General features: G+C 52.0%; 13 protein-coding genes and 1 non-coding gene across 28 annotated transcripts; 6 read left to right on the top strand and 8 right to left on the bottom strand.

The window, feature by feature from the left end:
• The first annotated feature begins 25,790 nt into the window (after positions 1–25,790).
• On the top strand, positions 25,791–32,995 carry SYVN1 (synoviolin 1). Of its 4 annotated transcripts, XM_027579055.2 has the most exons (17): positions 25,793–26,075; positions 26,571–26,724; positions 26,907–27,055; positions 27,282–27,374; positions 27,465–27,617; positions 27,759–27,807; positions 28,239–28,342; positions 28,831–28,957; positions 29,057–29,156; positions 29,251–29,316; positions 29,412–29,528; positions 29,625–29,788; positions 30,073–30,201; positions 30,295–30,453; positions 30,531–30,717; positions 31,551–31,702; positions 31,780–31,886. In XM_027579055.2, the coding sequence occupies exons 3-17, from the start codon at positions 26,924–26,926 to the stop codon at positions 31,884–31,886; spliced, it is 1,839 nt and encodes a 612-aa protein (XP_027434856.1). In that variant the 5' UTR covers positions 25,793–26,075; positions 26,571–26,724; positions 26,907–26,923. The 4 variants fall into 4 exon arrangements, with proteins under 4 accessions (XP_027434857.1, XP_027434856.1, XP_027434855.1 ...); XM_027579056.2 differs by lacking the exon at positions 26,571–26,724 and having other exon boundaries at positions 25,791–26,270; positions 30,298–30,453; XM_027579054.2 differs by lacking the exon at positions 26,571–26,724.
• On the bottom strand, positions 32,900–36,776 carry MRPL49 (mitochondrial ribosomal protein L49). Of its 2 annotated transcripts, none has more exons than XM_027579058.1 (4): positions 36,619–36,776; positions 35,303–35,453; positions 34,344–34,468; positions 32,900–34,221 (listed from the first exon to the last, which is right to left on the bottom strand). In XM_027579058.1, the coding sequence occupies exons 1-4, from the start codon at positions 36,694–36,696 to the stop codon at positions 34,075–34,077; spliced, it is 501 nt and encodes a 166-aa protein (XP_027434859.1). In that variant the 5' UTR covers positions 36,697–36,776; the 3' UTR covers positions 32,900–34,074. The 2 variants fall into 2 exon arrangements, with proteins under 2 accessions (XP_027434859.1, XP_027434858.1); XM_027579057.1 differs by having other exon boundaries at positions 36,598–36,751.
• Positions 36,777–36,822: 46 nt separating this feature from the next.
• Positions 36,823–38,420, top strand: FAU (FAU ubiquitin like and ribosomal protein S30 fusion). The gene is made up of 5 exons (XM_027579059.1): positions 36,823–36,964; positions 37,225–37,307; positions 37,418–37,562; positions 38,003–38,058; positions 38,247–38,420. Exons 2-5 carry the CDS (start codon positions 37,233–37,235, stop codon positions 38,370–38,372), a joined length of 402 nt encoding a protein of 133 aa, XP_027434860.1. The 5' UTR covers positions 36,823–36,964; positions 37,225–37,232; the 3' UTR covers positions 38,373–38,420.
• Positions 38,421–39,203: 783 nt separating this feature from the next.
• Positions 39,204–42,473, top strand: ZNHIT2 (zinc finger HIT-type containing 2). Its single transcript, XM_027580605.2, has one exon. It carries the CDS (start codon positions 41,241–41,243, stop codon positions 42,432–42,434), a length of 1,194 nt encoding a protein of 397 aa, XP_027436406.1. The 5' UTR covers positions 39,204–41,240; the 3' UTR covers positions 42,435–42,473.
• A 170-nt stretch (positions 42,474–42,643) lies between these two features.
• TM7SF2 (transmembrane 7 superfamily member 2) lies at positions 42,644–46,881 on the bottom strand. Of its 3 annotated transcripts, XM_027580602.1 has the most exons (10): positions 46,693–46,881; positions 46,090–46,286; positions 45,938–45,992; positions 45,362–45,556; positions 45,179–45,282; positions 44,103–44,222; positions 43,847–44,015; positions 43,542–43,622; positions 43,332–43,454; positions 42,644–43,020 (listed from the first exon to the last, which is right to left on the bottom strand). In XM_027580602.1, the coding sequence occupies exons 1-10, from the start codon at positions 46,742–46,744 to the stop codon at positions 42,860–42,862; spliced, it is 1,257 nt and encodes a 418-aa protein (XP_027436403.1). In that variant the 5' UTR covers positions 46,745–46,881; the 3' UTR covers positions 42,644–42,859. The 3 variants fall into 3 exon arrangements, with proteins under 3 accessions (XP_027436403.1, XP_027436402.1, XP_027436404.1); XM_027580601.1 differs by lacking the exon at positions 46,693–46,881 and having other exon boundaries at positions 46,090–46,664; XM_027580603.1 differs by lacking the exons at positions 45,362–45,556; positions 46,693–46,881 and having other exon boundaries at positions 46,090–46,666.
• A 164-nt stretch (positions 46,882–47,045) lies between these two features.
• Positions 47,046–63,949, bottom strand: VPS51 (VPS51 subunit of GARP complex). The gene is made up of 10 exons (XM_027579128.2): positions 63,698–63,949; positions 63,030–63,159; positions 50,942–51,088; positions 50,643–50,862; positions 49,804–50,521; positions 49,188–49,403; positions 48,774–48,992; positions 48,222–48,343; positions 48,042–48,129; positions 47,046–47,436 (listed from the first exon to the last, which is right to left on the bottom strand). The coding sequence occupies exons 1-10, from the start codon at positions 63,920–63,922 to the stop codon at positions 47,176–47,178; spliced, it is 2,346 nt and encodes a 781-aa protein (XP_027434929.2). The 5' UTR covers positions 63,923–63,949; the 3' UTR covers positions 47,046–47,175.
• On the top strand, positions 63,939–69,377 carry TMEM262 (transmembrane protein 262). 2 transcript variants are annotated; one of them, XM_027579137.2, is made up of 5 exons: positions 63,939–64,452; positions 64,538–64,705; positions 68,633–68,925; positions 69,032–69,131; positions 69,239–69,377. In XM_027579137.2, the coding sequence occupies exons 3-5, from the start codon at positions 68,752–68,754 to the stop codon at positions 69,313–69,315; spliced, it is 351 nt and encodes a 116-aa protein (XP_027434938.1). In that variant the 5' UTR covers positions 63,939–64,452; positions 64,538–64,705; positions 68,633–68,751; the 3' UTR covers positions 69,316–69,377. The 2 variants fall into 2 exon arrangements, with proteins under 2 accessions (XP_027434938.1, XP_027434939.1); XM_027579138.1 differs by lacking the exons at positions 63,939–64,452; positions 64,538–64,705 and having other exon boundaries at positions 68,414–68,925; positions 69,041–69,131.
• ZFPL1 (zinc finger protein like 1) lies at positions 69,355–73,480 on the bottom strand. Of its 3 annotated transcripts, none has more exons than XM_027579134.2 (8): positions 73,320–73,480; positions 72,876–72,985; positions 72,483–72,594; positions 71,105–71,298; positions 70,907–70,979; positions 70,687–70,833; positions 70,313–70,436; positions 69,355–69,813 (listed from the first exon to the last, which is right to left on the bottom strand). In XM_027579134.2, exons 2-8 carry the CDS (start codon positions 72,975–72,977, stop codon positions 69,627–69,629), a joined length of 939 nt encoding a protein of 312 aa, XP_027434935.1. In that variant the 5' UTR covers positions 72,978–72,985; positions 73,320–73,480; the 3' UTR covers positions 69,355–69,626. The 3 variants fall into 3 exon arrangements, with proteins under 3 accessions (XP_027434935.1, XP_027434936.1, XP_027434937.1); XM_027579135.1 differs by lacking the exon at positions 73,320–73,480 and adding an exon at positions 73,160–73,248; XM_027579136.1 differs by lacking the exon at positions 73,320–73,480 and adding an exon at positions 73,160–73,186 and having other exon boundaries at positions 72,876–72,998.
• Positions 73,481–73,592: 112 nt separating this feature from the next.
• On the top strand, positions 73,593–86,337 carry CDCA5 (cell division cycle associated 5). 4 transcript variants are annotated; one of them, XM_027579129.1, is made up of 10 exons: positions 73,593–73,732; positions 73,938–74,032; positions 74,109–74,174; positions 74,254–74,289; positions 77,701–78,138; positions 83,137–83,250; positions 83,367–83,473; positions 83,694–83,792; positions 85,678–85,744; positions 85,898–86,337. In XM_027579129.1, the coding sequence occupies exons 1-10, from the start codon at positions 73,687–73,689 to the stop codon at positions 86,039–86,041; spliced, it is 1,212 nt and encodes a 403-aa protein (XP_027434930.1). In that variant the 5' UTR covers positions 73,593–73,686; the 3' UTR covers positions 86,042–86,337. The 4 variants fall into 4 exon arrangements, with proteins under 4 accessions (XP_027434930.1, XP_027434931.1, XP_027434932.1 ...); XM_027579130.1 differs by lacking the exon at positions 77,701–78,138; XM_027579131.1 differs by lacking the exons at positions 83,137–83,250; positions 83,367–83,473; positions 83,694–83,792; positions 85,678–85,744; positions 85,898–86,337 and adding an exon at positions 80,835–80,968.
• A 7,539-nt stretch (positions 86,338–93,876) lies between these two features.
• NAALADL1 (N-acetylated alpha-linked acidic dipeptidase like 1) lies at positions 93,877–106,639 on the top strand. The gene is made up of 18 exons (XM_027581118.1): positions 93,877–94,070; positions 94,157–94,329; positions 94,409–94,530; positions 94,889–95,011; positions 97,877–98,160; positions 98,246–98,350; positions 100,192–100,277; positions 100,422–100,541; positions 103,238–103,323; positions 103,407–103,470; positions 103,583–103,650; positions 103,866–103,957; positions 104,039–104,129; positions 105,026–105,107; positions 105,191–105,364; positions 105,441–105,528; positions 105,637–105,729; positions 106,050–106,639. Exons 1-18 carry the CDS (start codon positions 93,877–93,879, stop codon positions 106,234–106,236), a joined length of 2,232 nt encoding a protein of 743 aa, XP_027436919.1. The 3' UTR covers positions 106,237–106,639.
• SAC3D1 (SAC3 domain containing 1) lies at positions 106,635–109,147 on the bottom strand. The gene is made up of 3 exons (XM_027581119.1): positions 109,009–109,147; positions 108,274–108,854; positions 106,635–107,237 (listed from the first exon to the last, which is right to left on the bottom strand). Exons 2-3 carry the CDS (start codon positions 108,845–108,847, stop codon positions 106,735–106,737), a joined length of 1,077 nt encoding a protein of 358 aa, XP_027436920.1. The 5' UTR covers positions 108,848–108,854; positions 109,009–109,147; the 3' UTR covers positions 106,635–106,734.
• Positions 109,148–109,551: 404 nt separating this feature from the next.
• SNX15 (sorting nexin 15) lies at positions 109,552–121,494 on the bottom strand. Of its 3 annotated transcripts, none has more exons than XM_027577812.1 (9): positions 121,246–121,357; positions 115,464–115,499; positions 115,121–115,241; positions 114,749–114,896; positions 113,862–113,977; positions 113,597–113,744; positions 113,132–113,275; positions 110,386–110,643; positions 109,552–110,090 (listed from the first exon to the last, which is right to left on the bottom strand). In XM_027577812.1, exons 2-9 carry the CDS (start codon positions 115,472–115,474, stop codon positions 109,984–109,986), a joined length of 1,053 nt encoding a protein of 350 aa, XP_027433613.1. In that variant the 5' UTR covers positions 115,475–115,499; positions 121,246–121,357; the 3' UTR covers positions 109,552–109,983. The 3 variants fall into 3 exon arrangements, with proteins under 3 accessions (XP_027433613.1, XP_027433614.1, XP_027433615.1); XM_027577813.1 differs by having other exon boundaries at positions 113,132–113,272; XM_027577814.2 differs by lacking the exon at positions 114,749–114,896 and having other exon boundaries at positions 121,246–121,494.
• LOC113915551 lies at positions 115,751–115,855 on the bottom strand. Its single transcript, XR_003517705.1, has one exon. It is a non-coding gene; the product is annotated as a U6 spliceosomal RNA (small nuclear RNA).
• Positions 121,495–124,614: 3,120 nt separating the features above from the next.
• On the bottom strand, positions 124,615–130,727 carry ARL2 (ADP ribosylation factor like GTPase 2). Its single transcript, XM_035722933.1, has 5 exons — positions 130,571–130,727; positions 127,618–127,728; positions 127,357–127,519; positions 125,782–125,862; positions 124,615–125,069 (listed from the first exon to the last, which is right to left on the bottom strand). Exons 1-5 carry the CDS (start codon positions 130,633–130,635, stop codon positions 124,935–124,937), a joined length of 555 nt encoding a protein of 184 aa, XP_035578826.1. The 5' UTR covers positions 130,636–130,727; the 3' UTR covers positions 124,615–124,934.
• Between the last annotated feature and the right edge of the window lie 2,543 nt (positions 130,728–133,270).

Below are 133,270 nucleotides of genomic sequence, written 5' to 3'. Positions count from 1 at the left end.
GAATTGTTTGTTTTCTTACTGTTGAGTTTAGAGAGTTCTTTACATATTCTAGGTACAAGCTTTTGTCAGATAAATTTGTCAATATTTTCTCCCAAACTATAGCTCCTCTTTTCACTCTCTTAACATTGTCTTTCCCAGAGCAAGGCTTTCATTTTGATGATGTTTGTTCAATGGTTGATTTTTGTTAATAGACTGTAGTATTTCAAAGATAAGGATTCTCTCATTCTAGGGCCTCAAGAAGCCCCAGAGAGACAAAAACCAGACAGGAGAGAGGCAACCAAGGGTAGACCACTCTAGAAGAAAAAGCCAGAGCCTCGAGACTGACGCTACCCGGGCTGAGTGTGTAGGAGGCCTGGGGGGGCAGGGGGCAGGCGGGGACGGAGACTGGAAGAGCTGGAGATGAGCCCCGAGTGGGCGTGTTCAGAGGGTCACCATGGAACGTGGATCCAGAAGGCAGAGGGCAGCCAAACTTCCAGGCCTGGCTCTGGGCCCCCTTCCTGTGCCCATGCCCCCTGATTTGCTCCCTGAATTGCCTTGTCAAGTCCACCAACTTTAAATCCTTCCAGAGGCTCCAAAGGCTCTTCCCAGCCCTGACACTCCCCCATGTCCACACTTGTACCTCCTGCTGCCTCTCGGCCCTCTCTGCTTGTTTTCTCCAGGCACCTCGTTATCTGCCCGCAGGAACCTGTTCCTTCTTCCGTTTCCCCATCTACTTACCAGCAGTTGTTCAAAAGTAACATAGCAACAACAAAATTAGGGGTCGTTGTTTTCCAGTACACTTTTTATTGCAGCCACATAGAAAAGTACACAGAACAGAAGTGAGTCACGTGATGAGTTTTGAGAGCTGTGTACCCAGGGGCTCTGCGTGCCCTGCCCGGGCTCTAGTCCCCACCCCCACCCCCACCCCCGCCACTTCCCCGCAAAGGCTAATCACTATTCTGGACTCTATCTTCATTGGTTACTTTTGCCTGTTTTTAACTTTATGTAAATAGAAGCACACAGTAGGTTTGCTTTGGGGTAAGACTCCATCACGCTGCTGCTTCGTTCCCCTTGCTAGGCGGTGTCCTCTTGGCTGAGAATTTGCAAGTATTTTTACTTTCTTTCTCACCCCCAACATCCAGTTCATCACTAAATCTTGTGGATTCTAGCTCAGAAATCTCTCCCTAATTCATGCCCACCTCCTCTCCCCTCTGCCTCCCCGGCCATCACGTTCTGCCTGACTCCCGCAGTGGTCTGCTGAACAGTCTCTGACTTCCTGTGCTCTTGGCCCTCCCTAGAGCTGCAGTAATCTTTGAAAAATAGTCCTTTTAGGGGCACCTGGGTGGCTCAGTCGGTTAAGCGTCTGCCTTCAGCTCAGGTCATGATCTCAGGGTCCTGGGATCGAGCCCCGCATCAGGCTCTTTGTTCAGCGGGGAGTCTGCTTCTCCCTCTGCCCCTCACACTGCTCATGCTCTCTCTCTCAAATAAAATCTTAAAAAAATAAAAATAAAATAAAAATAGTCCTTTTAATAAAATACAAACTCCTTAACTGTGGTACTTATTTGATCACTGTCTGCAATCATCTCGCTTCCTTGTTACTTCCCACTAGGTAAATGCCTCCAGAACAGGGACCTCGTCAGCCTTGTCTGTCCCCAAGCTTCCAGCCCTGACTCAGCCTACTGTGTAAGCACTCTGCTCACATTCGCTGGATGAATAGTCGGCTTACCAGGCTCTGCACCATCCGGTCTTGCTCCTCTCTCCAACCACATCCCTGGCCCTGCCTCTCTGCCGCCCTCCAGCCAGACCATCTTCTTTCAGTTCTCTGAACTCTGTCCCCCACTCCTTGCCCCAGGGCCTGTATACATGCTAGTCCCTCCCGATAAGACAGGTGTCCTTCCTCCGGGACAATTCGGCTGGCTACCCCGTTTTATACTGACGGGGATGGCTTGCATCAGTTACTGGAATTTGAGCAGAAACGGTTTATGCCACACCCGAGCAGAAACTGTAGGAGCCCCAAGGTGTTTCTACCCTTGCTCTTTTCCACCTGTGCTGGGCGGCCTCTCTAGCCTGGAGCCTGGAATAAAGAAGACAGGAAACGGATACAAAGCCAACCTGTAAAGGGCATGGAATGTGAGAGAGAGAGAAACTTTTGTTTTTGAAAGCCACCAAGATTTGGAAGTTGCTTGTTATCATACTGGATCTCTCTCTGCTGCTGGGGCCACAGCAATGGAGTGGCTTCAAACGATACAAATCTATCATCTTACAGGTTCTGGAGGTCAGAAGTCCAAAACGCATCTCACTCCGCTAAAATCAAGGTGACAGTAAGGTCGCATTCCGTGTGGAGGTGGCCTGCAATCCTTGATTCATGGCCTTGCCCTTCATCTTCACAGAGAGCAGCATCTCATCTTCAAATCTCGAACTCTGACCCCACTTCCGCTTTTAAGGACTCTTATGATGACATTTGGCTCACCTGGATAATCCAGGATAATCTCTCCATCTCCAGATCCTAGACTTAATCACATCTGCAAAGTACCTTTTGCCATGTGAGGTAAGGTTCACAGTTTCCAGGAACTGGGATGTGGACATCTGTGAGAGGCCACTATTCTGCCCACCACATTTATCACAGCATGATTTATGCTATGCTACCAAATCTACTATTTATAACATTGTATATTAGCACTGCATGCTATTTATAGAAGATACACATGAAACACAAGGATATGGGGGCACCTGGGTGGCTCAGTCGGTTGGATGGCCGACTCTTGATTTCAGCTCAGGTTGTGATCTCAGGGTCGTGAGATCAAGCCCCGTGCCAGGCTCCTTGCTGGGCGTGGAGCCTGCTTGGGATTCTTTCTCTCCCTCTGCTCCTCCCCGCACTGCTCATGCTCTCTCTCTCTCTCTCTCTCAAAAAAAGGGGGAGATATAAAGAATTTGGAAGTACAAGGATAGAGAAAATATAAGGCAAATATTAAAGCTGAAAAAGCTATGTTAGTATCAGAAAAAAATAAATTCCAGGTTAAAAGCATTACTGGACAGAAAGAGGGTGCTTACATAATGATTTCTAAAATATATAGCAACTTAAAATTTATTTACTCTTTTATTTTATTTTATTTATTTATTTGACAGAGAGAGACACAGTGAGAGAGGGAACACAAGCAGGGGGAGTGGGAGAGGGAGAAGCAGGCTTCCCGCATAGCACGGAGCCCGATGTGGGGCTCGATCCCAGGACCCTGGGATCATGACCTGAGCCGAAGGCAGACACCCAGCTACTGAGCCACCCAGGCACCCTAAAATTTATTTACTCTTAAAAATAAAGTCCGTGGGGCACCTGGGTGACTCAGTCGGTTAAGTGTCTACCTTTGGCTCAGGTCATGATCCTGGAGTGCTGGGATTAAGTCCTGCATCTGGTTCCCCGATCAGCAGGGAATCTGCTTCTCCCTCTGCCTCTCCCACCACTCGTGTTCGCGCGCGCTCTCTCTCTCTCTCAAATAAATAAATAAATAAAATCTTTTTTAAAAATGAAGTCCAGGGGCGACTGGGTGGCACAGTCATTAAGCGTCTGCCTTTGGCTCAGGTCATGGTCCCAGGGTCCTGGGATCAAGCCCCACATTGGGGTCCCTGCTCCGCGGGAAGCCTGCTTCTCCCTCTCCCACTCCCCCTGCTTGTGTTCCCTGTCTCGCTGTCTCTCTCTCTGTCAAAAATTAAATAAAATCTTTCATAAAAGAATAAAGTCCAGAACCATGAGAGACTATGGACTCTGAAAAACAAACTGAGGGTTCTAGAGGGGAGGAGGGTGGGGAGATGGGTTAGCCTGGTGATGGGTATTAAAGAGGGCACATTCTGCATGGAGCACTCGGTGTTATGCACAAACAATGAATCATGGAACACTACATCAAGAACTAATGATGTAATGTATGGTGATTAACATAACAATAAAAAATTTAAAAATATAAAGTCCATAGCAATAAAGATATGTAAGTATATACACATATATAAGTAGGTAGAACCACAAGGAAAAATAAATAGCAATAAAGATATGTAATTTATATATATATATAAAACACATATTATATATATAAATGGATAGAACCACAAGGAAAAACAGACAAATTACAGTTGTAGATTTGATGGCTCATAAAAAAAGAAAAAAAGAAAGATTTGATGGCACGTGCAGGCAAAAAAGTTACCAAAGGCATAAGAAATATGAAGAATGTGGTTAATGAATTTGACCTAGTGGACAAATCCAGAACACTGCACCTAAATGCAGAAAAACATACACAGAACATTTTCCAGTAAATGGATTAAATTCTCGACCATAATGCAACTCAACCAATTTCAAGCAAGAGGTGTCCTTGAGCAATTGAGTGGTGAAGGGGGTAAAAAACAAGAGGGAAAAATTTAGGGTCTTACAAGACAAAAGAGAAACAAAATTCGGAAGCACAAATCCCACAGAAACAAAATCCCTCCCCCCACCAAACAAACAAATGAAAATCCACTAAACCGTAGACTTTGCTCTATTGACATCAGCTTGCTATTGACCTAGGAATCTTGTAAAACACCCAGTACCACAAGAAATTTAAAAAAAAAGATTATTTTTTTTAAAGATTTTATTTATTTATTTGTCAGAGAGAGAGAGCACAATCAGGGAGGAGTGGCAGGCAGAGGGAGAGGAGAAGCAGAGTCCCCACTGAACAGGAAGCCTGATGTGGGACTCAATCCCAGGACCCTGGGATCATGACCCGAGCCGAAGGCAAACACTTAACTGACGAGCTACCCAGGCATCCCGAAAAAGAAGATTATTAACAGATCTGTATGGAGCTATTATTAAAAACCAAAAAAAAAAAAAAAAAAAAAGCGGGGCGCCTGTCTGACTCAGTTGGTAGAGCATGCAGCTCTTGATCTCAGGGTCGTGAGTTCAAGCCCCACGCCTGAACCTACTAAATACATACATACATACCAAAAAAAAAAAAAAAATCGGAAAATAAAATGCACATCAACTGAGGAGATCTCCCCCCACTGAAAAAACAACCATGAATCCAAAGAAAAGTATCCCCCCCACCAAAAAAAAAAAAAGAACGAGTCACATGTTAGGTCACAAAGAAATCATCAGTAAGCTCAATAAAGTAGAAACATTATAAACAATATTGTCTGAGCACAACATAATAAAATATGAAATTATTAATAAAGACAAAACCAAGAAGATTTTGGTGAAAACAAACTGGAATACCAATTTTTAAAAAATAATGAGAATGAGAATCCTCCTTACTGGATTCTGTGAAATCTGTTGAAAGCAACGACCAAAGGGAAATTCGCCGCACTAAACACTTTCATCATTAAAATGAAAGAATGAAAAGAAATGAATGGTAATTCCCAGCTCAAAGCTAGAGAAAGAGCCACAAAGTAAACCCAAAGAAAGCACAAATGGGGAAACAATTAAAAAAAAAAACAAAAAACAAAACAAAAAAACAAAGATGAATGGACTGGAGAATAAAAATTGGACTTGGATTTTTGGAAAGATTAACAAATAGAAAAAGTACCAGCTCACTTGTTTAAGAGGGGGGAGAGCACACGTATAACAAATAAGACATGACAAGAGGAAAACCATGGACCAAGAAATATTTTTAAATCTTGAGGTCAATTTCCAAAATGTCAGAGTGAGGAGTTGGGTAGACTCTCTCCCCAATGAAACAACCGTTTAACTGGGAAAAAATGTTTTTGAACACCCAACCATTTTAATGTCTGGAAATTATCCTACAGCCATATCCAGCAAATGTAGGAGAATTCATTCAAGGACATTTCAGTAAGAACAGAACAGTGAGAGCTTGGGGCATCTGAGCCACAACCCACTCTTTTCTCTTCCCATCCCCTCCTCATTCTGTCTTCTGGAAGCTTCTACTCTGGGGCTGCGCAGCCGAGAAAACAGGGGGCTCCCTCTCCCACTCCAATCCCCACTCCCCAGTATAGAGCGAATATTTCACTCCAGGAGGGGCAAACCATCAATGTGTGCCCCGCCCCTTGTCATGGAAGCTCTCTCTAGTCCAGGAAGGTGCAGCAAAAAAGAACCGGGCATCTTTTCCCCACACACAACCCACACTTGTAGAGAAGAAGCTCTACTGCAGGCATGACAGGCCTAAATACTGGATCCCCATGACTCACACCCCAGCTCTCTCTTAGGACAGGTATTCCATGCCAAAAGGGCAAGTCAAGAAGACCTCGGGCTACTATCCCCCTCCCCCACCAGCTTATAGAGCAGAGGCCTCACTCATGATAATGGGCTGCTCTCCCCACCCCTAGATCCCATAGGGTGAGGCAGAGGTTCTGCCCAGGTGGAAAGGCAGGCTATGACGACGAAGAGCTCCATAATTCTGCTGAAAGGAACTGATTTTATTTGGCACAATGTCTTCTCATTCCCAGTTTCTAGGTTATAAAAACTGAGGTTTCCATCTTGGGCCTTTCTCACTTTCTCTCTCTTGGATCAGTTATGCTGAGGGAAACCGTGTTGTAAGCAGTCCCATGGAGAGGCCCACACGGCAAGAAAATGAGGTCTCCAGCTGGGGAGGAGCTGAGGCCTGCCCCCCAGCCACTTGAGGGAGCTTAGAAGGTGACTCTCCAAGCCTCAACCTCCAAGGAAACTTGAGTTGACTGCAGCCTTGCTTAACTCATTAAGTTAACTCATTAAGATTAGCTCATGAGGGACCTCGAGCCAGAGTCCTCAATGAGGCTGTTCCCAGATTCTGGGCTCCCCCAGAAGCTGCTAAAACACAGGAGATAGGTAACTATCACAACAATAGATCACTAGGAGGACCAGTCCTAGCAGACGATAAAACAAGTATAAAGCCTCTGCAATTAACACAGCGTGGTAGTGGTCCGGGAATAGACAAACCAGTGGAATAGAAGAGAACACCTAACCCAAATACAGTGGGAATGTGGTATAGGGCAGGAGGCACGGGAGGGATCTCAAATCCACCGGAGAAAAGGTGACCTTTATAATAATGGTGTGGGACCACCCACTAACCATTTGGAAAAAGAAAAAAAATAGACCCATTCCTTACACTCTACCTGAGAATACACTTCAAGTGCATCGGGAATCTAAATGTCAATATAAAACCATAGAAGCACTGGAAGAAAATATGAGTGAATTCCTCATTCACCTCTGAGTAGAAACGGCCTTTCTAACTCTGATCAAAATCCAGAGATGGTAAAAGACAAGATTAATAAATTCGACCACCTCACACATGAAGGAAAGTTTTTTTGCAAGGCAAAAACACCATGAACAAGCTGTGACAGTCATCTTAGGACCCTGAGAGGACAGGTCAGGAGACAAAAATCAACATGTTGAGAATGTCAGAGGAGAAATATAAGAAAATCCTGAATCTCTGATGACATCATTGAACCACTTAATTACAAGAGGAGTTCACCACCTACTCGAACTTCTTGTTGTATGAAATAATAAATGTCCTTTTTTTTTTTTTAAGATTTTATTTATTTATTTGAGAGGGAGAGAATGAGAGACAGAGAGCACAAGAGGGAAGAGGGTCAGAGGGAGAAGCAGACTCCCTGCCGAGCAGGGAGCCCGATGTGGGACTCGATCCTGGGACTCCAGGATCATGACCTGAGCCGAAGGCAGTGGCTTAACCAACTGAGGCACCCAGGCGCCCCTATAAATGTCCTTTTTTTAAAGCCTTCAGAATAGGAGCCTTTTGCTTGCTGTCGAAATTATCTCGTGTTAATACTTGATCCCCTTAAAACATACCAGCAATAGAAACATTGTATAGGGCGCTTGGGTGGCTCAGTTGGTTGGGCGACTGCCTTCGGCTCAGGTCATGATCCTGGAGTCCTGGGATCGAGTCCCACATCGGGCTCCCTGCTCAGCAGGGAGTCTGCTTCTCCCTCTGACCCTCTTCCCTCTCATGCTCTCTATCTCTCATTCTCTCTCTCTCAAATAAATAAATAAATAAATAAAAAATCTTAAAAAAAAAAAAAGAAACATTGTATACAAAATAGAAAACAAAAGCTCCTAAACAGCTTCTAAACAAAGACACCTGACAAATTAAGAGAAAAATTTTCAACCTATGTCCTTAATATACAAAGAACTGTTACAAATTGTGGGACAAAAGACTAAAACCTAGATTTAAAAAAAAAAAATGGGCGGGGCACCTGGGTTGCTCAGTTGTTAAGTGTCTGCCTTCGGCTCAGGTCATGATCCCAGGGTCCTGGGATCGAGCCCCATGTCCAGCTCCCTGCTCAGCAGAGAGCCTGCTTCTCCCTCTCCCTCTGCCTGCCACTCTGCCTACTTGTGCTCTCTATCTCTCTGTCAAATAAATAAATAAAATCTTAAAAAAAAAAAGAGAGAAAAAAGTAACCTCACAGTAGAGAGACCCAGAAGACACCACTTTAACCAAGTGATCAGAGTTTACGTGACCATTTATAAGACACACCACATCACGTAACATCTAATATGAAGCACTTAGAAGAGCATTTCACTTCTGTAATATTCTTACCCAAATGAATAACCTCAAAGTAATCATTACGAAACAACAGGTAAATCCAAATTGAGGGATATTCTAAAGAAAATAACTGGCTAGTACTCCAGAAAAAAGTGTCAGGTTCATGGAAGAAAAATATATCTGAGATTTTCCCAAATTGGAGAAGACCAAGAAGACATGACAAGTGTGGTAGCCAACCTCCAAAATGGCCTCTGAATGATGCTGCTATTCATGGAACAGGGCTGACCGGTGTATCAATAGGATATTGTGGAGATGACACAGGGTGATTTCTGAAGCTAGGTCATAAGGGACTTTGCAGCTTCAGCTTTACTTTTTTTGGGTGAAGCCAGCTGCCATGTCATGAGGCCACTCGAGAAACACCATGGAGAGACCCATATGGTGAACTGAAGCTTCAAGTAGTTATGTGAATAGGCCATCTTGAAAGCAGATCCCCCAGTCCTAGTGAAGATGTCAGATGACCACAGTCCTGGCTGACATCATGAATGCAACGTCATCAGAGACCCTGACCAAGAACAACCCACCTAAGCAGCTCCTAAATTCCTGACCCACAGAAACTATGAGACAATAAATATTTGTTGTTTTAAGCTACTAAGTTTTAACATAATTGTTACATAACAATGAATAATATACCAATTATATGCAATTTGGAATCCTGGATTGGATTGGATTCTGGACCCGGAAAAAGACGTTAATGGGACCGTTGGCACAATTAAAACAAGGTCTATAGATTAGCTAGTAGTATTCTAGCACTGTTAATTTCCGGTTTCAATAACAGTCCTGGGGTTGTGTAAGATGTTAGCATTAAGAGAAGTTTGGTGAAGGGTATACAGGAACTCTCTGCACTATTTTTGCAATTTTTTGTAAGCCTAAAATTATTTCGAAATAAATAGCTTTTTTAAAAAGAACAAAAATGGGGCACCTGGGTGGCTCAGTCGTTAAGCGTCTGCCTTCAGCTCAGGTCATGATCCCAGGGTTCTGGGATCGAGCCCCGCATCAGGGTCCCTGCTCTGCGGGAAGCCTGCTTCTCCCTCTCTCACTCCCCCTGCTTGTGTTCTCTCTCTTGCTGTGTCTCTCTCTGTCAAATAAATAAATAAAATCATTTAAAAAAAATAAAAAGAACAAAAATATGCCTAATGAAGTAGAAGGAATAAAATAATAAAGGGCAGAAAATAATAAAATAGAAAAAATTTAAAAGTCATAATTTGGTTCTTTGATAATACCCATAAAATTAACAAACCTCTAGCAAGATTGATTCAGAATAATTTTTAAAAGAGAAGGCACAAATTAACAATAATAGGAATGAAAAGGGTGCTATACCTACAGATAGTAGAAAATAAATATATGAGGATATTATGAACAACTTTATCACAACTTTTATATTTGTATTTTATATATGAAACATATACTGGGGTGCCTGGGTGGCTCAGTCAGTTAAGCCTCCGTCTTGGCTTCAGCTCAGGTCTTGATCTCACATTTGGCTCTAAGCTTAGTTTGGAGTCTGCTTGAGATCCTCTCCCTCTGCCCCTCCCCCCACTTGCACTCTCTCTCTTTCTCTCTCAAATAAATAAAATAAATCTTAAAAAGAAACATATACTTATTTTATACACTTATATTTGTTTATATGAAAGTAGAATAGTCCTTATAGAAAAATATAATACACCAAAACTAAAACATATGGAAATAGAAATCCTGCTTAGTCCTATAACAGTAAACAAATTGAATCATTAGATAAAATCTTATAAAGAATACTCCAGGCCTATATGGTTCCACCAGTAAGATTAAAATTCAAAGAACAAATAATTGCATCTTACACAAATCTTTCCAGAGTATAAAAAAAGAGGGCCCTTCCTCCACACATCATCAGGGTACCATACTTGATACCGAAAAGCCAAAAAAGACAACATAAGAAATTCTGCAGGCTCAGAAACATAGATATAAAAACTCTAAGCAAATTATTAGTAAACTGAATCTAGTAATATATAGAAAAGATAACACACTGTGCCCAAATTGGATTTATTCTAAAAAGGCCAGGTTAGGGGCACCTGGGTGGCTCAGTCGGTTAAATGTCCAACTCTTTTTTTTTTTTTAAGATTTATTTATTTATTTACTTACTTACTTATTTGACAGGGAGTAAGAGAGTACAAGCAGGGGGAGCAGCAGAGGGAGAGGGAGAAGCAGGCTCCCTGCTGAGCAGGGAACCCAATGTGGGGCTCACTCCCAGAACCCCAGGATCATGATCCGAGGTTCATGAGCTGAAGGCAGGCTCTTTTTTTTTTTTTAAGATTTTTTTTTTTAAAGATTTTATTTATTCATTTGACAGAGAGAGACACTGCGAGAGAAGGAACGCAAGCAGGGGGGAGTGGGAGAGGGAGAAGCAGGCCTCCTGCGGAGCAGGGAGCCTGATGCGGGGCTCAGTCCCAGGACCCCGGGATCATGACCTGAGCCGAAGGCAGACGCTTAAAACTGAGCCACCCCAGCGCCTCTGAAAGCAGATTCTTAACCCACTGAGCCACCCAGGCACCTGAAGCATCCAACTCTTGATCTCAGGTCAGGTCTTGATCTCAGGGTCACGAGTTCAGGCCCCATGTTGGGCTCTGAGCTGGGCATGGAGCCTACTTAAAATCAATCAATCAATCAATAGGCCAGGTTAGAGATGAGAAATTTAATAAATGCATTTTACCCCTTTAACAGATTAGAGGAGAAAAATTGCACCACCTCAATGAATGCACAGAGTACATCTTGCCATGCCCAGTGAAACACACCCCATAGGGCACACTGCACCAGTAATGGATGTGTGGCCAAGAGCAACAGGAGAGGCAGGGGCTGGGCAGAAAGTTTGAGCCAGTTGTTGAAACAGGATCTAGATATTGAGAGCTTTATTGGGCATGCAGTCAGTTTTATACATAAAAAGCAAATCCTTTCAATTCTTAACTGGAACGTTTTGGTAAGCATATTTATAATAAAACAGCCACTCAAGTTTATGAGAAAAATGATAGCAAGGTCATGAGTTTAAAAATAATATAAAGTAGGGGTGTGGGAGTCGGGGAGTTATGTTGGGAAGAGGAAATGGGGAAACAGCAATGTCAATAATGTTCTGTTTTTCAAGCTGGGTGTTAATTATTTCACTCCATTGCTTATGTATACTTGACATCAATTATTTTGTACATATCAAATATTTCATAATTTTTAAAAGTGAACTCAACAGGCTATCTCTAAACCTACAGTCTCTGGGATTCCCCATCTAAGAAAATAATTCTATGTTCCACACGGAAGCCTGGGGCTGCTTGGCTTCTCCTTTTTTTCTCTCCCCCTCCCTTTAACTCAAATACCACATCCTGGCCCTCTCCATGCCTTCAGGGTGCCTGTCCACCCTGCCCAGACCAGAACAGGCTGCTTTTATCTCTGAGTGCTGCATCAGCTTCCTGACCACTCTTCCTGCTCCAGCTGCTAACCCCTCCCTCTTCCAGTCCCTTCCTCTACTGTGGCCATGATGACATTTCCCGGGGCAGAACTGCTCCTCTGACCCTAGTCTGGCTGTTTACAAGGCCAAGTGTGCTCAGTCTCCACTCACCTCTTCAGATTCATTTTCGGCCATTCTCAGCCTCACTCTCCAAGCTCATCACTCAGGCATTCTCCTGTTTCCTAAAATACACCCACACTTTCAGGCCAGAGGATCTTCCTACTGATCCTTGTTTCTTTTTCCCTTCTACCCACCCTACGCTCTAATCACCTTTCGGTTCCATCTTAAATGTCACTTCCTCATCCCATTTTTCACTATTTTTTATTATTCATTATTCATTGAAAACCGCCCTAACAATCTCCCTCACTTTCTATATCCTAGACTTCCAGCCCAGTGCAGATCTCCGGGGAACTCCAAGGGCGCCCAGGGGATGGCAGAGCCACAAGATAGAAGGAGCCTGGGTTCTTGCATAACCAGGTGGAAGCCTGCCCTCCAATACTCCTCTCACCATCGAAGACACTGGTGTATTTGTTATCTGTTGTTGTATAAAAATTATCCCAGAACTTTCAAAAAACAATTTACTACCTCGCTGTTCCATGGGTTAGGCAATTCAGGAGCAAGAGAGCTAGGAAGTTCTGACTCACTGTCTCTCATGAGGTTTGCAGTCAAGATATCAGCCAGGGCCACCATCATCTGACAGCTTGGTAGGGGCCGGAGGTTTGCGGGGGTCCCCCTCCTTGGGGGCTGACTCACACGGCTGAGGGCTACAGAGCCCCCATTGCACACCACATGGTCCTATCCAGAGGGCTGCTTGTGTGTCCTCCCGCCATGGCCTCTGGCTTCCCCCAGAGTGAGTAACCCGAAACAGAGAGCAAGCAGGAAGCCAAAGTGCCTTTTGTGACCAAGTCTCACAAGTCAGGCCATTGCTTTTGTTTTAATCGACTCAGTAGAAGCGAATTACGGAGTCCAGTTCGCACTCAAGGCGAGGAGAATTAGGGCCACCTCTGGAAAAGAGGAGTACCAAGAGCACATGGATATATCCTAGAAGCGCCACACCCTGGCTGAACCCATTCATCCATCTACGGGGACCTGTACCTGAGGCGAAGCAGGTCACGTAACGAGAGGGCTGCCTCACAGTGAACTCGGGGCGCAGGAGCCCCTGGGCACGCACCTCCTGGAATTCTCTGGTGTTTCTCTACTCAGATCCTGGTCCCACTTTCTGAGATAACTGGTCACAACTTCTCGCTCCTCCCACCTCCCACACTCATTCCCTTACCCTGTTCCTGTACCTCCCTGTGCATACCTCCTGCAGGGATAGAAGGCCTGTCTCTCCTGCCTTCAGACATCCGGGGTCCTCCTCATCTGCTCCACCTCCCCTCCCCTCTTGATTTCCCAGTGTCAACACTTCTCTGTGTGTTTCCTTGTTTATTTGTTGTCTATTGACTGGAAGCTCCGGGAGAACAGGGATTTTTTTCTGTTTTGCTCATGAATGCATTCTCTACACTGAGCACAAGGGCTGGCTCTTGGTGGGCACTCGGTAAATACTTGCTGGATAATTGGGTGATGGGCATTAAGGAGGGCACGTGCTGGGATGAGCCCTGGGTGTTATACACAACGGATGAATTATTGAACACTACATCTGAAACTAATGAGGTACTATATGTTGGCTAATTGAATTGAAATTAAAAAAATACTTGCTGGATAAAGAAATGACCAAATCAGGCGCAGCAGGGAGACGCCATCCATTCTAATGGTAAAGAAGCAGGAGGAAAAGTGATTGTCCCAAATTTCCTGCGCTGGGCAAGAAGGTTCATGAGGGCAAAAAGTATCTTTTCGCTTCCTACTGAGCCCCCAGCACACAGCCCGGTGCCTGGCACATACAGGCCCTGTAAATGTCTGTCGATTGACTGAGTGCTAACTGATTGCCCAAGGTAGCAACTTACTGCCCCCAACACCTTTCTTTGTCTATAATACACTTGGGTAACAGGTGCTATCCCTGGACCTGTCCTTAGCCCACCCCCATATTCTGTGTCCCTTCCATAGATGCCCTCAGGGTCTGCGTTCAGAGTTATGACATGGCCTCACACCTGGCCACCTGCCCCTTCCAGTGGGCAGAGACTTGGCCTCCCTGGCCCTGCTCTGCCCTCCAAGGACACTCAGGTTGTGTAGCCCAGCAGTGACTGCTCCCTAGCTTTGCCCAAAGACTGTGGGTAATGACTGAACCCCAGACACTGCTTGGATTGGGGGTGGAACTCACCACGGGTCCTGGGGGAGTTGGGTCCAGACGGTGGGGACTGTTGGCTCACAAGAAGTGCAGGGGAGTGTTGGGGAACCAGACAGTGTCCTAGTTCGGCTGCCCTCCAGCAGGGTGACTCTGACTAAGTTCCCTAGCTTATCTGAGCTTTGGCTTTCTCATCAATAAAATGGTAACTTGGGGCACCTGGCCGGCTCAGTCAGTAGAGCATATGCAACTCTTGAACTGGGAGTCCGTTCAAGCCCCATATTTGGCTTAGAGCTTACTTTAGAAAAAAATGGCTATTTGTCACAAGGATTGAGAAAATGGAGGTGTTGCAGAGTGAAGAGGCTGTGGGGCCGCACTGCCTGGGTTTAAATCCTGACTTTGTCATTCCCTGTTAGCTGTGCAAACCTCAGGCAAGTTACCTAATCTTTCTGTACCTCAGTTTCCCCATCCATGAAAGAAGCATGATAGTGGTACCTGGCTCATAGGATTGTGATGAGCCAGGCATACGGTCAGAGCTCAACACACAAGGGCTATGTGATAATCCTTACAATTTACATCACACACAGAGGAGTTATTTTTATTGTTCCCCACCCTGCCCTGACGGAGGTCACAGACACAGGAGCTATAGCAATATAGGGTCAGATGACATTGTGTTCCCATTGGCTCAGTGCCATGGGCACCAAGAGGAGGGAGAGATTCACCTGGGTTTACAGCTGATGCTTGAAAGTGTCTTTGGAGGGGCACTAAGCATTTTCTGGGCAAACAGGAGGACGAAAACATATCACACAAAGGAGGAACGAAAGAGAAGAAAGCTACGCTGAACAGACAAAGCAGAGTGTGAGGAATGAGGACGAGTTAAGTTTGGCCACGACACAAAGTGCATGAGGGACGGTGGGGGCGGCAGGCTGAGGCAGATCACGCAGGAATCCAGATGCCCAATGAGACAGGCCTTTGGCAGAGCAGTGAGTGCATGTGGGTGTAGCCATCTGGCTCATGTGGCATCTGTCCAGGCCTCCTCCCAGCTGCCTTCTTGGACTTGCAAAGGTTGGAATGAAAAAAAAAAAAATAGGGGCGCCTGGGTGGCTCAGTTGTTAAGCGTCTGCCTTCGGCTCAGGTCGTGATTCCAGGGTCCTGGGATCGAGCCCCGAATCAGGCTCCCTGCTCAGCGGGAAGCATGCTTCTCCCTCTCCCACTCCCCCTGCTTGTGTTCCCTCTCTCACTGTGTCTTTCTCTGTCAAATAAACAAACAAAATCTTAAAAAAAAAATATATATATATATATGTTCCAGCGGTTCAACTGCAGTCATGTGAGACTTAACTCTGGAACCGAGTGAAATGGAGGGTTCCCCCCTGCCGCCAGCCCCAGGCATTCCTTCTGCTGGTGTGGCTCTGGAACCACTGCACTGTGGAGGCTTCCAGGTCCCCAGATGGCAGTCACCACCTCACGGGGAACATCTGTGTAGGTACTACCCTTGATATGCCACCTCCAGTGGCTCTGACTGGAACCCTGCCCAGGAAATGAGTTAGAACAATCCCAACAAGAACAAAAACAAAAAAACACAAACAAACAAAAACAATCCCAACAGAAACTGCCCCTCGGTCTTCCATGAAGCTGCTGCCCTGTGTCCCTGATTCTGCCAGAGCCTGCCACTCCAAGGCGGTCAGCCCTGAGTCAGTGCACGTATCTACCCATCTATTCATCCACCCAAATGTATGTCTATTCACTCCTTCAATATCCACTGAACTCGGATTGTGTCCCAGGCTCTGGACCTGAGGCTGGGAACAGTGAAACAAACCAGACATCAGGCCCACTTTGGTGATGGTTATCTACTGCTGTGAAACAGACCACCCTCAAACTGAAAGGTTTGCAACAATTACCACCATGTATTTCCTTACAGTTTTGCAATTTGGGCAAGGCCTTCAGCGGCGAGCTCTTTTCTCCTCCATGTAGCATCATCTGGAGGAGCTGGTTATTTTACCAGCAAAAGCGGGGTTTATTTGGGAATCGCTGAGAATTACAACCTGGGACAAGCAAGCTCCAGCAAAACCCCAGGCAAGTCCCTGACCCAAGGAGAGGACCACCCTTTTATAGAGGAAAGGGGGGGAGTCGGGGGTTGTGGGTTATAAACTGAAGGTCCTTTGGAATAAACTGGGAGCTTGAAGTATGGTGGCTTCTCAATGGCTGAACTGCGACTGTCTGTCATTGGCTGGGCTGTTGCTGGGGCAAGGAGAAATTTTCCTTCCTCTGGCTAGGATAACACAGGAATATCCCCTTGTGAGGTCCCTCTCTTCCTGTTGGGCCTTCGGTTGACAGCTAGCGCTGGGCGTGAGTGCTCCCCCTGCTGGCCGCCTGGCTCCTTTCTAAGCGAGGCTTCCTTTTCTTAGCTTTCACACCTGCATGGGCTTAGTCTAGAGAAGAAACAGAATGTAATAAATGTGTGTCAGATAAATGATGGGACAAACTCCTGATGGGTGCCCCTGGAGCCAATACCCAGCTGAATTGAGGGATGAGCATGGCTTGTCATGGAGTGCCAAGAATGTCTCCATTTCAACACGTGCCCCAAGTAACAAAGCCAACGCGCACAGAGCTGGGACAGGTAATGAGCGGGAGTGACCTTGGCCACTGGGGACTGAAAAGCACTGGCCCCATCCAAGCAGCTCTAACCGGGAAGGTGGGCCCAGTGGGGCCAGACAATCAAGTTTCCTGGAGGAGCCAGACATCCTTACTTCTTATGCAAAATCTTATACATTTTAAGCGATGACAACTAATTGATAAAAAATTGTCAGTGTTGTGCGGGTCAAACAAAACTCAACCACAGATCAGGTCTCTGATCTGAAGGCTGTCTGTCCTCCAGAATGCCAATGGTGCCCTCCTCCATGAAGCTTCAGGCTTACGCTGCCACGCAGCTCCCAGCAACCCAGAATTGCTGCTGCCTTTATTTTTAAATCTTTATTTTTCTGCTTATGAAAGGAATCCCATTTCTTGGTGAAAAACTCAAACCTTACAGAAATTTCTAGCATAACCCATAAACACAGACCTAATCCTATCTCTACTTTCCACCCACATAACCACCAGTAATAGTTGGTGAATATTCCTTCAGATATTTTAAGTTATTTCTTTTTCAGTTCACAAATTTGAGATCTTACTGTATAACGATTTTACAATCCTTTTTTTTTATAATAACACAGGATAGACAACTGTTCGTGACAGTAACATTGATCTAAACTTATCCTTCTTAATGCCTGCGTTTAGGAGACACAGTGGTCAAGGTGAATGATTGTGGAATCAGATACACCCGGGTTCAAATCCTGTGTCTACCACTTCGATTCTATGTGACTGGTCAAATGGCTCAAGCTCTCTGAGCCTCCGTTCCCTCATCTATAAAATGAGGGAAGTAATGGTGTCTAACTTGCAAGGATTAAGTGAAACCGTGAATGTAGGGTCTGGCACATACTATGCATTTGATGAACTTTAGTGACTACAGTAACCATTCTGCTGTATGCTTATATAAATGTCACCATTTGCCTATTAATGGGCATGTAGGTTGTTTCTAAATTTTCTCTATTACAAACTATGCTTCAGTGAATTCTTTGTCAAGATGGATTCCTAGAATTGAAATTGCTGGGTCAAGGGGTATCTACATTTTTTTTGACTCATTGAAATCCTCAAAATCATTTTATAAATGATTACACAAGTAATAGACGGATAGATTCTCTTTCATATGGTTTTAAGCTGCCCATAAGTATGCGGGGTAAAACAGCCATCTCTCTTCGCTCCATCCCACCTCCTCCTCTTTTCCCTAGAGATGTCCCCTCTATTTATTTATTTATTTTTAACTAGGCTCCTTATCGAACCCAAGGTCATAAAGATTCATGCCTGTTTTGTTTTGTTTTTTTTCTAAGACTTTCATAGTTTTAGGTCTTACCTTTAGGTCTTTGATCCATTTTGAGCTAATTTTTTTGTGTATTGTGTGAGGTAGGGTTCCCAGCATCATTTGTTGACAAGACTATTTTTTCCCCACTGCATCGTGTTGACACCCTCGCTGATAATCAATTGACCATAAGTGTCTGTGCTTATTTCTGGACTTTTAATTCTACTCCATTGCTTTATCTGTCTCCCCTTTTGTCAGTACTACATAATATTGATTATTGTGGCTTGGTACTAAGTTTTAAAATCAGGAAGTATGAGTACTCCAACTTTCTTCTTCCTTTTCAAGAATGTTTTCTCTATTCTCAGTCTCATACATTTCCACATGAATTTGAAGATCACCTCATCAATTTTTGCAATGAAGGCAGGTAGCAGGGATTTTGACAGGGCTGCTGAATCTTTAGATCAATTTTGGGGACTATGCCATCTAATAATATTAAGTTCTATAATCCATAGATATGATATATTTTCCATATATTTAGATGTTTAATTTTTCTCAACAATGTTTTATAATATTCAGTGTACCAGTCTTACACTTCTCTTGTTCAATTTATTCATAAGCATTTTATTCTTTTTGGTGCATTGTAAATGGAATTTTCTTGATCTCATTTGTGGATTGTTCATTGCTAGTGAATAAAACTACAATTGATTTTTGCATATTGATCTTCTAGCCTGCAACCTTGCTGAACTCATTTACTAACTCTAAGAGTTTTCTGATGGATTCCTTAGGATTTTCTTTTTTTTTTTTTTAAAGATTTATTTATTTGAGAGAGTGAGAATGAGAGAGAGAGAGTACATGAGAGGGGGGAGGGTGACAGGGAGAAGCAGGCTCCCCGCCGAGCAGGGAGCCCGATGCGGGACTCGATCCCGGGACTCCGGGATCATGACCTGAGCCGAAGGCAGTCGCTTAACCAACTGAGCCACCTAGGCGCCCTTCTTTTTTTTTTTTTTTAAGATTTTATTTATTTGACAGACAGAAATACAGTGAGAGAGGGAACACAAGCAGGGAGTGTGGGAGAGGGAGAAGCAGGCTTCCCGCGGAGCAGGGAGCCCAATGCGGGGCTCTATCCCAGGACCCTGGGATCATGACTTGAGCTGAAGGCAGAAGGTTAACGACTGAGCCACCCAGGTGCCCCACCTTAGGATTTTCTATATACAAGATCCTGCCATTTGCAAATAGAGATACTTTTATTTCTTTCTTTCCAACTAGATGCCTTTTATTTATTTTCTTGCCTAATTACCCTGGCTAAAACTTTCAGTAATACCGATAGAAGTGACAAGGGTGGACATTCTTTTCTTGTATCTGATCTTAGAGGGAAAGCATTCAGTCTTTTACCATTATGTATAATGTTAGCTGTGTGTTTTTTCATACATGCCATTTATCAGGTTCAAGAAGTTCCAACAGATTCGTAGTTTTGGGGTTTGGTTTTTCTTTCTTTTTCTTTTAGATTTTGTTTATTTATTTGAGAGAGAGACAGAGAGAGCACGAGTGGGGGAGGGGCGGAGGGAGAGGGAGAAGCAGACTCCCACTGAGCTTGGAGCCTGACACCTGGCTTGATCCCAGGATCCTGAGATCATGACCTGAGCCAAAGTCAAGAGTCAGATGCTTAACTGACTGAGCCACCCAGGTGCCCCTAGTTTGGGTTATTTTTAAATTTATTTTTATTTTTTATTAAGTTTTAAATTTTAATTCCAATATAGTTAACATATAGTGTTATCTTTGTTTCAGGTGTACAATACAGTGATTCAACAATTCTATACATTACTCAGTGCTCATCATGATAAGTGTGCACCCATCCCCCTGCCCACCTCTCCTCTGGTTACCCTCTGTTCTCTATAGTTAAGAGTCTGTTTCGCGGTTTGTCTCTTTTTTTTCCCTTTGTTCATTTGTTTTGTTTCTTGAATTCCACACATGAGTGAAATCATGTGGTATTTGTCTTTCTCTGACTGGCTTATTTCACTTAGCATTATACTCTCTAGTTCTATCCATGTTGTTGCAAATAGCAAGATTTCATTCTTTTTATGGCTGAGTAATATTCCATTGTGTATATACACTACATCATCTTTATCCATTCATCTATCAGTGGACACTTGGGCTGCTTCCATGATTTGGCTATTGTAGATAATGCCACAATAAACTTAGGGGTGCATGTATCCTTTTGAATTAGTGTTTTCATTTTCTTTGGGTAAATACCCAGTGGTATGATTACTGGATCATAGGGTAGTTCTATTTTTTATTTCTTGATGAACCTCCATACTGTTTTCCACAGTGGCTGTACCAGTTTGCATTCCCACCAACAGTGCACGAGGGTTCCTTTTCCTCTACATCCTTGCCAACACTTGTTCCGTGTGTTTTTTATTTTAACCATTCTGACATGTGTAAGGTGATATCTCATTGTGATTTTGGTTTGCATTTCCCTGATGATGAGGGATGTTGAGCATTTTTTCATGTGTCTGTCAGCCATCTAGATGTCTTCTTTGGCGAAATGCTTGTTCTGTTCATGTCTTCTGCCCATTTTTTAATTGGGTGGTTTTTTGGATGTTGAGTTGCATAGGTTCTTTATGTATTTTGGATACTAACCCTTTATTGGATATGTCATTTGCAAATATCTTTTCCCATTCGGTAGGTTGTCTTTTAGCTTTGTTGATTGTTTCCTTTGCTGTACAGAAGCTTTTTATTTTGATGTAGTCCCAACAGTTTATTTTTGCTTTTATTTCCCTTGCCTCAAGAGATATATCTAGAAAAACGTTGCTATGAATGATGTCAGAGAAATGACTGCCTGTGCTCTCTTCTAGGATTTTTATGGTTCCAGGACTCACATTTAGGTCTTTAATCCATTTCAAGTTAATTTTTGTGTGTGGTGTAAGAAAGTGGTCCACTTTCATTCTTTTGCATGTAGCTGTCCAGTTTTCCCAACACCATTTATTGAAGAGACTGTCTTTTTCCCATTGCATACTATTGTCTCTTCTGTCAAAGATTAATTGATCAAATAATTGTGGGTTTGTTTCTGGGCTTTCTATCCTGTACTATTGATCAATGTGTCTATTTTTTTTTAAAGATTTTATTTATTTGAGAGAAAGAGAGACAGCATGAGCAGGGGGATGGGAGGGCAGAGGGAGAGGGAAAAGCAGACTCACCACTGAACAGGGATTCCCGACATGGGACTCGATCCCAGGACCCTGGGATCATGACCTGAGCTGAAGGCAGACACTTAACCGACTGAGCCACCCAGGTGCCCCTGATGCGTCTATTTTTGTGCCAGTACCCCACCATTTTGACCACTACAGCTTTCCAATATAACTTAAAATCTGGAATTGTGATACCTCCAACTTTGTTTTTCTCTTTCAAGATTGTTTTGGCTATTTGGGGTCTTTTGTGGTTCCATACAAATTTTAGGATTATTTGTTCTAGTTCTGTGATAGGGATTGCATTATGTCTGTAGATTGCTTTGGGTAGTATGGACATCTTAACAGTATTTGTTCTTATAATCCCCGAGCATGAAATATCTTTCCATTTGAATCGTCTTCAATTTCTTTCATCAATGTTTCATAGTTTTCAGACTACAGGTTTTTTTACCTCCTTGCTTAAGTTTCTTCCTAGGTATTTTATTATTTTTGGTCCAATTGTAAATGGGATTGTTTTCTTAACTTCTCTTTCTGTTGCTCATTATTGGTGTATAGGAATGCAACAGATTTCTGCACACTGATTTTGTATCTTTTGACCTTACTAAATCCATTTATCAGAGCTTTCCCTCTATGATCAGGAACAAGATAAGGATGTCCATTCTTGCCACTTTTATGCAACATAATACTGGATGTCCCAGCCACAGTAATTAGATAAGAAAAAGGAATAAAATGCATCCAAACTGGTGAGGAAGAAGTAAAACTTTCACCATTTAAAGATGACATACTATATATAGAAAACCCTATAGTTTCGGTTATTTTTAATCATGCAAGTGTCTGATATTCTTTTAAATCTGCCTTTTTAATGGATTAAACATTATTGGAATAGGGTGCCTGGGTGGCTCAGTCATTAAGCGGCTGCCTTCGGCTCAGGTCATGATCCCAGGGTCCTGGGATCGAGCCCCGCATCGGGCTCCCTGCTCCGCGGGAAGCCTGCTTCTCCCTCTCCCACTCCCCCTGCTTGTGTTCCCTCTCTCATTGTGTCTCTCTCTGTCAAATAAATAGTCTTAAAAAAAAAAACATTATTGGAATAGATGGATCTAACCATTCTCTTCCTGATGGACACGTGGGGATTTTTTTCTCTCCTATCACACTCTCCTTCCCATTTTACATGTTATTGTATCCAGTATTTTAACTTTTTTAACCTCACCAATCAAATATTATTGTTACCCCACTTATTAAAAATCAAATTTGTGGGGCGCCCAAAGTGCCTGGGAGGCTCAGTCAGTTAAATGTCCGACTCTTGGTTTTGGCTCAGGTGGTAATCTCAGGGTGGTGAGATTGAGCCCCAGGACAGGCTCTGCACTGGGCGTGGAGCCAGGCTGAGATTCTCTTTCTTCCTCTCCGTCTGCCCCTTCCCACCTCCTAAAAAAAATCTACTTTGTGATGGATTTTATTTATTTATTTTTAAAGATTTTATTTATTTTTAAAGATTTTATTTATTTGAGAGAGAGAATGAGAGATAGCATGAGAGGGAAGAGGGTCAGAGAGAGAAGCAGACTCCCTGCTGAGCAGGGAGCCCGATGCGGGACTCGAGCCCGGGACTCCAGGATCATGGCCTGAGCCGAAGGCAGTCGCTTAACCAACTGAGCCACACAGGCGCCCAAGTGATGGTTTTTATTTAATTTTGAAAGAAATATAATGATTTGGTAAAAATACGTTTTTTATCTTTTTTTGTATGTATGATACATCTGGGGTTCCCACATACAGGGCATATGCCTAAAGGGCAGAGTGTGGGGAGGGGAGGCAAGGAATGAGCTGAGCTGGCAGAGGATTTTTCTGGCCACTGTGGGGACTAAGCAGAGAGTAGAGTATAGGAAAGGAGACCAGTTGTGTGGCTGTTAAACTAGCCCAGGCATGAGATGATGATGGTCTGGACCAAGACCAGGAGATGAAGATGGAAAAGAAGGAATGAATTCCAGAGACACTTTGGAGGTAGAATCAACAGGACTTCATCTCTCTCTTTTTTTAAGATTTATTTATTTATTTATTTATTGAGAGAGAGAGAGAGAGAATGGTAGAGAGCATGAGAGAGAGGAAGGTCAGAGGGAGAAGCAGACTCCCCGCTGAGCGGGGAGCCCAATGCGGGACTCGATCCTGGGACTCCAGGATCATGACCTGTGCCGAAGGCAGTCGCTTAACCAACTGAGCCACCCAGGCGCCCAGGACTTCATCTCTTGAGTAGTATACTGTAAGAGCCTCCTAAGTGGTTTCCCTCTTCCCACTTTGGCCCCCCACCCCACTACATTCAATAATACAGGTGCTAGGGTGCCTTTTAGACCTAAACAGAGCACGTTACACCTCTGCTCACCACCCTCCCATGGCTCCTCATGTCAGTCAGAGTAAAAGCCAAAGTCCTTGTGGTTCTGCCTCCACCTCCCACTTACCCTTTTGCTATTTCCACTCCAGCCACACTCACCTCCTCCCAACAAACCAGGACAGTTCAGCTTTTAACCAGCTGAGACTCTTCACCCAGACGTCCCTTTGGCTCATGCCCCTTCCTCCTTCAAGTCTTTGTTCAGCTTCTCACTGATATTGCAACCTGCTTCAAGCACCCTACCACACTCCTGATCCCTTTTATTCTGCTCTTTTTTTGCCTATAGCACTTATTACCTACTTATTACCTCCCAACAGAGTAGAGAATTCACTTATATTATGTATATGGTTTATCATCCGTCACATCCACCAGGGTAAAACTTCACAAAGGCAGAGATCATTATTTTGTTCACTGATATCCTAAGTTCCTAGAACAGGCTGCATCCGACACATCTGTAGACAACTGAATAAATGATTTCATTACCAGTTTGGGTGTGGGGACAGATGGAGAGGGAGACGGTGAACAAGATGCTCAGGTTTCTGAAGCCGGGGTAGGGGTGGACGACTAGGAACACCGAAATGTTTTTAAAAACACGAGATATTCCAGGGCGCCTGGGTGGCTCGGTTGCTTAGGCGGCTGCCTTCGGCTCAGGTCATGATCCTGGAGTCCCGGGATCGAGTCCCGCGTCGGGCTCCCTGCTCGGCAGGGAGTCTGCTTCTCCCTCTGACCCTCCCCCCTCTCATGTGCGCTCTCTCTCTCTCTCTCTCATTCTTTCTCTCAAATAAATTAATTAAAAAAAAAAAACCAGGAGCTATTCCAGGTGAAGACCAGACCTGGGAGTCATTAGCACATGATGGGGGTGTGGAATCCACAGGAGCAGAGGGCTTTATGCAGAGAAAACAAACAGAAGGGGCCAACATGGACACCAACATCTAGGACACGTGGGGAAGGGACACACAGAGGACAGACAGAGGAAAGGACAGATGAGGAAAGGGGCAGATGCACAGCCAGAAAAAAAAGCAGAGCCCTGTGGGATCACAGAAGCTCAGGGAGGAGACTTTTTAGAAGAGGAGAGAGGTCGAGTCAGGCAAGAACTGAAAGCTCACCACTGGATGCAGTCACTAGAAAGTGACACATGGCCTTGGCGGGGAGCCAACTCTGTGACAGGTTACAGGCTGAACTGGTTAGGCCAATTCAGGAGGTGGTGAAGGTGGCTGAGGCCAACAGGATGGGAATTTAGCGTCAGACAGACCCGATGCCAATCCTAGAAAAGATCTTGTTAAATCTCTGAACCTCCATTGTCCCACGTACGAAATGAGCAGAGCACCTCCTAGCCCATACACTTTGGTGATTGCTACATGAGACAGAGGGAAATGCAAGACACAAATTGGGCGTATTGGCTTCATTCTGTCAATGAGCAGACTGGCTTGGCTGCGACTGAGACACAAACGTAAATACTGGGCAGCCCAAGACCAGTGGTAGCTGCGGTTTTGGCCGGGGAGTGGATAATACAAGGAGGGCAAAGCTGTAGGCACAGGGAAGCTGAAGTCAGTCCCTTTGCACAGAACACTATCCCAAGATTAGCCGGTATTAAAGAACTGCCTTCCTAGTCCTAGACACACCAGCCTGCGCCGCAGTGAACGTTCCCCTGGGCAGACACAGATCACCCGCCCACGGACTGCAGCCCTCCCGCCTCCCTGCCAACCGTCCGCCCCCCTGGGGTCGGACCTAGACCTAGGCAACGCTGCCTTTCGCGCCTAGCAACCGCTCACCTGCTTTGCTCTTTCCATAGGCCGGGAAATTTCCTTCCTTTTTCTTATTGGTCCGCGTAACTCTATCTCGGCCAATTAGTAGCAGCCACGGGGACCCAACACATTCCCATACAATTTGGGGGTGATCATGGAGGAGCAAATTTTTCTTTTCTGAATCTAGTTCTCCAGGAAAGCATCTTATTTGTCAAATTGTCCTGAAATCTTCTGGAATGAGACTCGAAAACATTTTATTCCTCTTAAGCCCGTAATGTCTGTCCCTTGCACCCTCCCCCCCTCCAAGTGGTACGGCCCGCACAAAGCCCCACCTTCCTCCCCGCCTTAAGAGCCTGAGTCCTCCCCTAGGTTGAGTCCACTTGGAGACCGAGACGATACCATCTGGGACTAATAAGCGGGGGGACTCCAGCCACCTGCCGGGCTGCCCTATTCCGCTCCGACCACCTCTCGCATCTCTTGCTCAGGCCGTGGGCACGAAGCCTAGATACGGTGGTGGGGCCACCGCTCCCGGCACCACGGAGGGTGCGCGGTGCGGCCAAAGAAAGTGTGCACTTGGTACGATCCACACTGAGCCCCGCCGGAAGTGAGGTGTCTCACCCCCGAAGTTCCGGCTCGCAGGGGGTGGGGAGTGTTGTTAACCGGAGCCGCCTCCGCAGTCGCGGGCATCGAGCTGGCTCGCGGCGCTGGGCTCCTGGTGAGTCGGCCGGGGTCGGGCCCGGGTTGTGGTTGGGAGTCGGGACCTGGGCCCTCCCCTTGAGGGCTCCGGGGTCGGCGCGGCCCCTCAGCCCGGCTCGCAGCTGTCAGCTGGCCGTAGACCTCAGGCGCCCGCGCGGCCGCTCTCCAGAGGCTGGGCCCCGCCTGCGACGTTCGCAGCTCCTGGCGATCACAGGTGCGGGGGCGCCCCGGGTCCTTCTCCGTGCCGCCGCTGCATCCCGGCGATCGGCCGTTTCTCCGCTGCCCCCAAGTGGACATTGCCCCGGGGGGTTGGGGGACGCCAGGGTTCTAGGCTGCCGTACCCCGCCCTCTCCCGCCGGGCGCGCGTCGCAGCTGCCCACCCTGGCCGAGCTGTCACCGGCGCTGTCGCTTGCCCGGCTGCGCCCCCCAGCGCCTGGCTTCTCACAGTCCAGGCGGCACGTTCCTGCTTCTGGAGGTTTCTGCGTTTGCATCCTCCCCATCATCTTCTCTTCAGAAGCCGTGGTAGCGGTTCCCCCTCCTCCAGCACGATTGCCTCTCCTCGTGCCTCCCTAGAGGCGGCGGCTTGGCAGGCGGCGTGGAAAGCCCTAGATTTGAAACAAGACTGACCCAGGCTCCAGGCCTTGCGTCAGTGGGCTCGCTTAACCCCTGTGAGCCTCCATTTTCTTATTTGTAAATTGGGGGAGCGTATGCTATTCTCGACGTCATGATTGTGAGGGTGAGGTGAGGCGGGTTTGTCCCCCCCCATTTGGTGACACTGCATGTCGTGCACTGTGCTGAGTTTGCACAGTGTGAGTATCACACAGGTCGTTCCTTCCCTTTCCCCACACAGGTCTCCAGGCCAGGGCAATGTTCCGCACCGCAGTGATGATGGCGGCCAGCCTGGCGCTGACTGGGGCCGTCGTGGCTCATGCCTACTACCTCAAGCACCAGTTCTACCCCACTGTGGTGTACTTGACCAAGTCCAGCCCCAGCATGGCAGTGAGTTCGGGGCTCAGGGTCGGGGGGAACTTCCTGGGCGGGGAGGAGTCTGCTTGAGGCAGGGGCGGAGCTAGAGGTCAGGTAAGTAGGAGAGAAGCCAAGTAGCCCACTAGCTGCCTGACTTTGAATTAATTGGGATGGGGACATAGGGAGGTTCCCGAATGATGAGCTCCAGACATAGCAGAGCAGAAAGTGACCTCAAACCATAGCTTCTTCTCACTCCTAGGTCCTCTACATCCAGGCCTTTGTCCTTGTCTTTCTCTTGGGCAAAGTGATGGGCAAGGTGTTCTTTGGACAGTTGAGGGCCGCAGAGATGGAGGTAAGATGTTCAGGACTCCAAAAGTGAGGGGCAGGGAGCTGGGCAAGCCGAATGTCCTGAGTTCCTCATCATTCCTTGTCCACCCCTCAGCACCTTCTGGAACGTTCCTGGTATGCTGTCACTGAGACTTGTCTGGCCTTCACCGTCTTTCGGGACGACTTCAGCCCCCGCTTTGTTGCACTCTTCACTCTCCTTCTCTTCCTCAAGTGTTTTCACTGGCTGGCTGAGGACCGTGTGGACTTTGTGAGTTGGGTGAGGGGGTTCTCTGAAGCAGACGGGAGCCAGGGAATGGCTTGGTGGATAGGCTTGGGCAGTGAAGGCTGGGTTGGGGATGTGGGGTGAGCCCCAGCCTTCCTGATGGGCTCCCTTTCTGCTCTGCCTTAGATGGAACGCAGCCCCAATATCTCCTGGCTCTTTCACTGCCGCATTGTCTGTGAGTGAGATCCATGGGAGGGGGGAGAGGGGAGCTGGAGGGAGAGGCGGCACCGTGGACGATTGGAACATGACAAGTCACTAAGCGTGGTCCTGTACCCTAGAGCACAGGCGTCCCCCTTGACCCACAGCTGTACAGGAAAGATAAATTGGGAAGTTCATTTGCATCATCTCTGCCCTGTTCCACTCCAGGGCTTCTCAGCTGCCCAGCCCCGTAGCTCTTGGCCTCCTCACCTGGAGCTCGGGCCGCTCTAATACCCTCTTAGGCAAAACTGGAGTTCCCAGGGGGCTGGGGTCAATGGAGTGTGCCACCTGACTAGATGGCTAGGGCCATGGTGGGCTTGAGGGGGGGGGGGAGGGGTCTTAAAGCAGGAAGTGGCTGTCAGGCCCTGCGCTGACCCCACCAACCCCCAATTTGGGGGGCCCCCACAGCTCTTATGTTCCTCCTGGGTATCCTGGACTTCCTCTTCGTCAGCCATGCCTATCACAGCATCCTGACCCGTGGGGCCTCTGTACAGCTGGTGTTTGGCTTTGAGGTAAAACTGGCTTGGGAGGTTGGGAGGACAAGCCTGAGGTGGCACTGAACGTGGCTTGAAGAACGCAACAAGCCCTTACCGGGCACCTGGTCTGGGGCCAGGCCTGTGCGGGCCACCAAGCAGCAGCCGTCAGTCAGTGTCAGCTCCCACCTTCTACACACGCGCACCTAATTAGCCTGATGGACAGCTGGGGAGGAGGTGATAACAGCTCCCACTGGTTGAGCGCTCACTTGTACGCTAGACCCTGTGCTGAGCACTTGGCCTGCATCTTTTCATCGGCAAAGCCATACCGTGACGAAGGGACAGTTAATTCTGTCATTTGATGGGCCGCCCGGGCTGGACAGGTCTGGTGAGTTGCCAGAAGTGACACCAGCCCGCGAGAGGAGGGGCTGGGAGGACGCAGCCATGTCCCAGCCGGCGCCCGGCACCGGCAGAGTGTGACTGCCGCCAGGGGGCGCTGTGTGCTTATGTTCCCCCTCCCCCTCCAGTACGCCATCCTGATGACTATGGTGCTCACCATCTTCATCAAGTATGTACTGCACTCTGTGGACCTCCAGAGCGAGAACCCCTGGGACAACAAGGCCGTCTACATGCTCTACACGGAGCTGTTCACAGGTGAGGAGAGCCTGGGCCTCCCCTGGCCTGGCCCAGCGCCCCCGGCCCTGCCTCGCAGGCCCTGTGACTGCCACTCTCTGCACCTCCCCCTGCCCTCAGGCTTCATCAAGGTTTTGCTCTACATGGCCTTCATGACCATCATGATCAAGGTGCACACCTTCCCTCTCTTTGCCATCCGGCCTATGTACCTGGCCATGAGGTAAGCCCAGCCCAGCCCAGCCTGTCCTGCCCCCGACCCATACCTGATCCTCACCGCCCCCCTCACCCAGCTTTCACCAAAACTGGCCTTTCAGGCAGTTCAAGAAGGCTGTGACAGATGCCATCATGTCTCGCCGAGCCATCCGCAACATGAACACGCTGTAAGTGGGCCGGTCCGGCTGCCGTCCCAAGCGCTGCCCCAGGTTCCCCCGTCTGCACCTCTGGTCTTGACATATCCTTGGCCTGTCCTGACTAGGTATCCAGATGCCACCCCGGAGGAACTCCAGGCAATGGACAATGTCTGCATCATCTGCCGAGAAGAGATGGTGACTGGTGCCAAGAGACTGCCCTGCAACCACATTTTCCACACCAGGTGGGAGGGGCCCCGGGGGGCCTGACACAAGGGGAAAGGCTTTGGAAGGCAGGCCCCCGGGGACCTGCCGACCATCGCCTGGTCTTGACCCCCCAGCTGCCTGCGCTCCTGGTTCCAGCGGCAGCAGACCTGCCCTACCTGCCGTATGGACGTCCTCCGGGCATCACTGCCGACCCAGTCACCACCGCCCCCGGAACCTGCGGATCAGGGGCCACCGCCAGCTGCTCATCCCCCACCACTTCTGCCGCAGCCCCCCAACTGTGAGTGGCCCCCTCATTTGGCCATCCAACACACCCTGTTGAGCACTTGCCCTGAGCCGGGTGTGGGAAACAGATGAATCAGATTCCCTGTCCTCCAGAAGTTCAGTCCGGGTGGGGAAGGGAGTCATAGGAAGAGCCATCAATTGGTTGTAATCATGTGTCATCGGTGCCAAGCTCAGAGAGGCCCTTGGGAGCAGGGACAGAGTCCTAACGGCCAGCCTCTCGTGTGGGATTTGCCTCTATCTCACTTTGGACCTTTTCTCACTGCCCTGTCCTCTCTGCAGTCCCCCAGGGCCTCCTGCCTCCCTTTCCTCCAGGCATGTTCCCGCTGTGGCCCCCCATGGGCCCCTTCCCACCTGTCCCACCTCCCCCCAGCTCAGGAGAGGCTGTGGCCCCTCCATCCACCAGTGCAGGTGAGTCTTTTGGGGACTGCCACAGCCAAGGGGTGGGAGGAATGGAAGCGGAGGCCTCTTAACACTCCCCAACTTCCTGTTCTTACTCTTCAGCAGCCCTTTCTCGGCCCAGTGGAGCAGCCACCACCGCTGCTTCTGCAGCCTCTGCCTCGGCGCCCGCCCCTGGCTCCGCCCCAGCCCCTGAGGCCGGCCCCACCCCAGGCTTCCCCTTCCCGCCCCCCTGGATGGGCATGCCCCTGCCTCCACCTTTTGGTAAGCTGAGCCACACTCGGGGTTGATCTGGAAGGTAGGGGGCGTTAGGCCCAGGCTGAGCCTCTGCCTCTCTCCAGCCTTCCCCCCGATGCCCGTGCCCCCTGCGGGCTTTGCTGGGCTGACCCCAGAGGAGCTGCGGGCTCTGGAAGGCCACGAGCGGCAGCACCTGGAGGCTCGGCTGCAGAGCTTGCGCAACATCCACACGCTGCTGGATGCCGCCATGCTGCAGATCAACCAGTACCTCACCGTGCTCGCTTCCTTGGGGTAAGTCCGCGCGGGGCCCCGGGATGGGCGGTGGCAGCGTGGAGCTGCCAACAGAAGGCCCCCAGCCAGGGTTCTTGGCCTTTTTCTCTTCTGCCACTCCGTGATGCCTGTTAATTCAGGCTGACCTATCTGTAGCATACCAGGATCTCCAGGTTCTCGAGGCCTCTGTCCTCTCGCTGAAGAAGGCCTGCTCGGTCTCAGGATTGACGTTGATTAGAGAGCTGATTTTGAATCTTGTTCATGTTTTTCTAAAATCAAATTACTCCTAACTCCTAGTGCTTTAGTTCACCATGTATGCTCTTCTCACATATGGTGACCATGTGCCTGGGAACCACTACCCCTGATCTGAGTCAGCAAATAAAGTCACCCCAGCGCCAGCCTGGCCTAAGTTCAAGTCCTGGTCCCACCACTCACTTGCTCGGTGACCATTGTCACCTTTTTTGAATAGAAGGGTTCTAAGTCCTGTCCACAGGTCACGTGCACAGAGTGCCTGGCACACAGCAGTGACCGCACAGGCTTGGAGGGGAGCCGGAGTTTGAGATTTGAGTGCAGTTTTATTCAGTGCAAAGCCTTCGGGTGCCCCGTAAGGAGTCTGGCACTCACTAGAGAGTGCAGTGTCAGGGTGAACAAGGCCGACGGTTCGTGCCAGCCGGTGATTTACAGCCCATCTATGGTATGGACCCACGAGGACGTTCGCCTGTGTCTGCTGCTAACTCAGACTGCAGACGGACGTCAGTGCTGACGCTACCCTGCAAGGCTCACAAGGGGCAGGAGAATCTGCCCAATCATGCCAGGATGTCAAGGCCTCACCTGCCTCTTCCTTCTCTTCCTAGGCCCCCCCGGCCTGCCACCTCAGTCAGCCCCACTGAGGAGACTGCCCCTGCAGTTGTCCCTACTGCCCCCCCCACCAGCATCCCCAGCTCTGAGACTACCACCCCATCCCCAGGAGTCTCCCCACCAGCCCCTGAGCCTGAAAAGCCTCCAGGTAGTCTCGGTCAGCCTGGGGAGGGGGGGAGCAGGGAAGAAACTTCTCTCGGTTCCACTTCTGAACTCTGTCCCCAGCTCCTGAGTCAGTAGGCACAGAGGAGCTACCTGAGGATGGGGAGCCAGATGCAGCAGAGCTCCGTCGCCGCCGCCTGCAAAAGTTGGAGTCCCCTATTGCCCACTGACACTACCCCAGTCCTACCCCTGCCTCCACTCTCTTGAGCAGCCCTTGCTGTAACACATCCTGCCACCAAGTGCCCGCTCCCTGTCTAATGTGCACCAGGGAGTAACGACCCCCAGCTCTGAGACAAAGGAGGTGGCATCCCCTAGGCCAAGTGGAAAGATGCCTGAGGCCCCAGTTGACCCCAGCCCTTCCAGACCCGGGCAGCCATGGGGATCTCGGGTCCGTTCCAGCCTTTCTCTCCCACCCTTCAGCCTGTTCCACTGGGGCCGTGAAGGCAGGAGGCGCACCGCAGTCTCTGGGAGAAGGGGCAGCCCCTCCAGGCCCCACTTTGTGTGTGAGTGAAGTCGCTTCAGTGCTAAACAGTATTAGCTCCCCAATCCCATGTGTGAACTTAAGGGGCTGGAGGCAGGCCAGGAACTTGCTCCCTGGGCCACCCGCCAAGACTGGTACTGCTGTCCCTTTTCTTACCCTAAACTCCCCAGAATCCTCTGTGATGGTGGCTGTGTCACTTACACCCTGTGGTGTTTCCACGTCTTGCAATCGCACAGCTCAGGGAAAGGAGGGCCTGGGGGTGGAGGAGCGGGGGCGCAGCACGAGGTGCCCTGCCCCTTCCTCCAGGTCCCCCTCTCCCTGCAGTTTGTCTATCAAGTGAGACCATTCCTCCTCTCACCCAGCAACCACTGCCCAGCCTCACGCCAGGCTGAGGGCTCATGTGTCTGCTCCTGAACCACTGCAAGCCCCAGAATCTGTGGAAGGCCACTTCTCAACTTAACAGAACTTCTCTTGAGTTTAGAAGAATTGGAACTACTTCCTTGTCTTTTGGCTTAATTTTGTCTTTAACTTGAATGCTTGATCCTAGGAAAGAGGAGCAAGAATGTCAGGCTCCTGGTTTTTCCAGTTGAGAAAAGGCACTGGGCCAGGTAGGGACCACAGGAGCCGAGGCCCGCCTGCCCCCGTCTTTTTTTCCCTCAGTTCTGTGTTACAAGAGTTGCTGGAGACAGTTTCAGATGATTATTTAATTTGTAAATATTGTACAAATTTTAATAGCTTAAATTGTATATACAGCCAAATAAAGACTCGCGTTAATGACTGGTGGAGCTGGTGTCACAGGATCAGTGTGCCAGGCTGCTTTTTCTTGCTCAGGCTGTCGACTTGAGAATCCCCAGGGGTGTGGGTTTCTTTAGACAAGTCATTAAATGATGAAGATACCCCCATTTTCCATACGAAGAAACTGAGCCCCAGAAAGGTTAAGTTCCCTGCCTTAGGTCAGAGGACAAGTAGGGGAGTCAGCCTTTGAACCCTGTCCCTAACTAGTTGGAGGGTGGGATGAGGGTGGGCACTCAGGCCTCTGACCTTTGTAACTCCCAAGAACGGGGCAAATGTGAAGGCTTATTGGCTGGGGGTGGGACAGATGGCAGGGGCAAAAGGCCAGCATCTTTCTTCCTGCAAAGCCCCTGTCCAGCCTTGATACCAGGCCAGCAAGCTGGGAAGGCAGGCTGGCTGTGCTGGACTGCTGCGAGCTCCCGAGCACCCCCTTGTGGAAAGACCAGCTCAGGCTAATCACTTAGCTTCTTAGAGCTAGCAATGTAGTCAGACCCAACTCTCCCTAGAATGGAGCCAAGGTGACTGGGCCTTCTACTTATCCATGGATAAAAGGAATGAGCCCAGGGGCTGACATGGACCTTCTATGCCTGCACTTGGAACTGAAGATGTCCGGGACCCATGCCTGAGTCCTCTGTGTTCTTCATGGCCTCCACCGAACCAGGTCTGGCCTGGAACAAGAGCTTGAGAATGTCTGCAGCAGTGAGGGTCTAAGAGCCAAGGAAGAAATGTACTCAGTGGGTTTGCCCTGTGCTACCCTCCCCTAAACTGGGTTGGGCTATTACTTTCACCAGTCAGCAACCTCCAAAATTTGAACAGCTGAGCCCAATGAGCTCCAATGAAGGCGGGGTCTCCACTCAGGCAGCCCTCCCCCACTGCTGGCACCTGTAGAGAGGGTCCTGTTTCCCCCTTAATGTGAGCGAGGCCTGCTCTGAAGCCCTTTAGCCCTGACTCTGCCCCGCCCAAGCTCTTAGCCGTGGCATTTATACCTCCTGTCCCAGTTGCTCCAACAGCCACTTCCCTCCTCCCGAGACCCCCTGGACTCTGGTCTGTGGGGGCTGCTATCATGCAGGCTGCTCAGCTGGGCCTCAGAAGCCCTTCTCCAAGAGCCACGCTTTGAGCTGCTGGTCAAAGTAGCCCTTGACCCGCAGGGTACCTGTCACCTCATTGATCTGGGTGACAGGTGTCTTCCCCAACAGTGGACTCAGAAAATCTTCCACATCCTTCTGCAAGGCCTGGGGAGGGAGAGGGGGGACAATGATAAATCAAGCCTGGTCAGACCATCCCCTCTAGTAGACTGCCATCCTTTCAGCCCTGAAAGGCTCAGAAGCAGTCCCTGTCCCATGCCCTCACTTACCCAGATGTCCCCCTCCACCTTTCGGATCACAGTCATCTGGCGGTTGCCATGTGTGATGTCCTTGTAGACAGGGATGTTGTGCATTCGAGAGCGCCGCACAAAGTAGGGCAGGTTGGGTGGGGGGTCTGTTACATGGAAGAATGGTGAGAAGCCAAATCTCCCCAGGCTTTATGCCACCTTAGCCGAAGCCCTTCCCCTCACAGTCTACACAGACTCAGTGCACCCAATGGTAAAGCCACCTCTAGATTTCAGGTCAGAAGACCTGCTCTTTCCCTAAATTTAAGCCAGGACCAGCTGGTTCGACCTGGGTAACCTCACAGGCCCAGCGTAGGGCCTGGCAGCAGAAGGTGCTCAAGAAATGAAGTTAGGGCCACGCCTCCCTGGATCTTTAGGTCCCGATCTGGGGCGAATCCTGCACTTCTCCCCTGGGTCAGGGAGGCTAATAACCTCTGGCGCAAAGAAATGGGGATTTACAGCACTGAACACCTACCTACCACATGCTGGGCTCTGTGCTGAGTGCTTTATGTACTGAGCAGATTATCTCCATTTTGCTGAAACTGAGGATGGGAGAAGCTAAGTGACTAACTCATGATCACACTGGCAACGGACAGCAGAGCCAAATTTGAACCCAGAACTGCCCAACTACCAAGCTGTGTTCTCAATTATGGTACAAGACTTACTCGGGTGGGAGTGGGGGTCCCAGCTCTTAGGTCTTCTATGCTTCACTTTTCCCGAATGGGAAGACCTCATCCCGACTGTGTGGGTGGATGGGTACCAGTAAAACAGGGCTGCATTCCCAGGCCCTTCCTTGAACATGAGACAGATGCTAAGCCCTGACAGACCTCCACACAAGTCCTGAACCCACTGGGGAATCCAGAGCCTCAACTGGGGAGGTAGACCACTAGGGAGAGGGAGATTTCCCTCTGTAAACCTCAAGCCATCCCCATCGCCCAGCTCACCTCTGGGTGGCTGCCAACCACTGGGAGTGGGATAGTGTTCATGCTTTGGGGGCTTTGGGATGCCGGTAGGGGGTAACAGGCGCTCGACAAACTGGTATTCATCCACAGACTCCACAAAGCTGGGGTAATCAGGAGGCTCCTGGGTCTGGCTCTGAGGCCAAAAACAAACACAAACAACCACTGTTCCCATCAGACCACCCACTACACACCCACCCAACAAAAGAGGCAGACCTTAAGTAAAAAAAGGAAACACCACAGTTGCAAAGAATGGCTAAATAAAAGCCTGGAGATAGGAAAGCCCCCGACTTCAGTTTGCCGGGGTAGAGGTGAGTCTGGAAAAGAAATTCAGGCACTCTGAAGGGCCCCCCTCTCTTGAGATTTCTGTGGGACTTAAAAGCCAAAGTCAATCTACTGTCTGACCGACATAGCCTTTTTGAGTATTTTAAAGTTTCCTCTAAACATTCCATTGAAATATTGTAGTTCTGGATTAGGCACTTTCAGCAATCGTGATAATGCACTCACATCATCCGATGTGACCCTCGCTTACCTGGAACATTTTGGCCTCATATAAACATCGCCAGCCACTGGACTAAATGTATTACGGGTATTGTTTTGACTTAATTCTTAAAATGACACAGGTTAGGTATTTTATTACCCCTTTTTTCCATCTGGGAAAAATTAAGACACTAATAAACAATCGACCTAAGGTAACTCTCTGCAATCTGTCCTCCCATCCTCCAGCCTTAAGATCCTTCCTGGACACTTCTCCCAACAGATACCCCGGAGTCCTGATAGGCCCCGGGGTTACAAGAAGAGGGAAGCAGAATGAAGGGACCTTGTATATCATGAACTCTAGGTTCCCATTCGTGTCACCAATGATCTGGGGCCGACCCCCTACCCTGTGGAACAGCATCCCTTTTAAAAAATTAGTAGGAGTTGGGCGCCTGGGTGGCTCAGTTGGTTAAGCGACTGCCTTTGGCTCAGGTCATGATCCTGGAGTCCTGGGATCCAGTCCCGCATCGGGCTCCCTGGAGTCTGCTTCTCCCTCTGACCCTCCCCCCCTCTCATGTGCTCTCTCTCTTTCTCGCTCTCTCAAATAAATATTAAAAAAAAAATTAGCAGGAGTCGATTGCAGCCCCTCCCAGTTCTGACTAACCCAAGTTATCCACCAATCAGGTTCCCTAAGCCCCACACACCGAGGCGCCCTGCAGGCCTTGAACCTTGTTTCTATCTTGTATCTGAGCTCCAGGGTTACAGGAATGACAATGAGATTCAACGCAGCCCTCTTCCCACACCTCCAGGCTCAGTGTTCTCACCAGCCGCCGTAGCCCGCAGCCCGGCGACACGCCGGTTCTCCACCCTCTCACCGTAGCCCGGAACATGGCCGCTGCCATCTTTAACTGCTCCCGCACCCGGGCCTTCTGCGCGCACAACCGGCCAGATCCCGCCCCTTCCTGGGCGCGCCCGGGACCGAAAGAACGCCTGCGCAAAGCCGTAAAGAGGCGGAGCTAGGACTGCCGTGGGCGGTACAAAAACCAAAGGCTCTAACGGTCGCCCAGCAGTGACGTAGCACGCAGCAGGCGGAGAGGACGTGCGCGCTCTTGCTCCTTCCTCTTTCTCGACTCCATCTTCGCGGTAGTGGCTGCGGTGCCCGCGGTTCAGGTAAGATTTGGGCCACCGCTGGATCTTGAGGGCTTATTAGCAGGTTGGCCGCAAGTCAGAGAGCACGGGAAAAATGGAGAGGATGTGTTCTGACGGCCAGCTTCCGGTCACTCGCCGACCCCCCGCCCTGGCAGGCCCGGCCTTAACCCACGTGAGATCCCACGACCACCTATGTCCCAGCGCGATAGGTGCCGGCCCGCCACCTTCCCCCGACTCCCTCTCCCAGAGCATTCTTCTCTTACGAGCTTCTCTTTCTTCAGTCGCCGACATGCAGCTCTTTGTCCGCGCCCAGGAGCTACACACCCTCGAGGTGACCGGCCAGGAGACGGTCGCCCAGATCAAGGTAAGGCTACGTGGTGCTTCCTGAGCCCCGTCCTCTTGGTGTTTTTCATTCTCCACCCCGCCCCCCCCCCCCCGCGCGCTAACGCTGATGAGTCTTATATTTCCCCGTAGGCTCACGTAGCCTCCCTGGAGGGCATCGCTCCAGAAGATCAAGTCGTGCTCCTGGCAGGCACGCCCCTGGAGGATGAGGCTACCCTAGGTCATTGTGGAGTGGAGGCTCTGACCACCCTGGAAGTAGCTGGCCGCATGCTTGGAGGTGAGTTGGGGAGCATTGTTCTTTGAAATGTTTGTAAGCTCATAATGAGTGTGGGGTGTGAAGTTCAGTGTCCTCAACCCAGGGTGGTTCTTCCTGTTTACCTTGTTCATTAAGAGGTCCATGGGAGACTGAGCCAGAGTCTGGTTCTGTTTCAGTTATTTACTAGCCCCTTGTTTGCTCACTAAGATCAAGCCAAACTAGATTCCCCAAGGTGCTCTTCCGCTTTTGTTTAAAGTCAGGGGCGGGAAAATCCTGAAGTGAAATCCTGAAATGTACCATACTAAATAAACACTCTTGGGTCAAACGTCATATCTGTGTAACTTTGTTCTCATTCTCTGTCGGTCCCTGTTTATCTTTAAAGGCTTGAGTTGAGGGAGAAGGGATTCTACTGGGTGGGGCCTTCTTGCTCTCCTGTCTTCTGACCTCCTTTCCCACCGCAGGTAAAGTCCATGGCTCTCTGGCCCGTGCTGGGAAAGTAAGAGGGCAGACTCCCAAGGTAGGTGAGAGTACTAATGGTGGTGTTTAGACTTTGGGTTTTTGGGTTTTTGTGTGAGGGTTTTGTTTTGTTTGTTTGTTTTTAAGCTAAGCCAAGACCTTTGGTCTTTGCTCTATTTGCCTTCTCCCTCCCTGGAGTTAAGACTGTGGGGAGGCATGGGAGGTCTGATCATCCCACCCTTTTCCCAGGTGGCCAAACAGGAGAAAAAGAAGAAGAAGACAGGTCGAGCCAAGCGGCGGATGCAGTACAACCGGCGCTTTGTCAACGTTGTGCCCACATTTGGCAAGAAGAAGGGCCCCAATGCCAACTCTTAAGTCCATTGTAATCCTGGCTCTCCCCAATAAAGCCATTTAGTTCAGTCATCTCACTGTTTCATCTTCACGTGCAGGGTCTTGGGAAGATACACAGCTTCTAGGGCCAGTGGTGTGTTCATTCAAACAGTGAGGCCTGGTTCTGGTCTCTTGGCCCAGTCAGGTTGGAAGAGGCGGGGGCCCTCAGCTGGGATGGGGAAGGTGTGGTAAATTACAAGAAAAGGCTTAGCATGAAAATTGGTAACCCCAGATGGTAACTCTTCAGATGGAGAGTTGGGGAAATTTCCGGTCCAAATAACTTGATAATTCTCCCAAATCCTTTGTGTTTTTGTTCCTTTTTTTTTTTTTAAGATTTATTTGAGCGAGAGAGTGGGGGAGGGGCAGAGGATGAGAATCTTAGCAGACCTTCCACTGAGCATGGGATTCCACACAGGGCTCCATCTCAAAGATCTGAGCTGAAACCAAGAGTCAGATCTTTAACCAAATAAGCCATCCAGGCGCCTTGTTCTTGTTCTTTAAACAGAGAAGATAAGAATCGTCTGTGGGAGGATCAGTAGAGAAGTCTTGAGTAGAAGATGTTATCAGGGAAGGCCAGTCAGACCCTTCCTGGACTTCAAACCAGCTATGGCCTTAGTGGAATCCAAGGTAGGGGTCTAGTATGTCCCTACTCTGGAAAGTGGGGCGACCCTATTGGGGAGGAGGTCAGCAATGCCGGCCCTGAAAGAATTCACCCAAGGCAGAACAAAGGAGATGGAAGTTTATTGAATACACTGCAAGGGAGCAGAGGAGAGACTGTCTGCTAGGAGGCAGTGGCGGGGGGGGGGGGGGGGGGGGGGGGGGGGGGGGGGGTGCTGTAGTTAAGAGGGAGGGGGAGGAGGTAGGGGAACTTGTGAAACTTTACTTTTTTTCAGTTCCTGTGCCTGCTTGTAAGCAGCCCATTGGTCAGCAAGGGCTTACGGTTCTTCTGAGGTGGGTTTCCTCATGGACCTGTTTGCATTCAGCCGGGTGGTTGCCATGGGCCCTTCTACCTTACTCGGGCTTCCATTGCCCAAGCCTGTTGCCTAAAAGTGGCCCTACAGAAAGCATTGCCTGATTACACTGGCATTGTGGTAACCTTGTTTGCACCTTAACCTAATCATAGCTCAGGTTGGTGGGTTGGTTGGTTGGGTGTTCCTAGGAGTGGAATTCTCTGGCACTGATTGAAGGTTCCCCTAGCAACATGGGTACCCACTCGTTTTGCGAAGGTTTTTGAACCTGCTGGTTCTTGGAAAACAGTATAACATGAAGTAAAGACCTTGGATCTAGACTTGGACTGCCTTAAGTTTGCATCCTTGCTTCATTTATTTTCTCACTCTCCAACCTTAAAATTAATTTCTGCCATCATGTTTCTGAGAGTTGCTGTGAAGAATAAATAAAGGATGTGAAGTTCTTAGATCAGCACCTGCCACATAGTGTGCAAACATATAGGCTATTTTTATCTCTAGTAATCTTTTAAGAAAAAGACAGTCACTGGGCGCCTGGGTGGCTCAGTTGGTTAAGAAAAAAGACAGTCACCTCCTTTCTAGGCATTTCGATTCTTGTGAGTTAAGTGCATAAGCTAGTTAAGTGTTAGAGCCTCAAAGAAAGTAAGCAGGGTGTTGTAATGAAAGAGGGGTGGTTGGGGATGGACATAATATCCTAGGGAAGGTCTCTAAAGATGGGATGCAAGAGGCCTGAAAGCTATCAAATAGATGATGAAAGAGGTCCAGCCCAGAGAACTGTGCAAAGCTGTGTGGTTTTGTCAGACCTGGACGGGAGTTCAGATTTGAGTCCAAGTGCAATGGAGGGTCACCAAGTACAGGGAAGGGTTTAAGCAAGGGCCTGATGTGATCTGACTTGTGATCCAATGCTTTCTCTGGCTGGTTTCTCTGGACAACTGGCAAGAAAGGGAACCGGTTAAGGGACTAGTAGCTGAGGCCACCGGTAGTAATGGGGATGTAAAAAATGAGCGGACTTAAAGGTCATCAAATCCATCCAGATCTTGATAGGGAAGTAGATGATCCATACGGAGATAAATACAAGGTATTGTGAAAGCAGAACTTATTAGGAGTGGGTCTAAAGAACCAGAGCTCACTTTTGTGGGTGCCATAGGTCAAGTCCTCGGGGCCCTTGGCACGGTGTGTGTGGGTTATCACCCCCACTCTGTCATAAACCAAGCTCCATTAGGACAGGGATCCCATCTCTTTGCTTATCGATGTGTTTTTGGCACCTAGTATGGATTCTGCACTTTAAAGTTGGATGAACCATAGATTTGGAGGGGAAATAAAAAAGGAGCTCAGATATCAGTTAAACGTTGCTTTCTTCTCAAGAGGGGAAATGCCTCCAACAGACACATAAACAGAGACTAGGCCAAGTAGTCCATCTTTACCCTTTTTCTACACTCCGCTTTGTCTGTGTCCCCTAGTAGAATGACTGCCTTTCCAGTGCAGGGATGCATCTCATCCCCCATGGGCCTGGCCCAATTAGGGGCCTAGAGTAGGTGCTTCTCAAAGATCGATTTCCGTCAGGAGGCTCTATCGTGCTAAAAAGGGAACCACTAGGGGGCGAGCTGGTACCAGCGGAGCCCCGGCCTGGGGCACTCGCCCTCCCTCTCTCACCGCGCAGGGTGGGGGGGGGGCCTGTGCGTCCCGACGGGCTCCTGCGCCTGCTCAAGCGCCATTTGGCAGAGGGGTGGGGCTTGGCTTCCGAGTGTGGGCGGAAGTTGCCGAGAGTCCTCGGGAGCTTTGAGTACGCTCCGCGGGCCTCGCTAGGAGGCGGAAGTAACCGATTAGCACCGGAAGTTGTCCAGCGCGGCCTGTGAGTGTTCGCAAGTAGCGCTGGGCGCCGGTTGCCATGGAGCCGGCCGGGCCCTGTGGTTTTTGCCCGGCCGGGGAGGCCCAGCCCGCGCGCTACACCTGCCCTCGCTGTAATGTGCCCTACTGCTCGCTGCGCTGCTACCGGGCGCATGGCACCTGCGCCGAAGCCTTCTACCGGGACCAGGTGCTGGGAGAGCTCCGCGGCCGCAGCGCCTCGCCCAGCCGCCTGGCCAGCGCCCTACGGCGGCTGCGTCAGCAACGCGAGACCGAGGACGACCCGGAGGACGCCGGCCTCAGCCCTGGTCCGGCGCCAGGCGGCCTCACCAGGCTCTGGGAGCTGCTGGCCCCGGCCGAGAAGGCGGCCTTCGAGCGGCTGCTGAGCCGTGGCGAGGCCGGGCGGCTGCTGCCCCCGTGGCGGCCGTGGTGGTGGGGCCGCGGGGCCGGGTCGCGGCTTCTGGAAGAGGTGGATGATGCTGCGGACCGGGACCCTGCGGAGCTGGAGCCCACCCCCGCGAGGACGTCAGCGGAACCCCTGAAGGAAGCCGCCGCCGAGCCGTTTCTCGAAGACGCTCCCGAGGCCCGCGCGCCCACCGTGCCCACCCGGATCCCCACGCTGGCCAGCCTGAGCCGCAGCCCGGCCTCGCCGCTTGTGCGCTTCCAGCTGCCCAACGTGCTGTTCTCCTACGCGCACACTCTTGCCTTGTATCACGGCGGCGACGATGCGCTGCTCTCAGACTTCTGTGCCACGCTGCTCGGCGTTTCCGGAGCCCTGGGTGCGCAGCAGGTCTTCGCCTCTGCCGAGGAAGCCTTGCAGGCCGCCGCCCAGGTGCTCGAAGCAGGCGAGCATCCGCCTGGGCCCCTGGGCACACGGGGTGCCATGCGCGAAGCTGCCCGCATCCTGATGGGCGAAGGCCCGGCCGACCAGAAAGGCTACACGCTGGCAGCACTGGGGCACCTGGCGCAAACCCTGGGCCGGGCCCGGAAGCAAGCTGTGGCCACGGAAGAGCGAGATCGCCTCTACCGGGCGCGGAAGAAGTGCCAGTTCCTACTGGCTTGGACCAATGAAAATGAGCTGGCCCTCATACCCCTGGCTCTGGACTGTGCCAGGGCCCATCGAGCCCACGCTGTGGTGGCCGAGGAGGTGGCAGCCCTCACCGGGGAGTTGGAGCGGCTTTGGGGAGGCTCCCTGCCACCTGCTCCAAGAATTCTCATCGAGGAACTCCCTGGCTGAACTGGGATCCCTCTGTCATTAATAAAGCTGTGACTGGTCTGCCCTATGAGCAGTGCCTGCTTCTGGACAGGAACAGCTGTCGTTCTCCCCCCGGCCCCCAACCGCAGACTCTCGGGCCCACAAGCCACCTCTCAGCTTGTCCTGGGTCAGAGCTGACCCAAGCCAGTTTTTAAACACCCTAGCCCCAGAAAGGGAGGGAAGTGGTACCATGGGTTCCAGATGTTTATCCAGGAGGAAGAGCAAGCCCCTCCACTCCCATTTTTGGGCACTGGCTGCATCTCTCCTTGCTCCAGAGCACGTCCCTGAGGCTGTTGGTCCCTGCTTGCTGGAGCGCAGAGCAGGGTGGGGCCCAGGCTCCCCAGCCGGCCACGCTGACGGATGGCGGGGGGGGGCACCTGCCCCAGTCTGGGCTGAGTGGAGCCACTTCAGTAGACGTAGGGCAGGATTCGGTAAGGCACGCGCCGGCAGTACTCGTGCCAGGCCAGGCCGTACTTCCGCAGGCACTGCTGCTCGTCCCGGGCCTCCCGGTGCACCAGCAGTGACGTGAAGTAGAGGAGGTAGAAGTAGGGCAGCAGGTGAGACACTCCTGTGGGGAAGTGGAGGCTGTGACCACCCAGCAACTCCCCAGTTCACAAAGGTTTCTGCATTGAATGGCTCACAGGGACATTGGGGCTCTGGTGAAAGGTCCGGGTCTGCAGCAAGATAGTGGCTCCACGAGGCTGGCGGGGAAGTCTACCCCCAGCCACTCACTGAGTCCATTCCCAGCTCCCTGACTGCTCCCTCCACTAGGCTGCATCCCCGTTCTCCATTCCACACCCAGGTGGGGCATCCCGTGGTCACCACCTCTGTCCCTCACATACATGCGGTCCCCGTCCTGTGCCCTCCCAAGCCACTCACCACAGGGCAAGGACCAGGCCAGAGCCATGATGAGGTCTCCAAGGTAGTTGGGATGGCGGACCACACCCCACCACCCAGACACCAGCAGCTGCCGCCCCGTGGCTGTGGGGATGGTCTCAAGGCCTGAGGAAAGACGGGGAATGGGATGGGGGACCTGCAGGAAGCCCGGCTGCACCACCTCACTCATGGCACCCTAGAGACCCAGCTCACCAGCCACTCTGGGGTCAGAAGGATTCTTTCGGAAGGTGTTCTTCTGGGAATTGGCTCCCCGGAAGATGTAGTAACCAACAGCTAGGGGAAAGCAAGAGCAAGTGGTCAGGGTTGAGGTTTAGAGCCTTCTACTTGACCCTGACCATCCACCCACAGCCCAGTTGGCCTGGAGACCTAGGACCCAGTCCTCCCCCCCCCAACCCCCACCCCTGTGTTAGAGGAGCGCCTGAGGCTTAGTACCTACCGGATGCTGAATAAACAGAACATGAATGAATGAAAGGGGGAGGAGCCCCCTCCTGACTGACCATTGATGAGGCAGATGACTGAGGCCATGGGCAACCCCAGGGGCTGCGGGTGGTGGAGCAGGAACTGGGCCTGCAGGCTATAAGTGAAGGGTACCCAGGCCAGGTCCCCAAAGGCCAGCATGAAGCCAAACCCGTCGTGTGTGATGTCCATGGTGGTGAGAACAGCCTCCTGCAAGGGTGGGACCCAGACACACCTGCTGAGTCCCCATGAGGTCCTCAAATGCCCTCCCTGCCTCTTCGCCCAGTCCAGCCTCACCTCATGCCAGAGGGCATCACCCACATAGAGTAGCTGGAAGCCATTGACCAGCCACATGGCCAGGGAGGGACTCCCCCGAAGTTCTGCTTCCTGCATCAGCAGGGCCAGGTTGATGAGGACCTGGGGACATGGGAGGGGGAGGACAGGGCAGTCTGTCCCCAGCCTGCCTCCAAAGCCTCCTTTCCCCCACCCCATGTGGAAAATGGAGATAATCATGGACCGGCCTCATGGAGCTTGTCTGGGGACTTGTTGACATAGTGCATGGGCAGCACGAAGCATGATGTGTCTGGCATAGAATGAATACTCACTCGTGTGAGTAAACCCATTCTGGTAGCACTGGGTTGATGCTGTGATTAATGTTACCACTTCTAACCCTCACAAGAACCTTCGCAGGAAGTTCTGACTTTATCCCATTTCACACATGGGGAAATCGCCTTGGGGGCCAGGGTGCAGATCCATGGTGGACACTTGGCCTCCTCTCACCTCTAGTTTCCAGGGTGACATGAGGGACCTTGCCCAAGAGACCCTTTGGGAAACCGTGACCACAGTCCAGTATGGGTGATTATAACCCAAACCCACGGTTGGCATGTCCTCGAGGCAACTAGTGATGGACAGCTTGCTTGCCCAATGATCAGTCTCAAGTCTTGCACCGCTAGGACCAGCCCGCAGCATAGCATCAGCCTCTCCTGTCCTCAAAATAGAATAGATTTTGAGCTTGATTTATTTAAAGTTGCACCTGCTCACCTAATTCCCTCCATGTTTTTTCTCCCTAGCACATAGCACCCCTGCCATGCTACGTTTTGTCTGTCTTTCACTTATGTTTTGTCTGTCTTTCCTAGAATGTATGCTCCATGAGGACAGAGTTTTGTTTTTTGTTTTTGTTTTTGTTTGTCTTTCCTATAACTTTTTTTCTCTTTTGTCTCCTTGTATCTAGAATAGTGCCCAGGACACTCAACAAATATTTGTGGGATGAATGATTAATGGTTTACATCCGCGCAATAGTGGCCCCGCCCTGCCCAAGCACTGCTTAGGCATCCCACCCCTCCTCCTGGCCCACATAGACATGCCCACCATACCCAGCCGATGAGGCCAGGTCGCAGTTCACAGAAATATTTGAAGTCGAAGGACCAGATGCGCGGGTTGAGCTCCCGTCCCAGGAAGAAGTCATAGATGGGATTGCCTGGAGAATAACGGAGGCTGAAGATGCAAGTGAGCACCCCCATCTGCTTCTGTCTGCACCCTACTGGGACCCCTCTCACCTGAGTTCCCCCCAGGGGCCAGGGCCGAGGCAGGGGCCACCAGGGCCTTCAGATAGAGAAGGAGGCTGAAGATGAAGGCGGTGAGGGTGGCCGCAAAGGCCAAGGGCAGGAGCATTTCCGGGAGCGCCCCCAGAGGCAGCCCGGCGGACACAGCTAAGCCCACCAACAGGGCTGTCAGCACCAGGGCCTGGAAGCCTGAACCACAGTACACAACGAATCCTGGGGGCTGCGCCCCTACACCTCTGCCCTTCCCCTTCACTCCCCCCTCACCCTGCCCCCCGCAATACACACACACAGTCCAAAGCCCAAGGAGGTCAATGGCCCTGCCCCTGGGTCACCCCAACCACTGCTCTGGTAAGAGCATAGAGTAAGAGCAAATGCTGCGGGTAGGTGTGGAGGAACAAGGGACTTGGAGAGGGACAGTGAGATTCCCCCAAGGCTACCCTGCGCACAGAGCGTAAAATAGGCATCTGACGGAGCTTGGGGTTGGGGGCTAATCTCCACTGGGCCTAGAGCTCCATCCCCACCCGCACGACTCTAGCGCAGGGATCCATCCCCGCCCCCGCGTCCATGCACCGTTAATGGGGTAGCGCAGGCGACTCTTGTCCTTCAATTCCTGTCCCTCGGCCACCTGCAGGCACAAAGGGGCTCTGATAAGGGGTGCGAGTGTCTTCTCCCCAGCGGAGCCCCCTCCCTCCGCCCGCCTCCCCCGCGAGCCGAGTCCACACCTTGCGCGCCGGCAATAGGTAGAGAGCCGCCTGAAGGCCGAGCCAGGTGAACCACAGCAGCAGCATCTGCGGGCTCCACAGCGCTTCGGGTCCCGGCAGGTAGGGGGGTGGGCCCAGGAGGCGCGCGGGGCCCGAGCGGGCCACCAGGAGCAGGTGGAACATGGTGGCAGGAAGCAGCAGCATCAGCGCCGCCGCGCCTGGGGACCGGGGGCGATCGCGTCGGGCGTCGGCTCCGCAGCTGCCCTCCGACACCAAGCCATCCCCCCCGCCCCGCCCAGGCGCCCTGTCGTCTCCAGGCCCCCTCGGCATTCCCACTGCCCTCTTCCATATCCCGTTCTCAGCCCTCAGCCCCTTCCCTGACTTCCATCTTGGGCCCCGCCCCCTCGCCCCCGCCAAAGATCCTCCTTCTGCTCTTGGTACAATCCTCCACTCCACAATCCGGTGCTGTGCAGCCCCCTCCCCAGACAGGCCCTCGCAACCCCCAGATCCCTCTGCTTCTGGAGACCCTTCAAAGCTTTCTATCCTCAGATCCTAGCTCCTCCGCCCCCGCCCCGTTTGCGCCCTCGCCGAGCCTGACCACAGATTCCACCCCCGCCCCATTACCCAGGGGTCCCCCGAATTCCAGCGGAGCCCCGGAGCCCTGAGGAGATGCCATGGTCTCCGCTCCACCGGCGGGAGACTACACAAGAGTCCGTCAGAGAAACACAGTCCACCTCCTCCCCTAGGACATGAGCTTGGTGACGCGGAGGATCAGCCCGCTGCACAGACACCTGCTTGGTCCCTGAGCTCGGACTACTACCACTCGAGTCCCTAGGTCTTTAAGTGGACCCACCCCCGGCCCATCCTGGGCCCACACTCCAGCCAATCGGTTTGGGGGGCGGGTCTGACGCGGCCGCCTCCGGAGTCACCTCACAACTCCATCCCCAGCCAGCCCCGCCCCCGCAAGCAAGAGGGAGGAGGAGACAACACGTCTTTATTGGCGGATCTTGAGGCCCGAGGGGAAGGGCCAGCGGACGCAGGGACACCAGGGGACTGGGGCGGGGGGGTAGGGCGACTGCACTAGCCCATGCATGGCAGCGGCCCGGCCTAGCCACGCTCGCAGATGACCTCGACGACACTGGGTTCCATGGGCACTGGGTCCGGGCAGCGCAGAGCAGCCGAAGCCACCACTTCATCCAAAAGCAGGTGCACAAGCTCCTCATCGGCCACGAAGCGCCACAGGTAGAGCTGCAGGAAGTGACAGTCCACCTGCACCTGCTGCAGGCCAAAGCGCCCAAAGGTGCGCAGCCGCACGCACTCGAGCAGCGTCTTCAGGCTGATCTTGATGATGCCAGTCAGCACCGATACCTGCGGGCAAGGGTACAGGAATGCAGCCCTGGGACAGCAGGTGCTGGAAGGGGTGCTGGAAGGGGCGCTGGGTCCCCGAGGGCACCCACATTCTGTGCAGAGGCCAGAGAGACAGTAAGAGGCCAGGAGCTGCGATGGGGTGTAAAAGTCCCAGGACCCCTGTAAGAGGGAGCGACAGACACGGTGTTGGCACCATCATCTGGAGAACAGACAGGGAAGGCCCAATGACATCAGAAGCAGAGCTGGGAGTCAGCCCTGACACGGGGAGGGGAGAGACTTGCTGAGTTAGAGGCAAAAGAACACCAGGTCCTAGACTGTGGGCTGGGTTGGGGCAGAGACTGTGGTGTGGACAGGAATCCCTGGGGAGGACCCAGACTCCTGTGACAAGGACAAGAGCCAAAGAGGCATTCTAGATGTGCATCCAGACCCAGGCTGGGAGTGCACCAAGGTCGGGGCAGAGGGCCATGGAATATGGTGATGGTGGGGCTCTGGATGACCATTCCCTCCTAGGAACAGCCCACAGAGTCTTAGGCTCCCTGATTCAGTGTGTGACTGCTTCCCTTCCCAAGGGCCCCTGGAAGGTGGGGTCACTGGGGACTTCAGACCTTGTTGAACTCCACAGGGCTGAACACATCAATACGTTCAGAGAACAGTTTCTGGATGTTGCTCAAGAGATTAGTGTCCATTGGGGCGCTGGATGGTGGAGGAGACAAGCAATCAGAGCCCACCCTGTGCCCCCACCCTCCTTTGTCCATTCCCCCTGGGGTTACCCTGGCCAGCCAGACCTGGGTGTATAGCTGGGTGCATAGCGGCCCTGCTGACGAGAGCTGCTGTACACAGAGAAGGTTCTTTTGCTGGAGTCGCTGCTCTGGGCCTTGCGGACACCCTCTTCGTACAGAAGCCCCACCTAGTGGTGGAAGGAGGCACTGCAAGGAGGCCAGAGCAAGGGGAACCTCCAGCCCACCAGGTGCCCAGGGTGAGGGCCCAGGACACCCTAAATTACAAACTCATTTATTACGAGAATCACAGGGTAGTGGGGACCTAGTATCTGGTTGGCGCCTGGTCACTACTCATAGAAGTGGGGGCGTGGGGCAAAGGCAGGACACAAGACCTGGTACTGAGGCCCAATCTGCAGTGGCAGCCCTGCCCGCCCTGGTTTCCTGGGTGACTAGACCCGAGTCTCCTCATAGGTGAAATGGGGGCAATGACACCCCGAGTCAGGGCTGAGGAGGAACGAGGCCACAGACGCAGGCCCTGATGTCTTGATCCTCCCAGGGTTACCGCCCCCACGCCCACAGCAGGCATGAGGACCCCCTGGCCAGCCCGGGGGGTCGCACCTGCACGTCGATCGCCGTCGTGTCCTCCACCACCCGCTTCATGACAGCACGCACGTTCCGGGGCTCCAGGGTACTGAGCCAGTCCCTTGTCTCCACACTCTTGCGCAGCATCTGTGATATGACTAGGCCCTGCACCTTCACATAGTGGGTCAGTAACCGCCGTGCCGTCTCCCTGGCCTCTGCACACAGTGCGCTCACGGGTGTCACTGGAGACTGGTCCTGAGCCAGGGGCGCAGAGGACAGAGAGACAGTGAGGGCCGGGGGCAGCTCAGGGGCCCCTGCCAAGCAGTAGCGGGGCACAGGCTGGGCCAGGGGAAGGTGGGCTGGGCCTAGGCAGCCGGCCTGGGTCTGACCACGACAGCACTGTCCATGGGGGACCACCATCCCCGCCCCTGCTGTGAGCTAGTGGTTCACCTGCACGAGAAACTGTTCATCGGTGAGGGTGAGGATGTAGGAGATGGTGGCTGTCTCATAGTCCAAGCAGAGGCGGGAGAGAAGCAGGAGCAGAGCAGGCGGTGTGGCGCCCCCCTTCTCCCCAGGGCTGTCACAGAAGCTCTGAGCCGTCTGGCACATGGAGCGGATGAAGCCCACGATGAGGCCCTCGCGAACACCCTGGCTGCAGAACTCGCCCTGTGAGGAGGAGGGCCCCAGATACACAGCAGGTCCCTCTTCCAGGCAGGGGCTGCTAGTGACCCTCTTCTGGGACCCTAAATGCCCTAGCCCCTCTCCAAGGGACAGCGCCATCCTGCAGTCCGGGACCCAAGAGCAGCTCCCCTGGTGGGGGGGTGGGTGTGGAGTGCAAAGGGACAAAACCAGCGCTGGGGACCCTGCTGGCAGATGCCCTCCCAGCCTTCCCCTCCCCTCCAGGCTGTGCCAGCCTTCCTCGTGACAGCCTGAAACCACATCCAGAGTGCCTGGGCAAGGACTGTGTGCCCTGATAGCTGTCAAACTCTAGGATAAATAAAAGAATGCCCAGAATAAGGCGGGGGGGGGGGGGGGAAGGAGGGGGATGCCCAAAGGCAGGCCATACCCGGAAGTAGGGCTTGTTGGAGAATGACACCTCCTTGGCCGTGAAGAGGTGCACAGCTGCCAGAGAGGCCTTGATGTGGCTCAGGATGGAGCTGGCCACGTTGGCCAGCAACTCGGCCAGGCCCGGGCCTTCCTTTCCAGCCAGGCGAGGTGCAGCCAAAGCCTGCCGCACGTCAGTCAGGCAACCCAGGAAGGCGGCCCGCAGGCCCTGCAGGTGGTGGCCCAGGCGCTCCCGGGCCACCCGCTCCACGATCTCCGTGGCAGCCTCGGCCAGCCCCGCCGCGGCCAGCAGGGCCCCAGGCGCCCGCAGGCGCCGATGGAAGCGGTCCAGCGCCCGCACCAGCAGCGAGTTGTCGCCGCTGCCCTGCTCCTGTGCCAGCCGCCGCTCCACTAGCGCAAAGTAGCGGCCACCCAGCTCCCGGGCAAAGGCCGCCAGCTTCTCGGCACCCGCCGGGCCCTGGGCGGCAAACAGCTCCTGGTAGGCGGAGGCCACCTGGCAGAGGCCACCCACGAAGCCACTTCCTCCATGATCGGTGAACTCTAAGACGTCGGGAGCGGGAGGGGAAGGCCCTAGCTCTGCCTCCAGGCTCCGCAGCTCGGCCTCCAGCCGCCCTCGGGCGTGCTCCAGGAACTCGGCACACAGCTCCTCCGCCGGCTCGCCCAGGGCCAGCAGCAGCTCCACGCACTCGGCCTGCTCGGGGGCGCCCGAGCCGCCCTCCCTGGGAGGTGGGAGGTGGCGGTGAAGGACAGGCTGACAGAATTCGGGGGTGGGGTGGGGCGCGCACCGCGACTGGCCGGCCCAGGACCCCGGCGGGGTGGGTGAGGGCCTCCGGGCCTCACCTGAAGCGCTGCCGCAGCTGCTGAGCCAGGCGAGCCGTGATGACCTGGCAGTCGTCCTGGATGGCGCGAAACGAGGGCAGGTGCTGGTACTGCTGCAGCACGGCCCGCGCGCGGCCCTGGTAGCGCACCGCCTGCCCGTAGGCGCCCAGCTCCACGCACTTGGTGAGGCACGAGGGCAGCTCGAAGAGGAACTGCAGCTTCCGCAGCAGCGCGTGAACGCCTGGGGGACGGGGACAGGCGGTGTGAGCCCCAGGGCCCCCGGTGGCCCGCTCCGGCACCGGCTCCAGGACCCGGCCCACCTGCTAGCTTGGTGATGCGCTCGTGGCGGTCCTGCAGGGTGGCGCTGATGCGCGCGCTGAAGTCCGTGATCACCGCCATGTTGGTGGCCAGCCGGTCCATCTCGTCCTCCATCTTCCGGAAGTCGTTCTTCATCTTCCGGATGGTGTCTGGGAGGACAAGGGAGCGGGAGAGGGCAAAGGAGATGACTTGGCACAGGGGCAGCACTCAGCTTGCGGCAGGGTCCAAATGCTCCCTCCCTACCCTTCAACACACACAGGCACGTGCACAGGCACAGGCCTCCTTCCCAAATGCTCCTGAGCCAGCTCCTCAAGGGTCACATTGATGATTCAGTGCAGAAGGGGCTGCCACAGTAAATGGGAGGGAAAGCCACGTTTTCTGAGCACCCCTTGTGTGCCCTGCTACGGTGGGGAGAGGCCTATGAGCCACAGTCCCTGCACTCAGAAGATGCCAAAGGAGGGCACAGAGCACTTGGCAGGAACCTGTCTGCTTCTTCCGAGGGGCATCCTCTGTATCCAGTGCACTGCCTGGCACAGAGGAGACACCCTTATGTCCTTCCTAGACCTCCCAAGCCCTTTCACTCCACCTTCTGGACCACAGCCAACCCTCTCTGAAGGGTCCTTTCCCTTTTGTCTTAAGGGAAACCTGCCTAAGGAGACAGTTCTTTTCACACCCAGTACCTCAGAGGCTGGCCCCTTGACACTTTTAGATAGTTTCTACTCTTCTCCCCTTTAAGACCCCAGCTTCTTTGAAGACCATGCCATCAAACTACACCTCTCTTGTTGCCATCCCTACTGTCCTCTGTGCCACACCTCTCAGTTGCTGCTCACTGTCACCTCCTTGTGGACAAGAACATCCATTTGGACGAGGCTTCAGACCTTCTTGATTCTCCATTCACAACCTCCCCAGTTCCACCCACCCTTCCCTCTGCCCCATCTTTGCCACCCTCTCCTTGCCCTCAGCTTCAAGCCTCGCCACCTTCTGATCATTCACCCTGTCTACCCACCCTAACAGTCCTTTGGCCTCCAGGAACTACAGACCGAGTGACCCTAGCACAGTGTCACTACTTTTAACACCTCTCACAGCTGCAATTCCCTACTCATTCCCCAGCATCTCTAACCTGCCACCAGGGTCATCGGTCATCAGGCATTTACAAGCCCCCTTGCCTCTCTTGCCCCCTCCTTCTATTACTTGCTAGTGAAACCTTACGGCAGGTTAAGCCCAACAAGCCATCCACCCCGTGCACCTAAACAGCTAAAGCTGAGCCACAAAATCATGCCAACTGGCCTCCCTTTATATTTATGACTTCAAGTTCCTCCATCCTTCCAAACCCGTTGCTTTCCCATTTTCTAAAATAACATTTTCTCCATAGTCCTTAAAACTCCAATACATGCCCCCAACTCTCAATTGGTGACTCGGCTTCATACTTCACGAAGAAAATACAAGCAAATGCCAACTCCCTACAAATCTGCAGAGTACAGGGATAGATCCATGCCTTTTGCTCTCCCCCTCCCTGAGGGCACTCATCCAGTCCCATGGCTGTGGTGACTTGGACATTACCGTCTCCAGTACTGACTGAAGCCCAGCCTAACAACCCACTTAACACCTTGATGGGGATGGCAAATAGGCTATTCAAGTATGACGTGTCCAAAACAGAATTCCCCAAAACTGTTCCCTCATTAAATTTTTCCATCTTGGCTCCTGGCCATTTTCAGAGTAATTTTTTATTTTTATCTTTCCTTTTTATTCTTATCTTTCCCCACAGTTAGTCCATCAGCAAGTCCTGTAAGTTCTGCCTCCAACATTTTGTTTCCAAGCCACCATCATCTCTTGTCCAACTATGACCAACATTTCCCAAATGATTTCCCTAACTCTACTCCTGAACTTATCATCAATATTCATAAAGGAGGGCTGCCTGGCTGGATCAATCAGTAGAGCACGTGACTCTTGATCTCAGAGTCATGAATCTTTGAGCCCCATGTTGGGTGTAGAGATTACTTTAAAAATATATTCATGAAGGAAAGCAAGGATGAAGCAGAAACATCTGTCATAGGAGACTTTAATTCACTTCCATCAATCCATGACAGATCAAGTGGCAAAAAGCAAAGGGAAGCTACAGAAGATCTAAAGAACTAATATGGGTGACCTATTTGGTTTATATTGAATTCTTTTCAGATTCCATAGAAAACACTACAACCTTACCACATATTAGGTCTTAAAGCAAATTTCAATAAATTTACAAAGACAAGAAACTGAAATTGTACAGACAGCATTTTTTTATCACAATGCAATTACACTGGAAATTAATAACAAAACTACAAAGCAAAGAGATCCCATCATTTGGGGAAGAAAAAACTTCATTTTTAATCAGCTACTGGGTCAAAAGGGAAATCGAAAACAAAGTGCCCCATATAACAATGAAAACACTATAGATCAAACCTATGGGATATAGCTAGAGCAATGTTCAGAGGGAATCTGTTTTAAATCTTTATATAAATAAATTAGAATAAACATTCAACTCAAGAAGTTAGAAAAAATACAAATCAAAAAAGCATAATTAAGGAATTAGTAAAGCTAAAAGCAGAGATTAATACATTTTTAAAGGAATTTATTTATTTATTTAATTTTATTTTTAGAGTGTGCGAGTGGGGGAGGGAGAGGTGCAGGAAAGAATCTCAAGCAGATCCATGCCAAGTGCAGAGCCCATCGTGGGGGTTGATTTCACAACCTTGAAATCATGAACTGAACCAAAACCAAGAGCTGGATGCTTAACCAACTGAGCCACGCAGGCACCCCAAGATTAATACATTTTTTAAATGGGAGAACTAATAAATCAAAGATCAGCATCACTTAAAAAAAAAAAGGATAAAAACATTTACAAAATGTTAGCTAATTTTTTAAAAGGGGGGAAATAAGAAATTAAGGGGTGAAATAATCACAAATACACAAATTAGAATAATCACGATAAAACTTTGCTCAATTCCATGTACAGAAATTAAAAACTTGAATGAAATGAATAATTTGCTACAAAAACAGAATTTATCCATATGGGGGCGCCTGGGTGGCTCAGTCAGTTAAGCATCTGCCTTGGGCTCAGGTCATGATCCCAGGGTCCTAGGGTCGAGCCCTGAATCAGGCTCCCTGCTCAGCGGGGAGTCTGCTTCTCCCTCTCCCTCTGACCCTCTTCCCTGCTCATACTCTCTCTCTAATGAACAGATTCTAAAAAAAAAAAAAAAATTCTCTCAAAAAAATGTAATTCCAAAAGTATGTGAAGAAAATCAGGGAGAATTTTTAAATAATATTAGGGATGGAAAGTTCTTTCTACAATACCTCAAACTCAGAAGCCATCAAAGAGGAGATTAATAAAACTGTTTGATCCACTAAAACTACCATGAGCAAAATCAAAAGATGACCTTTTTTTTAAAAGATTTTATTTATTTATTTATTTATTTATTTATTTATTTATTTATTTATTTATTTATTTATTTATTAGAGTGAGATGGTAACTGTTTGGACACCAAGATACTAGCTTGGGAGAGGAGTGGGTGGTAACTGGTAGGAGGCTGGAGGGAGCCTTGCCAGCCTGGGTGCTGACTACACAGACGTGTTCCATTTGGGAAATTCATGGAGTTGGCCACCTGTGACCTGTGTACTTTTTGGTATATCTGTGAATCCTCAATAAAGCTTACTGTTAAAGATTCCTTTGTCATTGCCTGGGGAAAGGAATGAGAAGAGGCTTTTTACTGTACCTTTTGAGACCTTTCCAGTTTTGAAACAGATAAATGCATTATTACATAAACTAAATGTCAAGGCTAAAGGTTGGCAAAGTACAGCCTAGAGGCCAAGCCTGACTTGATCCCTGTTTAAGGTTAAGGTTTAAGGTTTAAGGTTAACTGGGCTATAACTGACATACCATAAAATTCAGTGGTTTTGAGGGCACCTGGGTGGCTCAGTCGGTTAAGCGTCTGCCTCCAGCTCAGGTTGGGATTGAGCCCTGCATTGGGCTCCCTGCTCAGCGGAGTCTGCTTCTCCCTCTCTCTCTGTACCCCCCCAACTCATGTGCTCTTGCTCTCTCTCACTCTGCTCTCAAATAAATAAAATCTTTTTAAAAAATTCAGTGGTTTTTGGAATTTTTAGTACATTCACGAGGTTGTATAACCGATGTAATGAGCACTGGGTATTATATAAGACTGACGAAGCACAGACCTGTACCCCTGAAACATATAATACATTATATGTTAATTAATTGAATTTATTTTTTTAAAGGATTTTATTTATTTATTTGACAGAGAGAGAGAGAACAAGCAGGGGGAGCGGCAGAGGGAGAGGGAGAAGCAGGCTCCCCATTGAGCAGGACCCTGGGATCATGACCTGAGCCGAAGGCAGACGCTTAACAACTGAGCCACCCAGGTGCCCCCAATTAATTGAATTAAATTAAAAAAACTAAAGTCTAAGATAAAACTTAAAAAAAAAAAGACTGTGTAACTGATATCACGATCTAGTTTCAGAACATTCATCACCCCAAAGAGAAGCCCTATAACCCTTGGTGGTCACTCCCTACTTCTCCCATGCCTCAGTCCCTGCCAACCACTAACCTGTTCTCTGTTTCTATGCATTGCCTGTTCTGTACATTTAACATAAATGGAATTATACAAAATGTGGCCTTTTGTGCCTGGCTTCTTTAATTTAGCACCTTTTCAAGGTTCTCCACATTATAGCATGAATCAGTATGTCATACTTTTTTATGGCTGAGTCCTATTCCATTGTATGAATCCACATTTGTTTCTCCATCTACCAACCGGTGGCCATTTGGATTGCTTTTTTTTGGCTATTATGAATAATGCTGCTATGAACATTCATGTACGTGTTTTTGTGTGAACATGTTTTCAGTTCTCTTCAGTATATCCCACGAGTAGAATTTCTGGGGCATATGCTAACTCTGTGCTTAGGTCTTTGAGGAATGGCCAAACTACTTTCAGGTGCACCATTTTGTATTCCTACCAGTAATGTATGAGAGTTCCAAATCCTCCACATCTTCACCAACATTTGTTATATTCCATTTTCTGGAAATCCCAGTGGGTGTGCAGTGGTATCTCACTGTGGGTTTTTTTTTTTTTTTTTTTTTTGGTTTTTAAGATTTTATTTATTTATTTGTCAGAGAGAGAGAGAACAAAAAAGCAGGGGGAGTGGCAGGCAGAGGAAGAAGCAGGCTCACTGCTGAGCAAGGAGCCCGAAGCGGGACTCAATCCCAGGGCCCTGGGATCATGACCTGAGCCAAAGGCAGACGCTTAACCAACTGAGCCACCCAAGCATCCCTCAGTGTGGTTTTGATTTGCATCTCCCCAATAACTAATGATGTTGAGCATCTTTACACGTGCTCATTGGTCATTTGTATATCTTCCTTTGAGAAATGTCTATTCAAATCCTTTGCCTATTTTTAAATAGGGTTGTCTTTTTAGTGCTAAGTTGTTTTTTTTTTTTTAAGATTTTATTTCTTTATTTGGCAGAGAGAGACACAGCAAGAGAGGGAACACATGCAGGGGGAGTGGGAGAGGGAGAAGCAGGCTTCCCGCTGAGCAGGGAGCCCGATGCGGGGCTCGATCCCAGGACCCTGGGACCAGGACCTGAGCCGAAGGCAGACGCTTAATGACTGAGTCACCCAGGCGCCCCTTTTTAGTGCTAAGTTGTAAAAGTTCTTCATGTATTTTGGACATTAGACCCTTATTAGATACGTGACTTACAAAAACCTTCTCCCATGCTGTGAGTTGTCCTTTACTTTCTCGATAGTGTCCTTTAAAACACAAAACTTTAATTTTTTTTTAAGATTTTATTAATTGTTTTTGAGAAAGTGTGTGTGTACAAGCAGGGGGAGGGGCAGGGAGAGAGAGAGAATCTCAAGCAGACTCCACGCCAAGCATGGAGCCTGATATGGGGCTCTATCTCACGACCATGAGATCATGACCTGAGCCAAAATCAAGAGTCAGATGCTCAACCAACTGAGCCACACGGGCACCCCCACAAAACGTTTTTTTTTTTTTAAGATTTTTATTTATTTATTTGACAGAGAGACACAGCGAGAAAGGGAAAACAAGCAAGGGGAGTGGGAGAGGGAGAAGCAGGCTTCCCGCTGATCAGGGAGCCCAATCCCAGGACCCTGGGATCATGACCTGAGCCGAAGGCAGACGCTTAACAACTGAGCCACCCAGGTACCCCCAAAACTTTAATTCTGATGAAGTCCAATTTGCCTATTTTTTATCCTTTGGTTATTTGTGCTTTTGGTGTCCATAGGGAGAAAAGATACCCCTGTGTGTTTCCTCCATTCTCAATACTCCAACACTACTTCACATCTGACACCATATATGTGGGTTTTCCACACATCAAGCAATTCTGCAACATCACCTGGGTGTCCTACAATTTAACTTAATTGTGACTCTATTTACCTGGAGTTAGTGTCAGATCTTACAGGTTAAGGACTCACTCACACAAGACTATACCACCCCAGGGCAGCTGGGTGGCTCAGTCAGTTCAGCGTCCCACACTTGATTTCAGCTCAGGACATGATCTTGGGGTCATGGGATCAAGCCCTGCTTCTGGCTCCGTGCTGGGCTGCAAAGCATGCTTAACATTCTGTCTCTCCCTCTTCCTCTGCCCCTCCCCCTTGCTTGTGCACACACATGCACGCTCTCACAAATAAATAAAATATTTTTTAAAATAGCAGATTTAGGGGCACCTGGGTGGTTTAGTCAGTTAAGCGTCTGCCTTCGGCTCAGGTCATCGAATTCTGCATCGGGCTCCTTGCTCAGCGGGAAGCCTGCTTCTCCCTCTCCCACTCCCCCTGCTTGTGCACACACGTGCTCTCTCTCTCTGGCAAATAAGTAAATAAAATAAAATCTTTTAAAAAATATAGCAGATTGAAATCTTTCTGTAGTAAATTTAATGCCTGGGCTTCTTCAGAGACAGTTTCTATTGATTTTTTTTTCCCTGTGTATGGGCCAGATTTTCTCCTTTATTTGCCGGTCTCAAAAAGTTTTGTTGAACAACAGACATATTAAATAATATAACGTGGTAAATCTAGAAGTCAGCTTCTCTCTCCTGCCCAGAGTTTGTTGTTGTTGCTGTTTAATGCTATTGTTTGTTTAGTTATTTTCTGAGTTACTAAACCTCTACCAATTAGTCTCTGAACCTATTCTGTAAAGTTTGTATCCTTTGTTGTGTATAGCCACTGAAATCTTTACTTGGTTAGCTTAGTGGTCAGCTAATGACTGAACAGAGATTTCTTTAAATAACTGGAAGCAGTAAATCGCTTTAGTTTTTGCTGAGGGGCTGTGTGTGTGTGTGTTTTGGGACATACCTTAGACACTCAGCCAGTTTACAACTCTGCCTTAGCCCCCACTTACTGCTTGTGCAGAGCCCGAAAGTGAGCCAGTGGAGAGACCTTAGGGCATTCTCTGGTCTTTCTTAAAAGCATGTGTACCACCTTACTTAACGTGACTTTCAATTTTCAATATGGATGTCTCATTCCTCAGCTTTTCCCCTTTTAAGCTTTTGAGTTAGTCTATTGTTTGCCCCAAGTATTATCCATTACTTCAGGCAGACATAATAATTGCCTGTAATCGTGGACAAACACCCCCTGGTGAGAGGCTTTTAGTACCAGGTTAACTTCAAGGCCAGGTCAAATAAAGACAAGTCTATGGAGTGGAGTCTTTCAGGACACCAGATAGATTACGTAGACAATTCTTTCAGCATGAGTCTTTGAAAGAGCTCAGCCCTGCTCTGGTCCCTCCAGTACTAGAAATAATGGGTTATTTTTCAAGGCTACAACTGAGCTGGAGAGGAAATTGTGAGTAAGTTAAAATGCTACAGGAAGGGCGCCTGGGTGGCACAGTGGGTTAAGTGTCAGACTCAGTTTTTGATCTCAGGGTCCTGAGATCAAGCCCCACGTTGGGCTCGGTGCAGAGTCTGCTTGAGATTCTCTCTCCCTCTGCCTCTGCCCCTCCTGCTCATTCTCTCTCTTTCTTGCTCTCTCTCAAATAAATAAATATTTAAGGGGGTAAAAAAAAACCCACCAGATTCACTACTTTTACCAAGATTCAGCTGTTTTTCTTGAATCAGGGCTCCTCAGATTGTTGCAAACCTTTGGTTAATTTCTAGAGTTCTGAAAAAAGTTGATTCTGACTGTTTTGGCCAGGTTTTTTTTAGTTGCTTTTATGGAAGGGAGATTTTCAAATGCACTTTTGCTGCTGTCAACCTGGATGTCACACCTATTTGTGTAAATGAGCTTCACTGGAATACAGCCATCTGCATTCATTCACCTGATGTCCACCGTGGCTTTTAGGTACAATAGCAGAGTCGAGTACAGAAACCAGAGGGCCCACAAAGCCTAAAATATGTACTTTACTCAGAAGAAGCTTGCCACCCTTCATGTGTATCCTATGCGGTCGGGTCCTGCCCCCTTCATCCCGTTGCTCTTGCTTTGGTCAGGGCGCTTTCAGGGCCTTTGCACAGGTTGTTGCAAAGACTGAGCCACCCAGGCATCCCGGATCTCTAGAGTTCTTATGGTAAAGACCAAAATGCTTCTCATGGTCTACAAGGGCCTTCATGATCTGGCCCCACAGGATCTTCCAGGTTCCTTTCATGCCTGGCTCCCCTTTAGAAGTAATAATAAAACCAAAACAAAACAAAACCCTAGGGGCGCCCGGGTGGCTCAGTCGTTAAGCGTCTGCCTTCAGCTCAGGGCATGATCTCAGGGTCCAGGGATCAAGCCCCGCATCGGGCTCCCTGCTCCACAGGGAGCCTGCTTCTCCCTCTCCCACTCCCCCTGCTTGTGTTCCCTCTCTCGCTGTGTCTCTCTCTGTCAAATAAATAAATAAAATCTTAACAAAAAAAAGTTTAAAAAACAAAACCCTAGCTCATTATGTCCCTCTTCCTACACCTGATCTTCTCCGGTTTCTTGAACACCACACCCACTACCCAGTGGTCAAGCTGAAACCTTGGGGTCATTCTTTACACCCAAAGCTCCTCAACACCATGTCCGGTCAATATTGCCACAAATTTTTCTCAGTTTGCCCATCACTGTCCATCTCCACCACTACCAACCTGACATAAGCTCCCCAAATCTCTGCTTTGGACTAGTGAAAAGGCCTCCCTCCAGCCACCTCTCCAACCCATTCCTCCCAGAGCAGCTGGAGGGATCTTTTCAGAACACAAATCTGCCACATCACTCGTATATCTGAACTCCTTGCTTGGCTTAGTGCTTAGTAAGGATAAAGGCAAAATTCTGTAATACACTCTGGAGGGCTAAACTCCACAGCATCTGCCCACCTGACTGGCTCTGCCCACACTCAGCTTTCCCTTCTATAGGAGAAGAGCTCTTGGCGAAGGCCAGCCCCTCAACCATGCACTGTTCTATCCCCTCCCCTTTCCCGGAAGACTTTGCTCCTACCGTTTTCCCTCTCTCGGCACCATCCATAAGCACTCCATACACTAATGTTTCACCCAAACTTATCAATTCTATTTCTTGGAATGCTTTCTTCATGGGGCTGCTTAGACACCCATGCTCCTGACTGCCCTCAAACCTCCCCAAATGTTTGCTTCCTTTATGAGACCCTCCTTCTCTTCAATACTTCCGAATGTCAGGATGCCCCAGGGCTCAGTCCTTAGACCTCTTCTCTTCTCTCTGTATACATCTTCCCTCAGAGATCTCTTCTTATTCCCTGTACCTCGAGTTCCCGCCTTCTCTGAACTCCAGATCCTTCAAGTAAGCAATTCAAAAACAATCTCGAATCCTTCCCCTTTTCCACTGCTGCCATCATGGTCCATGCCACCAGCATCTCGCCTGGACTGCTGCAACAGCTACCTCATGGGGGTCTCGGGCACCCTTGCCTCCCTATAGTCTATTCTCCACAGAGTGGACAGAGAGGTCCTTTTAAAACAAAAGTCAGGGGGCACCTGGGTGGCTCAGTCGTTGGGTGTCTGCCTTCGGCTCAGGGCATGATCCCAGGGTCCTGGGATCGAGCCCCGCATCGGGCTCCCTGCTCCGCGGGAAGCCTGCTTCTCCCTCTCCCGCTCCCCCTGCTTGTGTTCCCTCTCTCGCTGTGTCTCTCTCTGTCAAGTAAATAAATAAAATCTTAAAAAAAAATAAAGTCAGGCCACCCCATTCCTCTCATTTCATCTCAGTCAGAGTGAAGAGCAGGATCCTCATAACCACTCTTAAGTCCCTACAAAACCTGGCCCTCACTAGCCCTCTACCCTATCACCTACCACTCTCTTCCTCCCTCAATCCCCTTAAACTCCCTGCTGTACTCTGAATAGGCCCGATGTGCCCTCTCTTCAGAGCCTCTACCCCTGCTGCTTCCTCCCCCACCAGGGCTGGTTCGTTCTCATCAAAGCCCTGCTCAAATGTCACCACTTCCGAGGGGCCTTCTCATACTTACTCTAGCTAAAGGCAGACCCACACACACGTTACCCTTTTCTCCCTATTTTCTTTTTCTAGCACTTACTACCACCTTTGTGTATTCATTTTTTGTCTGTCTCCCACCTAGAATGCAGGCTGCAGGAAGAAGCTTGATCTAGCTGGTCCATTGCTATATCCTCAATATGCAGAACAGCTCTTCTCAAAAAAAAAAAAAAAAAGAGGCATTCAATGAATACTTCATGAATGGATATAAGACTTTACAGTATGTATAGATTTAGAACCCCTGATTCCAACACTCACTTTATAATTTTCTCCCTCAGGAAAAAGATAAAATAACAAGCCATCCTTATTAAGCAAGAGCTAAATGTCAAAACTGTACAAACTCTAACAAATGGAAAATGCAATGCTTGCAAAATTCCTGTGAGAAATTTCATAGCTCAGAAATTATGATTTTTTTTAAAGATTTATTTATTTTAGAGAAAAAGAGCGTGGTGGGGGATGGGCAAAGGGAAAGACGGGGGGAGAGAAGCAGACTCCCCACTGAGCATGGAGCCCCAACACCGGGCTCAATCTCCATCTCATAACCCTGAGATCACAATCTGAACCAAAATCAAGAGTCAGACTGTTAACTGACTGAGCCGCCCAGGTGCCCCTAGAATTATGATTTCTTGCTGGTTAATGCTGGTATTAGCAAATAAAGAGATGCCTACTCATTGGACCTGCTTCAAATCAGACAAAAGAACAATGACTGCACCCAGCATTGTGACACTAGAAGAGTAAGAGATGTGGGCGCCTGGGTGGCTCCGTTGGTTAAGCGACTGCCTTCGGCTCAGGTCATGATCCTGGAGTCCCAGGATCGAGTCCCACATCGGGCTTCCTGCTCAGCGGGGAGTCTGCTTCTCCCTCTGACCCTCTTCCCTCTCGTGCTTTCTATCTCTCATTCTCTCTCTGAAATAAATAAATAAAATCTTTAAAAAAAAAAAAAGAGTAAGAGATGTTGAAATGAACCTCAAAAGAGTTCACCCGACATTCTCATGGACCACATGTAGGCCCTGAAGATCTGCCTCTAGGACTAAGTATACAGGGGTCCAAAATTATCACAAAAGTCTGAGTAGTGCATTTCACGAACATAAGACAGCAGTTAGTGTGAATGATAGATGAACACTGTCTAGCACTGTCCTGGACAGAGAATAAAGGGGGCAGGAGGGGGGGAAAAAAACCTTTACATGATCTTTGTGTTCCTTAACGTCATAAATTTTCTGTTTCTTCGCTTAATTTTTAAAAGGGGGAAAGGGATAGAGGAAGGGAGGGAGAGAGAGAAAGAGAGAGAAAAGCCCACCCTCAAGACAGGCGTGGGCAAGAGAAGAAAGCTACCACTAATGAGAGAAATGAACCCTTCCTGAGACATCTTTAGTGTCAGGGTTTCTAAGTGGTTCAGATAAATCCATGTCAGTTCCTTTTGTTTTTTTTCTCCCCTTTGATCCTCAGAACAACCCTCTGGGAGCAGCTATTACCTCTATAGTCATTCAACCACAAAAACTCTGAGAGCTGAGAGCGGATTAATGTCAGGGAAGGATTAGAATCTGGGTCTCCTCCCCCTAAATCCCCTGCTGGTTTCCCCAACACAGGACAACAGGTAAGCGGGACTGTGAAGGGTGTGTCCCAGTGGGAATCACCTGTGGCTGAGATGAACTTGTTGTAGTTCTCATAGACCAGGGTCTGCATGTCGCTATCCAGAGCCCGGATCTGTCGCACCATGTCTGTCTCACTGTCCATCAGCTGGGCCAGGGGGCACTCTCTACGCAGCTGGAGGAAATCGGGATGTTAGTGCTCAGGACGTGGGCTTTCATGGCCCTCGGCTTGCCCCTACCTGGTCGGCTTTCGGTGCAAGAAAACCCTCATCCCACCCTTGTCAGGAATCCTAGACGTGGAGCCTATCAGTGGCATAGGTCAGGAGTTACTGGATTCGACCCTATTTGGGGTTTGTCGGCCTTGGAAATGCTCAGAGTCAGCCAGGGCCCAGTCCAGAGCCTGTCAGCGCCTGGGCCACGCCCCCTGCCCCGAGCCTATCAGAACATCAGCCCAGGACACCTCACACCCTGCACCTCCTCAGGCCAGTGCGAGTCCGCCCATGCCCCCCTTAGACTCCAGCTCTGCTCCTGCTTCCTGCCCGAGGGTCGTCTTGTTTTTAGGAACCCCTGCTTCCCTCACCCCCGCAACAAAGTCGAAGGCGTGATCTGAGGGTGCAATGTATCGGGGGCCTGGTTCCCCAAAACACACACACACACACACACACACACACACACACACACACACACACACACACACACACACACACACACACCTTGTCCAGATACACCTCTGGGTCGAAGTGCGCCCCGTTGAGATCCGTCGGGTCCAAGGGGTCCGACCCCGGGGGGCGCCCCGCCGTCTCCCCCTCCGACAGGCCGTAGTAAAGCTTCAGCATCCCGTGCGCCTTCCGCCGACGCTCCGGGGCCTCAGCCTCGGGCCCCTCCGGAGAGTCCCCAGGTCCAGACCCCGGGCCAGGCCCAGCGGCTCCCGCCGCCATCGCTCCAACTGCAGCCCACGGGCGTGAGGCTGGGAAGGGGACCAGGAGGAGGCACTTCCGGGAGCCATAAAGTTCTTGTTATAACGAGGCAGTCCTTCAGCTGAAACGTCCCCCTGCAGCCCTGGGTCCTTCGAGACTAGAGTTCCCCCGTACCTTTCCTCCCCGAGCGAAAGGTTCCGGGAGAGCCCTGGGTTCCCCAGCCTCTGAAGCGGAAGGATTGAGTGGAACTGGTGGGGTGCTTCCCTCCCAGAAGGAAAGCGGGTCCTGGCTCCCAACCCCGCACCCCCGCAGAGGACCCCGGAATATGTCCCTGGATGCCGTGGACGGAGTGTCAGCCGTGGAGCCGGAGAGCGTGTGCCTGATATCCTGGCATTGGCTCTTTACCCGGGTAGCGGCTCAGTTTCCCCCATTCCTAATATTGGGGTGCTGACCTCCCAGGAGTCTGCGAGGAGGCTGCGAGGGTTAGAGGCACGTACAGTGCGCGCGGTGCCTCTAGCGCAGTGTTCTTCGGGGCCGGTCCTCTGACACGGGTGAGTGTGCCTTCAGACTTGGCTTCCCCCAGACCTAGCTGCTGCTGCTTCTCCTTCTTTTTTTTTTTTTTTTTTTTTTTTAAAGTCCCCAAGCACCTCAACATATGTGCTTAGAAGACCGACTCTTCAGATCTTCAGTGACTGGTGGGACATGCTGAGTGAGGGCCTGGGTGGAGATGTTGAGGGTAATTCTCAGGTGTCCGATTTCAACAAGATGCAGGTGTTCACCAAGGTGCAGCGCTCAATTGGACAGGTAATGCAGTTCAAGTTGAGATAAGATAAGTTTTAACAGAGAAAACGACTTTATCCATGTGGTCCTTGAAACATTACTTGTGATGGGCTGGCGGTGGGGGAGGGTGGGGGGAGGTACTGGAATGGAAAGCTCCTTGTTTAATTATTCTTTGGCAGGGGTCCTGCAGGCCGAACACATCCCACCACCTGTTTTCATTTGGCCTGTGAGCTAAGACTGGTGTGTTGGTTCTTTTTTTTTTTTTCATTTTAAAATGGTTAAAAAATAAGAATGGCATTTCATGACGTGAAAATTATGTACAATTCATATAATCAGAGCAGTTCTTAAAAGTTCTCATCAGGAGTAAAAAAAATTTTGTTAACTATGTATGGTGACAGATGTTAACTAGACTTACTGTGATCATTTTGAATACAAATTTGGTACAAATACCAAATCATTACGTTGTACACTTGAAAATAATGTAATGTGGGACGCCTGGGTGGCTCAGTCGGTTGGTCGTCTGCCTTCGGCTCAGGTCATGATCCCAGGGTCCTGGGATTGAGTCCCATATCGGGCTCCTTCCTCAGCAGGGAGTCTGCTTCTCCCTCTGCCTGCTGCTCCCCCTGCTTGTGCTCTCTTGCTCTCTCTGACAAATAAAATCTTGAAAAAAAAAAAAAAAGAACGTAATGTTAATGTCTATCTCGATTTAAAAGATGATTTTCTTATTTATTTATTTATTTGTCAGAGAGAGCGAGTGCACAAGCAGGGGGAGCGGCAGGCAGAGGGAGAAGCAGACTCCCCGCTGAGCAGGGAGCCTGATGAGGGACTCGATCCCAGGACCCTGGGATCATGACCTGAGCCGAAGGCAGACAACCAACCGACTGAGCCCCCCAGGTGTCCCAAGACAATTTTCATAAAATATGAAAATTATGTGAAATTATATGAAATATTGCAGTGTCTATAATTTTATTTGAACACACCCAGGCCCATTTTGTTTACATATTATCTATGCCTGCTTTTTCACTACAACAGAAGTGTTGAGTAGTTGCAACAGAGACCTTATGGCTAGCAAAACGTAAATGATTTACTATCTGGTCCTTTACAGGAAAAGTTTGCCGACCCCTGAAATCTGTGTTCAGAGATGTTCCTTTTATGTTCCAAAGGATGTTCAGAGACAGCCTATGATGCTATAATCTTAAGAAAATGAAAATGGAGAGTATAGGGATGCCTGGGTGGCTGAGTCAGTTAAGCATCTGCCTTCAGCTCAGGTCATGATCCCAGGGTCCTGGGATTGAGCCCACGTTGGGCTTCTTACTCAAGGAGGAGCCTGTTTCTCCCCCCTGCTTGTGTTCTTGCTCTCTGTCAAATAAAGTCTTTTTTTAAAAAATGAAGAGCATAAAGATTATCTACTCCAAGAAGTCTATAAACTTTAAAAAGTTGCAGAGGGCGCCTGGGTGGCTCAGTTGGTTAAGCGACTGCTTTCAGCTCAGGTCATGATCCTGGAGTCCCGGGATTGAGTCCCACATCGGGCTCCCTGCTCGGCGGGGAGTCTGCTTCTCCCTCTGACCCTCTTCCCTCTCGTGCTCTCTATCTCTCATTCTCTCTCTTTCAAATAAATAAAATCTTTTAAAAAAAAGTTGTAGAATACTGTTAAGAAAAATTATCCAAAATCTGGAAATAAGACCAAGAGTGTAGCATGTCCTGCTAGTGCCATCCTGGGGCCTTGTTTAATTACCCACAGGAATGAGCATTTGATGTTGCTATTTACCATTTCATGTTCAGACGCTGATATTACAAGTAGATACTGTCCAGGAGGGATACAAGACATTTATATTTAGTAGAAAAAGTAACTCCAGAGGTGCCTGGGTGGCTCAGTCAGTTAAGCATCTGCCTTCAGTTCAGGTCATGATCCCAGGGTCCTGGGATCGAGCCCCACATTGGGCACCCCTGTTCAGCGGAGAGGCTGCTTTTCCCTCTCCTTCTGCAGTTCCCCCTGCTTGAGCGCTCACTCTCTCTCAAAGTCTTAAAAAAAAAAAAGAACTTAAAAAGTTCTATTTCTTATTGTCCTGTAGGACATCAACCAGTTTTGTGTCTAACCTAGAATCATACTCTAACATTCCTCTTTATTTTTTTTTTTAAGATTTTATTTACTCGAGAGAGAGCAAGAGTGAGAGCAAGAACACAGGAGCGGGAGAAGCAGACTCCCCGCTGAGCAGGGAGCCCGACAGGGGGCTAGATCCCAGGACCCCGAGATCAAGACCTGAGCTGAAGGCAGCCGCCTAACCGACTGAGCCACCCAGATGCCCCTCTAACATTCCTCTTTAAGTGCCTGTCCATATCCAGGTCCCCAAGACACATTACCACCTTACTGAGGGGGAACCCCTCACTGCTGGGTTTATACATCTTAGTTACATGTTCATTCCAGATCTAGCATCATATTTTTAACTTTTTGAAAATTATACTTTGACATTTGGTGATTCTCTGGAATGTTTTTCTAAATTATCCATGTATATGTACATGTAGGTACATCAAGTTACATCAAGAAGGGACCCAAAAGATGCCCACTCACCAAACTGTTGAGGGGGTTACCTCTGTTAGGTAGGTGGGAGCCCGGGGGGTGGGGGTGTCATTGCCTTTTCCTCTGTACGCTGTGTATTACACAAATCTTTTACAAGAATGTAGTCATGTGCTACTTGGGTAATTTTTAAATGGTGTTGAGCCAGAAGCCCGAACGTCTAAAAAGTTCATCTGTATTCACACGAGAACGGAGGTGCGAACAATGGTTTCAACAGTGGGCCAACGGCTAGGCATGGGGGGGTGTCACCCCTATACTGGGTCAGAATGGGGGTCTGAGGGACTGTTGTGATTAATGACACTGGACAGTAAACATGGATGTGGCAGGAGACCGAGGGTCTTGGCCGGACCTTGGATCTAACTTCTGGGGCAGGCGGACAGAAAGGAGGCCATGGGGGTGGCTGAGTTCAAGTTATCCTTCTTCTACTCTAGTTCCTGGGAGCTTTCATGTTCCTCCACACCATTTCTGCCCATTTTTCTGGGTGATACTGCTGAGAGTCCTAGAGTTTTCACCTCTCCCACGTATGGAGGAAATGTTTTCTTGTTGCTTGTAAGTGTCCCTGCCCAGTCACAGCCTCGGGTAGAACTGGATCTTAGTTTCAGTACTGAGTCCCTCACTCATTGGCTGTGGGCACCTGGGCTGACACTTCCTCTGTACCTCGGACTTGTGTGCAAAACAGGATTTATGCCACCAGCCTCACCTGGGACTCTTGGAAAGGACAGAGGTGATGGGTGCGAAGTGCTGAGTGCTTAAAGGTGGCACAGGAGAAAGCTGGTCAGCATCAGGTCCTCGGACATTTGGGGAAGGATGGAAAAGTCCGTTGCTGTCTGGGCCATGCCTAGGGAGGGCACGGGGAAGGTCCCAGGACAGCCCTGGGCAAGCTCTTATCCCTTCCCTTCACTTTGTTCCTCCCCATCCGGGAACGGAGCAAATACTTGGAGCTTGTCATTCAGCCCAGGCCTCCCCTCACCTGGGAATGCCCTCCAGCTACACATCCGAAACCTAGTCTCTCGTTGGCCTAAGACTTGTTGTGGACCTAGGACATGCCCTTCCATTTTTCTGAGACCTGGCTCTGTGGAAATGTGCTCACAGTGCCTCCTCTGTGGTAGGTAGGAGGCAGGGGAGTGGGGGGTCAACTCAGTGAGAAGAGTCGGAGTCAGTGAGAAGCTGTGCACAAGAACGCAGAGTGTGTATGCAGGCAGGATGATAAGGGACACTGTCCCTTCCTCAACACTCCTGCTGCTCTGTACCTTCAGCCCTCCATCCGACCTTCCCTAATTTGGAGCTCCCCCGACCCCCCAGGAACCACTCCTGTACTGGCTGGAACCAGCCTGTATTCTAGAATCTTGTCCCCTCCTATGTCCCCGTGGTTCTAGCATATCCCACTGCGACGCCAGACCGTGCGCTCTAGAACCGGAGGGGTCAGCTGCTTCTCCTGAACAGTGCTGACTTGCTCAGCTTCCACCGTTGGACTGGAGTCTGTGCGGCCACCACGATGCGGTGGCGGGACCGGCTGGCTGTGCTCTTCTTCCCACAAGGCATGGTGCTCACCGCAGCTGCCCTGATGCTCTTCCTTATACACCTTGGGGTCTTTGCCAGCGACGTGCACAACTTCTGCGTCACCCACCACTACGACCGCATGAGCTTCCACTACACAGTTGTCCTGATGGTAGACTGGGGCCGGGGCTCAAGGGCTGGTCGGGGGAGGCCCAGGGACTGATAGAAACCCCACTGTTGTCTCAGGGGGCCACTCTCCCACTGGATGGGGCCTACAGTTCTCCCAGGTGATGAGCATCTGCTGGGCCGCCATGGGGTCACTCTACGCTGAGATGACAGATGACAAGTTTCTTCGGTGCTTTGCCCTGACCATCCTGAGTGAGTGGGGGAGGGGGTTGTGCCAAGGGGGAGGGGGAGCTTTGGATCCCTGAGACATGGCAGATAGTAGGCAGGGAATGCTGATAGGGGCTCCCTCCTCTGCTCAGTACTAAATGGAGCCATGTTCTTCAACCGCCTGTCCCTTGAGTTTCTGGCCATCCAGTACCGTCAGGAGAACCACTGAGGCCTGAAGACTGGGCTGAGAAGGGGGAAGGAAAAGGAGGCTTCGGTGTTTTAATAAAGTCTGTCGTTTATTTCCACCTGTCACCTCCTTTGTGGGGAGGAGGGCGGGAGGCTGGAGACCCAGGGTAAGCAGGTCAAGACAGACATTTGACCTGCAGGGGCCCCAGGCCCAGCCAGCAGCCACTCTAGTGGACTTGACTGCACCTGGGATCTTAGTGTCTCAGGCGTGAAGAAGAGGAGCAGAAAAAAAGTCCCCAGGCCTCCCTACCTCAGGCCCCCGGGTCCTAGGCTGGCCTGGCTACAAGCAAGGGCTCAGGAGGGCCCCACACGGATGTGAGGGTTCATGAGTGGGTCCAGGTTGGGATCGCTATCAGCTGCAGCTCGGCCCAGGCGAGACATAAGCGCGAGGAGGGCCAGGAAGCCCAGGAGCCCCAGGAGCAGCAGAAGCCCCGCCCGCTGCAGCAGTGTCAGCGGCCGCTTACGAGACCCAGCCCGGCTCCTGCGGAGGACAAGGGGCGAGTCAGGTCAGGTTCTCAATCCCTCACGGCCCGTCAGCCCGGAGAGGAACCCCAGACACGACACTTGTCTTCTGGCCCTGGTGCTGCCATTCCTGAGCCTTGCTGCTTCCGGTGCCCAGGCTCATCCCTGCACCTGCTCGTTACACAGGGGACCATGCAGCTCAAACCAGCTGAGGCAACTAGGATGTGTCAGGCATGGCAGAGTCACTAGGCTCAGGTGGTGTTGGAGCAGCAAGGGGCCTCAAAGAGCCCAACCTCAAGCCTCAGATACCTAGCAGGCGAGGAAACAGCCCTACAGTGGAGCAGACTCAAGACTTCTAGGGCCGAGCTGAGGCCTCTCTGCATAGCCAGACCCCAGGTACTACTGATACCCAGTCGAAGGCCCTCTTATCTATCATGTAATCATCATGCCCAGGGCCTCTGGCTCTCACTTCCTCTCCTCCCCGCTCCTGGCATCCGGGCCCACCTGACCGTGCATACCTGAGCAGCTGGGCCAGCCAGCCCAGGGCAGGCCGGCGACGGTACTTGTCGTCATCACAATCTCCGTGGAGGCCTGGTGAACGGTCATCATCCCGCGTGTCATACACCTTCCTTGGGGCTGAGGCTGCAGGGGCAGAGCCACCGGTATCCACAGGCTCAGAGAAACTGGCCTGCAGCAGGGTGGCGAGTGGGGAGGGCAGGAGGTCCTTGCCCTCTCAGCCCGACAGACCATCTCAGAATTGTGGGGAGGTGATGTCTCTGCTAGAGTGAGGAGGGGGCCCCCCGGGTGGGCATCTGGAACCCTGAGCTCCCCCCACATGAGCCACCCCACTTCCTTTCCATCCTCCTCTAGACTGGACCATTCCCTGGCTCACCATGAGTCAAGGGCTCAGGATTGCCCATATGGATCACTGTGTGCTGCTCGGGTCGGCTCGGGGAAGTGGGGGGCCGGGGGACTTGGCTGTAGAAGGATGGGGCAGCGGAAGCACTGGTTATCTCCTCCTGTTCAGGGGTCCCACTGGCTGTAGCAAGAAGAGAGTGGTTAGCAGAGCAGGGAGGCAAGGGCCCCCAAGGGCAGTGCAGACCACCACTTACCATTAAAGCTAGACCAGTCAGAGAAGTCAGAAGTGTTGAGAGGCTCGGGTTCCGGGCTCACCACCTCATCGATCTGGAGGAAGGAACCTGTGTTACCAGCCTGCCCGGTGCTGTCCCTCTGCACCTATCTGGCCCAGGTTGGGACCCAGGGCAGATGGTCAGACAGACAGACAGACAGACAGCCAGACAGATTCTCACCAGAGGAAGGCCCAGTCCTGCCCGGGCCCAGTTGACCGTGGCCAGCTTCTCTCTCAGTGAAGAAGCCACAGGGCCAGCCAGGTTGGCTGGGGGAAAGATGGGGCCACTGCAGGTAGGGCACTGGTAGCCAGCAGGCGCTGTGTTTCGGGGCAGCTTGGCAGCACGTTCATTGAGGCAGGCCCAGTGGAAGAGGTCTTAGGGCCCATGAAATAGGGGAGGAGAGGCATGAGGAAGAAGACACTTAGGACGTCTAGCCCAGCAACAGCCCCCCGCCTGCTACATGGATGTATATATGCACACACACATACAGCCCACAGCCTTCTCCTTCCTGTCCTCACTCAGGTCCACTTCATCAGTGTTCCCTGAGACTTCGGCCTTCTTGGCCACCACCACCTGAACTCAGTCAAGGCAGATGCTACCCCAGCACAGTAAAAGGGAGAAGCCCACTAGGGTGGGAAGAAGATGCCAGCAACCCTTAAAAGTGAGTCCTCGCTGAACATGCACTCATCACAAGCTCCTTGAGCTAACAGCTAGTTAAGAACAGTTTCAGAAAAAGTTCCTAGACGCACACAGGCACACGTATGCATGTACACACCTATGCGCACAAATGTACACGTGCTGGTATACACATAATCAAATACAAGAACGATTCCCTGTATCACCACGTGTGGCACACTAACTCCCACATATACACATCTATACATTCACATTTGCTAAAACTCAAGCACTGTCACCCACACCTGCTCCTGCAACCCCACAACACACCTGTGTTCATACATTCACGCACATTTACCCATTCACTCATCTGCAGGTACTAACGCACTAATTAACACATGTAAAGTCCTAAGACACATTAAATTCATGCATATATACACACATGCTCATCACACTGAGAAACACACGCGGAGCTCTTTTGCACTAGCTCCTTCAAAAAGTGGAGTTAAGCCTCTTACACCAGAGTCAGGTCAAGGTCATGATACATGTGACTGCTGACTTCTTTTAGCTGAATGTACTGGAGAAACTCCCTTCCTCTCTGTTTAACTAGAATGATTAACAGATCCTAAATGTCCAAAAGCCTCATCCCTTCAGCTTCCTGCTGGTCCAGCCAGCTACTGCTCACAGCCAAAATGATACCCACAGTTGGACTGGCTCTCACTCAACCCTCAAAATGGGCAGGTAAGAAACCAGGAGCTTTAATTTTTAGGGAAAAAGACGGAGGCCTAGAAAGAAAAAAATGACTTGCCTGAGCTCACACAGCAGGTAAATAACATAGCAGAACTAGAATTTGGGGCTCCAGCCTCCCAAGCTTTGGGAGATCTCACTGCCCTGCTGCTTACAGAGGACCTGGAAACTGGTCACCAAGCTGGGCAGGCCTCACCATAACAGACGAGGCGGGTTGTCTCCCGGTTGGCGAGGGGTATGTTGCACAGGCGGCAATTCGGATTGTAGTCGCTATCTTGGAGCCACTGCAGATAGGACTGGACGATGCACTGCAGTGGGAGAGAGAGATCACAACAGGGGCCCATCTCCTCAAGGTCCAGCTGCTTCTTTGTCTCTCATCACAGAGGAGACTCATCCTTTCGTTTTTCCATCAATAAACATTTACTGAGCACGCAGTGTGCCAGAGTCCGCCTTAAGGGCTGGAGATAGAGCCGAGCACAAAAGCTCCAGGAGAGCTTCATTCCAGCCCCGGGCCCTTCATGGAGTTGGAGAAAACCAATACCGCCTGCCCACCTACTGCCCTGCTCAGCCCCTGCCCTGAAGGCCCCACCTTGGCGTGATTGGCTACCAGGCAGTGCTCGCAGACGTTGACCCGATGTTCGAAGCAAAACAGATTGGTCACCTTCCTCTTGGGGCACTTGCAAAGTCCCATATTCGACCCTGAGGAAGAGGTCTGAGTTGACAGCCAAGTTGCGGTGTCCGCCACTACGAACTCACAAGCCCAGATCGTTTACACTCTTCACTCCCCTAAACACCTCTCATAATCGCCCCAACCCCCAATTACTGCCCACTGCCCCGCGACATTCCGGGCCACGCCCCCCGAACGAATCCCACCTGCGGTGACCTCTCATTCCTCCTGGATCCCGCCCCAGCCAGGTTCCTCCACCGGCGAGTCTCCGATACCACCGGCCCCGCCCCCAGGGGCTCCGCCTGAGCCCCACCCCCTCCAAGCCCCGCCCCCACCTTCAACACAGACCCCTCTCTCCGTGTTTACCGATCGACCGCCGCACCGGTCCCGACGGGCGCGAGCGCTGGCCCGACGCGCGGAAGAACAGGCACCGCGCTCACCCGAGCTCCCGCTCTGCGCTCTCTACCTCGGGCCGCTCCGATTATCCCTCTGCTGCCACGTCTCTTCCGGGTGCGGCGCGCTCTGATGACGCCAGCGTGCCGCTGGCCCCGCCCCTGCTGACGCCAGACGTGAAGATCGACGAACGGTGAACGGAACACGGCGGCCCGCCCGCCTTGCGTCACTTCCGCTTCCTCCAGGCAGAGCGGGTAATTCGAACGTTTAGGTTTCCGTCGGCCCTCCGGGTTGGCGCGAGCCTCGGCGGCGGCGGAGGCAGCGAAAGACTAAGGCTAACATGTCCGAGAGGCGAACGCGGTCCGGAGGGTCCGCCCAGCGCTCTGGTGAGCGGAAGGCGCGCGGGAGCCTGGGGCCGAGCCGTTTGAGGGACGGAGTCCCGCGAGGAGGCCCTCCCGCCACCGCTGTAGGAGGCTCACTGCCCCGGAAAGGAGCTTGTTTGGGAACCTTCTCTCGCTCACTCCTGAATCTGTTCTCTAGACTCTGAGGCCTGGAGTCTTACCCTACCTCCTAACTTTTTTCTTTTCCCAGGGCCCGGGGCCCCATCTCCTACTCAGTCTCTGCGGAGGTCCCAGCGGAAATCAGGCCCTGATCTCCCGAGCACCCTCCCTGAAATCTGGCCCAAGGTGAGCCCCGGCTTTCTCAGTTTCTGCCCCGGAAGCCGCTGGACTAATGTGGAGCTCATATTCACTCCTCTTCTAGGCACCCCATGCGGCTCCAGTCAGAAAGCCCATCGTTTTGAAGAAGATCGTAGCCCAACCTGTAGAGGTGAGGACTGAGAGAGGGGTTGTGGGTTGGGAACCAAAATTGGGGGTGGCTATGTTATCAATTATTATTGTCTCCACAGATTCCGCCTGTCCACACACCTCGAAGGAGCCCAAGGGTGAGTTCATTTTTATCTTCTTAATGGAATGGAATCCAGGGCATTCTAGAGATCGGGCAGGACATACTGGCTGCTCACATCTGCCCAGGGAGCAGTTCTGAGGTACAGATCTTTCTCCACTTAGGACGGGGTTACATCCTGGTAAACCTATGATAAGTTGAAAATATCATAAGTCAAACATGCACTTAATACACCGAATCTATCAAACATCATACTTTAGCCTAGCATGCCGAACACATTAAGTGTGTTCAGAACACTTACATTAGCGTAAAGGTGGGCAAATCATCTAGTACAAAGCCTATTTATAATGAAGAGTTGAATACCTTTTAATTTTTTGAATACTAGAAACAAACAACGGAATAGTTGTAAATTTATCAGTTGTTTACCTGCGTGATGGCATGGCTGACTGGAAGCTGTAGCTTGCTGCCACTGCCCAGCATCATGAGAGAGGATCTTACCACAAATCACTAGCCCAGGAAATGATCAAAATTCGAAGTATGATTTCTAGTGAATGCATATCAGTTTTGCTCCACAATCACATTGAAAAACTTTAAGTCAAACCGTCATTAGGTCGGGAAACATCTGTATTTTGAAACACTTTGCCTTTGGACACCCACATGCATTGCCAGTCTTGCTCACTCCCTGTGGATTTCATACGTTTAGGTCTTGATGTCCTAACGTTCTCTACCGTCATCTTAAGAGCTGGGCCATGTCCTAAATATTCCTTCTTTCTAGTCCATCTCCTCAATTTGTGAGAACAGGTTGTTCTCACAAAGATAAATGTACAGCATTTTTACTCCTTTAGCAGAAGTTGTTAAGGATGTTTCATGAACAGAAAACCTGTGCCTAAAGATATAATAAGTGAGAAATGCTAGCTGCCTTTTAGGAGCACAGGGAGCTTATGTCAAGTGGGGAGAAAGACAGATGAGCAAGTGATAACAGCATGGCATGCTGTGGACTACAGTAAGAAAAGTACTGGATGTTATGAAGGCACCTAAAGCAGACCAGCTGGCCCTGGGGCTGTTTCACAGAAGAAGAAACGTTTCAACTGAGTCTCTAAAGAAAAGTAGTACTGTTTAGGCAAAGGATGCTGTGTTGGCAGAGCCCTGGAATTCACAAAGAAAATCCCGAGGTCTGGAGGACGGCAGATTTTTCGGTGTGTCTGTGGGCAGATCTTGTTGGGGGATAGAGCACATTAAGCCAGAGCCATTCCTGAGGAGGCATGAACGCCACACTCAGGAGCTTGGGCTTTGTCCTCGGCATCGTGGGAGCCTTTGGGGAGTCTTAAGCTCACTAAGTCTCAGGTAGTCACTAAGGCGTGTTTGAGTGTTTCGGAAAAAAATCTCCGTGGGGTCTGGGTGGAGACTGGGGTGGAAACAGCCTGCTCGGGACCCCAAGACCAGGTAGGAAGACTTGACAGGAATCCTGCAGCGGGATGGCGGAGGCCTAAAGTAAGGTGAGGGCAGAGTGATGCTCTGCCCCTCATCTCACCACATGACCTACCCATCACACAGTACTCCGCCGGAAGGACACCTCCCAGAAGGCTTCCCTGACCACTTGTGCCCTGTCACTCTCCTATTTATGTAGTTCTCCTTAGGCCTTCTCCATATCCAAATGTTTGCATGTTGTCTTGCGGATGGAGACTTCTGCCCCCCCGTGGTAATCACTCATTCTTGTTGGTCGAACGATAGATTGATGACATTGAGCCAAAGACGCTGTAAGGACTCATGTGACTGCTTGCTGTAGGGGATGAGGAAGGGGTCGTCAGGGCTAACCCCCGTTTTGTGCAGCATCCCTTTCACTCTGACTCATCTCTTAAGACTCAGATTGCCTGTGCTTGGAGCCAGGAAGTGTCTCTCTTGATAACCAACGTCATTCCTTCTGTTAGACCACAAGAGTGACTGAATTTGTCCTGTTTCCCACGGTGTTTTGGCTGCCGTAAAGCTCAGTGGCACGTTTGGGGTACATTAAGGCAGTGAGTATTGAACACTTGTTCGACACAGGGCTCTGCGGAGGGTGCTGGCCAGAGGCTGGGTCAGCCAAACAGATGAAGACCCCTGCTCTCAAGCTCATGTTCTTGTTGGGGTGATGGGTGACCAGTGTACAAGAGAGGTTGTTGGGGCAGAAGTAAAGATCAGTGGTAGTGGGGCTCCCTGCTATTCTGTGATAAGAAACGGCTTCTCGGGGCACCTGGATGGCTCAGTCGTTAAGCGTCTGCCTTCGGCTCAGGTCATGGTCCCAGGGTCCTGGGATCGAGCCCCGCATTGGGCTCCCTGCTTGGCGGGAAGCCTGCCTGTCCCTCTCCCACTCCCCCGCTTGTGTTCCCTCTCTCGCTGTCTCTTTCTGTCAAATAAAAACAAAACAAAAACGGCTTCTCTGAAGAAGCAGCATTTGAGCCGAGAGTGGGATTTTAAGGAGCCAACATGTGAACCTCTTAATACACGTATGAGACTAGGCCTTTTCCCATTCACAACCTTGCCGTGGCTCCCTGGGTCTCAGAGCAAGGGTCTCCATGGGCCTCCCCTTCCAATGTCCTACAGAAGGCCCTCTAGCAGCCCCCATTACCTCTCGAACCCCATCTTCAGTTCCTCCTCACTTCCTCTCGCTCAGCCACACTGGCCTCGTTTCTTTACCTTTCTGGACATTCCTGCACCTCAGGACTTGGGCACCTTCTGTTCCCTCTGCCTACAACACTTGGCCTCCATGTGACTCACTCCCTCACCCCCTTCAGGTTCTAGCTCAGACAGTCCCCCAGTGAGGCCTCCATCGACCTTCACCTACTTAAAATCCCAACCCACCCCCAGTGCTATCTCATTCTGTTTTTATCCAAAGTGCTTAACACTTCTAACATGCTACATGACTTTTCCCTGTTCGTTACCTGTTTTACCCCCACCAGAATGGAAGCTCCATGGAGACAGGGCTTTCTCTGTTTTATCCCCGGCTGTGCTCCCAGTGCCTAGAAAGTACCTGGAACAGGGCAGGTGCCCAGAAAGTGCTTGCTGACTGGATGGACATGTTAGGAAAACTGTCGCCAACTGTGTGACACATGGACCAGAGGACCCAGGTGGAAGCAGGCAGAGCAGTCAGGAGCTTGTCGAACTGCTCTAGATGACGTGATGGGGGCTTGCGGTCAGTAGGGGCGCCTAGATTCTGGTCACTTTTTGTTGGGAAACAGAGCTGACAACACCCGGTGGTGAGGAGTCTTCTTGCATTACCAAAGTGGACTCAGAAGCAAGGACAGACAGATTCTTCCCCAGGTCTGTCTCCAGGTCCAATGTGTTGCCTGACCTGTCTTCTCTTCTTTTATAAGTGTCCTATGGGTCTTTCCACCCTGAATCTCCTCGGACCTTTCGGGAAGTAGGTAATACGGCTAACTAACAAGGAGGTGTTCTCTCTTCTGTCCCGGTCCAGATTGCTTTTTTCTTGGAGAAGGAAAACAACCCTCCTAGCAAGGAGCCTGCTAAGGAGGATCTCTTCAAGGCATGTAATATACCCGTCACCCCCACCACCACCCCGGTGCTCTACCCTCTGAATGTTGAGTCCAACTTCAGGGAAGAAGAGCTGGACGCCAGAGACTTGGAAATGTCTAAGAAGGTCAGGCGATCCTACAGCCGGCTGGAGACCTTCGGCTCCGCCTCCACCTCCACTCCAGGCCGCCGGTCTTGCTTTGGTTTCGAGGGGCTGCTGGGGTCAGAAGACTTGGCCCGAGTCTCGCCTGTGGTGGGTTCCAAGTTAACCGAAGCCCCCAGGGTCCCTGTGAAGCCCTGGGCCCCAGATACAACTCTCCCCGGGATCTCCCCACCGGCCGTGAAAGAGAAGCGCAAGAAGAGAAAGGTGCCTGAGATCCTGGTGAGTGAGGGCCAGGGCTTTGCTGTGCTGTCGCCCCAGACGCCCTGGGAGGCCGCCGGGGCTCGGGCCAGCCTGGGGCTCAGCGCCTGCAGGGTCTGGGTTCACATGCTCTGGCCAGCACACCCCTTCCCCAGTCCTCACTCACCTGCCCACTTTTTCTCTCCCCCTAGAAATCGGAGCTGGATGAATGGGCTGCGGCCATGAATGCGGAGTTTGAAGCTGCTGAGCAGTTTGATCTCCTGGTTGAATGAGATGTCGGGGTGGGGGGGTGTCCCTGGCCATCCCGTCCCCTTCCTGTGTACATAGCTCCTCCTCCCCGTGGAGAGGACATTTGGGGTCCCCTCCCCTGGCCCTGTTCCCTGTACATAGGCTGTGGCTACGTGAGGCCTGCGTTCCTCGGAGGGCTGGTGCGGTGGCAACAGCCGTCTCAGGAGATGGGGCTCGCTGGGCCTGGCCACGCACCGCTGTCCTGTGTCTGGTCCCTGCCTCCCAGCGGGGCCTCGCCACTTTCCAGCTGGACCGCACACTGGGGAGTAGGAGTTGCTGGCGCAGCCGGAGGAGGGGAAGGGGCTGGGGTTGCAGGTGAGCGGGGAGCCGGGCCGTTGTTGGGGAACGCAGCTGCTCTGCACCAGCCCCGGCCCAGGCCGGAGCTACCGCGGCCTCAGGCAATTCCCCCTGCCTTGTCTTCCATCGGGGGCCTGGTTCCCAGCCACCAGCTCGTCTATGTAAAGAGGCTTGGGTTCCCTCTTAGTTTCTGTAGATGGGCCAGGAGAGAATTCGTGGGTTGGGGAGAGTTCTGTCTGTGAGAGGAAGACCCTGGACACTGTAGAATTTTACATTTTGAAGGAGGGAGGGGAAACCTTGGTTGGGTCTCAGGCCAGAAGCGTTTGCTTGGAGAAGCTGTGTTTGATCGCTCTGCCCTGCTGTTGAGATGTTCGGTTAGACGCCAGGCGGGTGGGTCCCTGGCTGCCTGGGGCAGAGGGGGTGCGTTTCTGGGTGTGGCCACCAGGTGCCAGAAACTGAGGCCTGGGCCTCTGGACCGGACACCTGCACAGGGCCGGGGAGGGGGCTGTGGTGGGAGGTGCCCCGCTTGTCACTTACACCTATTTCTTGCAAAACAAAGTGCACAGAGTCTACTCGCTCTGGAGGGGAAAGCAGGGTTGTACGGCCCCAATCCTAGTTCTGGACCTCCTAGCTTTGCAACTACCCCACGCCGGTGCGTCTTCTGACGTTTCCAGGGTCGCAGCAGTAGAGGCCGCGAGGGGTCTGGCAGGGCTGGTGGTAGCAGAATGTCAGGGAAGGTGCGCTCGTGCTTGGTTAGGGGACTTGAGACCCTGGGGCAGGCCCGGTGGGCACTGCTGACAGCCCTTGCTTCGCCTGGGAGCCCCGGGCTACCTGTTCAACACTTCGTGCTCTGTCAGACCCCCCCAAGCCAGCGCCCCCTGCCGGGGCGGGCCTGGATGCCCCTGAGCTGGACAGCTGAAGAAGTCTCGTCCTCGCTGGCTGGTGGGGCGGAACTCCGGGGAAATGTCTTAGTCCCGCAGAGTCGGGAGCTGCCAGGTGGTGTGGAGTTGATGTCATCATTGCAAGTCCTCTCTGTCCCTGAGAAATTAAGACTGTGGAGTGCAAAGAAAGATTATGTTGCTGTTGTTTGAATTAAAAAAAAAAAAAAAAAAACCCTGATTAAAAAGTTCCTGCTTATTTGAGACTGTTGTTTTATCGAGGCAGAGGTGAAGGTGGGAGGCCCAGGAAGCCAAGCCTTCTTTGGGCTGTGTCTCCAGGGTTGTCCCCTTGCACAGGGGACCGCCAGCCTGGCCTGTAGTAGCCCTGTGATCACTGCTCTGCCCTCACGTCGTGTTTCTTCTGTGCTGTCCCATCCGCTCCCACACGGTAGGGCTGCCTGCAAGGGAGGCCTCCAGGGAGCCCCAGCCCCTCCTGTCTGGAATTCTCCCACTTGGCTCAAGGAGGCCCTGGGACATATGTGCCACGGCTGCTCCTGTTACTTCTCAGGCAGAAGCAACCAGCGACCAGTGGGACAGGTTCAGGTCGCTGCCACACTCTCAGCCTTGCTGAGAACACCCTTTCTGGGGGCCATGGCACGGCTGGCCCCTCTTTCTTGACTTCCCCTGAAATATCAGGACACCCAGGTTCAGTCCTGGGCCCTCTTTCCAACCTGCTGGCTCTCCCCAGGCGAGCACAGGCCCTCTGGGCCACCCTCTGGCTCATTCAGGGCCAGTCTTTTTTTTTTTTTTTTTTTTTAAGATTTTATTTATTTGACAGAGAGAGACACAGCGAGAGAGGGAACACAAGCAGGGGGAGTGGGAGAGGGAGAAGCAGGCTTCCCATGGAGCAGGGAGCCCGATGCGGGGCTCGATCCCAGGACCCTGGGATCATGACCTGAGCCGAAGGCAGATGCTTAACAACTGAGCCACCCAGGGGGCCCCTGGCCAGTCTTGATCTCCGTCCCATACCTCCCTCCTGAGCTCCGAACCAGAATCTAGAAATACGCCTCGACTCAGAAGTCCTCTCAAACTCAGCTCATCCACCAGCTCACCTCTTCCTGTGCCCCCTCTGCCATCGGCATCCCCCCAGCTGACCTCGCCACACAAGCCAGGAGCCCGGGGTTCATCGGCAGCCCTACCCTCTCCCTCGCCCTGTCCCGTCGGCCCTAACTTCAACATCCCTCTGCTCCACAGGCACTGGACAGCGCTGGCCTCCTAGCCACCTCTCGCCTCTCCAAACTGTCTACACTGCAGCCAGACTGTGTTTCCCAGAAGAAGTAATATCCTGTTTCTCCCTTGCTCAAAACCCTTAGATACAATCCCACTTCTGGGTGTAACACCCAGAAGAATGGAAAGCAGGGTCTTGAAGAAATATTGGCACAGACCGTTGTGAGGCTGCCTTTTGTGGTGTAACCGCGTCTCCTGCACATGTTCCCTGATATTCGCCATGTAGACACTTGTCACATGGAGCAGCTTGTGCTTGCCTCTCTCCATTCCGAAGACCTTCAGCTTCCCACCCCCAGTATCTCATCCCAGTTACGGCCCAAACAACCCACACAGAAACACACAAAGGTCTCCCATGCCTTGTCACCTGGGGGCCGCAGCCCAGGCCCCTCACAGTATGTCCCAGCTGGAGTGCCCTCAGCGCTGGCATGCCCCAAACTGCTCCCTCCTTTGGATTGCTCTCCTCTTGCCAAAATCCTCCACTTCTTGATGTTCAAGCAGCACCTTCGCGGTGGAGTCTCTGGAGCGCTAAGCCGAATGTGTGGCTCCCTTCTTTCACAGCCAGGGCTATCTGTACTGACTTCAGTTAGGGCACATCTCCCTGCGCTGGGGTCACCTGAGAACCTGGGGCCTCCCCTGGCCCCGGGAGCTTCTCCTGGGCAGAACCAGGTCACGATCACCTGTCTATGTATTCTCAGGACCCTGCCGGGGCGTGTCCCGCAGACAGCACTTGGTCAACCAGGCTTTCCTGGGAACCATTAACTGCAGAGTGAACTGTGTTCCATCATGTTCATGCTATTGTTTACTGACCTTTTCTTATATTTGGGCCCTTTAAGCTGCTTCCAGTTTTTCTTCTTGGTGTAAATTGGTCTCCGTGTAAATTATTTTTATTTCCCATGGAGTTGTGTCTTTAGGACTAGTTACCAAAGTGATGTTACCAGGGGCAAGGTCCTGGTTAGTTTCGTAGATCTTATTACATGTTGCCAGCTTCCCCCTGGGACAAGTCAAACATGGTGATGTGAGCATTGGTATCACCTTGGAGCTCAGTGAGTCCCCAGAGTTAGGCAACCCCTCCTTCCCGCCCGCCCCCCCCCCCCAGGATATTTCTGGCCACCAAGCTTCTGTTACCATCATGTGGACAAAAATTACAATATTTTAGGCCATCTGGAAAGGCTCGATGTACTGCAAGAGAGCACACGACATGGGATCCCTGCCGCAACCCATGGGCCTATCAAAAGCCCAGATGGAGCTCGGTGTGGGTGTGAAGGACACATCTGAGGTCACTATTTGCCATCTGATTGCATTGTCCTCCATCGCTAGGCCCTCAGATGTACAAGATTCGGAAAAATCTGGAAGTGAAAAATGGTGACGATTCCATCTATTGACTTGAGACTTACTGTCACTTGGGGAGAAGCTGCTATTTCAAGCCTGCTTCGGGGGACATCTAACACCACCCTGTAGAGACAGAAGCATCCTCAGGCTCAGCCCAGCTCTCGCTCCCCTGTGAAACTGTCCAAGAGGGTCCCAGGGAGGTGCATTTGCTCAGCAGAGAAAAGAGCGGGTCCAGTTCAGATTGTGGAGCGGGGAGGGAGCAGGAAAGAGGAGAACAGCATGGGCAAGAGCTTGGAGGTGGGGTAAGTTCGGGCTGGTGCTGGGAAGTGAGGCTCCTGGCCGGTCTGAGCAGACCCTTGTTCAGGGACAGTGGAATACCAAGGGGGTTACAAACAAGGGTGTTCATAGCAGGGGCTTGAATGCCACACTATTTGCTTCTCCGTGTCCAGTTGATAATTTCTACACCAAAAATGGGAGGGATTCTCCACTTTTTTACAAGCTTGTATAGGATTCCTTTCAACAGGGTGCCCCTCGTGCCCCCACACCCAATAACTTGCATCGGCTGGGATTCAGTTCATGAAATATTGTCGGTATGTAGCATGTTGCCAGATGACATATGGGCCACCTAGCGAAATTTGAATTTCAGACAAATAATGAATCATTTTTTTTAGTATAAGTAGGTCCTAAACTTTGCATGGCATATGCTTATACTTTTAAAATTGCTTGGTTTTCGTCTGAAATTCAGATCGAACCATGTGTCCTTGTGTTTTGGTTGCCAAATGTGGTAACCCTAATTTTGAGGAGTCTGGTTTGCTGGACAGAGCTGGTGGTGGAGGCTCTCCAGACTGGAGGCTGCCCCAGGAAAACCAGACAGGGCTGGCAAGGGGAAACTGGCAGGATGGTGGACATGGCCCCCCAAATGGGCTTCCGTCTCCTTCAGTCTCCCAGGGGCAGACGAAAAGCCTACTCTAAGCCTGTGGTGAAGCCAGAGGTACAGCCTGCTGAGAAGCCGAAGCCAGAAGAACCTCAAGTCTCCGGGGAGCCAGGCTTAGAGGTGACAGGAAGCCCCAGGGCTTCCCAAGGCAGAGAGCAGTGGTGGCAGGAAGGGTGGCATCTCCCGGGCTGCCAGCCTCATGCTGGGCCGTCACCACGGCACCTTCTCTGCCACAGCCGTCTTCTTCAGCGCAAAAGCTGGACTTGCAACCAGAACCCACCGTGACCTTCCTGTTCACCCTCCTGGGCACATCGGAGCCCACTGAGTCCAAAGACCCTGAAGAGTAAGGCTGCATGTGTGTGTGCAGGGGAGGGAGGCAGAGGGGGCTTCTCTCTGCTAAAATTCAGACCAGGGCCAGGACTCAGCCTGGGGTGGGCAGAGGGGAGACCCATGGACAGGCCCTGGGCCTTGGGCTGCCTCCCCCACCTCCCCCCAGGCTGCCTACCCCACCCTCCCCAACCTCTAGCCTCTCTGGTCCAACCCTCCCTGTGCACTTGTTCCAGGGACTTAGAGATCCAGGAGAGCCGGTTCCTGGACACGGAAGACTGGGGGCCCCAGCGGACCACAAAGGAAATCAGCCATTTGCAGAATGATTGCATGAGGTGAGCTGGGCCGGGGCAGGTGGGGGCAGATAGGGTGACAGGGCTTTGCCCCACTGAGGTCAGGGCCTGGGGCTTGATGGCCGTGGCTGTGCACCTTTCCTTGGCCCTTCTCCTTCCCTCCTTCCCTTGTCTTCTCACCGTTCTGCTCTGGATGACCCCTTCACTGGCCATCAGGTCCCTTCCCTCCCAAGCATCAGTGGTCCTCCCATGTGAGCGGGACCTGCCCCACAGGCTTGGGGGCCACCGCTCTTTCCCATCAGTCGACTGTGTGCCCACACACCTGGTCTGCAAGCAGTTTATAGGCCGCCTGTAAGGGACCCGCCCCTTTTAATTGTCTAAGAACCTGATGGGGTAGTTTGGTCTCTGGAGCCGCAGGGGTGGGGGTAGGGTCTGGTCTCTGGATGTCAGGCTCCGGAGTTTGGGTCTGTGTCATGCCATGGTCACTGGCCCCTCTGTGGTGATGCCAAGGTCAGATTTCTGCCTGGAGCCAGGGTTAGGGGGTGGGGCAGCATGATACAGTCCCTCGGGGCTGCACGTGGATCTGAGTGGTCAGCACTTTCGTTCATACCCAGAGCACTCAGGCAGGGCTGGTTCCAGGCTTGACCCTCTTGCTAGCCTGGAACCACACAGAATTCTGTCACGGTCCCCACTGCAGCCCAACAGCGTGGGATGGCTAACTCGCACACTAGAGCGACCTGCCCTTCTCTTGCTAAAGAAGAGAAAAAACACACGTCATCTCTGTCTGGGTCTCCTGCTGCCAGTCACTTGGGAAGAACAGTTCCCTCCCCCGCTGTGGCTTTGCCCCGACGAGACTGGGCTCCAATAAAACCCTATTCCCAGGGCGCCTGGGTGGCTCAGTTGGTTAAGCGACTGCCTTCGGCTCAGGTCATGATCCTGGAGTCCCGGGATCGAGTCCCGCATCGGGCTCCCTGCTCAGCAGGGAGTCTGCTTCGCCCTCTGACCCTCCCCCCTCTCATGTGCTCTCTCTCTCTCTCTCTCAAATAAATAAATAAAATCTTAAAAAAAAAAAAAACCCTGTTCCCAGGTGGCTGCTCCAGGTCACGCAGCTGAAGCAGGAGTTGTGTGTTGGGCCTGGAGGAAGCTGCTTAGGACAAGAGCCTGGGGGCTGAAGGGGTCTCTCTCTCTTTCTTTTTTTAAATTAAATTTTTATTGTTATGTTAATCACCATATATTACATCATTAGTTTTGATGTAGTGTTCCATGATTCATTGTTTGTGCATAACACCCAGTGCTCCACGCAGAATGTGCCCTCCTTAATACCCATCACCAGGCTAACCCATCCCCCCACCCCCCTCCCCTCTAGAACCCTCAGTTTGTTTTTCAGAGTCCATCGTCTCTCATGGTTCGTCTCCCCCTCCAACTTACTCCCCTTCATTCTTCCCCTCCTGCTATCTTCTTTTTTTTTTCCTTAACATATATTGCATTATTTGTTTCAGAGGTACAGATCTGTGATTCAACAGTCTTGCACAATTCACAGCGCTTACCATAGCACATACCCTCCCCAATGTCTATCACCCAGCCACCCCCTCCCTCCCACCCCCCACCACTCCAGCAACCCTCAGTTTGTTTCCTGAGATTAAGAATTCCTCATATCAGTGAGGTCATATGATACATGTCTTTGTCTGATTGACTTATTTCGCTCAGCATAACACTCTCCAGTTCCATCCACGTCGTTGCAAATGGCAAGATTTCATTCCTTTTGATGGCCGCATAATATTCCATTGTATATATATATATACCACATTTCCTTTATCCATTCATCTGTCAATGGACATCTTGGCTCTTTCCACAGTTTGGCTATTGTGGACATTGCTGCTATAAACATCGGGGTGCATGTACCTGAAGGGGTCTCTTTTAATTCTAGACTTTGGGAGTCACTGAGCACTATCCAAGCAGACAACTGGGCCCTGGGGGAGAAGCTGCAAAACCTGGTAAGGCCCTCAGCCCAGGACCCCCTTTCTTTGTGGTGCCCCCTCCTCCCTGCCTCCCAGCCCAGTGAGGGGGCCTCCAACAGTCCTGCCTGGGGTCGGTACCCACCTCTGGGCCCTGCACCCACCTCTGGGCCCTGCAACCCTTTGTTCCAGCCGACCTTCTCATACGAGAACCTAAGGAAGGAAGCAAAGGCCCTCCAGGAGGAGGTGAAGGCTGTAGTGGAGGGAGCCCATGCTGTCCGGGAGGACGCCCAGGCCTTCCCCGAGGATGCCCAGGCCTTCCCTGAGGATGCCTAGGCCATCCAGGGGGTGGTGCTGTTCCAGGTGCACAGGCAGCCCCGCTGTGGCCTGGGGGGAGGAAGGGCATGCCTTCCCCAGCTGCTCCCCCAGCTCCCCGTGCCTGTAGCAGCCCAGCTCCCAGAAGGCAGCACTGTTCATCTTGTAGCCAGCCTGGAGCCTGGGGCTCCCACGACCCGCAGACACCAACGTCAGCTGTGGCCGGGCCTGAGGTTGGAGACTAGACACTTCCCCGGGAGGCCAGGGCAGCAGCTCCTCTTCAGGTCACAGTAATAAACTTCAGAGCTGAGCCACCACTCACTGCATGTTTGTGGGCCCCGGGGAGTCAGGTAGTGTGGGAGGTCACCAGACCCAAAATAAGCTTGGTCCCTGGTTGGTGTCAGCCTCAAGGGCAATGTCCCAGTGATAAGCACTGGGGTGGGACTGGAAGGGGGCCACACCCCTCTCCCCCAAGGATGGAGTCCCCTGGTCTAACTCCAAAGGGCGGAAAGAGACTAGGGAGGGGCGGTAAGAGCCACTAGCTGTCTTGAGACTTTGGATTAATCTCTTCCCCTTGGTAAGTCAAGTCAAGGGCAGGGGTGGGAACTGCTAGTGGGAGCTACCCAAGGGTCCAACACCTAACACCTGACACTGCTGAGGCCTCACGCCCTTCCCCAACGGGACTCTTCCCACCCTGGGCGGCAGCTGGCTGCCTGAGTTCCCAGCTGAAGCAGAGAGAGGGGGAGAGAGAATTCCCATACAATTAGGCAGGGAGCATGCTTCAGTTTTGTGAGGAAGATGATGGAGACAGCAAGATGACAGAACCAGTTCAAAGGGGGATACAAGAGGGGCGCCTGGGTGGCTCAGTCGTTAAGCGTCTGCCTTCGGCTCAGGTCATGATCCCAGGGTCCGGGGATCGAGCCCCGCATTGGGCTCCCTGCTCTGCGGGAAGCCTGCTTCTCCCTCTCCCACTCCCCCTGCTTGTGTTCCCTCTCTCGCTGTGTCTCTCTCTGTGTCAAATAAATAAATAAAATATTAAAGGAGGATGCAAGAAATCAACATAGGAGAAAACAGAAGGAATCCTAAAATAAGATTGCTAAATTAGACAAAAATTGGTCAATATCCTATGGAACGATTTTTTTCAAAGCCCCATGTCCCTAAGGGCACTACTATGTCCTGGGCAGAAATCCTCCAGTCGGACACGGAAAGGACAGTGGCCATCTTTCTGCCCTCGCACCCAGTGCAGGGTACAAGAGGCTGGAAATTCAGGCTTGCGGCCCCTCTTTGGACCCAGGTGGACTTCCACTAGACCTGGTGCCATCCTGCCTGGACCAAAAGCTATGAACAGATTCGACTGGTGAAGGTTTGATTTGGTCGTCGCTTCAGGCTGAGCAGAGCTGAGGGCAGACTCAGCAGCCCCCACGGGCAGGACTCCACCCTCCTGGCCTGGCTCCCGGAGTCCCCACCTCCCGCTTCCAGACCAGTTCTCCACCAGGGTCCCAGCTGTTACAAAGGGCCATCTTGCCATTTTCTCGAAGGAAACCAGCTGATCCTCAGACTGAGGGGGGATTGTCGGACCGACAGTGAAAGGGTTAAATCAGTGGGCCCACTGAAGGACTTCTACCAACAAGGCACATTCGTCCCCGTGGTCCCATTTGAGACCGCTTCATCTCTGCCTAGGAGAGCAAGCACGCATGGCCACATGAATACTGCAAGAAACAGAGTCTCTTCCCAGTTGTCTCTAAAGCCCAGACCTGCTGACAGACACCCCAGAGGCCCCAGCATCGTGCCGCCCCGGGCTCAGGCCCTATAGCCAGTCCGTGGACAGAGCATTCCCCAGGCCTGCTTCCCCGTCAGGAAGGCCCTGTCAAGGGGAGGTCCCACAGCAAAGTGGTGGGGGCCCCAGGGCGCTACCAGGTCTTTTCACACACACACACACACACACACACACACACACACAGCTCCCCCCCCACCCCCAGAGCTGCTAGTCATAGCAGGCTACGGTGTCAGTCCCAAGCGGTGCCCAGAACTTCCAGGCCTCTCTGTCATCAAGGCACTGAGGCCCGGTCAGCAAATCAGCCTCCTGTGTCCCCATGATTCCGAGTCTCTCGTGAGGGGCAGACCGGGATTCCTCTCCCCCCGCCTCTGACACTGAGAGGTGGTGCAGCTTTGTGGACAGGGGGCCCTCCTCCTGCGCCCGGTGCCAGCCGGCGCAACCTCAACTGAGTAACCAACCGCGTGTGCTTCTCTCTCTGTAACATGGTGCCCACCTCAGAGGCCCTTCGGAGGACTAGTGACCTGGTGCGGGCTTGGTGAGTGGTTAGCATGCCAGTGAGTGTCGGCCATTAGCCGACTTCCAGTGGGTCTACCCATGCCCCTACCCTGGCCTCAGAGGCCCTGTGGAAGCAGGGTGGGTGGGCTACCCCTGCAGGCTCCCAACGCCTGCCCAGCGTAAAGGGGTTGCTCTCCCTGCCTGAGAGGGGGGCCCGACCCTGCAGCCCAGCAGCATCACCCTCTATCCCGGGGCATCATCTTCTGGAAACATCCTGCTCCAGAGGACGGTTAGATCCTGCATCACCACCTCAGGAGGGCATTCGTGTTATGCAGCCCCCCCGCCCCCACCCCATGGCTGGCTCAGCAGTCCCGCTGGGGCTCATTCAGGTGGGGTCTGTTTCCCGGGGGTTCTGAACCCACCTTTTGTATCCCTCGAGGTTGCCCCGGACACTCCTTAAATCCCAGACAGCCGGAGCGTGTGCCAGGCTCTGTCCTGGGCTCTGGGGATCCAGCGGTGAATGAAACAAAGATCCCTACCCCATTAAGACTTCCATCCGAGGACGGGAGATGAGAAATAAGGGGTAAGTCAGATGGGGACAGATGCGATGAAGAAACCTGGAAGGAGAGAGGGGGGAGGAAGCCTGAGGGAGGTGAAGGAACGCAGCTTAGGTGGAGCAGTAGGGAAGGTCTCAGGGAGAAGCAACACTGGAGCAGAGATGTGGAGGACCTGAGGGAGGAGCCCCGAGGATGGCTGGGGGAGCAGTGTTCCAGGAAGCCTGAGCAGCAGAGTGACGGTGAGCTTGCCCTCCAGGAGCGAGGAAGAGTGAGCAGGCCGGGACCAGGGAAAGACAGCGGGATTGCTGGGCAGTGCTGAGGGCTGGCTTGAGGTTTGGGATCATAAATTTAGGGCAAGACCAGGGAGGTCATGTGACTCTGCAGGCACATTCAGGGTCAGGGGTACAGGTGCAGGTGGGCGGAGAGTCAGGTTTTTTCCCCCAGTGAAGGTGGCCAAGGCAGAGAGGACTGGCACAGTTTGTGAAGGAAGGAGGAGGGCTCTTTCCTCAAGGTAGCTGAGTGTTGGGGTGGGGTTACTTACTCTGGGGTCAGGTTAGGATTTCCCCTCTTGGTGGGAATTTCCCCTTCATGTAACGTTATAACCAACTTTCCATTAAAAGTGAGACTTAGGAGCCCCACATCGGGCTTTCTTGCTCAGTAGGGAGCCTGCTTCTCCCTCTCCCTCTGTCTACTTGTGCTCTCTCTCCCTGTCAAATAAATAACAAAATCTTAAAAAAAAAGAAAGAAAGTGAGACGTAGGAGAGAACCAGGCAGGAAAATGCCCCCCTCCCTCTTCCTCCTGGTGCAGTCCTTCCCTTACCTGGGGTGAAATGGCCCTCACCTGAAGACAAGCTCAGCATAAGGATGGATTGACCTACCTTAGAAGAAAAAGCTCTTTTTTTTTTTTTTTTTTAAGATTTTTATTTATTTATTTATTTGTCAGAGAGAGAGAGACCACGCACACAAACAGGGGAAGGGGCAGGCAGAGCAGGCAGAGGGAGAAGCAGGCTCCCCACTGAGCAGGGAGCCCCATGCAGGGCTCGATCCCAGGACCCTGGGATCATGATCTGAGCTGAAGACAGACGCTTAACCAACTGAGCCACCCAGGCGTCCTATGGCTTTGCTTTAAAAGCACACATGTACACACCGAGTTTTAGAAAGAAGAGTTGGTGGGTCAACTTGAGCGTGGTACTGATAAGGGGCTCTTGGGATTATTTTCTAGCATGTCACTAATGCAGGCAGGCCTTTTGATATATTAACATTTTTTAAAAAGCAAAAGAGAAGTTTAGATTTTATTCCTATCTATAAGGTTTCTGAGCCTTTGTCTTCACAGAATTACTTGTTTGCTTCAACTGTCCCCTTCCCATATCTGCTCTGTGAGGAGATGGGGAGAGCCCTGGAGTCAGAACATTTGTCATTTTGTCCTGGTGTCTAGTCTCTGGGTGTGAGATTAGCCTTTCCTCTGTTAAGATTTCAGAGGAGTTACTTTTTCTTTTATAATAAAAAGCAAACCCCGTCGGGCTCCCAGCTCCTTGGGAGCCTGCCTCTCCCTCTGCTTCTCTCTCTCTCTCTCTCTCTTCCATGAATGGATAAATAAAATCTTTTAAACAAAATAAAAATAAAAAGCAAACCCCACCTTCATCCCTACCCCTTCCCTATGGTGTCTGGCTGTTTTTATGTTCATGTTGGCTGCAGCAGGCCGGCCGTGGCTTTCTCTTGCCACAACAACTTCTTTTTTTTTTTTTTTTTTTAAGATTTATTTATTTATTTATTTGAGAGAGAGAGAATGAGAGATAGAGAGTACATGAGAGGGGGGAGGGTCAGAGAGAGAAGCAGACTTCCTGCTGAGCAGGGAGCCCGATGTGGGACTAGATCCTGGGACTCCAGGATCATGACCTGAGCCGAAGGCAGTCGCTTAACCAACTGAGTCACCCAGGCGCCCGCCACAACGACTTCTAACTGCCACATGCAATAGGTTCAGAGTTAGATGCTCCTCATGGTAAACAAACTGTTAACTGCCCGGAGCAACTCTTCTAAATCAACCTAACTTTTATTTTTTTATTTTTATTATTTTATTTTTTAAAGATTTTATTTATTTGAGAGAGAGAGAATGAGAGATAGAGAGCACGAGAGGGAAGAGGGTCAGAGGGAGAAGCAGGCTCCCCGCCGAGCAGGGAGCCCGACGCGGGACTCGATCCCAGGACCCTGGGATCATGACCTGAGCCGAAGGCAGTCGCTCAACCAACCGAGCCACCCAGGCGCCCCTCAACCTAACTTTTATAATATCTCTTCTGACTCGATTCTTTGTGTTTCTTTTAAATCCCTATGTGCCTTTTCGTTCTTTTCTTTCCTACCAAAAAAGGGGAATTTTCTTTTTAAGTGACAAAGGAAGCTCAAGTTTACTTGTTTTAGGAATTTTGGGAAAAATCTATCTTGAGTCATGTTGCCAACCAGCTCTTCCCTGTACTTTGGGTGTTTGGAATCTCAGGATGAAGGCATATCCCAGCCTTACAGTTTTGTAGTAGGGTACAAACCCCAACCCTCCCCTCCCTGTGCCCCAGACCTTGGCTTTGACTTATAATGCTATAACACTGTCTTAAAAAAAAGAATGTTCAGGGAGGGGCCACACCACCCACCGAGCCAAGACGGGGAAAGGAAAATTGACCAGGCTTATGTCCGGTGCCTACAGCAGTGTAGACACCAGCTGACTCCAACAGCCTGAGCTGGAGTTCTCAGATGTCATGCACAGATGTTACACACTCTTGTCCACGTATCCTGTCTGGAACAGCCCATGTTCAAGGGACTAAATCCTTCCGGGAGCGGGTGGTGTAGGACATGCGGCTGGGGCCCCATGGTATCATTACCACGCCTGTTCTTCCCCTTATCAGCCGATCTTGATGTCCCTCCCACTGCCTGCCTCCCTCCCGTGTCCTCAGGAATGTGTGTGCTCCCTACACAGACGGGCTTCTGGTAAGATCCAAGGTCATATCCCGAGTACTGATAATCTCCGGGCCAAAAGCTGTGGCTTCCTGGTGTGCCTCCCTGAAGTCACGGATCACGCTAGACCCCGTCTGTAGTCCTCCCATGCGAACATGCGGATCCTCCCGACCAGCAGCACATGGGGAGATGGACATGGGAGGGTGAGGGGCAGGTGGTGCCCATGAGACAGGGTTGGGAGCAGGAAGGGGGCTGCTCTGAGAGTGGGCCGTGAAATGGCGCGCGTGCGTGCGCACACACACAGTGTACCCCAGCCTAGCTCCCCCAGCTCTTCAGGCATCTTTGGGACAATCAGTGGCTGCAGCGTGGCTGGGCAGAGGCCCAAGGCAGGATAGGCCATGGGGCAGCGGTGGGCGGGGGGTGTAGGAGGAGTCACAGCCCCAGGGACCTCCCCAACCCGGCCTGGCTCCTGGAGACCTAGAAGACGCTCAGTATTTGTACTGAGTACTCGGTGTCTTCCTCTCCCTCTGCCTGTGCACGTGCTGGGCCATTTGCGTGGACTGTTTCTGCCCCATGCCTTCTCTGCAGGCTGAATGCCTTCTCAACCTTGGAAGATCCCCTCAAATGTTCTCTTTTAGACAGAATTCCTCATCCTCCCCACTGGAAACACACTGGTCCTCCCTTTTTAGGGGCACTTATCACATGGTTGAGCCCAAAGCCGCCTGTCTCCCTGCTAGACTTGAATCCCTGGGTCTCCCAGGACTTAGATCTGGGTACCTTTTCCTCCTCAGGGCCTAGCATGAGTCTTATCACAGAGCCAAATGAATGAATGAAGCTTGCAGGTATTAGTGAAGGAGTGAATAAACGAATGGATAGATGGGAGGGTGGGTGGATGGGTGGATAGAAAAGGGGATGGATAAATGGGTGGGTGGGTAGATGGATGGATGGGTGGGTAGATAGCTGGGTGGGTAGATGGATGAATAGATGAGTTGATAGATCAATGAATGGATGGTTGGAAGAGTAGGTGGTTGGGTGGATAGGAGGGTGGGTGGATAAATAGGTAGACGGATGAATGAACAGATGAATGGATTCCAGATAGGGTCTGGGAAAGGAAGAAGTCACCTTGCCAAGGAAGAATGGGCTTCCCTGACTCTGACCTCTAGAACGGCCTCCCTCTCTAAGAGTTCCATGTCCTCCCATAAGCTGGGTCCCCTGCAGGATACATACAGAGAATTCTTCTGGATCCCCTTTCTTCCTTTAACCCCAGGCTTTGCATTTTAGGGATCCAGATGAGGCAGGAGTGGCTAAAATTTACTGAGCTCCCACTATGTGCCAGACACTGGTTACATATTTCTATAGATATGGACTTCTTTAATGGAAACAGCATCAATTTTGTGAAATAGGTCTATTATCCCCATTTTACAGCTGAGAAAACAGGTTCAGAGAGGCTAAGTGAATCGCCCAAGATCACACAGCTTATGTCTAGCAAGGATGGCATTTGAACTCAAAACCTGCTCTAGCAGCCAGGGCTGGAAATCAAATGACACCGAGGAGGGGTGCCTGGGTGGCTCAGTGGGTTAAGGGTCTGCCTTCGGCTCCGGTCATGGTCCAGGGGCCCTGAGATCGAGCCCCGCAAGGAGCTCCCTGCTCAGCAGGGAGTCTGCTTCTCCCTCTCCCTCTCTCCCTGCTCATCCTCTCTCTCAAATAAATAAAATCTTTAAAAAATGTATTACAAATGACACCGAAGAGACAGAGGTGGGGTTGGCAGGGAGTTGGCCTAGTCTTGCTCTAACAGGGGCTCTGAGTTCCCATTCGGGCTTGGCCTCTGTTTTACTGGGAGATATGGCTGAGACCTTGCCCCTGTCTGGGCCTCAGTGTGCCTCTGTGGACTTGATACCCCTGGGGGTCCCTTCCAGGTGACTGATGCAGAAATCGAGGTGGCTGTGAATGCTCCTGGCCCTTCCTGCAGGATGCTCCCTGACTCTCCTTGCCAGCTGGGGGCCAAAGGGCAGGGCCACCCACAGGGTAATGGTTAACTAGACCCGACACCATCTATAAGGAGTGACCCCAGCTTGCCAAGACTCCACAGGATGCAGTGGGTGAAGGTGCTTGTGGGGGTGGTAGGGGCCGCTGCCCTCTTGGGGCTGGGAATCATCCTGGGCCACTTTGCCATCCCCAAAGAGGCCGATGTCCCAGCCCCCAGCATCTCCCAGGACCTGGATCTGGAGATCCTTGAGACCGTCATGCAACATCTGGATGCCAACAGGATCCGGGAGAACCTCAGGTGAGAGGGCCATCTACCCTCCCCTCCTGTTTGCCAGAGACACCTCCCTAACCCTGCGCCTGGCCATCCGTCCGCCCACCCTACAGAGAACTCTCCAGGGAGCCTCACCTGGCCTCCAGCCCCCGAGATGAGGCCCTCGTGCAGCTCCTGCTGCAGCACTGGCAGGACCCGGAGTCAGGCCTGGACTCGGCTGAGGCCCCCGCCTATGAAGTGTTGCTGTCCTTCCCCAGCCAGGAGCAGCCCAACCTCGTGACCGTTGGTGAGGCGCTGCTCAGGTTGGGGGATGCCTGTGGTGGGGAGCTGCCAGGCCCAGCCCTGACACCTCCTCCCCTCCACAGTGAGTCCTACCGGGAGGGTCCTCTTTTCCTGCCTCCAGAGTGAACAGAACCTGACTGGGGAACAGGCGGGGCCCGACGTGGTACCACCATATGCTGCCTACGCTCCCCCAGGGACACCCCAGGTGGGCCTGGAACGTCCCCTCCCCGCCACCCCGCCGCCACAGCCCAGTTCCCTCCGGCTCCACCCCAGCTTCTCCCTTCCTGGCCCAGGGGCCCTCCCCCCATACTCCATTGCTCCTCCTTTCGCGCATCACCTAGTCATTCTGCAAACGCTAATGGCCCCTACTCAAGACCAGGCCTGCTTCAGGGTCCTGGACACAGAGGAAACCGGGGATGACTCTGTTCCTGGGGAAGCTTACAAGCTCTGGGTGAGGTGGGAATATTGAATCCAACTCCATCACCCTGCTACGCAGCCTTGCTCTCCTTTCCTCACCCTCTTTCCTGGGCCTGGCTCTGAGGATCACCTCCTCTTGGGACCAGGGCCTCCTCGTCTATGCCAACCGGGGAACGGAAGAAGACTTCATGAATCTACAGACTCAGGGCATCAAACTGGAAGGCACCATTGCGCTGACCCGCTACGGGGGTGCAGGACGCGGGGCCAAGGTGAGCAGCAGCCCCCAGGGCAGGGACCTGGGTGGGCTGGGTGGGCTGGGTGGGGTGGGGGCCAGCTGCGGACAGGAGGCAGGGAGGGGACTGAGCAGTGCTGGGTGGTGCGCCGAGCCCTGGGCTGGGGCAGAAGAGGTGAGCTACATTTGTACCATTGATGCAGTTTTGGAATATAGGTGAGGGGGCGCCTGGGTGGCTCAGTTGGTTAAGCGACTGCCTTCGGCTCGGGTCATGATCCCGGAGTCCCGGGATCGAGTCCTGCGTCGGGCTCCCTGCTCAGCGGGGAGTCTGCTTCTCCCTCTGACCCTCCCCCCTCTCATGCTCTCTATCTCATGCTCTCTCTCAAATAAATAAATAAAATCTTTAAAAAAAAAAAAAGGAATATAGGTGAGGTTCAGTGGGGTGGAGTCCGGAGCCGACAACCAAGAAAGAATTCTTGAGGTGTCTTTGGTGCAAAATGGTGGCTTATTAAAGCACGGGGACATGACCCGGGGGCAGAAAGAGCTGCCGCCCTGTGGTCTTGAGGAGTGGCTGCTTATATAGTCAGGAGTTGGGGAGGTGAGCACAAAGCGGGTGTCCAGAAGGACTGTCATATGCTAAAGACTCTCAGGATACCGGAGGCCTGGTTATTGTCAAGCCAATGTTGTTTTTCCCTCTAATGAGGCACTAACATGAAGACAGTTGGGAGTTTCCTGGAGGAATGTTACATTTCTCCTATCACACGTCCTTGTCAATGGGCCTCAGGTTCAAAAGAAATTCAGTTTTATTTACATTTCCTTCCGCCTCCGCCTCCCTTAATTTTATGGAGGGGTGGGTGATGTTAGGGCTTCAGGAAACTAAGTTATGGGTCTCTGGGAGTTAGGTTATTGATAAGAAAGCTTCTTCCTCGTAAACCACTAGGACATTTGTAAACTGAGGGAGACTCCTGTCCTGCAGGACTGTGATCTCTATCAGTTAACCATTCATTTTTCCTTTAGGGCAGCCAGGAGTGCCTGAGGAATGTCACATATATCCCAAGGGGGGGGCGTGTAGGTGGCAGCTTCTGCTTTGTCCTCAGCTTGCCTTCTGTTCCCTCATCACCATTACCACTCATGATGTGCTGTGTGACCCTGGATGCCTCCCCCCACCCCTCTGAGCCTTAGGAAGTAGGTGGATCAGGCAAAATGTTCAACTTTGCTATTCCAGAGTCTAAGTTCTCCTGCAAGTAGTTCTTCTGAATAATTCAACTTAAATCCCTCCTGTTGCCTCCCTCCCAGCCCGCATCTTTTCAACTAAAAATTCTAAGTATGTCAACGTCTGTGATTTTTTTAAAATGTGGGTTTTTTTTTTTTTTAATTTAAAAAGGTATAGAGTGAGAGAAGGGAATAGGGATGAGTGTTTCGTGACTACAGAGTTTCCGAGTGGCGAGATGAAGAATTCAGTGGGTGGTGGCGACAGCAGTCTAATAACCGCACGTCCTTCATCCCGCTGAACTCCGTGCTATAAAGTGAAGACGGCAGTCAATTGTATGTTATCTGTATTTGAAAGAAGTGCCCATAATGAGAGCTGGGGGAAAAAAAAAGAAAAGAGGGAAGAGGCATGGTGGAATTATACGGATTATAGAATTTCCAGTTTAAAAAAAAAAGTTTAGAGTGGAAAAATTCTCCTGTAATGCCATCCTCCAAAGAGGTAACCACCTTTTTTTTTTTTTTTTTCAGTTTATGGGAGATCTACCCACAGTTTCTTTTGGAAGAGGTGCATACGAATATATATATATATTAAGATCTATTTATTTATTTGACAGAGAGGCACAGCGAGAGAGGGAACACAAGCAGGGGGAACAGTAGAGGGAGAAGCAGGCTTCCCGCGGAGCAGGGAGCCCGATGTGGGGCTCGATCCCAGGACCCTGGAATCCTGACCTGAGCCAAAGGCAGATACTTAATGACTGAGCCCCACCCAGGCGCCCCCGAATATATATTTTTATTTCCCCTTTTTTTTCTATAAAAGCAGCATACTATATCCACTGTTTCAAGCTATGTTTTTTTTCACCTTAATACAACCTGGGGATTATTCTCGATTGGTACATAAATTGTGTCCCTGTTCTTTTTCTTTTTTTTTTTTTTTTTGAGGTACTGTTTTGTTTTTATGGTGCTAAAATATATCAATATAAAATTAAAATAATCTAATTATAAAATAAATCTTGAGTGTTTAATGCAGGGGCCTCAGGTACCTTTACAATGCTGGGCAACCATCACCACTATCCATTCCCAGGACTCTGGATCATTCCAAATGAAACTCTGTGCCCATTAAACACTCACACCTCCCCTCCCCACTTCCTCCCCAGCTCCCAGTAACCTCTTGCCCACTTTCTAGAAACATGAATTTGCCTGTTCTAGAAACCTCACATAAGAGGAATCACGCACTGTCTTTTTGCGTCTGGCTTCTTCACTGAGCATCACGTTTTCAAGGCCCACCAATGCTGTGTCAGAGCGTCATCACTTTTGGAGGCTGAGTAATATTCTCTCACACGCGGGGCACACTGGCTTGTCCCCTCCTGCTGGTGGACACTCAGGCCACTCCCACCTGTTGGCTCCTGTGAACAGGGCTGCGTTGCCCATGGCTGCGCGAGCACACCCTGCCCCCTGAGCAGCCACCCGGCGGGCCATGGCTCAATGCCCCTGTTCTGTACCCACCGCACTGATAAGCATCAGCCCGCCTATGCCCCACGGTCTTTTGCTACCTCAGCAGCACTGCAGTAAAGGTTGGTGCAAACATCCTTTGCCCATGGGAAGACAGATCTTCCATAGTGAGGAAGGAAGCAGGGAACAGGACCTGAGCCCGCTTCTCCCTTGCCCTAAACACAGCCTCATCTACCTCCCACAGGCTGTGAACGCTGCCAAGTACGGGGTCGCTGGGGTGCTGGTATACACGGACCCCGCAGACATCAACGATGGGCAGAGCTCCGCCAATGAGACCTTCCCAAACTCCTGGCACCTGCCTCCGTCTGGGGTGGAGCGAGGCTCCTACTTTGAGTATTTTGGGGATCCCCTGACTCCCTACCTTCCAGCCAATCCCTCTTCCTTCCGCCTGGACCCTGATGCTGCCCCTGGATTTCCTCTAATTCCCACTCAACCCATTGGCTTCGATGATGCAAAAATCCTTCTCTGGTAAGCTCTGGTGCCCCCGGGGTCCCCTGCTCACCCTCCAGTGGCCCCCAACCTTCAATCCCCACACCCTTCACCTCCTTCCCAGTAACCTCCAGGGAACTGTGGCCCCGGCTGCCTGGCAGGGAGCACTGGGTTGTGACTACAAGTTGGGGCCTGGCTTCCGGTCTGATGGTGACTTCCCAGCAGACAGGTGAGGCGGGGCCCTTCCTCCTGAAGGCTCCTCTCCTCTTCCCTTTTTACGCTTCCCTGCCCACCTCAAGGCCTAGCCTTTCCCTTTCTTCTCTCTCCCAACCTTCCCCTGACTCCAGAATACCTGTCCTGCCTTTAGGGAAGCCAATGAAACAGCTGCGTGGCCCACAAGGCCCTGCGGAGCTTCACCCCCACTTCACCTCTGACCTCCACGTTCCAGCCACCCCCTCCCTTGAACACACCAAGCTCATTCCCAAACCAAGACCTCCGCACTTGCTGTTCCATCTGCCTGAAACACCCTTCCCCACACTCCTGCCATTCCTGGCCAGCACCAACCTCCCCACCTGCCACCGGTAACCTCTCACGGGTGGACCTGTTAGTGTTCTCCCCACCCTGCCTCACCCCTGCATTTGCTCAGTTCCTCAGGCTTTGTCTTTTTTTTTTAAATTTTTTTATTGTTGTGTTAATCACCATACGTTACATCATTAGTTTTTGATTTTCAGGCTTTGTCTTGCTCAGGGGAGGGAGGTCCCACAAGGGCAGGGCTGTGTCTGTCCCAGTCACTGCCCAGTGCCCGCATCCGCTAAGTATCCAATAAGTGCTTAACTGAGTGAGTCCATGAAAAGAACTGGAATTACAAGAGCGGGGCTTGCTTCCTCTTTTTTTTTTTTTTTTTTCTTTTCTGGTGAATAGAGGACATTTACTATTTCTGTGCTGCTCAAACAGAACACGGGTGGGGAAGTACATAGGGGAGGGGGCCAAGGGCCCCCTGCCTCTCAGGAGGACTGGCTTGTGCAGGGGTGTTTGCGGGGGAGGTTCTTGGAAAATTGTTCATGGAGTCTTCTCAGCAAAGGGGCCTGGCCTGGGGTATCACATGAGCATCCAACACGCCCAATCCTTGGCCTAAGTTGGGGTCCCCCATTGGGGGTCTGTGGACTCTCACCTTTTTTCCAGCTCCTTTGCTGGAATCCGCACTCCCAGCGTGATGGGGGACTTGGTCCTAGCGAGGGGTCTGGAGAGCATCCAGGAAGCAGTCCAGGGTTGGGACTAGGGCTCAGGGCCTAGGGAATGAGAACCCCTAGGGCTGTGCACCTTCTTTCCCTCTGCCCTCGTTCCTTCCTCCAGGTTGGCCAAGAGTAGAGTGGGGGTTACCAGGGCCCCCAGCCTCTACTGAGTCCCAGGGTCCTCAGGGTGGGGAGGAAGAAGGGTGGAGACAGGGTCTGGGCCACCAACTGACACTGTAAACTTTAGTTTAAAACTGTAACTTAAGGGATGCCTGGGTCTTTGCTCAGTGGGGAGCCTGCTTCTCCCTCTGCCAGCTGTTGGGCTCTCTCTCTCTCTCTCTCTGACAAAATCTTAAAACAAAAACCAAAAAACACCTATAACTTAAGTGGAAGGAGGGCTTCCAGCCTGGGGCCAGGGTGGGGAGCTTCTCCCTCTGCCAGCTGTTGGGCTCTCTCTCTCTCTCTCTCTCTGACAAAATCTTAAAAAAAAAAACAAAAACACTTATAACTTAAGTGGAAGGAGGGCTTCCAGCCTGGGGCCAGGGTGGGGAATGGAGGCGGGGGGGGGGGAGGGAGGAGGAGGAGGAGGAGGCGGAGGAGCAGAGGGTATGAGAGGTGGCAGAGGAAAAAGCCAACAAAAAGCTTTGGTTTTTGGATTAACCATGGGCGGGGGGGCAGGGAAGGGTGCTGAGGGAGGGCCTTGCTGCCTCTCCAGTTACCTGTGGGCCAGAGACGTGGTGGTGTCCCTTTGTCTCTCTGGGCCTCAGTTTCCCCTGCATTGGGTTGGGAGGGGGCGTGGGCAGGGCCAAGACTCTGGTCGCCCCCTTGGCTCCCTAAGCCAGGTGAACGTGAGTGTCCACAACCGCCTGGAGCTGCGGAACTCCTCCAACGTCCTGGGGATCATCCGCGGCGCGGTGGAGCCAGGTGAGCACCCCCTCAGGCCTCCCTGAGCCCCTAGGGCCGTGCCCCGCCCCGTGCACCCTCTGACCACGCCCCCCGTGCCCCGCCTGGCTGGCCCCGCCCACACTCCCTCCCCCCTGGTTTCTGAGTCTCTGCTCCTCTCGCCAGACCGTTACGTGCTGTACGGAAACCACCGGGACAGCTGGGTACACGGGGCCGTGGACCCCAGCAGTGGCACGGCCGTCCTCCTGGAGCTCTCCCGAGTCCTGGGGACCTTGCTGAAGAAGGGTGAGGCGGCCCCGGTCCCTGGTCTACGAGCTGTCCCAGCAGGGACACCTCCCTGAGCTCGCAGGAGTCCTGTCCCAGCTCCTCTGTCTCATGCTCCGGTGCCCACTTGTGCCAAGCCCGAGGGCCCTGGGGGCCGACCTGCATGGACGCCAGCCCTGGCCTCACTCAAGTCGCCCCGTGGGGTATGGGGACTCGTGCAGTGGCTTCCGAGAGCCTCCGTGCCCCTCCAGTGGAGCGAGGCCGGGCGCCGCCGGGAGCAAGGCGGTGCCCAGGCTCTGCCTTCGGGGAGCTTCGGCCCAGTTCAGGCGGGGATGACAGACAGTCGTTAACTGAACAAGTATGTCCCGTGTGCCTACTGTGTGCCCGGCCAGTTCTAGGCACAGCAGACCCCCACAGTGAACACCCGAGTTGCTGCATGCAGAGACAACCGGGGTCTGCGCTATAAGGAGGAATATCTAAGGGGCTTTCTGGGCACAAGCCCGAGCTCAGGAAGGCCTCCCTGTGGAGCTGGCAGTTTGGGGTGGGGTGGGGGATCCAGGTGGAGGGCACAGCATGTGGAAAGGAGGGCCTGGACCAGGTGGCAGCCCAGCTGGGGAGTTTGGAGTTTAGTCTGAGGTTGGCAGGAAGATGGTATGGGATTTTATTTTATTTTTTTTTAAGTTTATTATTTTTTTAATTTATTTATTTGGGGGGGCACAAGTGGGGGAGGGGAGGGGAGAAGCAGGTTCAGAGCTGAGCAGGGAGCCGGCTGTGGGGCTCGATCCCAGGACCCTAAGATCATGACCTGAGCCAAAGGCAGACGCCCAAATGACCGAGCCACCCAGGCGCCCTCTAACCATTTTTGAGTGTACAATTCAGTGGCATTAAGTATATTCAGTGTTGTGCACCCATCATCACCCATCACCACCATCCATCTCTAGAACTTTTTCATCTTCCAGTACATACAACATCCTAAAGTTATAGCTATATAATTTGAATTGATACCAACTTAATCTCATACAAAAGCTCTACTCCTATAAAGCTCTGTCCTTCCCCTTTATGGTACTGATGTCACAGATTACATCTTTGTACATGTGTCCCCATTCACATATTGATTTTGAGGTGCCTAAGAGACATTCCTGGGGAGAGGGCAAGCAGGCAGTTGAAGGTGCTGATCTCCAAGGTCAGAAAAGAGACTCCAGAGGCAAACTGAGTTGCTGAAATCAACAAGTAAATCCACAGGTGTGGTTGAGATCAACTGATAGCAGAGTGGGGCAAGCTTGTGGAAAGAGGCTGGGAGTGTGGCTTTACCCCCTTTGGTAGTGTAGGAATTTCTCTCTCTGTTGTTCAGGTGTTTTATTTTGAAATAATTTCAGAATACATGAGGCTTGCCAAAATAGTACAAAGGAGCCTTGGACACAGTTCACCCAAATACTCCTTATTAAGATTTTACCGTGTTGGCTCTTTCTCTCTATATTGTTTTCTAGAGTGTTTGAAAGTTGCAGAAATGCTGCACCTTTACCCATAAACATATCACTGTGTATTTCCTAAAAATAAGAACATTTTCTTTCATAGCCACAGTATAATGATCAAAATCAGGAAATGAACAGTGTTGATGATGATGTTATGATGACCTTTAGAGCAAAGAAATTTCTGACCCAAGGGTCAATGCAGGATCACACATTGCATGTGTGGTAGCTCCTTAGGTCTTGTCTTTTATGATCTTGATGTTATTTTGTTGAGTGTCCCTCAATTTGGATTCGTCTGATTAGATTCAGGTTATGCATTTTGGGCAGGAAAGAGTGTGAGAATTTGTCATGGAAAGCATATAATCCTTTTATACTTTTACAATTTTCATTTAAAACAAAAGTTGAGGGGGCACCTGGGTGGCTCAGTCGGTTAAGCATTGGACTCTTGATCTCAGCTCAGGTCTTGATCTCAGGGTCCTGAGTTCAAGCCCCAAGCTGGGCTCCACATTGGGCTCCACGCTGGGCATGGAGCCTACTTAAAAAGATAAAATTAAAGCAAAAATCTGAGAAATGATCAAAGGGTACTGAGTTGGAGCTCAAGAGGGGAGCACAACCAGGAACATGTGGTGCTGTAGGCTGCCAGAGGCTGTGCGAGGTGGTGTGGCCAATTCCTTAAGCCCCCGGACTCTGGAGCCGGACCCTGGCCTTGAACTCTGGCTCTATGCCTACCAGCTGTGTAACTCTGGGCAAGTCATTTAACTTTTGTGCGGCTCAGTTTCATCTGTGAAATGGAGACAATAAGGCTCTTATCCCTCAAAGCGTTGTTGTAGGACTGACTCAATATGGATAACGCCCTAAGGAGAACTTCACTGTATTATCACCAAGTGGAGAAAGTTGCCGGAGAGTTTGGCATGGGATGCGCGAAGGAGACAGCTGGGGATGGAGGGCCGGGTGGTCTACTCAAAGCATACCTCTAAGGAAGGGGGAGGCAGGGCATTCTGGCAGAAGGGACCACCTGAGATCGGTATAGAGGGCAATGTTGGGGCGGGGTCCCAGCACGGGGGTAGGCTGGGAAAAGGAGGACCGCGCCTCGGAGAAGGCTGGGCTAGAGAGGCAGCAGGACCTACCTCCTGTCACTGGCTGCCCCACCCGGACCGGCCCTTCCTGTTCTCCACGTCCCTAGCATCTCCCCCAAGCCACCCCGAGATCTGGGTGCCGTGTCCTCCAGCCCTTCATCCCCCTCCCCAGGCACCTGGCGGCCCCGCAGATCAATAGTGTTTGCGAGCTGGGGGGCAGAGGAGTTTGGGCTCATTGGCTCCACAGAATTCACCGAGGTGAGTGAGCCCTGAGAAGCGGGTGGTGAAGGGGTTCCCGAGGCGGGGCCTGGCTGGGCTCACCTCGGGCCCCCTACCCGCAGGAATTCTTCAGCAAGCTGCAGGAGCGCACCGTGGCCTACATCAACGTGGACATTTCGGTGTTTGGTATGGGGCGCGGAGGGCGGGGGGGGGGGGGGGGGGCGGCGCGGCTGGGCTGACTAGGGGGAGGAGAAACGAAGGGGCGGCGGCCGGAATACTTTCTCTGGTCTTCCCACAGCCAATGCCACTTTGAGGGCGCAAGGGACGCCTCCGGTCCAGGGCGTCATCTTCGCTGCCGCCAAACAGGTGAAAGGGGGCGGGATGGGCGGGGCTGGAGCTGGTCCTTGTTGCAGGGGCTTGGCGGTGGGACTGAGGCCGGGACCGGGGGGGGGGGGGGGGGGGCAGGACTTGTAGGACCCGCAGGCCTGTGCTTAGGATGGAGACTCCGGTGGGCCCGGCGGAGGACTGCCTGTTGGGCCTGGGGAGGGGCCAGCCCCAGACTAGATTCCTCTTCCGGTCAGATCCCCGCACCAAGTCCGGTTGGCCTCAGCATCTACGACAACTGGATCCGGTATTCCAACCGTAGCAGCTCAGCCTACGGCCTGGTCCCCAGGTGAGCCCAGGGCCAGGACAGGGGACCGGGGAGGGCGGGCTGGCCCAGCGCCCTCCAGCCCAACCACCTATGTTTTCGCAGCCTGGGCTCTCTGGGCGCCGGCAGCGACTATGCTCCGTTCATTCACTTCCTGGGCATCTCCTCCATGGACATCGCCTACACCTATGACCGGGTGAGTGGTACCCCTCTGTCCCCCAGCTAGGTACGTTGCTCCCCCATCCCCTTCCTCTCTTAGAGCCTCTCTAGTGCAGACTGAGTCTGGCTTCACCACTCAGTAGCTGTACTCCCTCCACTAAGTTTCTTAACCTCTCTGAGCATCTGTTTATGCTCGCCTATGTTATGTTATCAAATTTAAGATACTACTGATTTTAAGATGCAACATTGTGATATGCAATATTGAAGGGGGGCGACATACTGCCAGTTGGTTGTAGGATGACATTGACTTAAAAAGCATCCTGGGGCGCCTAGCTGGCTTAAGCCATGGAGCATGCAACTCTTGATCTTGGGGTCATGAGTTCAAGCCACACGCTGAATGTAGAGATTACTTGAAAAAAAAAAATCTTAAAACAAAAGAGGCATTCTGATTCCAGAGATCTTAAAAAATGAAAACATGTTTACCCCAGAATGGATTAAATAACAGTATGAAACAGGGATGGATTCATTGCATTGGTGTGCAGAGTGAAGTGAGGTAAGGGATGTGGAGGGCCCCAGCTGTGTCTCCCTGCTTGATGCTCCCAAAAGCCCTTTCTCCCCGTCATGGCCAGACCGCTCCTGGGTGGTGGAGCTGGGATTTGAATCCTCTCATCTGACTCCCCAGCCTCAGGCTCTTCTCCTGCATGTGAAATGGGAAACCGGCAGCTGGCCCAGCTCTGCCACTATTAGCTGTGAGGTCAGGCAGGCGACAGTCTCTCTGAGCCCCAGTGTCCTCCTCTGTAAAGTAGGAATTCTAGAACCTACCTCATGGCTGTAGCAATGATTTGAGTAATGTCCCTATGTTGTAGCTCACTGTTGGTACACCTCCCCCTCACTTCTCATCCCAAGCCTGTCACCTTGGCCTTGTTCCCCTAGAGCAAGACTTCAGCCAGGATCTACCCCACCTACCACACGGCCTTCGACACCTTTGGTTACGTGGACAAATTTGTGGACCCTGGTGAGGAGGGGGGCAAAGGGAATCCTGAGGCTGGGGGAGGATGGGCTGAAGACTGAGCCCTGGCCTGGTCACCCTGCCTGCAGGCTTCGGCAGCCACCAGGCTGTGGCCCGGACAGCAGGGAGCGTGCTGCTTAGGCTCAGTGACAGCCTCTTCCTTCCGCTGAATGTCAGTGACTATGGAGAGACCCTCCGAAGTTTTCTGCAGGCTGCCCAGCAGAACCTGGGGGGCCTGTTGGAGCAGCACAGCATCAGCCTGGGTATGGAGCCCCCTTGACATGGGAGGTATGGGGAGCCCTGCACCTCCAGGGCTAAGATGCTGGCTGTTCCCCACAGGGCCTCTGGTGACTGCAGTGGAGAAGTTTGAGGGGGCAGCTGCAGCCTTGGACCAGCACATATCAGCACTGCATAAGGGCACCCCTGAGTGAGCAAGGGCAGCAAGTGGGTGTCTGGGAGGGCAGCATCCGGGGCAGAATGCAGGCTGGCCGCTGGGCTGCTGGTTCCAGGGTGACAAAGGTCCTGCCACTTCCAGCCCCCTGCAGGTTCGGATGCTCAACGACCAGCTGATGCTCTTGGAACGGACCTTCCTAAACCCGCGAGCCTTCCCAGAGGAACGCTACTACAGGTGAGCCTTGGGAAGTGCAGTGGCGTGAGGCTGGGCAATGGGCACCCATCTGAGGGAGGAGAATCTGGCCTTTAGAACACAACCCACCCCCCTGAAACAATTGGGGAATCAGTTCAAAGGATGGGAAGCAAATCAGTCAAAGTCACCCTGGGACTGTAACCTACGTCTCTCACCACCACTGCTCTAAGGGCCCCAGCTCTCAAAGGCAGTGGGGAGGCGCTTTTGTGCCTTGCTATATACAGATGAGCCCGTTCCAGGCTGAAGCTCCTCTCTTTCCTGGTCCCCGAGTGACTTTGCTTCTCCCCCGTATCTCCCGTCAGCCATGTGCTCTGGGCACCCCGCACCGGCTCCGTGGCCACATTCCCCGGCCTGGCCAACGCCTGCTCCAGGGCCATGAACACAGGCCTTGGATCTGCAGCCTGGGCTGAAGTGCAGAGGCAGCTCAGCATCTTGGTGGTGGCCCTGGAGGGCGCAGCAGCCACCCTAAGGCCTGTGGCTGACCTCTGACCCCAGCTCCCCACCGTCCTTCAACCTGTCCCACCCAGTCGTTCTTGGGTGTGTCCCAGTCTTCCTTGATGCCAACCCGAGGCACAATCATGGGACCCTATTAAGCTTCTGAGACAACAGCTTAGGGTCCCACCAGTTGCGGACACCTGAGGGGAGCGAAGCCTTCCTCATTCTGGCTCTTGGTTGGCAAAGGGTGACGCACAGGAGACAGGAGCGGTGGGGAGTGGCACTCCTGGTGTGGGTGGGTGAGGATGGGACGCATAATGCCAACCAGAGCTACCCCTCAGGGACGAGCAGGGAAACTGAGGCCCAGCATGGGTAGTCTGAGTTGTTCTCCCTGTACACCCCTATCGTGTCTCAACTCCTCCCTGCTCTCCCCCAAATAAACCAAGCATAGTTATTATTCCTACAAAACCTTTTATTGTGTAGGAATTACGAAAAAAGAAACCTGAGTGCTTAGATCCAGTCCTGGGCTCTGGGAGAGTGCACGCCTTCTCCTCATGCTGGGGACTTGGGTCTGTCCACACCCTCATCTTCCTCCTCAGCCATGACCACCTCCTCCAGGGTGCGCCCTCCAAGTTTGTTCCCCACCAACACTTTGCAGGTCCCAGCAGGTGGCAGCCCTTCCTCAGTGTAGCGACCCCTGAGAAACACAACTCTTTCCTGTCCATCCAAGGGCAGTCCATGGGCCTGGCAGAGGTCCCGCGCCTCTTCGGGGCCATCCAGGGCCAGAAGGTGGACCATGAAGCCCAGAGGCAAGGTCTGGCCTTTGGGGGTGCTCAGGGCCCGAGCGAGGCGGGCCAGGGCTCCCCGGCGGGCACGGCCTACGTGGCACCAGACCGCGCAGCTCTGCAGGTAGGGCAGGATCCGGAGCAGACGGAACAGGCGGGCGGTGTTGCCTTCGCGAAAGGCCGAGTCCACAGCCAGGGCCCTGCGCAGAGCGGGGCAGGAACGCAGGGCATTAGGTAGCTGCAGAACCTCATGAAGGGCCTCCATGGAGCCTGTGAGGGCGGAAGCCAGGGTGAGAACTCCTTGTCTTTCCCCTACCGGGCCTTCTCCCATCTCTTCTCCCAAAGGCTGGGGTCCTCAGCCAGGCCCACCTCTGGCCAACCACCACAGGCCCATCTCCGACCTTGGCTCGCCTACCTTCCACTCTGGCCACGCCCCTCCCCTGGGCCAAGCTCACCTTCTCGCCCCCTTTTTTCTACCAGCCCCTTCCAGAGCCTTATCTGAATGAGTTGCCAGAGCCCCTTCAAACAGTCTGGATCCTCATAACAGTGAGGCATTGTTTTTGGATGAGGAGACAGGCCCAGATAAGTTCACGACTTGCCTGAGACTGTCTTAAGAGTTCGAATGTAGTACAATTTGACACAACAAAATCCAAGTTTTCTGACTTCAAACCCACGGCCCATTCTCCACTGCCCTAGCTGCTGCACAGATTAGGAAGTGGGCTCAGCTGTCAACCCGGTAAAGCCTTTTCTTCGAGGACATTCTGCTTCTGCTTCCAGGAGATTCTCCAGGAGAATCATGGACACTGGAACCTTGGGCCACTTTTGTAAACTGAGGCTTCTGACCCATTAGTGGGTTTTGAAACCAAGAGCATTTGATTACAATTAAATACAATAGAATTTATTAGAATGCACCAACCATCCATTGGAAGGATCTAATGTCTTGAAACTTCTGTGTCAGATATATTCTCGGCTGTTTTGCAACACTGAACAGTTAAAAAAAGTTTGAAAATCACTAGGCCAATTTTTCCGTTCCAACCCCGTCCTCTCCACTTTTATTCCAAAAAAAACCCACAAAAAAACAAAAAATAAAAACAAACAAAAACCCAAATAGGGGAAAGGACAGGCCAGAAGGCCCACGGGGCGGCGGGTTCCGTGGATCTTGCGCATTGACTCGACACACATTTAGAAGGCAGGGATGGGGAGGGAGCTAATGGTGAGACTGTAAAGTTTCTCTTTCCTTCCCCGGCCTCCACTGTCCCCACGGAGGCACCCCCCCCCCCGCCCCGCCGCCGAGACCCCGACTCACCCAGGTTATAGAGCAGAAAGAGACCCTGGAAGGCGGCCTGGCGGGGATGCGGCCCGGCGCCCTGCCCGTAGCAGCGCCGCAGAGAACCGAAGCTCTCGTGCAGCTGGGCCTGCAGCAGCACCGGGTCCGCTGGGCCGCGCGCCGCGTCCGGCCCCAGCCGCGCCACCACGGCCAGCAGCACCGCCAGCGCCGCCTCCAGCACCGCCGCCGCCTCGGCGTCGCCCGCGCCCTGCAGGGCCAGGTCCAGCCGCACGGCGCGCAACCGGTCCGCCACGAAGCTGGCCACCTCCGCGCAGGAGGCGTCGGCGCGCTCGGCCACCTCGCCGGCCAGGTAGCGCACGGTGGCCAGCAGCACGGACGGCGGACGCAGCTGGCTCGGCGGGGGCCGCGCCTTGCCGGCGGCCGGCCGTTTGTACTCCTTCACGGCGCGCTGTGGGTCTGCGCGGGGCGGGTCGCTGCGGCCCCCCGGCGCCACCTCGAAGCGGTGCAGCCGTCGCTCCTTTTCGCGCTCGGCGCGCTCGGCGGCCGGGCACATGTCTGGGCAAGTGCCCACGGGCAGCTCGCAGCCGGCCATGGGGGCGCTGAGGGGAAAGGAGAAGCCCTCAACATCTCGGAGACGATGGCGGCCACTCGCCCCGTTCTACACGAGGACTGGCGGAGGCCGGCCGGGGCCCGGGCGCCGGGGCGGGCTGATCCCAGCCGGGCCCCGCCTACCCGCCCCCGCCGTCCTCTCACCGAGCCTCGTCAGCTCCCACAAAGCCTGGAGTTGGCCTCCCGAGACACACTGCGCCGTAGTTCAGCGCCGCCACTTCCGACTCAGACGCCGCCAAAGCTTCCAGGATGCACCGCGCCCAGCCCAGCCCACTCCCATGATGCGCCAGTTTGTAGTCCGTCCCGCAACCAATCGCTTCGCCGGAGGGGCGGGGGAGGAATGGAGCCACGCCCTCCCAGGCTTCAGCCCACCGAACCCCGAACCCTCCTCGCTCTTAGCCTTTGGGCACCTTCCAAAATGGGTAACCCCAAGTTGGGTTCCTCTTCATCATTCCCTTCACCCAATAACCTGGTTCAGTCGGCCTCCTGCCATTCTCTACTCTCGTTTCCCCGAAGACTATTCTCCCCATTTTCTAGATCAGGGGTCAGCGGACTTTTTCTGCAAAGGGCAAGATAGTAAATGCTTTGGGATTTGAAGGTCGCAACTGGGCAACTCAGCAACTATTCAACTCTGCTGGTGTAGTGGGAAAGCAGCCAAAGACAATATTAAGTGAAGGAGTCTGTGTTCCAACATAATTTTATTTTTAATACTTAAATTTCATGTAATTTTCATCTGTCACAGAATACTATTCTTTTGGTTTTTCTTCAACTATTAAAAAATGTAAAAACCATTCTAGCTCATGGGACTTACAAAAAACGGCCGTGGGCAAGATGTGGCTGCAGGCCATGGTTTGCAGACCCCTGTTCTAGTTGGGTAAACAGCCAGTTCAGGACCAGGGATGCTGGCCACGCAAGACAGGCAGGATCGGCTTAAGTGTTCTGTCCTAATTCCAAAGTGGCACGTGTGGTCAAGGAGCTCTGAATTCATTATTTGTCTCATTCTTGGTCCAGTTACATAAAGAAATGACCCCTAGTGTTACTAGACCAGGATATCAGGCCAGGCCCTAGGGAGAGCTGGCAGTGCTGGAGCTCCAGTCCCGGGCAGGGGTTCACTCCCTCTCAGGAGGGGGGCTGGGACAGGTGCAGGTGGAAGATTTCTTCTGCTCTCTTCAGGTACTCGGCTGCCTTCTTTTTCACACCCTCCCGGCGGGCAGGTGACGGGTCACCTGTGGAGAGAGAATGGCTCAGCTCAGATCCCTGGGTTCAAAACCCCTGGTCTAGCCCCCTACAGTTCACAGAGCATCAACATGTGTCTTTCCCTACCTCCCTGAGAATCAGGTCTATTCTCCCCATTTTACAAATAAGAAAACTGAGGCCACAAGAGGTAAAGAAACTGCCCAAGGTTGCACAGCTTGTCAGTGATGACCAATTCTGATCCTTGACTTGTCTTTCACTTTCCCTTCCCTTCACTCCACCGTCTGAGACTCTAGGCCTAACCTTCCACCTTCCGGTCGTACTCACCAGGAACGCCCTGTAGCAGGATGTGCACGCCGTCCCGATAGCCCTGCAGAGCTGCAGGGTAGGCACCTGCCTTCTCATCCCGCAGAGCCTGGGTGATGAGCTCTGTGGCTTGGCTCAGATAGGCAGGGGCCGGCCGGTCTTCCTCGTGCTCTTCCTCCTCTGGCCCTCCGGGCTCCCAGGGTTCCTGGTCCAGCCTTTCAGACTCTGCCTCCACCGCTGCCAGCTCACCCATGTGGGTTGGACTGGGGCCTGCACCTTCTACCATCAGATACGGAGGGCTCAGGCCAGACTGCCCTCCGTTTCCCAGGGCCTGCAGCCCATCCCCAGACCTCTCTTGCCCATCAAGGTACCAGCCTGCCCCAGGTGGAGGGAAGCAGTGCCTGAGCAATTCAAAAGCCATTCATATATAACAGACTAGCCATGATTGGTTTAATTGGTAGAGTTCCTGTGCTTTTGTGTTTTTTTTTTTTTTCCTTCAAGATTTTATTTATTTGACAGAGCGAGACACAGCGAGAGAGGGAACACAAGCAATGGGAGTGGGAGAGGGAGAAGCAGGCTTCCCGCGGAGCAGGGAGCCCGATGCAGGGCTCGATCCCAGGACCCTGGGATCATGACCTGAGCCGAAGGCAGACGCTTAACGGCTGAGCCACCCAGGCGCCCCAAGTTCCTGTGCTTTTGTAAAAACCATATTACCTTCCTAATTCTTTAGGTACATATTAACATTAGTTTGCGAGGTCTGGGTCACTGCGCCTACTTCCTTCCTGACTACAGTTGATCTACAAATCTAAGAATTCCCTCCGTAAAGTTTAACTGAAGGACGCCAGACCAAATAAGCCAGGCCAAGGGTAGAAATGCTCCAAACCTTGGAATGTCAGAATAACAGAGGCAGAGAATCTCAGGTCTTACAACCTCAGCTGAGGACCCAAACATGAAGACAGTGGGTGGTGGGTGTCCTCACATTCCAGAGAGAAGGTCTCCTTATATACCCCAGGACTGGCCAAAAGGGGGCCAAACATCCCCTCTGCAGCTTATACAAGAGAAAGCTAGAGATTTGGTCCATCATTGGCGAAAAGGCCTTTGGAGGGAAAGTGCCAGAATCGGGAGCACCACGGCGTACCACTCACTGGTCTGGAGAGGGGAGGGTGGACATTTCTCTAACTCCATCCCAGTGACCCCATGAGGAGACTGGGAGGCCTCCTGCAGGAAAGGAAGATGCCCTCTCACTTCCCAGCTGGACATACGGCCCTCCCTGTGTTGCTCAGGGAGCAGAAGGCAGAGCGGTTCCTGGGATGCCCTAACATGAGGACGAGAGTTTGAGGCACGTGTTGAAGACAGAGATGAGTGCCAGCTCGTTGCCGGGAGGATTCTGATGCTGAGGGACTCGCTGGAGGTGCCCACAACAGTGGGGCAAGGAGATGAGGCAGCATCTGAGCAAACTGTACTTCCAGGCTTTGGCGGGGCAAGAGTTTGGGAGTTTTCTTTTCTTTCATTTTTTTTTAAGATTTTATTTATTATAATTTGTCAGAGAGAGGGAGAGCGAGAGCACAAGCCAGGGGAGCGGCAGGCAGAGGGAGAGAGAGAAGCAGGCTCCCCGCTGAGCAAGGAGCCTGATGCGGGGCTCGATCCCAGGACCCTGACGCTTAACCAACTGAGCCACCCAGGCGTCCCAGAGTTCAGGAGTTTTCTTATGGGCCAAGGGAATGTGTGATGGGAGCTACGTCCTAGGAATCCTGACAGGCTCCTGTCGGAGCATCTGGCCACTGGCCACCCCTGGGGGCTCAGCTGGGGCAAGGCAGGCAGGCCCCGGTGGTACCACCCTCACCTTTCCCCCTAATTCCTCCTTCCCCATCCCAGCTGTGGAGGGGCTGAAGGAACAGCGACGGGAGGAAGCAGAACAAGAAGAGGAAAAGGATACCCCTCCCCGGGCGCCTGGGTGGCTCAGTCGGTTAAGCGACTGCCTTCGGCTCAGGTCATGATCCCGGGGTCCCGGGATCGAGTCCCGCATCGGGCTCCCCGCTCAGCGGGGAGTCTGCTTCTCCCTCGGACCCTCCCCCCTCTCATGTGCTCTCTCTCTCTCATTCTCTCTCTCAAATAAATAAATAAAATCTTTAAAAAAAAAAAAAAAGAAAAGAAAAGTTCCAGTGTCTCAGAGCCTGGGACTCTCAGCTCAGCTCCAGGACCCAGACCTCCATGGGAAGAGGGAGGGGGGCTTCCCCCTTCTATGGCGGGTCTGTGGGCCCCCATGTGCCTGGGCCTCCTGTAGGAGGGGGCTTCCCCCTTCTATGGCGGGTCTGTGGCGCCCCCACGTGCCTGGGCCCCCTGTGCTCTCTCTGAGCCCGGGTCTCATTCCCCCCACCCCCGACCAACAGGCCTCCCCTGCCTTCAGGATCTGCAGCGCGACCCTAAGCCGGCCAGGAAACCCCCCCTTGGGCTTCCAACGGAAGGAACTCAAATCCTCCCAAGACCGTGTGATGCCTGCCTGTTCCAGAGCTTTTTTGGGGAGAAGATCCACCTGTCCCTGAGAAGATCTCCCTTGTCTTTCTCCCTGGTTGCTCACTGTCCAGGGGCATCCAGCTCATGAGCCCTGGTACCGGGGTGCCGGCTTCCAACGCTCACTAAGGCTGCCAACTGCCCGGAGTGGGGCGTCTTTCTAGGATTTACACAGGCACCACACACGCTAGTCGGTGGCTCTGCCCGCCCTCCTTGCCCCCACCTCTGCCCCCCTCTGCTTGTCCCAGCTTGTTACCTTCCCTGGAGAAGGGGTCGAAGAGGGCAAGCTCAGCCTCTGTGAGGGGGCCTTGGGCAGGGGAACTGGACGCCTCCTCGGTGCTCCCACAGTTAAAGAGGAGATCCAGGGCCTCCTGGGCAGGGCTGGATGGTGGCGGATCTGCTGTGGAACAAATCAATGGGGACATTCATGCCCGTCCTTATCATTTCCCAGCTTTCAAAATGCAATTACCCTCTCCCTAACTCCTTGTGGCACCCACGGGCATAGGCGAGCCCACTCCTTGTCAGGGTGGTACCCCTTTTACAGACTAAGAAGTTGTAGCCTAGAGAAGGAAAATGGCCTGGCCAGAGCTCCTCAGCACGTTAGTGGTAGAGGAACTGGGACATACTGCAGCATTTTTACAAAGCTCACTGAGAAGGAAGCGTGTGTTCTCCACCACCCCCAGACCCTCCCTCCCTGGCTCCCCTCCCAACCCTGAGGTACCTGGCACGTCCAGTTCCTCGAGGCCTCTCCTCTCTGTGGGGAGCGGCTGGGGCAACCAGGTATCCTCAGGGGGCGGTGTGGGGATCAGAGGGGGTGGCAGGATGTGCAGGTCTCTGCACACGTCGGAGGGCCGGGTCACCTCCCCACCCTGCAGGAGAGAAACACAGGGACAGGGTGGGGGAGGGGGTGGGGGGTGTCTCAGGGTGCAGCCCAGGCGGCAGGTAGGCCTCCCAGGTGCTGGGGAGGGACAAGCAGGGACACATACCCGGAAGAACTCCTTGAGCTGGGGGCTGTTGTTGAGCGCGGGGATGTGCACAGTGAAGCGAAGCAAGTCCTCGGCCCCCTTCCGCCGCTCTTCAATCACTGAGGCCTCAAACCGGCCTGCAGCGCCCCCCAGGACAAGGGGTGGGGAGAGAAACAGGGAGCCACAGGGGTCACTTTCCTGCTTCTGCCAGAGAGGATCCCAGCAGCCGGCCATCCCCCCAGCAAGCTCCTCCTGGGGGGTGGGCGTGGGCTGCTTGCAAACAGGGACGAAGCCCCCTAGGCCTCCATGCACCAGATGTTTACGGAGCACCTACTAATGTGCTAGGTTCAGAAGGTGAATGGGAGGAAAGCAAGGTCTCTGCTCTCATGGATTCCCATCCTAGACAGGGGAGGTGGGTGGGCAACCAACAAGAAACAAAATAATTTCAGATGGTTTTGATGTAACGGAGAGGAAAGGAAGACTCAGAGAGGAGAAGTGACTTGCCCAAGGTCACACCGCAAGTAGCTCCTTTTTCACAGTCTCCCTGCTCTGTTCTAGGCATGCTGCGGAATGAGCTGCCTCTGACCTAGCAGCCGGCCACACTGCCCACGGCCTGCATCACCTGCAGGCAGCAGCCCTTCGCCTTGCTGGGAAAGAATATCTCACGGGAGTCCAGAGACCCAACTGACAGATCGGTCCTGTCCACCAGAAATACATCACGAGTGGCATGTGCAATTATTAATTTTCTCGTAGCCACGTTAAAAAGAAACAGGTTAACTCAACTTGAATAATTTATTCCACTTAACCCGGTATATCCAAAATAGTCTCATTTGTACACGTGATCAATATATAAATTATCGCCATAGTTTACATTCTATTTCAGGGTGCATTCAACCCATTCGGCACACCTCGGCTCAGACTCACCACCTCCGGCTCACAGTTGCTGTTTTTGGACAGCGCAGACACCAGCTCCTGGGGAGGAATTCTGGTTCTGCCACTTACAGGCCAAGCCCCTCTATGACCCTGAGCCTCAGCTGCCTTGTCTTGAAAATGGGGCTAAGGAAGAAGGAATGCTGAAAGGCTCCACACACACCGAGGGCTAGGCTGCTCTGAGCCTCAGTTTCCCCATGTGTGAAATGAGGCTGTCTCTAAGGGCCCTCCCCAAAAGTGCTTCTGCTGGGGGTTTTGGCCCCCCTTCCGGTCCCCCCCCCACCCAACAGGGGTCCCCTCTGCCCACCTCTCCCTCCATCTCTGGCCTGAATGCCTAGATCAACACTCACCAAACACCTGGGCGCGGGGGAAGGCCGGGAACTCCTCCAGGCGGCGGAAGAGGTTGCGGTGGGTGTAGGCCAGGTCCCCATGCAGCTTGCGGAAGTCGCTGTACCGCTTCCAGACCACCACCTGCCGGGGACCCAAGACTTGGCCCAGGCCGGCATTCGTGGCGGTGGAAAGAGGCTTTCCCCATCCCCAGCCTGGGCTAGCGCGTGCGTGCCATGCCTGAGTGTGTGCGTGGGTCGGGGCACCGCACCTGCTCCTCCCAGGGCCGAGGAGTTACCACCTGTTCATTTGCTGCTCCTGCATCTGGAACTAGGGAATGGTCCCCCTTCCTCCCAGGAGCCTCACCTCTTTGACATCCTCTGGGTCCCTCTTTGAGATGAACTGAGGAAGAAAGGCGAGAACCAGGTGAGACCAGAGACTGACATCTGACACCCCATCGCCCAGTAGAATCCAGCGATGCCCCAGGTACCTCCCAGCCCTCGTTGTGGCCTTTGGCTGTTGTTGGCCACTGGTATCAAGGTGTCCTGGCTTCAGGGCTTTGTGTCACCTGAAGCAGTTTTTCTATCACGTGCTAGTTTCTTCCTCTGCCAGATGGCAGGATCCCATCCAGACCCCTTGGTCCTCAGCCCAACTTTTATCTCCGTTCCTTCATGAATTTGCGTGTCATCCTAGCACAGGGGTCATGCTAATCTTCTCTGTATCGTTCCAATTTTATATGTGTGCTGCCAAAGCCAGCACTATCTCACTTCCCTCGACGGGCCAAGTCCCTGCATCTCCTTCCGAAACCAAAGAACCTCCAGTTCTCTAAAGAATGAGGTTCTGTCCCAGGAGCCACTCCCTTTTTTAAGTGAGGAAGCCTCTGTGGGCCAACACTCCTTTGGGCGGAAGAAAACATCACTGGGGTTGCAACCTCTAGAAGAGAAGAATGGGGTCTGAGCTGGGAAGAAGACTCCGTACTCACTACGGTATAATCATAATAATTAGAAAATAACACTCCACAACGTAGACTACTTGATAGTTTTCTTTTTTTTTAATTTTTTTATTGTTATGTTAATCCCCATACATTACATCATTAGTTTTTGATGTAGTGTTCCATGATTCATTGTTTGCGTATAACACCCAGTGCTCCACGCAGAACGTGCCCTCTTTAATACCCATCACCAGGCTAACCCATCCCCCCGCCCCCCTCCCCTCTAGAACCCTCAGTTTGTTTCTCAGAGTCCATCGTCTCTCATGGTTCGTCTCCCGCTCCGATTTACCCCCCTTCATCCTTCCCCTCCTGCTATCTTCTTCTTTTTTTTTCTTAACATATATTGCATTATTTGTTTCAGAGGTACGGATCTGTGATTCAACAGTCTTGCACAATTTATAGCTCTCACCATAGCACATACCCTCCCCAATGTCTATCACCCAGCCACCCCATCCCTCCCACCGCCCACCACTCCAGCAACCCTCAGTTTGTTTTCCTGAGATTAAGAATTCCTCATATCAGTGAGGTCATATGATACGTTCTTTCTCTGACTGACTTATTTCACTCAGCATAACACCCTCCAGTTCCATCCACGTCGTTGCAAATGGCAAGATCTCATTCCTTTTGATGGCTGCATAATACTCCATTGTGTATATATACCACCTCTTCTTTATCCATTCATCTGTCAATGGACATCTTGGCTCTTTCCACAGTTTGGCTGTTGTGGACATTGCTGCTATAAACATTGGGTTGATAGTTTTCCAAACATCTCCTTTTAATTATCCTAGATCCCAAGGTGGCAGATATGATTAACAGACCCATTTACCAGATGAGGAAGTGGAGGGGCAGAGAGGGGACGTGACCTGTGCAAGATCACACAGCATGTTTTGCAAATGATCTATCTGATAATGAGCTGATATCCAAAATATATAAAAAAACTCCTACTCAACACCAAAAAAACAAAACAATTTTAAAATGGGCAGAGGGGGTGCCTGGGTGGCTCAGTTGGTTGAGTGTGGGTCTCCTGATTTCGGCTCAGGTCATGATCTCAGAGTCGTAAGACTGAGCCCCATGTAGGGCTCTGAGCTGGGTGTGGAGCCTACTTAAGCTTCCGTCTCTCTCCCACTCTCTCTGCATCCCCCACTGGCTCGAGGAAGGGAGGAAGGAGGGGAGGAAGGGAGGGAGGGAGGACACTAGTAAAGGTAGCTCAATAAATATCAAAAAAAAAAAAGGGCAGAGGACCTGAATAGACGTTTCTCCAGAGAAAATATAGAGATAAGCAACAAACACATGAAAAGATGCTCCACATCACTAAGCACCAGGGAAATGCAAATCAAAGCCACAATGAGATATCACCTCATACCAGTCAGAACAAAAAGGTAAGAAATAACAAGTGTTGGTGAAAATGTAGAGAAAAGAGAACCCTTGTGCAGTGTTGGAGGGAATGTAAACCAGTGCACCAATATGGAAAACAGTATGGAGTTTCCTAAAAAATTAAAAATAGACATACCACTGGATACGGTAATTTCACTTCTGGATATTTACCCAGAGAAAACGAAAACACTAATTCGAAAAGATATATATCCCCCTATGTTTAGTGCAGCATTATTTACAATAGCCAAGATATGGAAGCGATCTAAGTGTCCATCAATAGATCAACAGATGAATGGATGAAGAAAATGTCATAGATATATAAAATGGAATATTACTCGGCCATAAAAAGGAATGAAATCTTGTCATTTGTGATACCATGGATGGACTGAGAAGGTATTATGCTACATGAAATAAGTCAGACAGAGAAAGACAAATACTACATGATTTCATTTATACGTGGAATCTAAAGAACAAAACCGGAAACAGACTCTGGTTTTGAGAGAACAACCGGTGGTTGCCAGAGGGGAGGTGGACGGAGGGGGTAAGTGAAATAGATGAAGCGGATTAAGAGGTAGAAACTTCCAGTTGTACAATAAGTAAGTCATAGGGACGAAAAGTACAACATAGGGAATATAGTCTATAATATTGCAATAACTTTGTATGGTGACCGATGGTCAACTACACTTACCATGGTGAGCATTTCCTACTGAACATAAATGTCAAATCACTATGTTGTGCACCTGAAGCTAACATAATATTGTATGTCAACTATACCTCAGTTAAAAGTAAAAATTTTAAAAAAGTCACATACCAAGTAAGAGGGACTGGTAGGGACCAAAACCCTGGCCTTTGCTTTTCACAATAGACTTGGCCTGCAATATCTTGGGTAAAAGAAACTAGATTTAAAAACTGTTGAGGAAGGGCACCTGTGGGTGGCTCAGTTGGTTAAGCGACTGCCTTCGGCTCAGGTCATGATCCTGGAGTCCCAGGATCGAGTCCCACGTTGGGCTCCCTGCTCAGCAGGGAGTCTGCTTCTCCCTCTGACCCTCTTCCCTCTCGTGCTCTCGGTCCCTCATTCTCTCTCTCTCAAATAAATAAATAAAAATCTTAAAAAAAAAAAAACTGTTGAGGAATACAGATACCTGACAAAGGAGTCATATCCAGAATATATAAAGAACTACAGATCAATACTAAAAAGACAACTCAACTTTTGAAATTGGGCAAAATATTTGAGCAGGCACCTCCCACAAAAGAAGGTGTTTGAATGGCCAATAAGATAATGAGAATATGCTCAACATCATTAGTCATCAGAGAAATGCAAATTATACTCCAATGAGATATTACACATCCACCCACTTAAAATGCCGAATTTTTTTTTAAAGATTTTATTTATTTATTCATGAGAGACAGAGGGAGGGAGAGAGAGAGAGAGAAGCAGAGGGAGAAGCAGGCTCCCAAGGAGCAGGGAGCACGATGCGGGACTCGATCCCGGGACCCTGGGATCATGACCTGAGCCGAAGGCAGATGCTTAACCATGTGAGCCACCCAGGTGCCCTGCCGAATTTTTTTTTTTAAAGATTTTATTTATTTATTTGAGAGAGAGAGAGAGAGAGTGTGAGCACAAGAGGTTGGGAAGGGCAGAGGGAGAAGCAGGCTCCCCGCTGAGCAGGGAGCCCAATGTGGGGCTTGATATTAGGACCCTGAGATCATGACCTGAGACAAAGGCAGATGCTTAACCAACTGAGCCACCCAGGCACACCTACAATGCCGAAAATTGAAGATGCTGATGATACCAAGTGCTGGTGAGAACGGGGTTATAAAAGTACTTTGAAGTACCGTACCACTTTGGAAAACTGGTAATTTCTTTTTCTTTTTAAACGATTTTAAAGTTATCTCTAAGCCCCAACATGGGGCTTGAACTCATGACCCTGAGATCAAGAGTTGCATGCTCCAGGGCGCCTGGGTGGCTCAGTTGGTTATGCATCTGCCTTCAGCTCAGGTCATGCATGATCCCAGGGTCCTGCAATCAAGTCCCACATCAGGCTCCTTGCTCAGCGGGGAGCTGCTTCTTCCTCTGCCTGCTGTTCCCCCTGCTTGTGCTCGCTCTCTCCCTCTCTCTGACAAATAAATAAAAAAAAATAAATCTTTTAAAAAATTAAATAAAATCTTTTTTAAAAAAGACTCAAGGTGTAAAACAAGGACAGCTGTTTTTAATTCCTCAGAGAATTGGATTGCCACCTAAAAGATATCAAAAGACTGACACATCCATCTATGTTGAAAGGTTTTTCTGTCCCTTTGGGTACATTTAGCATAGGGATAAAGGCCAAAACAAACAAACAAACAAACAAACAAACAAAACAACCCCACAAGTTCTTATCAGACTCTGAATATCAGCCACCAACCTGGCCAACTTCCAACCACAGAGCTACTTAAACGTTCTTTTAAATATTTTGTCAGTTTCAGTTAGGACCAACAGCAAACAGTGCCCTGGAAACTGGTAATTTCTAGGACAACTACACATGTAGCTATCAAATGATCCAGCAATTCCACTCTTAGGTACATACCAAGAAAAAAATGGGTGCACACGTCCATAAAAAGACTTGTACATGAATGTTCATACAACTCTACTCGTTACAACTAAAGATTTTTTTAGACACAACCCAAATGTCCAACAACAGGAGAATGAATAAAGAAATGGTGGTATATTTCTACAAGGGACTCCTATCACATGGCAATAAAAAAGAACAAACTACTTATACATGCAACAACATGAATTCCAAAAACATTACATAGAGAGTGAAAAAGGCCAGACACAAGTAAGTGAGTACTTGCTGTGTAATGATTTCATTCGGATGAGGTTCAAGAACAGACAAAACTAATCCACAGCGACAGAAGTCAGGACAGTGGTTACCTCTGTGGGAGGAGAACTATGGATTGGAAAGATACAAGGAAAGTCTCTGGGGTGAAGGAAATGTCTATATCCTGATCTGAGCACTGCCTGCGCAGAGGTATACACTTTGGAAGTGCCTTTGTGTTTTTGCTTCCCTTTAATAGTTACAAATGCACCAGTTTAACAGTTGCCTAGTTTAAAATGCTAAAGGGACAAAACAATTTACAGTGAAAAGTCTTCTCCCAACCAGTTCTCGGATATCATTCTACAGATAGTCTTTTATACGGTTTCTATTTTGAAATTCTTCTCATGGTTTCCCCTATGTATCTATAAAATCTGCTTATAAAGTTGTTACTGCTTCGGAATCAACTTTAGTCTTTCCCTATTGACTTCCTGCCGGGGCTGTGAAGATAGAGACTTACTCTTGAAAATTCTCGAGCTGTATGAATTTTTAAAGTCACAGGTATTTTTTTGAAAATTTAAAAATTAAACTCTTAAAGAGGGCTTTTATGTAAATATCAAACAAACCAGTTAACACAACTTACTCCAAGAGATTGAAGAACTAACTAATATTTGGGCTGAGCCAGAGTTTTCGTGTTAATTTAAAGAAATTCACAGCCAGATGTGCAGACACCACACGCTGGGCGTGGGAACCCACCCCTCCCACTCAGAGAACTGCCGTCCACGCCCTTTTAAAAGGACAGCGCCCTCCCAGGGTCGCACCCCCTGATGGCTAACGATGTAAACGAAGTCTCCTAGCGCAGCCTCCCCTTAAAGGGGAAATGCATTTCTGTCGTCTAAAAAGGGAGCGTCCAGCAGTGCCTTGCCTTAAAGTAAAACACTGCCCCCCCCCTTGTTAAAAGGGTAAAGGTCCCCGTCGGGCCCCACCTCACCTGCGCGGTCACTTTATACTCGGTGTAGCCCTTGGGGTGGGTCCGGGGGTCGGAGACTGTGTACTGCCGCAGGAAGTCGTCCTTCGCCTGGCGGGACATGGCAGCCGAGCCGGAGTGGAGCTGCCGGCCGGCCTCCGCCTTCTCCACGCCGCCCCCGCCCCTCCGGGTCAGTCCTCGCCAGCCACCGCCTGTCCGTGGCCTGCGTCCGCCTTCCCCGGGCCCAGGGAGCCGGTCGCAAGTGACGGTGCAGTTCTCGGCCTCGGCTTGCGGCCAGGGAGCGTCTAAAAAGTTCTCAGTGGCTGGTAAAGCGTGAACTAGGTGATTTTTAAGAGTTGAGGACTGGGGAGGTTGGATCACTCAGCTCTGGCCAGTGTTCAAGCCCGCCCCATCCAACGTGTCCAAACGACTTCTCCTCTGCTTCCCAGTTCCCTTCTTTTATCTACCTACCCAACTTTTATTGTGTCCAGTGCGTGCCAGATGTAGCCAAATCATTTCCCTGTCTCCCTCCATAGGATTCGATAATTCATATTTTCTGCAAGGGTAGGGGAAGCAAAAAAGAACTCCAGAGAAGCAGGATGGCTTCATAGGTTCTGAAGTCACACTTCTTACCAGCTGTATGAGTTTCCGTTAACTACTGGAGCCCAAGTTTCTCATCTCTAGAATGTTTATAGTGTTTATAAGGGATGTTTATAATAGAATCTACTGCAGAGGATGATTCTTTTTTCCCCTGCTTGGTCTGTCCAGCATTCAGCCCCACCTATCCGGTAGCACCATATCTTTGTTTGGAGGTAGTTCTCCCTAGGGGTAGCCCTTCAGCCTCCTACCCAGAATCCAAAGGTGCCAGCTCCTTTCCTTGCCCCGCCCTGGATGGGGGTGGGGGGAGTCTCTCCTGAAGCTTGAATCTTGAGTTTCTTGAGTGAGGGACAGAGGGCACAGTGCCTGGCAAGGGCACTAGTTTGTTCCTGATGTGCGGTGTTGGCTGTGGATTGAGCTGCCCAGCCTCTGGGCACTCTTTTTTCCAAACCTGATGTCCGGCATCCTGAGGCCTTCATCGGGATTCTATGAGTTCTTAGTATCCTTCCAAGAACCATCCTTTCTGCTGAAGGCAGTTGTGATCCATGTCTGGGGCAGGCCTTCGAGGACCCTGACCGATACCACAATGACCAGGTTGTGAAGCTTCAAACTGGTAGTGTGGGTGAAGCAGCCGCTCTTATAGTGGACACTGCATGGCCAGTTTCCAGAAAGAGACAAAGCCAAGTCCCAGATGAGACTCATGGAAGCTCAGACACAGGGTAGATTATCCGGGAGGTGTTTGGGAGGAGGCTTAGATGGGTGGCGGCCCCTTGAACAACACGCACCTCTAGAGACCCTTTTTAGACATCACTTCTGCTCTCTCAAGCTCTCCCGGCAGGACTGGCTCCAAGTCTTCTTCTTGCCCATCATTCCCTCCCCTCCCTGACCCTGCTCCCAATTCTCTCCATTTTCTCTTCTTTCGCCCTGTCCCCTCCAAGCCCATTCCTACGAAGATCAGTTTGTCCCCCGGCCTTCAGACTCCAACTCCACTATTTCCATCATCAGGAGAAGCAAACAGAAGAGCCCTCTTAGCCGTAAGGAGGAGAGAGGAAAGCTGCAAATGCACAGCTGCCAGTCGGGCCCCCCACATTCCCACCCCCACTGGGTTGACCACAGGATGCAGACTTGCTGCCACAGCTCAGATCCCCCATCCACAAGCCTTGGTAATGAGTATAACCTTGCTATTTCCTTGTCTCTAACCATGCAGAATTCACTCTTTTAAATCATGGATGCTGCTAAGGGCCCCCAGGAGGACTTGACCCCTGGGGTGGCTCATCCAGATCAGTAGATGGCTGAGTTCCCGTTGGTTGGATCTGCTTGAGCTCCTACCGGTTCAAATACTGAACATGATGGCTAACATTAGACAATGACACACAAGACACCCACCCATTTGGTCCTTGTCCCGCCCTTAGCGGGTGGGTGCCTTATCTTTCCCCAGAGGACAACACTGAGGCACAAACACGCGAGGCACTTGTTAAGCATCATCCAGTGAGTGGCAGGGCTGGGCTTTGGCTCGGGAGCCTGGGTCTGTTCACTCACCACAGGGCTTGGGTAGCACGGGGATGACAATGTCTGTCTTGCACAGAGGACAGGGCAGGGGGTTTTAATTTTCTACGCTAAAGGACAGTTTATGTTCTAAGGTTGTTTACCCAACATCAATTTCCCTTCTTCTTTCTTTTTTTTTTTTTTAATTTTTTATTGTTATGTTAATCACCATATATTACATCATTAGTTTTTGGTGCAATCCCTTCTTCTTTCTTAACAGAGCCCAGATTTTGCACACATCTGTACCTCTCCAGGAAGGGATCCTGGTGCCAGTTTAGGAGCAAATCTCGGTGGCTCTTCCTCACCTTTTCCTTGGGAAAACTACTCTTTGCTCATTAGACACATCAGGCCTCCTCTCTCTGCCAGCTGAGCTTTGAGCAGAGACAAAAACCTAGAATAGTATGGCGTAGTGGTTAAATGTGCTGGGTCCAAATCCCAGCTTCCCTACTTCCCAGCTGGGTGGCTTTGAGCAAGTCACGTAACCTCCTTCCCGGAGGCTCAGTTCCCCTATAGACGGGATCTGGAAAGTCTGTACTGTTTAGGGCTGTTCTTCAATGTGATGATGCTGGGGAGTGCTTCGAACAGAACCCAACGGAGTAAGCAGCCCCAGGTAAGACCAGAGCAGGGGGCCCTGTGAAAACACCCATCTGTCGGGTCACCTGCGGGACAACCCTGCTTCAGAGAGCGCCTTAGTCTTCAGAAAAAGACCCTTCCCTGCTCTGCTCGGTTAGCAAGCCCTGCTTGACGATCACGTCCTTACACCCGAGTCCTCTCCCCTCCCCACTTCCCAGGAGCCCTTGAGCTTCATTTCTCGGTCACGTGGGTCCCACTGCTTGAGCCAGCGCTGCCCGCTGCCTGTGGGTTCCTGGCTACGGTGGGGAGTTGGGGAGTTGAAATTCAGCCCGTATTCCCTTCAGCAAATCATGAGCCCTGATGTGGGGCTGTGTCCCTTCTTCTTATTTACTGTTTTGGTAAACTGTCCACCCCCTTCCTCTACACAGAGAACTTCTACTTAGCCTGCCCACCCAACGTCAATGTCACTTCCTCCGGGAAGCCTGCCTGGACTCTTCCAAATGGAATTAGTTGCAGCCCTGTCCCATGCTTCTGTAACGCTTCGTGTGTCCCTGTGACACAGCAGCAGTGAACCCTCTGACTGGAACGATCTGTCCCTTTCGGTGCCCCGCTACCCTGCGGGCTCCTGGGGGTGGGTCTCGGAGAGCTGTGGAAGCAACAAACGGCTCCACCAGGAACTGGGGCAAGGAACGGTTTATTCTCACGGCTGAGCAAAGGATGAGGCCCACAGCCTTGGTAGCAGCAGAGGCAGCCCCCTCCCGGGCCCGGCCCTCTCCTCTCCCTCCCCTCCGGAGGGCGGCTGCGGGCGGTCTGCGTCGGGAGCCAGGGCGGCAGCCCTCCAGCCACGGGAGCCGGCGGGCCACAGAGCAGCAGCTTTAGGCGCGGGGTTGGGGGTGTTCGCCAGGCTGGCTGACTCGCATTCCCCCATGGATGGTGCCTGATGAGGGCTGGGGGCGGGGGCGGGGCTGGACTGTGAGGTGGGGGGCATCCGGAATGCTTCAGTCGGCCGTGAAGATGCGGCTGGAAATGTCATCCAGGAGCCAGTCAATGCCGAGTAGGAGGTTCTCCCCGGTGACGGCGCTACAGCCCTGGATGCACCAGTGGTGGCTATGGATGGAGTCCAGCTCCAGGGCCTGGGAGGGCGGAAGAGGGGGGCGGGCCCCGGTGACCGCGGGCCCTGCCACTCACAGCCCCTTCCCCCTCCCGGCCCAGGGGAAATCCGTGCCTCCCTCCAGGGCCCTCAGAAGTCTCCTGGGGAAGTCTCCCTGAGGATCTGTCAACTCCTCGGGGCACCTGGGCTCCGGGTACACCGCCACACCCCCCTTCGTAACAGCATAGCAACGTGGGCTCCTGAGCAATCGTCTTCCCATCCATTCCTCCCAAGGCCCAGGGAGCCGGGGATTGCTGGCCAGTTTACTGAGGAGAACAACAATCCTGCCTCCCAAGTAGGAGGCAGGATACAATTTGGGGTCCCACAGGCCTGCCCTGAAATCCTGACTTGTCTGCTCGCTGGCCGAGTGACCTCACTTCTCTAAACCTGCTTGGCCATCTGCGGAACCATCGTAATGGCTCCTCCCTCAGGAGGCTGGGGTGAGAACTGGATGGGTTCATCCACGCTCACCATCCATGCTCACTACCGGCTGGCTGCTGCCATCCTGTAGGGTGACATTTGCACGTCTGCCTTCCCCCGGCCTGTGGGGCACAACTAGCCCTTATCCATCAATCTCCGGTGTCCGCCATAGGTCCTGCCACACAAGAGGAGCTAACACATGCTTTTTAAAATAAGGGAACCAAGAAACGCGTGCGCCTTTCCCTCCCTGGGCTTATGCTAAGGCCCGGACTCACCTCACGGATGGCGTTAGAGGACAGTGCTCCGGGCAGGTCTTGCTTGTTGGCAAAGATGAGGAGGGTGGCTCCAGCCAGGCGCTGGGGGAGAGAAATGGTGGGGGGCGTGGGGGCTCAGAGGGCAGCCCGGCCCCTCCTCTAATCACCCAGATCAGGTGGGGTCAGAGATCAACCTGGAAAATCAGGGCAAGGCCCCGGGGTGGTATAAGAGGCCCAAGTCGGGTAGGCGGTGTGGACATGGCCTGTGAGTCCAGCCATACATGGGGGTGGGGCGGGTGGCAGGGAGGGAGCCCTAGGCTGGGGCCCAGCGGGCACCTCTCTTCTCCATGCCTCAGTTTCTTCCTCCATAAATGGGGAGGGGGTGATGGACAAGATGATTCCTGAGCCCTCTGGCTCTAGACTGTCCCATGTGATGACCCGACCTGTACAAAGAATGCAATCGTCCGTCCCGGGGCCATAGGGTCTGCTGGGAGTGACCTTTCCCTCTTCCAAGGTCATGTAGCACTTTCGCCGTTCACTACCGGGCCTCACTCTCTGCCTTGGCTTCCAGTTACTTCCACATGTTGTTCCTGACCGGGAGTCCCTCCAGGTAGGTAGGTGGATCTGGGCCTGATGAAGGGCCTCGGGGTGCCAGGCCAGGGCTGAGCATGGACAGCCATGATCTCATTGGACCTGCGTGGCACCCCCTGGAGGTGGCTAGTGCTAGACCAGATGACCGCGTCCCTGTGTGCCCAGAACAGTCCTGTTTATGTCTGTTGTCCCTGTGTAATTATTAACAAGTCCCCCTTTTGTTCTTAAAAGTGACCTGATTTTCAACTAGATGCAAGTGTAGTAACCCAGATCAAAACCTGGAACAGAAAAAGGATAGCAATGGAAAAACTGGTGAAACCTAAAAAGAATCTGTAGTTAAGAGTAACTTGCCAACGTTCACTTCTTAGTTTTGACAAATGCACGGTGGTTATGTATGATGTTACCGTTAGGGGAAGCACGATGAAAAGTATATGGGGTATCTCTTCACTATCTTTGCAACTTTTCTGTAAATCTAAAATTTTATTTAAAGGAAAGTGTTTGGGGCCAGATAATAAGTTATAAGATCACCCTAATTCTAATGCCCATCTTAGAAATGAGGACGTGGAGGTTCAGAGAGGTTAAGTGTCTTGCCTGCGGTCACATAGCAAAGAGTCCAACTCCTGAGCCAGGATCCACTGCCTCCCAGAGCTTCACACACTGGCCTCGAGTCATCCTCCCTAAAGCCCCATTCAAGGTGCAGAACCTAAAGCTCAGGGTGCTGAAGAGCAGTGACATCAAAGGGACATGAACCCAGGTCTCAGTTCATAGCACGTCCTGCCCACAGCACTGTGGGGCTCCCTGGGACCAAGCGTACAGGTGGTCTCTGACTCCCCAAGGGTGCTGGGCACCTGCTGAGGCTCTGTGGAGAAGGAGACCCCGCCCTAGGTGCCCCTAAGGGGATCCGCTGAGGAAGGTGTTCACACATCCACGCATGGGCACCAAGTTTCGGGGCCCGGATGTTGTTGGAAGCCTGGCTTCCCCTGCTTAGCCCGGTGCCCTGCCCACCTCCTCCACCAACAGGCTCTGGAGTTCCCGTTGGCAGTCCTGCATGCGCTGACGGTCAGCACTGTCCACCACCCAGATGAGGCCGTCTGTGCTCTCGAAGTAGTTCCGCCAGTAGGACCGCAGGGACTTCTGGCCGCCCACATCCCAGATGTTCAGCTTGAATCTGGGCGGGAAGCGGGGTGGCGAAGAGGGTCAGCCTGGCCCCTCACCCGCGCTCCCTGCCCTACGCCGGGGCCAGCCCACCTCAGGGTCCCTGCTTACCCTCGGTGCTCCAGGGTCTTGATGTTGAAGCCCAGCGTCGGGGAGATGGTGTCAATGTCTTCCCCATTGAACTTCTTGAGGATGGTGGTTTTGCCAGCGTTGTCCAGGCCGCTGGAGCACGGCAGGTTAAGGAGAAGTCCCCGTGCTCTGCAGGATGGTGACATCATCCCGGTGCCCCTCTTTTAGGGAACGAGTCATTTCCCACCAGGTAGCACATTAGTTGAGCCCGTGCCTGACACACAATTTACTGGCCCACGCTAAATGGGAAAGGATCGAGAGTGCTCATCTCTACCTAACCAAAGGTCCCTTAGTTTACAATATTTAGTGAACGCTTACTATGTGCCAGGCCCTCTTCTGGGGCTGGGGGTACCCCGGAGCCGAAGTCCCCACCGTTGTGCAACTCCTATTCTAGTACGGAGACAATCGATAGAGCGCAAACAAATGGGAAACAAGGCACCGTCAGCTCCTGGGGAGTGTAAGAAATACAGCTGAGAGGCTTTCGGAGGGGGCCTCCACAGGAGCTTTCTTTAGCTCGAGCAACTCTCTCAGAGTCTCGAGCTGAGGCCCAAACTTCAAGGAGGAGCCAGCTTTCCAAAGGACTAAGGGAAGAGCCTTCTAGACAGTGGGAAGAGCAAGAGTAAGTATCTGGAGGTAGCCACCCTCACCTTTTTCTGGAATGTTCCAAACCCTTTGCTGCGACGTGAGGGGGAGTTCAGCAGCTGGAAAGAACCCCCTCCCCCCAATCCCATCCTTCTAACACTTAAGAGGGCTTGCAGCTGGGAGGGGGCCCAGGTGACTCAAACCAGTAGAATGAGGATGACAAAAGCCCTCCGGAGACCCAGACTTTGCCTCCGATATACCCCCCCACCTCCGAACCCCATCATCCCCTGGATCATTCCCATCAGCTGCAAGTCGGTGTCTGTCTCACCTTAGGAGAAGCAAACCACATCCTCTCTTGATCCCTTTATAGCAAACCTCCTCAAAACCTCTGTCCATACTCACCCTCTCCCGTTTCCATCCTGCTCTTTCTTGAACCCATGAGACTTTTGCTCCCACTGCTTCCCTGAAACTTCTCCTGCCAAGGTCTCTAAAGACCTCACATTGTGCTCTGGCTGGGCAGTCCTCAGCCCCCCCGGCTTCCTCTCCATCAGAAGCACCTGACGGAGTGGCCTGCCCCTTCCTCCACTCCCTTACCTGGTTCCCATCGCCCTGACCTCTTACCCAGGTATGCCTCAGTTCTCCTCCGTCCACACTCACCCCTTAGTGCTCTCACCCAGGACCAGGCTTCAAATACCATCTTTATGCTGATGACTCCAAATGTACACATCCCACCCAGCTGCTCCTCTGGACTCAGTCCCTCTATGCAGCTGCCCATCTGACACTTACAGGATGTCCCAGAGGCATCTTGCATGGCCAAACGCTGAGCTCCCATCTTTCTGAACCTGCTCCCTGCCCCTTGCCCCAACTCAGCAAGTGGTTCCTCATTCTTTGCACTGCTCAGGCCAGAAACCTAGAAGTCAGGCTTGACTTCACACTCCCTCCCACACTCGAGTCCAATCCAGCAGCGATACCTGCTGGGCCTCTGGTCAGAATGTCCCCCAACTTCCATCACCCCACCGCTTCCATCCCGGTCCAAGCCACCATCCCACCTCGCCTGTGGTGCGGCAACTAATCTCTGATCCCGCTGCCCCTCAGAAATTCTCATTTAAAGGAAAAGCCAAGAACCAAAAGGCCCTACATGAGGTGGCTCTTCTGTCCCCGCTCTGTCCTAATCTCCTTGCACACTCTCTCCAGCCACACGGCCCTCCTTGACATTCCTTTAACACACCAGCTGAGTTCCTGCTTCCAGACCTTGCACTTGCTGTTCCTTTTGCTTAAACAAATTTCCCCAGGTATCTACATGGTTCATCCCTCACCTCCTAGTCTTTACTCAACTGTCACTTTCTCATTGTGGCCTTCTTTGACCTTGTTTAAACTGAATTCTTCATGCATCCTATACCTTTTACCTATTTACTTTGTTAATGTCCTTCTCCCCACAGCACTATAGACCGTCCATGACGGTTAAGGATCTGTTTTGCCGTTTTACCCCAGCTCCCAGGACAGTGCCGAGCACACAGTAGGCACTCAATAAATATTTAATTGGGTGCGTGAATTCCCTGTGCCCTTCTCTGAGCTCTTTAAAACAGACATGATGTGAATGTTATAAAGTTATCTGCGCACTTAAATGTCTTCTCTGCCCTGCTAGGGGAGCTCCGGGTGAGACCCGCCCAGCTCTGGGATCGCAGAGTCCCGATCGGGCCTGGCACAGAGAAGGGGGAAAGAGGGCAGGCGCCCGCTAACGGGACTCAGAGGGTCCGAGGGCAGGCGCCCGCTAACGGGACTCAGAGGGTCCGTGGGGCCCTCGGGCCTACAAGCCGTCAGTCGCGGTTGGGGAGGATACCGTGCGGTCACAACCGAGAAATTCGACACACGGAAAAAACACCCCGCGCGGTCTACACCCGCCTCCCCTAGGAGCCCAGGGCGGGGCCCGCACGCCCCCGGGATTCCGACCTTGAGGGCGGGGCCGGGGCCTGACACCCTCGGATGGGGGGAGGAAGGTCAGAGGCAGGGAGGACAGCGGCCTCACGCGCGAGCCAGACCGACGGGTGGTGACATCCGAGTCGCCTCCGGGTCCCCCTCCCCCCCTACATAGGGACATCCGGTCCCGCCGCTGCGCCTTTAGGCCCTCACCTTTGGCCTTGGAAACGGAGTCCCCCCCCGCCCCGAGCCGGTGGTACGGCCTCCTCCCGGCCCCCCGCCGGCGCGATTGGTAGGGCCCACGTGCGTGACGCACAATGGGCAGTTGGTACGCGCGGGCCGTGCACCGCGCGCCCGGTAGGGGGCGCCTGGCACCGCCTGCCCGGTGGGGAGCCCCCCACCGCTACCCTCGCTGCTCCGGCCTCCGGGAGGATACAGCATGAGCAGTCGCAGCTCCCGCTCTTTCTGCTTCATCTTCTTCAGAATGGTCAGAAGCCCCATGGTCCCTGTAGTCCCCTCCCGGCCGCCGTTTCTTCCTAGTCCCGGGACCCCTCTCCCTGCTCCTATTGGCTATCACGCCCACCGACAGCGCAGCCTATTGGCCGGCCTCTCGTTTGGTCCCGCCCTCCTCTCACGTGACCGCGAAGCCGCCCTGAGGTGCAGCTGAGATGGTCCCTCTAGCGGCGCTGGGGGCTTCTGCGGGGCCACCAGCGTTAACCCTTCGCTTCCCGAGGGTTTGGGGGACGAGGGCGCCGCCATTCCTTCCTCCCCAGGAACCTAGGCTCGGCTGGGAACGGAAACCCGGTTGTGTCTTGGCTACATAGGAAGTAGGAGTTCTGACTCAGGAGTCGAAATCCAGAGCCCCAAGGAGGTTTACAAGCTCGTTCCGGGGCCCCGTTCCCCGGAAACATGGTCCAGATACGGCTCGTCGTGGACCTCGGCATCATCCTCAACCTGCCAGTTAGAGGGCCTCCCCGTTTCCCTGTCTCCTGGACTCGTCGAGGGTGGGCCGGAGATTCTTCATCGCGGGCGAAAATGCCCCCTAGGGGCCGTTTCGAAACGTGCGGGGACATTTTTGGGTTGTCCCAATTGCAAGGTACGGTCCCTGTCATTTTGAAGGTAGGGGGCCGACCCGCGCAAGGAATTGTCCCGCCCAGGATGCCCATTGTTTCTCCGTTGAGAAGCACTGTTTTTCATTTTGCCAGTGAGAATATTGAGGTGCACATGATGCTTACACCGTGTCTGGCACATAGTAGGTACTCAATAAATATTTGTTGTTGAATGAATGACTTTGTCCAAGAGTTTGGTTCTTTACCTCAGCGCTCAAGTCCTGAAGAAGTGAAGAAAATGAGGGCAGGGACTAGGTAAATTGTAAACTCAGAAGGGGGAGCTAAGCTTACTGTCTTACATTGAGCCCTACCCCCCAGCCAACTACCAGGGTAAATGTGAGTAGACGACACACAGAGGGCTCTTTCTGCTGCTTGGGAAAGAACAGTCCCTCACCAGCCGAAGATAATGGCTGATTTCTGTGAATTGTTTATAAAGCACTCCACGTTTTCTACTTCATCCTCCCACCAACCTGGGGAGGTTTGTTGCCTTTTTGCAGATGTGACAGTGAAGTCCAGAGGATTTAAAAGCTTGGGCAGCAGTTGAAACTCAGGTCTGGTTGACAGTAAAATGCCCTATTTTTTAGGGGCTCTCCATAGTGTTGGTCTAGAGAGGGAGAAGTCTGGAGCAAGCCTGAGCTTCCAGTCCTGCAGAAGAAGGTTGTGGACAGATGAGGGCTGGACAGAACAGGGTGCCTGGCTGAGCCCCCTGGGTCAGTACAGTTTACCCTCCACCAAGCACATGCAAGGGAAGAAAGTGAGCCTGACTCCTATTCAAAGGCTTTTGAGACACAACTAAGACCACGTGATGCCTGCCATCCTGCCTCCCTGAGTCTATGCGACAGAAATCCCAGCACCAGCACGTGAACGTTTTTGACAAGGAAGTTCACTGTGGCAGGGTTTGGAACAACAAAACATTGGGAAAAAAATCTAAGTGCCTTCAGTGGGGATCGGTTACCTAAGCTGGGATACACCTATGTGGTGGATCCCATGAAGATTTTGAGAGGGGCGAGATGAAGCATAATGTACCTGCATGGAAAGATGTCATGCCATGTTAAGTGAAAAAAAAAAACATTTTTGGGGGCGCCTGGTGGCTCAGTCGGTTGGGCGACTGCCTTCAGCTCAGGTCATGGTCCTGGAGTCCCGGGATCGGGTTCCACGTCGGGCTCCCTGCTCAGCAGGGAGTCTGCTTCTCCCTCTGACCCTTACCCCTCTCATATGATCTCTCTCTCTCTCTCATTCCTGCTCTCTCAAGTAAAGAAATAAATGAAATCTTTGAAAAAAAAGAAAAGAAAAAAACATTTTCAATGCCATTTTAATATTAAAAATAACAGTAAAAACAATGACCCATGAAACAATGTTTTCCTGCAGGATGCAGCCCATTAAGCAGAATGTGAAACTACTTTAGTGTCACAAATTAGTTGAACCATATGAAATCGCCCATATTTTACCATTTTGACTACAAAGATGTCAGTTTCATATGGTTCAACCTAGCAGCATTAGCAAAAAAATTACATGGAATGAAGACACTAGACAATATCGCTGCCTTTACCCGTGGAGTAAAGGTAAGTCATGTTTGTCGGAAAATCCAGGTATTTATTTATTTATTTTAAAAGATTTTATTAAAAAATTTGAGAGAGTTGAGAGAGAGCATGAGAGGGGAGAGGGTCAGAGGGAGAAGCAGACTCCCTGCTGTGCGAGGAGCCTGATGCGGGACTCCATCTTGGGACTCCAGAATCATGACCTGAGCCAAAGGCATTTGCTTAACCAACTGAGCCACCCAGGCGCCCCCCAAATCCAGATATTTATATGTACATGTGTACTTCTTAGAGTCCTAGTCATGAAAGTTTGAAAATCACTGCAATTCGACTGTTAGCTCTGGAGTAGGTTTGAGGGAAACTTAAAACCATTACCTTAAGCACATCTGGATTGTTTTACTTTATGACTACCACTAGTACTGAAATCCTTGTTTAAATGTCAGGATGAAAGCCCTGCCCTGTGCAAGCTGTTGCAGCTTCCCACGGGCCACA

Source organism: Zalophus californianus, chromosome 11, assembly GCF_009762305.2.
Source record: "Zalophus californianus isolate mZalCal1 chromosome 11, mZalCal1.pri.v2, whole genome shotgun sequence".
NCBI classification, from domain to species: Eukaryota; Metazoa; Chordata; class Mammalia; order Carnivora; family Otariidae; genus Zalophus; species Zalophus californianus.
The sequence above is the reverse complement of the archived record's forward strand: the minus strand, read 5'-3'. Positions and strand labels throughout refer to the sequence as shown.

Coding starts and splice junctions, on each gene's coding strand:
- NAALADL1 (XM_027581118.1), top strand. CDS start 93,877: ATGCAGTGGGTGAAGGTGCTTGTGGGGGTGGTAGGGGCCGCTGCCCTC. Junction 103,324..103,406: donor GCTCCACAGAATTCACCGAG/GTGAGTGAGCCC, acceptor CCCTACCCGCAG/GAATTCTTCAGCAAGCTGCA. Junction 103,958..104,038: donor GCCTACGGCCTGGTCCCCAG/GTGAGCCCAGGG, acceptor ATGTTTTCGCAG/CCTGGGCTCTCTGGGCGCCG.
- TMEM262 (XM_027579137.2), top strand. CDS start 68,752: ATGCGGTGGCGGGACCGGCTGGCTGTGCTCTTCTTCCCACAAGGCATG. Junction 68,926..69,031: donor ACTACACAGTTGTCCTGATG/GTAGACTGGGGC, acceptor TGGGGCCTACAG/TTCTCCCAGGTGATGAGCAT. Junction 69,132..69,238: donor CTTTGCCCTGACCATCCTGA/GTGAGTGGGGGA, acceptor TCCTCTGCTCAG/TACTAAATGGAGCCATGTTC.
- ZNHIT2 (XM_027580605.2), top strand. CDS start 41,241: ATGGAGCCGGCCGGGCCCTGTGGTTTTTGCCCGGCCGGGGAGGCCCAG.
- SYVN1 (XM_027579053.2), top strand. CDS start 26,924: ATGTTCCGCACCGCAGTGATGATGGCGGCCAGCCTGGCGCTGACTGGG. Junction 29,157..29,250: donor CCTATGTACCTGGCCATGAG/GTAAGCCCAGCC, acceptor CTGGCCTTTCAG/GCAGTTCAAGAAGGCTGTGA. Junction 30,718..31,550: donor ACCGTGCTCGCTTCCTTGGG/GTAAGTCCGCGC, acceptor TTCTCTTCCTAG/GCCCCCCCGGCCTGCCACCT.
- CDCA5 (XM_027579129.1), top strand. CDS start 73,687: ATGTCCGAGAGGCGAACGCGGTCCGGAGGGTCCGCCCAGCGCTCTG. Junction 74,033..74,108: donor TCCCTGAAATCTGGCCCAAG/GTGAGCCCCGGC, acceptor CTCCTCTTCTAG/GCACCCCATGCGGCTCCAGT. Junction 83,251..83,366: donor CCGGGGAGCCAGGCTTAGAG/GTGACAGGAAGC, acceptor TCTCTGCCACAG/CCGTCTTCTTCAGCGCAAAA.
- TM7SF2 (XM_027580601.1), bottom strand. CDS start 46,398: ATGCCGAGGGGGCCTGGAGACGACAGGGCGCCTGGGCGGGGCGGGGGG. Junction 44,223..45,178: donor GACCTGGCCTCATCGGCTGG/GTATGGTGGGCA, acceptor CCATGTCCCCAG/GTCCTCATCAACCTGGCCCT. Junction 43,021..43,331: donor GGCCTGGTCCTTGCCCTGTG/GTGAGTGGCTTG, acceptor ACTTCCCCACAG/GAGTGTCTCACCTGCTGCCC.
- MRPL49 (XM_027579057.1), bottom strand. CDS start 36,696: ATGGCAGCGGCCATGTTCCGGGCTACGGTGAGAGGGTGGAGAACCGGC. Junction 35,454..36,597: donor TGAGAACACTGAGCCTGGAG/GTGTGGGAAGAG, acceptor TTTTGGCCTCAG/AGCCAGACCCAGGAGCCTCC. Junction 34,222..34,343: donor AGGTGGAGGGGGACATCTGG/GTAAGTGAGGGC, acceptor CTCCCTCCCCAG/GCCTTGCAGAAGGATGTGGA.
- ARL2 (XM_035722933.1), bottom strand. CDS start 130,635: ATGGGGCTTCTGACCATTCTGAAGAAGATGAAGCAGAAAGAGCGGGAG. Junction 127,520..127,617: donor AAGACCCTGGAGCACCGAGG/GTAAGCAGGGAC, acceptor CTTCCCGCCCAG/ATTCAAGCTGAACATCTGGG. Junction 125,070..125,781: donor CCTCTAACGCCATCCGTGAG/GTGAGTCCGGGC, acceptor CCGCCCTCCCAG/GCCCTGGAGCTGGACTCCAT.
- ZFPL1 (XM_027579134.2), bottom strand. CDS start 72,977: ATGGGACTTTGCAAGTGCCCCAAGAGGAAGGTGACCAATCTGTTTTGC. Junction 70,980..71,104: donor CAGGACTGGGCCTTCCTCTG/GTGAGAATCTGT, acceptor TCCTTCCTCCAG/ATCGATGAGGTGGTGAGCCC. Junction 70,834..70,906: donor TGACTGGTCTAGCTTTAATG/GTAAGTGGTGGT, acceptor TTCTTGCTACAG/CCAGTGGGACCCCTGAACAG.
- FAU (XM_027579059.1), top strand. CDS start 37,233: ATGCAGCTCTTTGTCCGCGCCCAGGAGCTACACACCCTCGAGGTGACC. Junction 37,308..37,417: donor AGACGGTCGCCCAGATCAAG/GTAAGGCTACGT, acceptor ATTTCCCCGTAG/GCTCACGTAGCCTCCCTGGA. Junction 38,059..38,246: donor TAAGAGGGCAGACTCCCAAG/GTAGGTGAGAGT, acceptor CCCTTTTCCCAG/GTGGCCAAACAGGAGAAAAA.
- SAC3D1 (XM_027581119.1), bottom strand. CDS start 108,847: ATGGCCGGCTGCGAGCTGCCCGTGGGCACTTGCCCAGACATGTGCCCG. Junction 107,238..108,273: donor CTTTCTGCTCTATAACCTGG/GTGAGTCGGGGT, acceptor CCGCCCTCACAG/GCTCCATGGAGGCCCTTCAT.
- VPS51 (XM_027579128.2), bottom strand. CDS start 63,922: ATGGCGGCGGGAGCCGCTGGGCCTGGCCCGGGGTCTGGACCTGGGGAC. Junction 63,160..63,697: donor CAGAGGTGTATCTGGACAAG/GTGTGTGTGTGT, acceptor GATTTCCTCCAG/CTGCGTAGAGAGTGCCCCCT. Junction 48,344..48,773: donor CGACGGCGATCGACGTGCAG/GTGCGACCCCCC, acceptor TTCCACCACTAG/GTGGGGCTTCTGTACGAAGA.
- SNX15 (XM_027577812.1), bottom strand. Junction 113,978..114,748: donor GGTGGTGAGTCTGAGCCGAG/GTGTGCCGAATG, acceptor GGGGCGCTGCAG/GCCGGTTTGAGGCCTCAGTG. Junction 113,276..113,596: donor CGAGGAACTGGACGTGCCAG/GTACCTCAGGGT, acceptor TTTGTTCCACAG/CAGATCCGCCACCATCCAGC.